At 38.7% G+C, this 138,675-nt stretch overlaps 18 protein-coding genes and 2 pseudogenes across 24 annotated transcripts; 8 read left to right on the top strand and 12 right to left on the bottom strand.

Moving 5' to 3' along the window:
• Positions 1-938: 938 nt before the first annotated feature.
• LOC131300662 (uncharacterized) lies at positions 939-6,078 on the top strand. The gene is made up of 2 exons (XM_058326600.1): positions 939-1,422; positions 5,819-6,078. The coding sequence occupies exons 1-2, from the start codon at positions 1,108-1,110 to the stop codon at positions 5,927-5,929; spliced, it is 426 nt and encodes a 141-aa protein (XP_058182583.1). The 5' UTR covers positions 939-1,107; the 3' UTR covers positions 5,930-6,078.
• A 1,093-nt stretch (positions 6,079-7,171) lies between these two features.
• On the bottom strand, positions 7,172-9,459 carry LOC131299818 (GABA transporter 1-like; annotated as a pseudogene).
• Positions 9,460-11,685: 2,226 nt separating this feature from the next.
• On the top strand, positions 11,686-20,045 carry LOC131300659 (DEAD-box ATP-dependent RNA helicase 5). 2 transcript variants are annotated; one of them, XR_009191023.1, is made up of 8 exons: positions 11,686-11,948; positions 13,388-14,005; positions 15,934-16,022; positions 16,807-16,906; positions 17,834-18,088; positions 18,366-18,535; positions 19,467-19,813; positions 19,853-20,045. XR_009191023.1 is itself a non-coding variant. In XM_058326595.1 (7 exons), the coding sequence occupies exons 1-7, from the start codon at positions 11,796-11,798 to the stop codon at positions 19,753-19,755; spliced, it is 1,674 nt and encodes a 557-aa protein (XP_058182578.1). In that variant the 5' UTR covers positions 11,686-11,795; the 3' UTR covers positions 19,756-20,045. The 2 variants fall into 2 exon arrangements, 1 of the variants encoding a protein (XP_058182578.1); XM_058326595.1 differs by having other exon boundaries at positions 19,467-20,045.
• Positions 20,046-22,532: 2,487 nt separating this feature from the next.
• LOC131300658 (uncharacterized) lies at positions 22,533-23,474 on the bottom strand. Its single transcript, XM_058326593.1, has one exon. The coding sequence runs from the start codon at positions 23,330-23,332 to the stop codon at positions 22,832-22,834; it is 501 nt and encodes a 166-aa protein (XP_058182576.1). The 5' UTR covers positions 23,333-23,474; the 3' UTR covers positions 22,533-22,831.
• A 942-nt stretch (positions 23,475-24,416) lies between these two features.
• LOC131300657 (RING-H2 finger protein ATL8-like) lies at positions 24,417-30,121 on the bottom strand. Its single transcript, XM_058326592.1, has 4 exons — positions 29,951-30,121; positions 29,468-29,914; positions 27,491-27,588; positions 24,417-25,084 (listed from the first exon to the last, which is right to left on the bottom strand). Exons 2-4 carry the CDS (start codon positions 29,624-29,626, stop codon positions 24,706-24,708), a joined length of 636 nt encoding a protein of 211 aa, XP_058182575.1. The 5' UTR covers positions 29,627-29,914; positions 29,951-30,121; the 3' UTR covers positions 24,417-24,705.
• A 7,891-nt stretch (positions 30,122-38,012) lies between these two features.
• On the top strand, positions 38,013-40,773 carry LOC131300656 (UDP-glucosyltransferase 29-like). The gene is made up of 3 exons (XM_058326591.1): positions 38,013-38,672; positions 38,891-39,331; positions 40,067-40,773. Exons 1-3 carry the CDS (start codon positions 38,158-38,160, stop codon positions 40,467-40,469), a joined length of 1,359 nt encoding a protein of 452 aa, XP_058182574.1. The 5' UTR covers positions 38,013-38,157; the 3' UTR covers positions 40,470-40,773.
• Positions 40,774-43,450: 2,677 nt separating this feature from the next.
• LOC131300654 (beta-D-glucosyl crocetin beta-1,6-glucosyltransferase-like) lies at positions 43,451-50,577 on the top strand. Its single transcript, XM_058326590.1, has 3 exons — positions 43,451-44,014; positions 49,299-49,712; positions 50,084-50,577. The coding sequence occupies exons 1-3, from the start codon at positions 43,491-43,493 to the stop codon at positions 50,496-50,498; spliced, it is 1,353 nt and encodes a 450-aa protein (XP_058182573.1). The 5' UTR covers positions 43,451-43,490; the 3' UTR covers positions 50,499-50,577.
• Positions 50,578-52,442: 1,865 nt separating this feature from the next.
• LOC131300653 (beta-D-glucosyl crocetin beta-1,6-glucosyltransferase-like) lies at positions 52,443-56,392 on the top strand. Its single transcript, XM_058326589.1, has 3 exons — positions 52,443-53,018; positions 54,962-55,366; positions 55,690-56,392. The coding sequence occupies exons 1-3, from the start codon at positions 52,501-52,503 to the stop codon at positions 56,090-56,092; spliced, it is 1,326 nt and encodes a 441-aa protein (XP_058182572.1). The 5' UTR covers positions 52,443-52,500; the 3' UTR covers positions 56,093-56,392.
• Positions 56,393-57,503: 1,111 nt separating this feature from the next.
• On the top strand, positions 57,504-61,036 carry LOC131300650 (UDP-glucosyltransferase 29-like). Its single transcript, XM_058326586.1, has 3 exons — positions 57,504-58,304; positions 59,523-59,954; positions 60,483-61,036. The coding sequence occupies exons 1-3, from the start codon at positions 57,784-57,786 to the stop codon at positions 60,889-60,891; spliced, it is 1,362 nt and encodes a 453-aa protein (XP_058182569.1). The 5' UTR covers positions 57,504-57,783; the 3' UTR covers positions 60,892-61,036.
• A 2-nt stretch (positions 61,037-61,038) lies between these two features.
• Positions 61,039-64,020, bottom strand: LOC131300652 (uncharacterized). The gene is made up of 4 exons (XM_058326588.1): positions 63,662-64,020; positions 63,440-63,550; positions 62,159-62,239; positions 61,039-61,300 (listed from the first exon to the last, which is right to left on the bottom strand). The coding sequence occupies exons 1-4, from the start codon at positions 63,863-63,865 to the stop codon at positions 61,226-61,228; spliced, it is 471 nt and encodes a 156-aa protein (XP_058182571.1). The 5' UTR covers positions 63,866-64,020; the 3' UTR covers positions 61,039-61,225.
• An 878-nt stretch (positions 64,021-64,898) lies between these two features.
• Positions 64,899-76,001, bottom strand: LOC131300649 (pleiotropic drug resistance protein 2-like). 3 transcript variants are annotated; one of them, XR_009191022.1, is made up of 21 exons: positions 75,375-76,001; positions 75,171-75,291; positions 74,706-74,794; positions 74,099-74,183; positions 73,323-73,613; positions 72,776-72,866; positions 71,730-72,630; positions 71,413-71,573; positions 71,125-71,228; positions 70,841-71,006; positions 70,614-70,742; positions 69,941-70,086; positions 69,255-69,587; positions 68,294-68,584; positions 67,805-67,888; positions 67,582-67,715; positions 67,167-67,394; positions 66,796-66,967; positions 66,141-66,395; positions 65,345-65,676; positions 64,899-65,182 (listed from the first exon to the last, which is right to left on the bottom strand). XR_009191022.1 is itself a non-coding variant. In XM_058326585.1 (21 exons), exons 1-20 carry the CDS (start codon positions 75,752-75,754, stop codon positions 65,407-65,409), a joined length of 4,431 nt encoding a protein of 1,476 aa, XP_058182568.1. In that variant the 5' UTR covers positions 75,755-76,001; the 3' UTR covers positions 64,899-65,289; positions 65,394-65,406. The 3 variants fall into 3 exon arrangements, 2 of the variants coding, with proteins under 2 accessions (XP_058182568.1, XP_058182567.1); XM_058326585.1 differs by having other exon boundaries at positions 64,899-65,289; positions 65,394-65,676; XM_058326584.1 differs by having other exon boundaries at positions 64,899-65,676.
• A 4,718-nt stretch (positions 76,002-80,719) lies between these two features.
• On the bottom strand, positions 80,720-82,392 carry LOC131300651 (beta-D-glucosyl crocetin beta-1,6-glucosyltransferase-like). Its single transcript, XM_058326587.1, has one exon. It carries the CDS (start codon positions 82,360-82,362, stop codon positions 81,010-81,012), a length of 1,353 nt encoding a protein of 450 aa, XP_058182570.1. The 5' UTR covers positions 82,363-82,392; the 3' UTR covers positions 80,720-81,009.
• Positions 82,393-85,982: 3,590 nt separating this feature from the next.
• On the bottom strand, positions 85,983-87,715 carry LOC131300647 (beta-D-glucosyl crocetin beta-1,6-glucosyltransferase-like). The gene has a single exon (XM_058326581.1). The coding sequence runs from the start codon at positions 87,533-87,535 to the stop codon at positions 86,192-86,194; it is 1,344 nt and encodes a 447-aa protein (XP_058182564.1). The 5' UTR covers positions 87,536-87,715; the 3' UTR covers positions 85,983-86,191.
• Positions 87,716-88,233: 518 nt separating this feature from the next.
• On the bottom strand, positions 88,234-96,476 carry LOC131300645 (pentatricopeptide repeat-containing protein At2g27610-like). Of its 3 annotated transcripts, none has more exons than XM_058326579.1 (6): positions 93,789-96,476; positions 93,371-93,692; positions 92,733-92,984; positions 91,893-92,559; positions 91,636-91,771; positions 88,234-88,584 (listed from the first exon to the last, which is right to left on the bottom strand). In XM_058326579.1, the coding sequence occupies exon 1, from the start codon at positions 95,907-95,909 to the stop codon at positions 93,792-93,794; it is 2,118 nt and encodes a 705-aa protein (XP_058182562.1). In that variant the 5' UTR covers positions 95,910-96,476; the 3' UTR covers positions 88,234-88,584; positions 91,636-91,771; positions 91,893-92,559; positions 92,733-92,984; positions 93,371-93,692; positions 93,789-93,791. The 3 variants fall into 3 exon arrangements, with proteins under 3 accessions (XP_058182562.1, XP_058182561.1, XP_058182563.1); XM_058326578.1 differs by having other exon boundaries at positions 92,781-92,984; XM_058326580.1 differs by lacking the exon at positions 92,733-92,984.
• LOC131300648 (UDP-glucosyltransferase 29-like) lies at positions 89,102-91,626 on the bottom strand. Its single transcript, XM_058326582.1, has one exon. It carries the CDS (start codon positions 90,658-90,660, stop codon positions 89,317-89,319), a length of 1,344 nt encoding a protein of 447 aa, XP_058182565.1. The 5' UTR covers positions 90,661-91,626; the 3' UTR covers positions 89,102-89,316.
• Positions 96,477-97,153: 677 nt separating the features above from the next.
• LOC131300644 (copper transport protein ATX1-like) lies at positions 97,154-100,180 on the bottom strand. The gene is made up of 3 exons (XM_058326577.1): positions 99,895-100,180; positions 98,409-98,484; positions 97,154-97,584 (listed from the first exon to the last, which is right to left on the bottom strand). The coding sequence occupies exons 1-3, from the start codon at positions 99,901-99,903 to the stop codon at positions 97,406-97,408; spliced, it is 264 nt and encodes an 87-aa protein (XP_058182560.1). The 5' UTR covers positions 99,904-100,180; the 3' UTR covers positions 97,154-97,405.
• A 5,716-nt stretch (positions 100,181-105,896) lies between these two features.
• On the bottom strand, positions 105,897-117,857 carry LOC131300643 (uncharacterized; annotated as a pseudogene).
• A 1,945-nt stretch (positions 117,858-119,802) lies between these two features.
• LOC131300642 (nifU-like protein 4, mitochondrial) lies at positions 119,803-124,670 on the bottom strand. The gene is made up of 6 exons (XM_058326575.1): positions 124,359-124,670; positions 123,739-123,900; positions 123,203-123,378; positions 121,740-121,843; positions 121,541-121,652; positions 119,803-120,239 (listed from the first exon to the last, which is right to left on the bottom strand). Exons 1-6 carry the CDS (start codon positions 124,576-124,578, stop codon positions 120,180-120,182), a joined length of 834 nt encoding a protein of 277 aa, XP_058182558.1. The 5' UTR covers positions 124,579-124,670; the 3' UTR covers positions 119,803-120,179.
• A 2,346-nt stretch (positions 124,671-127,016) lies between these two features.
• LOC131300641 (uncharacterized) lies at positions 127,017-133,482 on the top strand. 2 transcript variants are annotated; one of them, XR_009191020.1, is made up of 6 exons: positions 127,017-127,526; positions 128,662-129,376; positions 130,333-130,702; positions 131,377-131,831; positions 132,395-133,080; positions 133,148-133,482. XR_009191020.1 is itself a non-coding variant. In XM_058326574.1 (4 exons), the coding sequence occupies exons 1-4, from the start codon at positions 127,256-127,258 to the stop codon at positions 131,425-131,427; spliced, it is 1,407 nt and encodes a 468-aa protein (XP_058182557.1). In that variant the 5' UTR covers positions 127,017-127,255; the 3' UTR covers positions 131,428-133,482. The 2 variants fall into 2 exon arrangements, 1 of the variants encoding a protein (XP_058182557.1); XM_058326574.1 differs by having other exon boundaries at positions 131,377-133,482.
• A 2,207-nt stretch (positions 133,483-135,689) lies between these two features.
• LOC131300636 (uncharacterized) lies at positions 135,690-137,034 on the top strand. The gene has a single exon (XM_058326570.1). The coding sequence runs from the start codon at positions 135,863-135,865 to the stop codon at positions 136,634-136,636; it is 774 nt and encodes a 257-aa protein (XP_058182553.1). The 5' UTR covers positions 135,690-135,862; the 3' UTR covers positions 136,637-137,034.
• The last annotated feature ends 1,641 nt before the right edge of the window (positions 137,035-138,675 follow it).

Raw genomic sequence — 138,675 nt, 5'->3', positions numbered from 1 at the left:
TAATGATAGGCATCAAAACAAAAAAAGGTTCGGTTATAATAACTAATAAGGCCTCCTCTAACCTAACTTTTTGTCGATTTTTTTGGTTTATTTCTTTTAATTTTTACTAAAGTTTGAGTCAAATTTTTTGGGTTTAAAAGGGACTTTTTGGTGCATCTTTAGCACAAGAAAAAATATATTCCATCCGTCTCTTCTTTATAAGTGTTCAGGCAGTCCAGGTTGGTAATTTCAATTTATTAAGGAAACATATCATTACATCTTTCATAGCAATTTTTGTCTCCACTTTTCAAATTTATCCTTCACTTTTATTCATTAACTCTTTGTCCATTAACTTTACAAACTTTTACAAAATGATAGTTTTACAAACTTTTATCCATTAACTTTTAAAAAATAGTCCCTCATTAACAACTCGTTTGGATGGTGAGAAAATGAGAGATAAGAAATGGGAATTGCTAATAAAAACATTTTTTTGTTTTATTTCTCACCAAAATATTCAATCCAAATGAGGAATTTCATAAGAAATCATAATCTTTTCCTTGCTGTTTGGATGGTGAGAAAGGGAGAGATAAGAAATGGGAATGACTAATAAAAACATTTTTTTGTTTTATTTCTCACCAAAATATTCAATCCAAATGAGGAATTTCATAAGAAATCATAACCTTTTCCTTTCTTTTTTCATAAAATTGAAATCCTTCTATCTAAAGGGGTTGTAAATGACGGTAATGGATAGCCCAAAACGAAACGGTGGAGTACTTTAAGGTAAAAGATAATGCTAAAATCATTTTTATTTTCGCCAAAACTATAATATGTAAAAGCATTGTACTTTACGCGTAATACAAAAGTTTAATGCGCTACAATTATAACGCAACAAAAATACTAGTAGTAGTAATTTTGATATTAGCAACAACACATACTTTTATCCAAATTTTAAAGTTTCAATTTTAAAATGGAAACAAATCCAAATTTTATCCGTTTCTTAAAACAAGGTAGCCGCCAGTGTATTCACGCAAACCCCCCCCTTCGTATCTGTATGTAATCTCCGCCGCTGCCAAATCGCAGAACCCGTCCAGAGAGATCCAGAGAGAGAGAGAGAGAAGTTAGAGAGAGATGGCAAAGAGCGAAGTAAAGGTCGAGAAAACCGAAATCGTGATCAGAGATGGCGAAGAGCGACATCCGAACCCCATCCTCTGTCTCCTCTCAAGATTTCCCTTCCTCAACTTCCTTCAACCCAAGCGCGACTCAGCCAAACCAGATACTATAATCTCAGAGAAGAAAACGGTGACAATCGCCGGCGAGCGTGGGGAAGAAGGCAAGAAGCCAGTCGTCGTGAAGGTCCCGAACCCAAAGCCGACCGACTTGCCTTCGCTGAAGCTCGAGGGCGAGGAGTGTGACCGCAACACCAACCCTATTGTTCTGTGGCAGGTAATTGAAAGTAAAACCCTAGGAAATATCTGATTTGGATTTTTCAGGTTAGGTGTCAACTTTTCCAGCCCTTATCTTGTGCATTAATGGATTTGTTTTCAGTTTTCGGTTTAGTTAATGGGTTTGCCGTTATAACTTTAGTCATGTAATCCTTCTGACCCGTTCTCAGTCGTCGCTCTCGCCAATTTTAGTACTTTAGATATTTTGAAAGATGCTTTCATAATGCTTTCACGCTCGTGCTTGCGCTACTACTCCCGCACTCGCATTATGTGACTTAGGTTATGAACTTATAACCCTGTGAGTTGTAGAAGTGGAGGGTAGTTTAAGGGTGAAAATCCGGTTGGCTTGACCAAAATCAGTAGCTTCAAGAAAATTGGTGTTCCTTTGGTATAATTTGTATAGATACTCGAAATTGGGTTTCTAATTTGGGCTTCACTGACTCTTTGCTTAGTAGCGCCGGAAGACTAGAGAGGGGTATTGCCAGTGTTTTAAATGGCGAAAGGCGCAACGGTCCCCTGGGGCCCTGGGGCTTTAGTGCAAGGCGCGGCGCGCGTTATTGACGTGAAGCGCAAAAAAAAAAAAATTTCTTCACAATGAGGCAAATTTTATTAGAACAAGTTTTCAACACAAACAAACACTTGTAAAACTTTCAAATGTCATAAAACATAACATGTCAATGGTTAAACAAAAGTACCAAACACTAAACATAACATATCATCCATGAAAAGCTAACATAATAATGTTTAGCCTTAGAGGCATAACAAATGGATTAAAGGCAGTAAAATCTAGAGGCATGTGAGTGTCACTTTAAATAGAGCTGAAAAAAAAAAAAAAAACAGCAGGTGAGTGTCACTGTGACTGGGAAAAAAAAAAAAAGGTGGGTCGGTCCGTCGGTGGAAAATAGAAAGAGGAAGAAGAAGAAGAAGTGAGATGCTAAGAGGAGGAGGAAGAAGAAGAATAAGAAGAAGACGTTACCTGGAGTCCTGGAGTCTGGACAGACAATGATCAGAGAGGGAGAAGAAGAAGGGAGAAGAAGAAGCGTCCTGGAGTCCTGGTCTGAATCGTCTGAAGAAGAGGCTGCTCGATCTGAAGAATAGGGTTGAGATCGATTTAAAGGTAGAAATTATTCAGTTCATCACATCCTCCGGCAAGGTGTGAGATCGTTTTTTACTTCAAAACAAAAAGCGCGCGCCTCAGCGCCTTTCGTGCACGTTTGGGTTCCGCGCTATAGCCCACATTCTCAAAGTGCAATCCTTGCTCTGCGCTGCGCCTTGTGCTATAGCGGGCGCCTCACGCGCTTTTTAAAACACTGGATATTGCGCTAATTGATGGCGCAACCCTAGGATATAAATACTTGTTATATGCAGCCGATGCAATTCTACTCTATTCTTCTTTACGTGGTGGATGTACTCAACTACACAGTTGTGGAATCACGTAAAAATATCTACGTTTTTGCGTTTTATGTTTCTTTTCAATATTGTTATTCACACAATTGCACGCGTTGTGTCTAACAGTGTTTGTTGGTTTAGCTGATTTCTCAGCATTACTTATGTTTAGGACCTTGGGATTTGGATTCGTCAGTTAATTGTGAAAGGTCGGTGGAAGTTGGATTCCAATGGGAGTCCGAACAAAATTGGGAAATCTATTGAGAATATTTTGGCCTAACTTGGGACAAGAAAGCTATGGTACCCTTGCTGTGTTCTATTTGTACTACTCCTATTAGTTAATTTAGTTACTTTTGTGGTGTTAGTTATATACATTTGTAGTGTAGTCACTAGTCACGTGGGTGTGTGCCATAGATAAAAGTGGAGTTAGAGATTTTGTGGTTGGTCACGTAACTTGTGGTTATCTGTTGCAAATTTTTCTGATGTGATTTTGTTTTGAAAGTTTGTGGTGTTTGTTGCTCTCTATTAATGGTGTAAGTTCCAAATTTTTGTGGCGACATATGAAAGTGTGTAATGTGTAGTACACATCAAGATTATGGAGTACACAGGTCTTGCGTAATTGCATTCTCTTTTTCTTTTTCATAAGGAAGCAAGTTTATTGCTACCAAAAAAGCAAGGACAGCACAGTCCCATAGAACATGCAAGGCTAAGGAGCAAAAGCTCCAAAAGAGGGAACACGGTAAATCCAGCCTTTAAAGAAAATCACATACCCAAGAGGCTAGGTCAAGAAAACCACGACAAAAAATCTGAAAGTCCGACTCACAAACGATGATTGCTAGCCTGGTTTAAGCTTTCTGTCTATACAGTTTTTAGTTGCAAAATCTTCTTTTCAAGCTTCTTTTGATTTTTAACTCCTGCAAAAGATATCCTGTTCTTATCACCTTGTTTATATGGAAATGATTCTTCCGGTTTTATTCCTCTTGTATCTGAGTTCCACCCCCATCTTTCCTGATGCAACATTTGAAGAAACCTAAATTATTTGAAGATGAAAGCACAGACGAGTCTTGCATATTTGATGTTGTCGTTGTTGGAACCCACCTTTGAAGGACTAATTACTTTCACCTTTTTGTTTGTTGCACTGTCCGCCCATTTGAAATGTCCTTAGGGTTTCTCTCCTGAGGCTCCTCGTTCCTTTTCCGCTCTTGTTTTGGGGGCTAGTTCGATCCTTTGTGGCAAATTTTGTAGTATGTCCAGAAGTGTCACAACTTGAACATCTTTGCGGAGTCCAAGTAATTTCAATTGTAATCCCAAAAGCTCCCAATAACCAAGATTCACATTGATTTTCTCCTTGATTTCCTTGTTTACGGATATATCAAGTATCAACAGCTACTCTAGCACGTGTAAGTCTATTCATTGAGATGGCAGGCTCACTCAAAAAACAAAGGATTGTCAATATACTATCATTATAAACAAGTCGTGCTTGTTTCAAAGCTCTGAAGGGACTGTGTAAAACCTTTACGGTCTTTAAAGCAGCACTATTATATTCACATTTGGTAAGTTTTACCACGGTTGCCACTGTTATACAGTAATTAATATACCTGCAGAATGATACGGGGCACTGGCATATAATCATGAATTATCTCAACACTTCTAATATTTGAAACAAAAAACCTATTATCCGAGAACCACCTCTTCAAGATCATTGCTCAGTTCTTTTCTGCCCACATGGAAGTCTTCTATCAACAAATGCCTGCACTAAAACATGTTCAGAATGAATAAATCCTTGTCTGATAACTCAAGATGCTCTATAATAACCATTGTCCATTGGTTGAATTTAATGACCAATTGACCATTAATTTCATGTTGGTCTCGCAGATGAGTGATAGGACATGCTTTTCCCTGGAATGTGTGTTGATTATAGAACAATATCTGTTCAGCGTACACATGCACGCTATAATAACCTTTACAAGTTGGGGACGTGTTCACTTAACCCATAACTTTTGGATATATCACCATACCGTAGGATTCAAGGTACAAGTGTCCTCTATGCGTAAGGACACACTCTCACTTGTGCTCATACCAGAGTCTTGGCACAGGCAGTGAAAGAATTTTGATGGACTTTAAATTCACCTCATTTGACTCAATTAAATGTCAAGTTCGACAACGAGAAGCAGCTATGATTCATCTAATTCTGTTATTGATAGCAAGGTACTAGTTTGGGGGGGACCATTAGTTGAAGGAATTTCATTGCTTATGAAAAAAAGGTTTAACACAATTATGTCAAGTATTTAACCTGGCATGTCTGTTCTGTAGTTTTCACAATTAAGGCATGCTTTTAACAAGAGAATTAGAAACTCTAGTAAGCGTTGGGATTATGATTTAAGGCCTACAATTACAACCTCATAGATTCGTTTCTGGTTGGGGAGCCAAATTTTTGAGAAATCCAATGGATTTATATCATCTGTTGTATAAAGGACTAGTTTTGTGTCTGTAGACATTGATGGTAGACAACTATAGTAAATGATCAATAATATGCTTTCCGATGCCTTATTATTGAGTCATTGACGTGATCCGGCTGTAGTGGTAGATTGGTCCCTGTACAATAGAGCACATGGGTTTCGGAAGAACTCTAATCATGCAATATATTCGAGCTATAGCTGTCTTCCTTCAAAGTGATCGTGCAGAGTCTAGTGAAGTATCTCTTTGCAGACAGTCTCAAAGTTTTGTTGGTGAAACTGATGAATCTTAACTTTGTCTACACCCTTGTTTGTCTTATCTTAACTACTTTAGAGGAAGAAATTGTTAGTCTAATAGTTTTACATAAACACAGTTCAGGAAAGAAAACTAAATAAGAAGTGCTTGCCGCTTCTTTAATTTCACACTTTCCTCCTTCCTCTGCTTGTTCCTAATGTTTGTGTTCTTGTCGATTTGAATTTTTTTTTCCCATTAAATTGTTTTCTTTGAGGATATAGAGATAGAATTCCCTGTATATCTGTTGTGGCTGGTTTCAGGTCTATGCTATTGGAGGGTTCTTTGTTTTGAACTGGGTATTAGCAAGATGGAAGGAAAGGAGGGCCAAAAAGAAGTCATCGGATGATGAGCCATCTCCGGCTGATGACTAGTCTCTTCTTTAAATTATTACGGACTCACATTTTACAGTGCTTTTGACTTTTGCAATGTATAATCTTGCTTTAGTTTGGGATTGGTGGCTGAACAACAGGCTTTGTCCTTGCCAATGGCTTTACAGCTTTGGTTTAATTCTCTGCTCAAATACCTTATAATTTGTCTACTTCAATGGTTGCTAATCACTGTACAATCGCCTGATCATGTGGTGTTTTGTGGCACCGGGTCACCTCTACTCATTTTTTCTCTGCGCTCGTGTTCGTTCCCATGTGTTTTAGCTATCCTGTGTTGAAATTCCATTGTTTTTAAAAGTTCTGCGTGATCCAACAGCTGAAAACACATGGGAACAGGTACAAGAGAGATTTGTGCTTTTAGAAATCAGTTCTTATTGTTAGTTCAGTCCAAATATTAGGTTGTCATTTTGCAATGCGTGTCTGGGTGTTATTAGAGGATTCTTGTGGTACTGTATTTGTGATCATTAATATTGATCCCAATGTGAATTGATTTCATCCATGTGATTTGGGCTTGGAGTATTTACCAGTATGGTGTTCGTGGAGGGGGTATTTTGGGGGTATTTTATGTAACGGCCTCTCAGGGGACATAGGAGACTTTTACGTTTTCGTGGGCTTATATTACTTGCCTCCTTTGATCATTTGGAGTTATTCATTTGATGATTTGAGGTTATTTTTTCTTTGTCGTTTTGAAGGCATGAGTACATATATTGTTTATCTTATTAGTTGTCAAAGAGGAAGAAAGGATCCTTAATGATCCTTCACAGTCCTCCTCTCTTCTAATTTGTTTTCAAAAAATGAACTTGATCGAGCATCGTCTGATACATGAACAATTTGAATCCTACTCTATGAAATGGCTAGAAGATATGATCGATTTTAGAGTCAAAACTATTTCCTTTAAAAGATTTGTTCACGTAGTCATTCGTATCTGATCAAATTGAAATTTTGCACGTATATTCTTCTTTCATGGACCTACGAGACGAATGCAGTACACGAGGGCAAAGCACCAACGCACCGAAGCCAGAAAAACCTGCCCAAAATAGTAGTGATTCACATTTTGGGTACCATACATTGAAAACCAATACACTCAATGGCTCCATGCACACAAGAAGTCCCAACGGAAACAAGCGACCGTGACCAATTATCAGAGATACGTACCCCAATTATTACACAACAACTGTTTATGGGGATTGTCTTTGACTGAGCTCGAATGATCAGTCTCGAAATACTGATCATTTGAGCTCTAATGGTACGTACGCTTTTATTCTTTTCCAGCTATGATTTCGGTTAGACATTCGCAAACAAACGATAAGTCTTTGCATCAAGAACGATTCGCCTAACTGATGCCACAGCTCCGACCAACGACAACACCGTGGAGATGAACGCGACAAACATGTTTCCCCAAAAGATTATGGTCTTCTTGGAAGGCTTGAAGGTGACATTGTAGAAGACCATGGGCAGGATAAAGTCCAAAGGGATGCACGCGAACGCTCCCAACAGAGCCAGCATGTCTCCGAAGAAAGGCAACATTGCAGCCAAAAGCGTGGCAACCACTACCGACAGGGACTGGAAAACAATCCGCGGGATGACATTGCGGGAGGAGAACTCGTCCTTCTTTGGATCAGCAAACGCGCGCTCCAGCACCACGTTTGTTGGCTGCAGGTACGTCTGCATTCCCATTGCCAAGATTAAAATTTGTGTGTGTGAAGTCTTGTGATGGATCTATTTTGGTGGCCAAGTTAGCATGGAAAACTCGAAAAATTATGCTAATTCAGTCCAAGACTATGAAGTCTTACCAGAGCACCTGGGATGAGTTGCAGCAGCATTAAGACATTGGTCATCGCAAGAAACCACTTGGGCACCAATGGCTGCCCATTAACTATGAAATTCTGAAGAATATTACCCTGAGACTGATTACCAAATGCGCAGTACCCCGATGTCGCGACGCTGAAAAACGTTGATATCGCCACCACGTAACTCAGCAGAAGTCCTTTGAACATTTTCCCCGTGAACGGAGGCGCTATAGTTGCCTGCAAAAGTTTAACTCCAATGTTATGGTCTTTCCCCTCGACAGGTCTAATAATCTAGTAGTAGTAGAAAACCTGTATTTCGGGACAATTCCATTGCCGTATGAGGTGGAAATGATTGAAACAGCAGTAAAAATTCCGAAAAAAACGATCAACACTGTTTCCAGTTACAGTATAGTCTTTTGGCGTCACGTTTCTGGAATCTCCTGCAAGCTTTGAAGGTGAAAAGATAAGGTCGTGGAACGATTGGAAATAGAAAAATCTTCAAGCTTGTGTTACAGTAGATAGAAACAAGGGTCGAGTGCACGAAAAAGCTCGTTAAGGGACGAGTTGCCGTCTATTGTTACCAATATGTATAGCACCAGCAGTGGTACAGACACAGTAGGCAAGGCTTAAGATTAAGGAAGAGAGGTTAAAGTGTGTGAGGGAGTGGAAATTAAGATGGCATTTGTGCCAAAACCAGCATTAGGCCTCCGAAAATGATCACAAACTGGTAGAGCTCCATTCTCCCATCTGCCTTATACACCAGGTAAATGACCTGCAAGAGAAGGAAACCGCCATATATATATAAGCGAACCAAAAAATCGAATTTTTTCGATTCCTCTTGCCGAGATGAATCAATAGGGGTGAAAAGTTTGCCGCAAAACAAATAAACGCGAAAAGAATTTGAATAAGGGCAAAATGAAAAAATCCCAAAAAATTCCTAAGCAGAACTTAGGCTAAACAGAATGGACATTTGCCAATCGAACTGTAGTAGACACTTCATGCAATATTTGCCTCTGGGTCAGATACTACGTTAAATATCTCTACTAAAACAAGCGAGGAGAAATAACATCGCGCAAGAAAGGGAAAAATCGGGTGGTAATTCGCAAAACGGCAACAGAAATCGAAGAGAATAGGTGCAATGCAGTAAGATGTAGGAAAATTTGAGGCCTTGTGACTGACCTGGAGGCTCTACCTTCCCAGAAGGATATAGGCAATGACTGCACCGTAAGTTAGGTCCGTAACAAAGACCCAACTGAAGCGGGTTCACAAAAAACCGACCCCATCCCGGTCCTGCGAATTCAGAAAACAGATAATTGTACTGTATTAGTTATGCAGGTGAATAACCAATATGATTAGTATCGAAGGGCGCTCCACACAGGCAGACGATTCGTGAACATCGAAAAAATCGTCTGATTCTGGTACTATGGCCAAGCTTTAACCATGCACCAAGTTTGAATGAGCTGCCTCTTTGGCTCTTGATTTTAGGCCCGTTTTATGTATTTTTTTTTTACAATAAAGAAGTAAGAGACGAACGTTTTACATCAAATCAATCTCTCTCTCTCTCTCTCCACGGCTCGAAGAACTCGGTATTTGATACGGTTTCAAGTGTTGCAAGTAAAAAGTGTGAGCAAACTAACCAGCTGTACCTAAAGGCCCGGTGCAACTTGATATTGAGTTTGCAACAACTGAATCGTTCAAACCAATTGCGCACCAATTAAAAGACATTTGTGATTCCTAAATGAAGCACCACAACCAAGCATAAGATTTTCTATTGCCCGTTCTAACCTAAATTAATTGTCCTTCTTACTATAGACCAGCCTCATAAACAAATCTGAATCATCCCAAAAGTTGTTTTATGAGATCCATAATCTACGACATGCCAACCAAACCAAAACACTGATGGTTGCAGTATTTGTAATAATTTCTCGCTACCGTAGAAACCATGATCGCAATTAAATCTAGTTCATATGATGATATCAAGTTCACAATCAACAATAATCAACAATTACCTACAGGGGTTTCTTCGAGAACTCATATTATCTATGGAATTCCTATTTTGTTATTGATTTTTTAAAGAATCGGAGAGAGAAATTTGGATTCTTCCCAAAAATGGTTAGCCCAAGAAATCAGCCTTTGGAGATAGAGTCTTGAATTTTTCTAAAAAATGGCCAACCCAATCCAAAAAATCAACCGTCGGATTCAAAGAACTATTCTACACCGTTAGATTTATGAATGTACATAAAATTTAAAAATTGAGCTTGGTTATTATACAGATAACGATCTTTGTTGTAAATATTTACCCTAAAACTATAAACTGTAAGATAATACACCAAACATATCAAACCAATACAAAAACAGGGCTGCTCGGCTAGATTACATCCTTTAATTATAACTATATGCACAAAGATGCTCAACTAAATCCTTTAATTACGATTGAAATTCAATTCTTTTTAATAAATACGAAAAAATTGACTTATTGGTTTATTTTCGTCTTTATTAAAAAAATTGATTTTGATCGTAATTTTCTAATTTTTAGAAGCCAAATGACTTATTAAGCCGAATGAGGCCTAATACCCCATGAGATCCGTAAAAACTTTCCCACAAACTTTCATACCATTCATTAACATCTCCACATTGGCGTACGACTATTCCGGAAAAAAACAAGTAGTAATAAATTGGAAAGGAAAGTGATATATTATCACAACAGTAGGTCAAAGTATAACTTAAGGAAACCTTTACTTAATTGAACGGCTATGATCTTAGCTTGAAGTCGATCAACGGTTGTAAAGGTGTGCTTGTTTGTGTAGACAAAAACCTGCTCTATTTTATAATAAAGATTATGTTAAGCAAATTATGTTCTCTATTTTCTCTCCTCTTTTTGGTTTTTTTGAGTGCTAGCTATTAATAAGTTTTTGATAGTTGGTAATTTTTCTTATCTGTATTTCTCGCCCCTAATGTGGTAACAAAAAAATTGGCTGTGGTAACATCAATATGTTGATATTATATTGTTTTCATATGATTTAGGGTCCTGCGAAGTGTTCCCGTCACATCACATGTCTCCGAAGTGTCTAACATAGATACAACGATCTCTAGAAGTGTCGGTGATATATGAAACTGAGCGACCCCTCGGTATTACATAAACAAGTTGATACTTTACATGTGTTGATTGTTCGATCTGTGTCTTCGGACATGAATATGCACTAGAAGAACCCTGTTCGAACCTAATTTAAGAAAAAATAGAAAAAATTTTCCCGTATAAATCAACTTCGTTGACAGGAGTGATCAATAATTTCGTAATTCATTTTAATTGTATTCAAAACGTGTTGCGCTTATATTAACAGAAAATGACTTCTTGAGGATGCCTAATAAGACGAGTGGCATAATACAAGATACAACTATTAACGGAAAATGGCAGGGCTCTATGAGCAAAATGTAACAATGAAACCGTGTGAAAATAAAAGGAGACTCTTTATTACTACCATTGTTTATTGCTCTTGGGGATACGTTCAGTGTTCGACACTGTAAATTCGATTGTTCGACTATTCAACAAATGATAAGTTTGGAAGTTTCATGCAATCAAACCATAATGGAATTGGTGATTTGCAGGTTTAGGGTTCCCCATTTGTAGAGTGTAGGTTTTCGATTTCTCTCTCTCGATTAGGATTCAGGGGGACAACAATCCGAGTTTACCACTCAATCGGCGTTTTTTGAGAGTCGGAGTGGATGAGGCTGACTATGGAGATGGATGGTGGGGTGGGAGTTTGGAGATGGAGGAGTGGTGGTTTATGGGGTTGAAGATGAAGAGGGGGGGGGGGGTAGGTTTGATGGTGGGGGTTGGCGGCTAAAGAAAAGGAAGAGAAGAAATTTTAGGGGTATGTTGGAATGAATGAAAAATTAACTTCCCCACTTTGGGTGCATAAACATTAGGTCAAATGACTAAAAGCCCATCCATTTCCGTCAAAATATCAACCCTACACAGGAGGCCACTGTACCCAAAACCACGCAAAAACCTTCCAAGGTAGCCTCTCTCTCTCTCTCTCTCTCTCTCTCCTCTCACAACAATGGCAAAGGGCGACGACGCATTGAGGAGAAAGAAGAACAAACTAAACAGAAAGAAGCAGAGAGCCGATGTTTCCGCCACGGTGTCTAATCGCATCGCCGCCATAATCGCCGCCAAAAAGCGCCGACTGACCGGCAAACGTCGAAATTGTCAGGTACTTGCGATTTTGGATCGATTGGTTTCTTAAAGTTTGATTCTTTGGGAGTTTCTGTGGTTTATTTGAACTGGGTTATTTGGCTTGTTATCGAGAGACGAAGCAGTTGGGAACGTTACGCCTTGTTTGGATATGCATTGTACTGGTTATCAAGTTCTTTAATTTCGACTTTTTTGGAGTTTCTGAGGTTTATTTGAACTGGGTTCTAGTTTGGGTAGATTAGGCCTTGTTTGGATCCGCAGTGTACTGGTTTTCAAGTTCTTGAGCAGCCGAAATATATAGGACTGGTGCAATAGTTCTTGGGATCGGTTTAGGCAAGAAATATATAGTACTGGTGCAATAGTTCTTGGGATTTTGTGTGTGGTGCTTTGGGATTCAGATTTTCCATATTGGTAATGATATCATTAAGAAGTGTTCAACTTTTAGAACCCCAGTTAAAAGCTGGGTAAGTCTTCAATGTACCTCTTTTTATCAATTCATCAAAAAGAAAAGAAAAATCAAAAGTAAGACCAAGAGTGGCCATCCTGTTGGTCACCCTTTTGTTTGAAAACTGTTGCTTCGGATATGTAAATATATGCTTTGTAATATTTGTGATAATATCTTCAAAGACGTTGGCTTTTGATGTTTTGTGCTGCGGTTTAGTAGCTGTTACCCTGTGAACTAAATATTGTCGTGGAATACTGTGGTAGATGCAGTAGGGTTCAATACTTGTAGTTTGGATACGCATTGTACTGATTTCCAAGTTCGGCTGAGCTGTCAATTGTTGGAAAAATGGTATGAGAGGGATGAGAATCTTAGTTAGTTGATGGGAGTTTTTTGTGAATGGTGTTTTCGAGAACCGGAATCGGTTTAGGCCAGAGATTTGTAGCATGGGTGCAATAGCTCTTGGGATTTTGTATGTGGTGCTTTGGGATTCAGATTTTCTTTATTGGTAAATATATCACTGAAAAATGTTCCACTTTTTTAGAACACCTATTAAAAGCTTTGGAGTATTTATGGAGTTTAGGGGTGTGCACGGGACAGGACAGGTTTGTACCGTATCTGTCACTCCAACCGATTACTTCTTGTGGAGAAACAGCTCACCTGATTTCAAATGTTCTTTTCATTCAGTTTTTCATTTTGTGTTTTTCATTACCGTGTAAGGATAATATTCCATTACATTACTCATGTATTCACTTGATATTTGTTTCTAATGATATCCTGGAAACATTGTAGCCACGTCTAACCTAGACTTTGATAAATCTCCGTAGAGATAGTAAGAACAGAATTCAAATCTTGTTTTCTGTTATTCTCTGGTCAGAAATTGGTAACACCTATTGTTATACAATAAAAGAAATAAATAACATCCTCTTGCAGTATCTGCTTGAAATGGTTGTGCTGTTTCAAACTGCATGGTGTTCACATTTATATCTCATAATGTTTCTATTCTTTCTCAACAGGGAATGTGTTTTAGCCTTCCTACGCCCGAGAATCCCTTCAATGACAAGTATGAGAAAAGGGACATCAAAGGAAAGGAAACAAAGAAACCTGTGCCTTCCAAGGCTGATTGTAAGGTGGCTATTAATGGAAATAGTGTGGCATCAAAGAAAGGAACTCTTGGTAGAAATCATGTAAGCACAGATCATCATCAACAGCAGGAAACGGTGAAAGGGAATAATTGGTGGGATGACCCGACAATGTCACTCAAATCTATAAATAACATGGGGAAGAAGAATGTTGTCAAACAAGTAAAAGAGCAAGATTTTGAACAATCAGGTTGTCCATCAAAGTTTCTAGCTCTGTGTTTGAATTCGGTTCAAAATGCAATGCGACACAATGGTTTCAGTGCTGAAGAGGACAAGCCTTTGTTTATTGACAAATGGGGAGTTGAGTTTTGGAAATGCTATTCAGTTGGAAAAGATATATTGGAAACAAGCGGTGCTTGTTCTACAATAGAGCAAATTGCTTGGATAGCTTCAACTGCTACTGATAGCATTGCAAGAAAGGAGAAAGAAGGTCTATCACTAACGGGTCCGTTTCTTTTATTCCTCGTACCTTCCCAAGAGAAGGCCATTAAGGTTTGTATATTTTGTTCTGGTTTTCTTAATTTTTTTCTTATTATATAGTCATCTTTGGCTGCAGTTTTTTCATGCTATGGACAATCAATTATGGCGTAGAGTTAATGTCTTTGCTCGTGGTTCCTTTGCTTTTATCCATTGTATCATCCCAAGAGAAGGCTATTAAGATTTGTAATTTCTGGTGTTCTAGTTTTCTTATCTTTTCTTATGACGTATGGCCATATTTTTCCACAATCTTTTAATGCTATGGCAATTTTGTTTTTGCCTCTGCTTAATGTCTTTCAGTTAGGAGGAAGAGACATAATCAATTTTTTTAAGGTATCTCTACATAAATCTGTCTTTTGGGTTGAATGATTTGCATATCAGATAATGGAACAAGTTGCGCTAATTAAGGAACGATGCAGTTTTTAGAAGGTTGACAATGTAATTTTGCTCTATCGAACTTATGTCTGCAACTAACTCCGTCTGGTTCGTGCTTAGAGTCTTATCTTTATTTCTCAGCCGGTCCCAAGCCCGGATAAAGGAGGAGGGTTGTGTGTTAGGTAGCTGACAGCCAGCAAGTAAAAAAAACCCATCAGATTTTTATGACATGAATCCAAATATGATTACGATAGGGTGCCTAGGGACATCATATGGTGGGTTCTGGAGAGAAAAGGAGTGACCAAAGGGTATATCGAGGTGATTAGAGACATGTATGAAGGTGCCGTCACTACCATTAGATCACCAATAGGGGAAACGAGTGAATTCCCTATCACCGTAGGATTGCATCAAGGGTCAGCCCTGAGCCCATACCTCTTTGCCTTAGTTATGGATGAATTGACTAGACAATTTCAAGAGGATATTCCATGGTGTATGATGTTTGCAGATGACATTATCCTCGTAGATGAAACCGCTAGAGGTGTTAATACGAAACTAGAAATTTGGAGAGAAGCATTAGAGTCAAAGGGTTTTCGGATAAGTAGGAGTAAAACTGAGTATATGGTGTGCAAGTTTAGTGGTACCAGTAGTGCGCATGAAGAAAGAGTGATGATCCAAGACCAGGAGATACCAAAGAGTGATCATTTTAGGTATTTAGGCTCAATTATTAGTAGAGATGGAGAGATTGCTGATGATGTGACCCATAGGATCCAAGTGGGGTGGTTCAAGTGGAGAAGTGCTACTGGTGTACTATGTGACAAGAGGGTAGCTACAAAATTGAAGGGAAAATTCTATTGAACTGCCACAAGATCAGCGATGCTTTATGGGACAGAATGTTGGCCTATTAAGAAACAACATGTGAACAAAATGAGTGTAACAGAAATGAGAATGTTGAGGTGGATGTGTGGTAAGACTAGACGAGACGAGATTAGAAATGAAACAGTTCGTGAGATGGTAGGTGTAACACCCATAGAGGAGAAGTTGAGGGAAAATAGGCTAAGGTGGTTTGAGCATGTCTACCGTAGACCAGAAGATGCAGTAGTTAAGAGAGCGGATATGATAGCTCTAGGTAGCAATGTTACGGGGAGGGGTAGATCTAAATTGACATTAGATGCTGTAGTGCGCAAAGATATGAGTATAATGAGTCTGTGTGAACAAGTGGCACTTGATAGAGTCCAATGGAGGAAACGGATTCATGTAGCCGACCTCAAGTGATTGGGGCGTAAGGCTCGGTTTGGTTTGGTTTGGGAACTTATGTCTGCAACTATAAAAAAAAAAAAAAAAAGGGCATCCCCTCTTGCTCTTTCTTTCTTATTTGAACTCTCTGTGGTTAATGGAAGACTAATGCAAACTAGACCTTTTATGAGATTAAAAGCAGAAGGGCACAGTTTAAGGTGCTTCCAAAGTTAGAATCCCTCCTCTTGTGATCAATTTGTTTTGACCTAGGGCTGTACTGAGCCTTGTTACCGATTAGCTTTGTTTGGTGATGGATGCTTTCTAATTTTGTGTAGGTACGCACCGTGTGCAAATCTTTGAAGGGTCATGGAATACATACTGCGAGTCTGCATACTGGTACCTCCATAGATCATCAAATCCATGGGTAAGTATATAATCTTTCTCCCTTTGGTCACCATATAAGCACCTTGCCTGTCCCCCACATCACTTGGTGGTTTGTGAACAACATAATGTTTTGCTGCAATTGACCCTTCATTTAATCCACTTTTGTGGCTATTATAAGCTTGGTTGGTATTCCAGGCATAATTTTTTTTTTGATAAGTAAATAATTATATATATAAAGGAATTGCCATCCAAATACAAAAAGAGGCCACAAGACAAAAAAGGCCCCATACACTCCCCAAAAAGTGGAAAAGCTCAAACCAGTCTAAAAATTGGTCAAAAGATGGATAACAATCTCTCTTGTCCCAACTATACAAACTATTCACCAAAAAACTTTTTAATCTAAACATGGGCTTTTCTACCCCCTCAAAACATTCCAGGCATAATTGTTCCAGTGTCGGAGCGTTTATGTATTAAAGTCTGCTTCGGATAGGTTCATTCTAGTAATATTAGACCCATCAAGGGTTCATGAGATGGGGTAGTGGTCAAGAGTTTGACAACCAAAAGCAGATATCTTGCCTTGCAAGAAGGGTTCACACCCACGTTTTACTCGTTTGACTGCACGTCTGGAAGTCATGGTTGTTGAATTAAAATGCACATGTTTGTTCTGACTTGTTCTTGCTTCCCTACCACATTTGCATATCAATGTTCAGGCTGTGCATGGAAGATGCATGATGCATTCTATCTGATTCTTGAAATTTTGGAATGAGTTCTCTTTTCATCTCTCCGCTCTCTTCTCTCATTGGAGGCTGTATTTTCACCCACAGCCTAAAGAGTATTGAGCCAGAGTTCCTTGTATCTACACCTGAGAGACTGCTGGAGCTTGTTTCTTTGAAGGCCATTGATATCTCTGGGGTATCGTTACTGGTAAGAATTTGACACCCACCTCCTTCCCCCTTCTTTAGCACATTGGTTCCCAATACTACAAGAAAGAAATAAAGATGTGTTCTCTAGATGCCAAAATGAAGAAATTTAAAGTTAATGAAACCAAGTGTTAGGTTAATGTTTAGTAGCAATCACGTGAATCCACCTCAAAAGGGCTAGCAAAGGAAGTCATAGTAAGGTTGTCCTTTGTGTTCATTGCTTTCACTTCTTGCCCAAAATCTTTTTTTTTTTGATCCGGCTTGCCCAAATCTTAATGTCAGACTTTGAAGTACAACTCAAACAGAGGTCATTACAATCTCCTCTTGCGTGCCCTGTGGTTGAGTCCAAAAACCCTGACAAGCTCGTAGTCAACCCACGTTTAAGCAACTTTTTGCTTCATTTCCCATAATTCACTCTACCATGTATACTGGTTTACTTTGATACTGTAAACAACGACGTCAAAAATCATTCACTTATGCTTGCAATTTGCAATGATGCCTTTCGGTTCATTCCTCCAATTTCTATACCCAAGCAGCAGACTTCTAATATAGGAGTCAACACATGCTTGCACTTATCTAACAATTCAACAGGATCTTTCTAGTTGAGATGCTGTTGAAAGAAGTTCCTTGACTGCCTTCTGGGCGTTGTTTTTCTGATATTTCTTGCCCATTGCTTTTTGGTTATGACCTTACATTGCTAGATTATCAAGTTTGCTGGAAATTGGAAACATTTTCTGGTGTGAACCTACTTTGCTTGGTGTGAAGGATGGTTCATCGAATAAGAATTACCCAATAAAGTGCTTTTGGTTGGTAATATTATTTTCAGTCATATATGAAAAGGGCCTTCACTTGCTTTGGTTTGGTAAGTTGTTTGTTGTTATGTAAGCTTTATCGTCTCTTTCTGATCTATTTTGTTTTTGGCACTTCGTAGGTTGTTGATGGGCTGGAGACACTTATTAAAGGTGGCCACGGCGATGTTATTAAATATATAAGGCAACATATATCTACCAATCCCCACACGGTGGTTTTCAGTGATTGCTCAAGTAGCGCATCTATACCTCTTGTGCAAAACCTTCTTTGTGGATCAATTCGCAGATTGTCATTGAATAATTCTATTAGCAGTCAAGGTGCATGCATTCTCCAATCCATACACGTTTGTGCGTCAGAAGAAGAAAAGATATTGAAGGTATCTAAGCCGTCAGTTCTAACTTTGAACTTCAACTGTTAGCTTCTTGACCTACCTTAGCAGTACTCTAAAGATCTGTAGTGAATATGGTTGTTTCAGTTATTCTTCATGCCAAGGCCTTGTCTCCATTCTCCAATGTCAAATAATGTAATAGACCGATGATCTGTATACTGGTTGTGACTCTGGCTTTCTAATATGTTGCAAGTTATTTTTCTCCCTTTCCTTTGAGTCTTCAGAGTGATTTTTATTTCCGTAAATTGACAATTAACTTGTGCAGGGTATTCAAGTTTTGGATCAAGCTTGTGGTGATCAACCTAATCTGCAGCTTTCTAAGGTGCTATTTGTAGTTGGTAATGACAGCAATTTTAATCCTTTAGTTACTGCCATCGAGTCTAAGGGTTACTCTGTCGCAGTAAATTCAGCTCCTGGTTCAGAAATTAAGAACAGGTAAGATTGCGACTTATTGGCCTTACACTATCATACATTTTGAATAGGAAGCTGATTCTATTGATAAGCCATTACTCAATTAAAACCAGAGCTCTTGTTTAATTACTCGAGTCTTGGCACCTGAAAGCCTAGATATTTGGTACAGGTTGCAGTCACTCTTCTACATTAATATAAGCATTGAGTTTCTTCCATCCCATCCAACCTACCAAATAGCATTTGCTATACCATTCGGCCTATTTTGTTTGTGCGGATTAAAGCATCGGATTAGCCTGCACTTTTTTTAAAAAGAAGCATTGTATTCATTAGACTATAGATCCAAGGGGACCACATATCCTGCGTTTGGGATTAAATGCCCGTCAGATATCATATTGTTAATCCGCTCACTATTTGTCCAATAGGATTATGAATATTAGTATAGTGAAATAAATAGGGCTTTTGTATTTTACTGAATTATTGGACTTGTTGAAAATTTATATAATTTTTTATAAGTTGTTGACAATTTAAGTTGTCTATGGTCATTGTTTCAATCTAATATTCATTTCTGACAGGTATTTTAATCTTGAAATCTCTAGCTTTATGCAACTACTTGAAATGTTGCAATGGAACCATCGTTATAAGTAATGGTCAGTCCTTGCCAGAGAGCCGTGGTGGTATCTCCCATGTTTTTCCATTTGGTCCAGTTATTAACTTTGCTGTTTTACCATGGTTTCTTTTTTCTAGGGACTTCCATGCTAATTTTCTTTAGGGGTTGTGAGATGAGAATAGGGATTACCTCATAGATCATGGCTGTAGTTCAAATTTTATTTTAGTTCAATATGCTTGGTTTTCCGCGTCTGATGCTTGTTCTGCTGTATTTTTTGTAAGTCTACTGTATTTTTTCCCCACAACAAGACCCGAATTGGTCAATCATTCTTGTCTTCAACTTTGGCAGAAAAAGAAGGCCCGCAGTACTTATATCCAAGGTGGAACATATCAATACAAGTGATTTTGGGGGATTTGAACTAGTAATAATTTCAGATTTCGTGCACTCGATTGTTGATTATGTCCAGATCCTGACGAGGATGGCCCGCCACACAGTCAGTGGTGCGTTGCATAGCTTTTTAACAACCGAGAATGCAACACTCATCGAACAACTGATTGAAATCCTTGAAAGATGTGGGCAAGCAGTGCCCGGTGCTGTAAGAAATCTCTGTCAGTCTATTTCCATGGTCGAAGGATGAACTCTAAAGATGACTCCATGTTTTTTTTTCTACAACCGTTCGTCAGTTGACAAAAGATGTTTTTTTTTCTACAACCGTTCGTCAGTTGACAAAAGAGCAAGTGACAGAAATTTTGTGAGTTTATGTGCTGTTTACCGTCGTAAGGGAGATTTTCTTTTCTACTTTCGAATCTTTGTTAGTCGGAAAAAATCCCGGGTAAGAATGTATAAGAACCCAAGATCCAAGAGTTCAGATTGAAATTGTGAACTGCATAAAATGATTTGGGTATTGTATTCATTTTGATTAGTGTAGCATTAGCTTTCATTGCATAAGCATGATGTGAGAATGGCTGATTAAATGGTCACTGTACTAAAATAGCTTTACAGCAGATATAAACTCAACCCCACCAGTTGCATTACTGTGTTTGCCAGATCCTACTTTTGCTGCAACAAATTTCTGGGTTGTGACCTGAGATCGTCTGGTTATATACTGTGGCCGTCTCAAACCACCCAAGTCTTTTCCGTCCCAAAATGTTTGTCCGGTCTGCAAAACGGTGAGTTAAAAATAACACAATTTTTGCAAGAAAAAATCAAAAGATTTTCAACAACTTACTATATATCAATGAGTATTTTTAATTTGTGAAAAAAGTTTGAATTTTTTCAAGAAAAATTTGCATTATTTTTAAGTTATCGTTTTGCGGACCAGACAAACAATTTGGAACAGACGGAGTACTAATTTTGAAAAAATTAGTAGTTGGTTGTTTAGAAAGAGCTAGCTTATAGCGTAATCGTAGTTTATTTCAGCTTAACTAGAGTTTCCTTTAGCTTTAAGGAAATAACCCGAAAAACTGGAATGTGAAACCAAAACAGACCCGGGTTTTGAAGTACAGCTACTGAATTCAAGTTTTATCCTAGCAAACTCAAACATAAGAGAAATCAAATTGTTTCTTTTCTTAGTCCTTTGGCCCTTCAAAACTTTATTGCTTCAACCCTTTCTGCAGATTGCATAGTTAAGCAGAGAGGAAAAAAGAGGCAGACTACAACCACCGCATGTGTGGTGCGGTGACCGTCCACCGCACAGCTATTGGAGCCCATTTTAGACCTCTCAAAAATACAAAAAAATATTCATAAATTTTAAAAATAATATTTTATGGGGCTTTGTAAAAAATCAGCTTCAACGGATATCGGTAGGTATGCTTTTTAAATTTGTAGGTGCGAAACTGCTCAGTTTCACAGTTTTTGCCCTTGTAAATTCAAAAAGCATATCTACCGATATCCGTTGAAGTTGATTTTTTACAGGGCCCCATAAAATATTATTTTAAAATTTATGAATATTTTGATGTATTTTTGTAACGTCCGAAATGAGTCCCAATAGCCGTGCGGTGGACCGGTCACCGCATTTCATGCGGTGTACCTAGTCTTTCTGAGGAAAAAGACCATTCTGTACAGCTAAACTGACTTCAATTGTTCTGCTAATCGCGGGACAATGTAGTGCATTAGCACACTGCCGTACCCTCATCCTCCACTTAAAAAGATGAACATTACATTCCTTCCTATTGATTGAAATTGTGTGAATTCCACCACAAAGTGTGTGGATACACCCGCAAGTGATGTTATGTTTACCAAAAAATATATTGCACGGATGGAACCTACACAATTTCAATTAATGAAAGAGAATATAATATTCACCCTCTTTTAAATAGGGTGAACAAAATTGCATTCCTATCCACCTATCCGGTAAAGGTTCCCCTTTCTATTATCTCTCATCAGAAAAAGAAAAGGTAGTGATTTTCGCACTTTTTTTTGTTATTCTATAATTCCATACGTTAATTTACAATAATAATTTTTCATTTGTATATTCTTTCACACTTCTAAATTGACATTGCAAGAAGATACTTCTTCCGTCCCGATTTATTTATCCACTTTTTGATTTTTTTATGTCCCAAAATATTTATCCATTTGACTTTTTAATGAACTAAATGTCCTTTTTGCCCTTACTTTTTTCAAATAAAGTTATTTTTTAAAAAAGTTAGAAGGGTAATATTGAAAAGTTAAATGTTTGTAGGTGTAATCATTATGTTCTCTAAAAAACTTGAGTTCTCCAAAATTGGTAAACAAATTGAGACGGAGGGAGTAAAAAAAAAGGGAGTGCATCCTTAAAAAAAAATAACAAGTCTAGGTACACTACATTTAACCACTACATCATCCACTACATGTTTTGTAGGGTTCACCCTATGTCCCAAAAAAATACAGAAAAATATTTATAAATTTTAAAATAATATATTATGGAGCATTGTAAAAAATCAGCTCCAACAAATATCGGTAAATATTATTTTTTGACTTGTAGGGGCGAAACGGTGCAGTTAAACAGTTTCGTCCCTACAAATCAACAAATAATACTTACCGATATTCTTTGGAGCTGATTTTTTACAGGATCCCATAAAATATTATTCTAAAATTTATGGACATTTTTTTATATTTTTTTGGGAGCCGGGGTGAGCCGTATAAAAAATGTAATGGATGGTGTAGTGGATGAATGGTAGTGTATGTAGCATCTTAAAAAAAAAAAGGGGTGTGAAAATCAATTACCAAATGAAAAAACCTTTCTATTTGGTTCTCAACACTGAAATTCAACTGTGTTTACTTCTCCATGAAAAAACAAAAGCAAAAGGGGGAAGGATTTTCACACTCTTTTAACGATGACAGTACAAAATAACAAAAGATGATCAATGGTAGAACCAAATTAACATTGTTATTTTGCTTTTTTGAACTGGAAATTGATGCTGTTCAATAGTCATATAATCACACAAAAATATGAACTTCCAATTGTGTTAATAAGTTCATGATCTGAATTTGAATCAGCTCCCCCAGTAACATTTCCTAGTGCTTATCTGCGTCCTCGCAGAGCATCAATCAACCGAGATTCAAAAATCAGAAAAACCCAATGAGCAAATCACCCTCTAATCACCATCTCATTGTATCCCTATGACACCTATACATACATACGTATATACATAATGAAGAACAAGTCTTGCACTTCAGAGAGAGAGAGAGAGAGAGAGAGAGAGAGAGAGAGAGAGAGAGAGAGAGAGAGAGGTTCAAAGGAGGGTAATGAGGATGAAAATGAGAAGAGCAGCAATGAAAGAATACTTGAGAGCAGCAACAATTATCGCCAAAGATATGAAGAAGAGCTGCCACAGAACTAGTGCACTGGCCCACGCAAGGATTCCCGTCAATCCGACGGCCAAGATGTTATCAGGGTCTGGATCAAGCACCAGATCAGCCCAACTCAGATTGAACGTCGGCCGTCCATTGCTCTTCACGTCCTCCTCCTTCTCCTTCTCCTTCTTGAATCCCCCTTCTTCTTCTCTCTCCTCCTTCGGATCCCTGCTCGGTCCATTGCCATTTTCTGCAAAGATTTGAAATTTTCTGGGTTTTCTAGGGTTTGTTCGAGGTTGGAATTTGAGGGTTGGATAAGGGGGTTTGGGGGTGGGAGTGAGGGGGGGTAATGGGTTTGGGTTGGAATTGGAATTGGATAGTGATGGGATTGAAATTAGGGTTGATGGGAAGAAGGCGATAGGGGTTGGGAGCCCTAACATATTTTTGATTATTTTCCCGGAGAATGGGATTGGAGAGGGGAAAATGGGGAAGAAAAGAAAATTACGTGGCCCTCGTAATTTGAGGAAATGAATCAAACACCCCCCAAATCATGTACTCAAGCAAGAAATGAAAAGAAAAGAATAGGTACTACAGTAGTTTCTTTTGGTACTAATATACGATAACAATAGAACAATAGTTTTTTTTATTTTTTTACGAACAAAATCAACCCAGTTATATAAATGCGAAAATAAAGTACAACAAAAATAACTAAACAAAATACTATAACAACAAAATAAAACAAAAATAAAGAAAAGATGCGTCAAACCCATTAGTCACACTAGTGAAAGTGAGTGGAGCAAGATCTGCAACCACTTTGAGCTAGACCCGCGACTAACTTGAAATTGTTCGCACTGCAAGTTAAAGGACCATTTCTGAACGACAGAATGGAAATATGTAGTGATTAGACATGCAATAATTATGTTTTTTTATATAGTTGGAATTTCCTAAAGGAACCAAAAAAGGAGGACGAGGGAGGAATTTATTTTGATAATAGAAAGATAAGAGTAGATCAATATAGTGTTTTTTGGTCTTTGTGTTGCCATTGCTTATTTCTTGCGTTTATAAGTGAGATGAATCTTTTCTAAACGAAATTTTCTTACAACAAATCACCATGTAAACTACACGAACTCTAACTTATTACTCCCTGCTAACCCCCCGATGTATAACAAAATAGAAAAAAACTACACGAACTTAATATATATTGTAGTGTCATATTTTTCTTCATATATATAGAATACAGACCGTGCTTTTGAACCTACACCGAATTACAAGGTGTTTTAAAAGTTCAATCTAAGGAGATAGACAAAGATCCAATTTTGTGCCCCCTTCATAATTTACTGACAAAAGATGGTTTTTGTGCCCCAAATGAGGTTCTGATCACAGATTCATACCTCGCATCCTCTTTTGTAAGCCAAATGTAGCTACTATGTGTGGAAGCACGTCTCCCTGCCTGCCTGCCTCTGTGTGTGTGTGTGTGTGTGTGTGTGAGAGAGAGAGAGAGAGAGAGAGAGAGAGAACGAGCCCTGAAGAACAAAAACAGCTGCCCAGGTTTTACAATTGAACTAGCAAAACTGCTTAAAAACCAGCTCTCTAAAATAGGAAAAGAGTGATAGGGAGGGAAAATGTGAAAGAAGAAGAAGAAGAAGAAGAGGGGAAAAGGAGGAAAATAAATCGGTATGTTAATATGTACAGCAGGCCACAAGGAAAAAAGAATCAACTTCTGGTACAAAATCAGTTCCAACTTTTCAGATTCACCCATTTCCCAATTCCATATCTTGAAGCACGGATTCCAGGAACTGGAACCGTTATGATTTTAAGTATCAGATGGGCTCTCCACATGTTTGTTTCCCGAATCTTTTACGGTTCGGCTACCCTCAATCAAGATGGAGACGGTCTCTCCAGCCGCTACCCCTCCTCTCTCCTGGATGGGTCCAACCCTCTGGCCAGTCGACAAACAGTGACACGAATTTGCGCCGAGGGATACAGTGTCATATTGGAATCGGACAGCTGAGCTGAACATTGGTTGCATTTGCTTCTTCTCAGGTAACTCGCGAAGTGAAATTCTACACACGGGGCATGTTGAGTGCTGCTGCAGCCATTTGTCTATGCATGTCGCGTGGAAGGAGTGGCCGCAGTAAGGAAGGACACGCAGTATGTCTTCCTTGTGATATTCAGCAAGGCAAACCGTGCATCTGACAGGGGGGAAAAAAATAATTAAGAATTTTCGTTAGAGCACAAATAGAGCAACATTAGACAGATTAGTAATATCATTGATGAGAAAATCGGGTCCTATATCTGTCAAATACTGAGACTGCAAACCATGGAAATCAGATAACTATATCATACTAGACAGTGAAGACACGATTCAACAAATCATATGGCCACGGGCAGATAAGAAACATCTATCCTTCTAAACTTTCGAGTTCAACTCAATTTAGAGGACTTCTGCAAAGAATGATATACATTACTTACCTCAAAAAAGAGAAGGAAAAAGTATGACATCATCTCTAGGTGCAACCTATACATACATCTCGTCATAAAAGCAGCCTCTAATCTATTATTAAGAGAAACAAAAAAACCACCCAATGAACCATCACCTAGACGTACTCACAAGGAAGCTTCAAAAAAAGGAACCTCCCATCGCGTGCAATCAGATAGTGTCAAGAGAAGGGCTGTCTGTAGCTGGCATGCAAAAGAGAAAAGCAACTTTTTCCAAGGACCTCAAACTTCTAAATGAATCTAATTGGAGAGAAACTTCCTACGCTAAAGAAGCAAAAAGTGAACATCTTCCAGAGGGGCAATGAGGGAATTTTTCCTAATCTTCACCAACAGGTTCAAATATTCTGTAAAGGATGGCCAGAAGACTTTCATACACCAAGCCCTTATGCAGAAATTTTTACAAGGGAATCAAAGAAGAGTTGAGAGAAACATCATTCCTTCCAACAGGAAAAGATTCGCAGCAGAAAGAACAAAAAATATTTATGTGGATTGTAGGTCATTGTCTAGAGGCATTGGCATGTGGTGCCCCAACTCATCTCTCCACCACATATTTGTGCGGTGCTCACCACAAAGTGTTGTGTTGAGAGAGGACTGCAGTACCAAGTGACAATGCCTTGGGGCACTGAATAATCACTCATTTATATGACATGTGCATGAACATAAGAGTGGGAAAGAAGTAAAGCCAACGCTATTTACAGAATAGCTGCTCCCTGAGAGTCCAAGTCTCACAGTCGTCATTGAATGAAGAATTTGTCCAAGTAAAATCATATGGGGTATGTCGAGATATTATTTGGAAGAAAGAAAATAGATCTATTTTCTACATGATAAACTGCCATAACAAAAGGTCATCACACTACACACCAACACAACTTGTCAACATAAAACTATACACCAAAAATAAACGGATATGATATTCCATACAATATCGTCTTCACAACTCAACGTAATTCTATAAACAATAGTTTTCAATTTTTGGCTTGGCAATTTTATTTTTCACCACGTTTTTTATCCCCTTGATTATTTTCTCTGTCACACCTCAAATAGACAGCTTGATTTCTCCAAGATTTGCAGTCATACTGTTTCTCTTGAACAATAACAACGAATTTTAAAGCGAAAAAAATGACAAGAAGTAATGAACACCTTTGATGATGATGCACTTGTAGGTAATGACTAATGCCTATGGATCTGTGTTTGTGTGTGTATAGTATTCCAAGGAGGAATAATAAAATGGATAGAGATTGGCTTGGGAATGATCTTGTCCAGCCGAATATAAAGGTTGATGGGACGTGAAGCAGTGGATTGCATGCCTCTGAAGTGCTATTGGGTTTTGCAAAGCTAGTGCATAGCACGTGTCACTTACTTATTGGTTCCCTGTGCTAAATTTGTCTGGACCATTTACAAGTTCGAGAATAGAGAAGAAGTCATGCGCGAATTTTTGAAGAACTTTGACAGGAACCACCAATCCGTGAACCAGCTTGCGGTTCGTCGGCCTGATACCACGAATCATGTGAGCCTGCATAATACCTTTCCCAGACCCTATTGTAATCGGGAGCCCAGGGCAGTGAACAAGATTGTTCTGTTTCTCTTTTTTTCTTTTTTTGGGAAAATGCATGTTCAAATTGTTCATAGTTGATGACAATATACTGTCTATTTGATGTTTTTCAGAAGGTAAAGGCAAGTACATTATTCGTATTATGTTCTTGCAACAACTCGACAGAACTAGAAAACAAAATATTCGATTGGCCCGGGCATGCATCCATACCAACAACATAGTGGAGATAAGGCCCATGCATGTTTTAACAGGTTCCCACAAGCCTATGTCCCTAGTCCACCATCATCAGATTCCTTAAAGACTAAAGATATTGAAGGTGAAAATTACAGAACATTTAGTTCATCCATCACACCACTCTCTGCATCACCTAGTAATGACCAGGATATATTATATTGAAATGACCATATATTGCTGTGTGCATATGAAACATCTTATTTGAAGCCATTTATGCCTTAGAAAAACCGGCTTCAAGGAACGAAACTGATAGTTACATTAAACACAAACCAGGTAAAGCCAGTTAAAAAGAAATATGAGAAGACAAACTTACTGAGCATCTTCTGAAGAATAAAAATATGTATCATTGTACTTCTGCATAGGAAAGTTGGCTATGACAAGAGGCTCAAGGCCATGTAAACCCCGTTCCAACTGCCAGAAAAGTAAACAATCACTTGAGTTAGACCACAAAAAATCAGCAAAAATGCTATAGATGGTAAAGGAAAGAGGACAGTTTGTCTAATGCAACAGCAAAATGTTAAGACAAACTGATGTCACATTCAGATAAAAACAGCGAGAACAAACCAGTTCAATTGAAAATGAAAGACAAATTTGAAATTCTCAGTAAAGCAAAAAGACTACAGTAAATGGTTTTTTCCAGGCTTTCAGGCTTACAAATGGAACCTAAGAAAATAGACCAATAAACAGATCTCCAGAGGTTTTAATCATTTTTCGAAAGTCAGCCGCAAAATTACTCATGAGTCGTGACAGTCGCAACTTACTGAATTGTGCCAAAGCCATCTTGTACCTTTACCAATCACACTATTACAACGTTTGAACCGTCTCCTAAAGATTTCAATCACGAGTATGGCTATGTGCCAAAGAATGCCTTTGCCATATCTTGGGCCAGATTTTGGCAAAAGATTTCTCAAAGCATTAGGGTGCATGTTTTGTTTGAGGCAAGAGCTTATTATCTATTTCACACACTCACAAATTCAGAAAAAGACAAGTATAGTTGGAATATTTTCTTCTTATACTTCAAATTTCTAGGTTACACGGGTATCTATAGGGATCAAAAAAATGTAACTCATCACCCCTAGTTAACATGCACTACACCCATGATCTCCACTTGCATAAATAACAAGGACTCTTCCACTCACCGAACCGACCTCCCACTCTTCCACTACTTCAAAATAAACACACCACTCATAACTTCACTCCCACTAGTAATACTAAAACCATAAAGTAAAATACAACTCCCAAAGTGAAAGTACTAAGAAAGACACAAAGTCTGCTTATTCCAACACCATTTTGGAACTCTTGCTAAAATTTTACTTCGGCAAGAGAATTGACAAGCCATTGAAGATGTTCTAAGCCGAAGCATGAAAGCTGTTTAAGAGATTATGTTTGAGATACAAAATCAGGTAGAGAGGAAACTTTATATTTTTCTATCTGAAAAATAAAATCCCGTTACCAAAACTAGGAACTAAATGGAAAATTATATGAAACTATGGAAAACTAAAAGAAACTAAATGGAATCAACAAGAATAAGGAAAGACAAAGCATAATACGACCAGGTTTAAAAGTCCAAAACTTATGTTCTCTACTAACTACTTTGCAAAATAAAAGAAAATTTTTCAAAGCATAACAAAAATAGAGGTTGCCAGAACAGCTAGGCCTGAAAGACACAACATATATCAGATGCAATCACTAACCAACACTCCAATTATGTATAATTAAGAAAACAAAAATGAACAAAGATTAAAAAGTTAACGAGAGAGAAAAAAAATTACACTTAGGGCCTGTCCGGGAAACGGGATGAGCTTCAGATTGGACTATAGATCGAAGTGACCGACTATTGGGTGTTTGGTTAATAAACTTACCACCCGGATTAAACATGCATCGGAATATATAATCCCATAAAGTAGGGATCGTACAATGCCCTATGCCATTATCAAACCGATCACACAACTGAATAATCAGGTGAGATTATATATCCGGTAAGATTATACATGCCTTAACCCAAAAAGGGGTTCGGCCAAGTGTACATGAGAAGACAAATAAGTGTTGGACGGTTGGACCTCCCTGAGGTCGCACGTTTGAATTGGGCAACCATTCCAACCTTGGGGTCACTGGATGGTTTGCCCGGTTGTTACCTAGAATTATTCGAGGTGCCGTGAGGACATCCGGTCATCAAAAATTCTATATGCCTTCACTATTACTTGCTCCAAGCAAACAAACCCATAAAGTAATTCAGGAAAACTTTGGTAATCAAGTAGTGATAAATCAGGACATGAAGGAGAGAGCTTACTAAAGCAAGATCAGATCTAGGAGAAACCGATAAGGAGCGTCTGGAAGCACTGACTAGAATGCGAGCCCAAATGAGCCTGGTGCACACGAAGACGATGAACATCGTACTCACCGTAAACCCTATCACCGTCATCACCAAGTTGATTCCCGTCGACATCATTTTATTATTATTAAGGCTTCGCTCCAATTCTTTATTACTCTTGAGAGAACCTCTCTGACTGATCGAATACCCCTCGGTAGTACCTCTACTACAAAACCAAGAAACAGATTACCATTTCCAAAAGATAAATCATCGATTTCAGCGAAAAAACAACAGACCAAGGCCCAAAGCTTCACTCTTTAACTACTCAACGTAATGGCAAGCTCCCGCTATCACCATTTCTTGTTCAATTGGCTCTGTTTTATCTCCAAGTAGAGAGAGAAAATCTACCAATCTGTCGCTCTCTCTCTCTCTCTCTCGGCGTGTATACGTAAATATATACACTGCTCTCTCTCTCTCTCTCTCTCACTCTCTAATCTGGGTTTTATGATGTGGGAAATTTGTAGAGTGTAGATTCTGTAAAGAGAGATTCCCGCAGGAAATGGGCAAGAGTCAAGAGGCAGAGACAAATATTCCAGAAAGAGAGGAGGGAGAGAGAGAGGGTCTTACCGTCTTAGATTATGTAGAGAGAGAGAGAGAGAGAGAGAGAGAGAGAGAGAGATTAGTGGTTAAAAAGGGCTAATTTCACTGCTATCCCATAAATTAATCGAATTTTGATTCATTCATCCCTGGCTTTTTCCCCCAATGGTCCCCAAAGTATAGCGAAATGTTAATTTGATTCTCGATGTACAAATTGAATCTTCTGCATTCCAAAGTTTAAAATCTATGTTTAAATTAGCCGACACTTCTTTCATCTTACTTATTTTTCTTCTTTTACCTTTATACTATCCCAAGTCACTTATTTATTGTCCATTAATTAGCCATTAACTCTCACTTACACGTATATTTTTTACATCCCGCGCATCGCACGAGGTTACGAGACTTCTAGTTTTAGAAACAAAGTATAAAAATAACCCACTTTAAAGTAGTCACAGAGATCATCCCAAGAAATTGTTACTTCGAGCCATGAGCCTTGTTCTCTTCCCTTTTCAAAAAGAATTTTTTAAAAAATTTCCCCTAGATTCCCCATACTTTCAACATTTTTCTCTTTATCTCTCTCCACTTATTACCCCTACTATTTTTCAAAAAACTTTTCAAAACACAAACTAAACAAAGCAGAATCAAATCCTAATGGGCCTGGTTAGCTGTAACTAATACTCCGTAGTACTTTAATTTGTACGTTGGATCCCTCACTCTTTTACTAGTTGAAGTCCCACTTACTTTAGAGTAACCTCTTGGAGTAATACTTATCCACTTAAATATTGCGGAGGCAATTATTGTTGGATCCAATTCACTCTTTTGCTTTACAGTCATGAATCATGTTTTAATACTAATCATATTTTGACTCTTCGAGCCTTCCATCAACCTTTTACTTTATGCAAAGTGAACCAGAGGAATCATCTTCCCTTCTTGGTGGATGAGCAGTCCTTTTTATCATTATGGGTATCACGTTCTCATTTCCAACTTTCTCTTCTTTATTTTTGTTCACTTGGAACCAAAACAAAAGTCTCGAAAAAAATGAAGATCCTGTTCATTTTGGGTTTTGAGGGAGATTTTTAAGAGTAATGAGTGGAGAGAAATGGATAGAGAAAATTTATTAGGGGCCATGCGCAAGAATTTTGAGACCTCCAAACAAACAAGTCCGAAGATTTTGGGATTTAAACCTCTGACCTACACCAATATGTTCAACTTTCAAGATTCGTGACTTAAGAAGAAAGAGGAATTAAATAGGGCAAATTTTCATAGTCGTCCTTCTAGTTTTACAATTGTCTCAATTTCGTCTCACCAGTTTCAATTGCAATCAAATAAACCATGTAGTTTGTTTTATGTTCTAAATTGGTAAAATCGTTAACACCGTTAATGAAACTAACGGAAAAATTGGTTTTAGTTTCAGGCTCTTTTAGGATGCCCATTGAAAAGCCTTAGAGCCAAAAATCTATTATGATCCTTTAAGATAAAATGATCAAAAAAATAAGATCTTGACACTGGTTCAAACAGATTGAAAATTGAAAAACTTAATTTTTTAACTATTTTTTTAATATATAAAAGGTGTAAAAATCCATTATGACATTTAGAGATAAAATAATCAGAAAAAAAGATTTTTACACCGGTTCAAACAAATTAAAAATTGGAAGGAGTATGATTTTATGGAAGGAGGATGATTTTAAGATAAAACGCAAGCACTTGCCAATTTTTATGGAAAGATGATGATTTCTGCGCTCCAATTTTTGCAGGAGGCGCTCCTCTCTTTTTCTCCATTAGGGCAAAGTTACTAAATTACCCTCTTCTTCAGGCACGGCTAGCCCCAATACGGCATCATTCCGGACTGTTTATATATTAAAAAATATGATTAAAAAATATAAGTGCTCGAATTATCAATCCGGTTGAACGGATGCGAATATCTTATTTTTTTGATTATTTTATCCTAAAAGGTCGTAATGAACTTTTGGCTCAAAAGCCTTTCAATGAGCACTCTAAGACTTCTTATTTAGTTTCAAAACTCTCTTAGGGTATTCATTAAAAAGTCTTAAAGCCAAAAATCCATTAGGATCATTTAAGATAAAATTATCAGAAAAATAAGATCTTGACACCGGTTCAAACGGATCGAAAATTGAAACACTTATTTTTTACACCATTTATATATTAAAAAAATATATTTAAAAAATTAATTATTGAAATTTTCAATCTGCTTGAACCGGTGTCAAGATCTTATTTATAGAGAAGTTCGGCTAAATAAGCCACTTGGCTTATTTTTGTCCTTATTCAATTTTTTTTTGCATTTGTAAGTTTTTTGTCAATTTTTTTTGGGATTATTGCTTCTTCATGACAAAAGGAATCTAAAAAGTAAAAAATTACGATCGAAATCTAATTTTTTTTTAATAAAGACAAAAAAATTGGCTTATTTTTGTCTTTATTCAAAAAAATTAGGCTTCAAACGTAATTTTTTACTTTTACATTCTTTTCGTCATGACAAAGCAACAATCCCAAAAAAATTGACGAAAAACTAACAAATGCGAAAAAAATTTAAATAAGGACAAAAAAATAAGCCACTTAACTTATTTAGCCGAATGACCAATCCTTTCGGGTACCAGGTTGCTTTCTAGATGGGTTTTTTCTTATCTTAAGTACAGCAAACGCGCACGTAGACAAATCAAAACAAAAGGTTTTAATACAGTAGCTTCCAGTCTCATTCAAGAACATGGACGCATCTTCAACCATCCTCCATTTCCCCATATTTTGGAGGATTATAACCACCCCTTAAAGGAGCTCTCCCCCATTTTAGTGGATAGGCATTGGTCCTCCAAAAAATACTACTCTAGAAGATTGGCCGGCCACTCTATTTGCAAGATTTTTCCAAGTACAAGTTCTGTCCACTGGCTTGTACCAAGCAATAATTTCGAGAATCTAACCAAAAAGAAAATCAAGCAATCATTTCGACGAGAATCTACTGTACTTGGGAAGCTACTCCATATATAATAAGCTAGCATGCTTTCCACTCATCCTTTCCATTCGTAGACATTGGAGAGATTTGGACCTATGCATGGATGCTTAGCTTCCTCAAATGGGAGAGTTCACCCAAAAGTGAAAATTACGCTCGAGCAGCCGTGAAAAGGATGTTCAATGTAATCAAAGAATGACTTTAGACTTTCTTCACGTAATGTCGGGGCAGGTATATCGGACGGATTTGGGGCGGCTTTACGGACGGGAATTGTCACCCCTAATCCTACATGAATCCGGTCGGGTTTTAGAATTTTTACCCCGACCCTATACCCGAAATTGTGGGTGGAAAACCTGTCCCGTTCAGGACGGGACGAGTTCGAGACAGGAAGGATCCGATTGCCAAGCCTAATTAGTCTAATCACGTAGTTCAAAAGTTATAACTAAGATTAACAGTAACTAGTGGGCATTATGTTATAGCCTATACATATCTCGACAATGTGGAATTTCACATCTGCTACATAGCAAAATGGAAGATTAATCTTAGATGATTTTTGAGATTTGTAAGAACGTTGAGTTCCATTGTGATATAATCATTGAACTATTACTTTCAAGGCCCTTATTTACGCCTATTTGATCCACTGGAGGCCCAATGAGGGCCGGGCCCAGCCTTGTGCCCATACTGGGACACCGCCGAATAATTAGGTGTTTTGTTCCTAACTTATTTTGGTATTTTTTATTTTAAGAGGCTTTTGGTTTTTTTCCGTTTGTTCTTATTCAAATTTTTTTTGCATTTATTTATTTTGTGTTGAACTTTTGTAAATTATTGATTCGTCTCGACGAAAAAAATTGAAAAAGTAAATTTTTTTAAATTTACCTTAATATTTTTTCAAATATTCAAAATTAAAGCGTAAAATTTAAACGCAAAACAAACAAACACGATAAAATTTTGAATATTAGGACAACGGAAAAAGCCAAAAAACCAAAAAAGATCCTTAGAGAAACAACACCTGAGTACGTACGATCCATAAACATGATAAACAATTTAACGCACAAAAACCATCACAAATCATCTAAACAATAAAATTATAGGGCTGGTTTAGGCCATGTTCTTCCTAAATTATTGATTTGGTAGTTATTTTCATTTTTTTTCTTCTAGTTTTGTTAGATTCAAGTTAAATTTTTGGGATTGATCATTCCTTCTTGACGAGAGGAGTTAAAAAGTAAAAAATTATGAAAAAAAAGGTAAAAAAAATAAAAGTTCGATAAAGACGAAAAAAAGTTTAGAGCTATTTGTCTTCACTATCGTCCTATTTGAACTTTTTAAATTTCGATTCACATTTTTACTTTTTTTTTTATTCTTCATAGAGAGACGAATGATTAATCCACATTAATGACAAAAAACTGAAAGATAATATAATAACAGAAATACTAGAGCATTAATTTAGAAAGAACAATCTTATTTAGTGTCGGTAACTCTGAAGCTGACTTCCAAACAAACACATATTTTCCTCTTAGAAAATTACTACTATTCTCAAACCACGCAATGTACAATTATATACTTCCCGTTCGGCTAAATAAGCTAATTGACTTATTCTTTTTTGATCTTTTTCAATTTTTTTCGTATTTGTTAGTTTTTCGTTAATTTTTTTTGAGATTATTGCCTCGTCATGACAAGAAGAATCTAAAAAGTAAAAAATTACGATCGAAACCTTTTTTTTTTTTGAATAAAGACAAAAATAAGTCAATAAGCCAAATTTTTTGTCTTTATTCAAAAAATATTGGATTTTGATCATAATTTTTTACGTTTTAGATTCCTTTCGTCACGACGATGCAATAATTCCCAAAAAATTAACGAAAAACTAACAAATAGGAATTTTTTTTGAATAAGGACAAAAAAATAAGCTAGTTGGGTTATTTAGCCGAACCGGATTGCACCATTTGCATTTGTCAGAACTCAGGGGTGTTTCGGACATCATGAAATACATGATCGAAACACTTTATTTTGAAAAGGATAAATCATGAAACACTGGATCAAATTTATTGGGACCCATTATTATCAAGTTATATATGTTCTGATTATAAGACATTTAATAATGTTCGTTCAGGTTGGTTTTTGGCACACTAGCTTGTTCTATTTGACGAGCTCTACAAATTACAATCAATTGGAGTGAGACCGGAGCGGGTCTCACTCGGTGGGATCTAGAGGTGTTGTAGTGCATGTATAAGGCAACACACAGCTGTCGATCTCATTAATTACTAGTCCACATTAAAAATCAATTAGGACCGGTAATAAATTATTCTTACCATTCATAATTAAAAATTATATTTTAACTATTTATTGTCAAGATCGATGACCTGTGTGCATCTTACAAGCTGCCTTACACGACCTTGCACGACAGAATTTCCTAATCCCAGTCGGCGGACAGCACAGTGAGACACAGCACGCCCCCTATTGCCATTTGTCAATCCAACCTTCGTTTAATCCGCAAAGTACACCATGGTGGTCGTCCCTGAAAGAGAAATGCTAAGTGCAAAGAAAATGGGCAAAGAAAATACCATTAAAGTGTATATGAACGGCTCAGATTCATTGTGCAGTGCATCTGAGCCGTTCATGTACACTTTAAGGGTATTTTCTTTGCCAATTTTCTTTGTCCATAGCACTCCTCTCCCTGAAATTGACAGCTTTTAAAGATAAAACAAGAAGGAACAGGGGAAGCTGCTGTGCAGCTTCGTGCTGCACAGCGTGCTGTGCACCCGCCAGCGACGCTTTGCCGGCATCGGTCCGGCGATCGGAGACGTTCACCGCGTAGAGCTCTTCGAGTTCTATGTGTGCGACAAAAATCAACTCGATCAAATATCGTTAAGTGCCTCATCCGAACACAAATAACTTGAAAAAAATGGATCCAGTGGTTTTGATCCAGTGTTTTGTATCCATTAGGATTTATTTTTTTTCAAGTTATATGCGTTCGGATGAGGCACTTAACGATATTTTATCGAGCTGATTTTTGGCGCACACGTATAACTCGACGAGCTCTACACGGTGAACTTCTCCGATCGCTGGATCGATGCCGGCAAGGAGTCGCCGGCAGGTGCACAGCACGCTGTGCAGCACGAAGCTGCACAGCAGCTTCCCCCGTTCCAAAGAGGAAACTGAATCTTGCCTTTTATTTCAATGCATTGATTTTACAATAGGATATGATTTTGCCACTTTTTTTTTTTTACTATTTCTTTGCAAGTGTATTTTTGCACTAAAAATAAACTTGCAGAGGAGTGACATTAACAAAAAAAAAGTGACAAAATCAGCAGCCTTTACCAAAGTTGTGAAATCCGTTCCGTACCGGTGCTTAAACGGAACACAAAGACTCAAGATCCATTCCGGTTGAAATACCGGCCTGTTCCGGCCAATACTGGATGTACCGGACGATACCGGTCTGTTCTGGACATTTTCTGGTGTTCCGGACAATACAAAATTACCTTCTCTCTCTTTTTTTTTTTTTTTTATGACATAAGTTGTGGGCTCTAAACTAATTACAATAAACTTATAGGCTTATATATGATTTTCTTCGATTAAGATCACGAGGGAATCCTGAGCCGTTCATGTACACTTTAAGGGTATTTTCTTTGCCAATTTTCTTTGTCCCTAGCACTCCTCTCCCTGAAATTGACAGCTTTTAAAGATAAAACAAGAAGGAACAGGGGAAGCTGCTGTGCAGCACGATGCTGCACAGCGTGCTGTGCACCCGCCGGCGACGCTTTGCCGGCATCGGTCCGGCGATCGGAGACGTTCACCGCGTAGAGCTCGTCGAGTTCTACGTGCGCGACAAAAATCAGCTCGATCAAATATCATTAAGTGCCTCATCCGAACACAAATAACTTGAAAAAAATGGATTCAGTGGTTTTGATCTAGTGTTTTGTATCCATTAGGATTTTTTTTTTCAAGTTATATGCGTTCGGATGAGGCACTTAACGATATTTTATCGAGCTGATTTTTGGCGCACACGTATAACTCGACGAGCTCTACGCGGTGAACTTCTCTGATCGCTGGACCGATGCTGGCAAGGAGTCGCCGGCGGGTGCATAGCACGCTGTGCAGCACGAAGCTGCACAGCAGCTTCCCCCGTTCCAAAGAGGAAACTGAATCTTGCCTTTTATTTCAACTCATTGATTTTACAATAGGATATGATTTTGCCACTTTTTTTTTTACTATTTCTTTGCAAGTGTATTTTTGCACTAAAAATAAACTTGCAGATGAGTGACATTAACAAAAAAAAAGTGACAAAATCAGCAACCTTTACCAAAGTTGTGAAATCCATTCCGTACCGGTGCTTAAACGGAACACAAAGACTCAAGATCCATTCCGGTTTAAATACCGGCCTGTTTCGGCCAATACTGGATGTACCGGACGATACCGGTCTGTTCTGGACATTTTCTGGTGTTCCGGACAGTACAAAATTACCTTCTCTCTTTTTCTTTTTTTTTATGACATAAGTTGTGGGCTCTAAACTAATTACAATAAACTTATAGGCTTATATATGATTTTCTTCGATTAAGATCACGATGGAATCCTGATTTGTTTCATAACTTTGTTTTGAGTTTTTTTGATAATTTTTTGCTGCCTTTTGTTTCTCGAAAATGGTTTTGCAACCTAGTAGATATATATTAAATATATATATATAAAATATTAATTGTGGTAAATCCAAAATGGTACCGAGATACAGTCCGATACCGATACGTACTATTCCAGTAGTGAAAATGGTATGCTGGCCGGTACGGGATTGACAACTTTGGCCTTTACAATAACAGAAGCTATTTATAGGAAATTACAACTGAAATGTACATGAAATGAAAAACAAAAGAACCATCTGAATTCCATCTGCATTTCATCTACCTAACTGCCAGCTGGAGTTTGACCTGAACCAGTTGTTGGAGCTGGAATCTACTAATTTGTATTGAGCTGAGCCTGCTACTTGACAGAAATCACTCACAAAATGTTATTTTCATTATAAAATTAGTGGCGTCACTTTGCGAACAACCTCAAGTCCCTACAAAGTTATGCAATCTGCAATCGTCAATGAACAACGAGAGCAAAGCGGAAGCGAGAGCGAGACACAATGGATTCAAAAGAGAGCTGTACCAAAGTTCTAATGCTACCATGGTTAGCCCATGGCCACATAACTCCCTTCCTAGAGCTAGCCAAGAAACTCTCAACCAAAAATTTCCACATATACCTATGCTCCACACCCATCATTCTCACTTCAATCCAGGACAGAATCACCGAAACCCAATCCCTCTCCATAGAACTAGTACCACTCCACCTCCCGCCGACGTCGCCGGAGCTCCCTCCCCACCGCCACACCACCAAAGGCCTCCCGCCACATCTCATCCCCGCCTTAAAAAGGGCCTACGACTCAGCCAGCCCTCGTTTCTCCGAAGTTGTACAGACACTGAGCCCGGATTTGGTCATCTACGACTTTCTGCAGCCGTGGGCGGCAACGATCGCCTCGGAGTGTGAAATTCCGGCGGTGCTGTACTTTATCGCTGGAGCAGCGCTGGTTTCTTTGGGCCTCCACTTGCACTCGAGACCCGGCGTTGAATTGCCATTCCCGGAGTATCAGCATATTCTCAAGTGGGTCATTACTCATTAGTTAACTCCCTCCCCCTGCGTCCGCGATGTCCAAAATCATTATTCACACTTTCTAAAAAATTATATACATTTTTTGATATATAATGCATTCTATATACACATATGAATTTCGTTTGATAGATAACACTTGAATTTTATTTTGCGATTTGAGTTTCTATTGTGTACTTTCTTTAATAAATTCGTATCGTAATCCTCAACAGGGGTTTCCCTAAAGCACAGCCAGAGGAGGAGGCTCCTACAAATGACGGCACAGATGACAAGACACGTCTCCTGGAAAGCATGGAAAAATCACGTAAAATGATTTTGCTCAATACTTTCAGAGAATTTGAGGGTAAATACGTTGATTATTTATCAATTTTAACTAAGAAAAAGGTAGTTCCACTTGGTCCGCTAGTTCAAGAAATTGACGAAAAGAACAACGATTCGGAGATAATGCAATGGCTAGACGCCAAAGACGAGCTCTCAACCGTGTTTGTGTCATTTGGAAGTGAGAGTTTCCCGTCGAAGGAGGAGAGGGACGAAATAGCTCATGGGCTGGAGCTTAGCGGTGTTAATTTCATATGGATTGTCAGGTTTCCAGCGCCGCCGGGGGAGAGTACTATTGAGGTTGAAGAGGCACTGCCCGTGGGATTTCTCGAGAGGTATAACTACGTAAATAATTATCACTGTCACAACATTCCATTTGTTAAATATCAGTACGCAAAGAAACTTGTGCAGATAGATCCATATGTAGCTCAGGTCCAGGCTTTTCGATGGTCCTCATTGCACCAGGTTTGATGGACTCCGTAATGAAATTTCCTGACAATTTTCTGGACGCTGGGAGCGTGCTGCACAGCTACGTGCTGTGCAGCGTGTTGCGCGGCCGCCGGTGCCGCCTTGCCGGCATCGGCCCGATGATCGGAGACGTCCACTGCGTAGAGCTCGTCGAGACTACAAGTGTACCAAAAATCAACCCGATCAAATATCGTTAAGTGCCTCATCACACATATAATTCGAAAAGAATGGATTCAATGGTTTTGATTCAGTGTTTCGTATACATTAGGATTCATTTTTTTTCAAGTTATATGTGTTCCGATGAGGCACTTAACGATATTTAATCGGGTTGATTTTTGGTCCACTTGTAATACTCGACGAGCTCTACGCAGTGGACATCTCCGATCATCGGGCCGATGCCGGCAAGGCGGCACTGGCGGCCGCGCAGCACGCTGCACAGCACGTAGCTGTGCAGCATGCTCCCAGCATCCCAATTTTCTTTGCTTTCTTTCTGTTCAGATTTTTAATTATCAAAATTAATCTTTGTAGTATTATTATTATTACCCATTATTCTTTTAAGTGTATATATTTTTGTCTAAGATATTTCCTTTGCTTGCTTGCAGGATAGGAGAGAGAGGAATGATTGTGGAGGGTTGGGCTCCACAGGCTCAAATCTTGGCCCATCCAAGCACCGGGGGATTTGTGAGTCATTGCGGTTGGAATTCTATATTGGAGAGTTTAAAACTAGGGGTTCCAATTGTAGCCGTGCCCGTGCACCACGACCAGCCCATCAATGCGAAAGTGGTGGAGGCGGTTGGGTTTGGTGTGGAGGTCAAGCGAGATGAGAATAAAAGGCTGGATAGAGAAAACATAGCACAAGTTATAAGGAAAGTGGTGGTGGATGAAGAGGGGGTGGATGTAAGAACTAAAGCAAGAGAATTTTGTGAGATTATAGGAAAGAAAGGAGATGAAGAAATAGATGGATTGGTAAAAGAGTTGGCTCAACTTTCCACCGAGGGCAAATGAGGGAAAAACAAAAAATTGAAATTGCAACTTATTTGAAGGTTCTTTGCAAGTAGGTTAAGATCCAATTGGATTTGAATATTCCATATTTTTGTTGTTTTCAAAGACTCTTTCATTTCTAGGTATGTACGTATAAATCATGTTATTTCTCCTGATGTGTTATTGATCGTTACACTAGCTATTTTTGGTCTATGCAGATGAATGGTGGATGTTAGAACATGTGGACTATTTTGTGGGAACTACGAACGATTAATTTTAGAACATAGTGTACTTTTTTTTTGGTTTCATGTATCATAATTTTATTGTATGTGGTTGACTTATTCTAGTTTTATACTTTGTTCATCCCCTTTTTAATGTCCAAATTCGTAAATTCAATTTTTGATGGAGACTCTGTTTTTGAAAATTACAAAATGAAAAATTTGCCAACCTTTACAAACTAACTTTTCAATAATAGAAACTAATTAAGGGACAAACCCAATTGATACATTGATGGGTAAATTTAAGAAATGATCCTTCTAGTTTCAATCGAGTTTCAGTTTTGCCCTTAGTATTAATTGCAATGCATTTAACCCCAAAGTTTGATTAACATCCATATTACGTCCAATAGATAACATTTGCTTCCAAACTTTCGGAAAAGTGCCCAATGAATGACAGTTTCGACATTTCATGGCCTTTCCTCGTGTATCTCAAATCAACTCCTTAATCATGTCTCTCAGATCAATTCATTAATTAATTTTCCATAAATTTGGGAAGCAAACACTATCAAGTGGACATAATAGGTAGATTAATCAAATTCCAGAATTAAAAGCATTGCAATTGGTACTAGGGCGACGAAACTGATACTCAATCGAAACTAGAGGGAGCATTTCTAAAATTCATCCTTTGAATAAATTCTGCAGAAGGACTTTATGAGTGAAATTATAATAAGAATCCAACGTGCTTCTTTAGGGGCTCGATTGGATGCTGTTTTAACTGGGTGTATTCCACAATACACTCGGATAAGGGATGATGGGACTGATTTAGCTTGATTTGGCAACCCAATTTCTACCTGTATTGGACTCTCCCCCCTTCTTCGCGTATACACCTCAATCCAGTGTATGGGGTGCTAAATTATTGCCACCCCTTGAGCTCTCCATAATTTAGCCGGCCTAATACACCTGCTTTTTGACCCAAACACCCCTCCTCATCCCCTCCCCAATGGCTCTCTTTCTCTGTTGACAGAGAAGAAGAAGAAGCTGATCAAAAAAAAAAAAGAGAAGAAGAAGAAAGAAGAGGAGATCACTATAACACCTACACAAAAACACACACACAGACTATCAGAACCACCACAAACCGCCACCACCACAAACCCCCAATTTTGAATTTCAAACCCTAAATTTCAGAGAGATGAACAGTGAACAGAAACAACAACAAGAAGATGAACATCAACAAATCGGAGAGAGAGAGAGAGAGAGAGAGAGAGGGAGGGGTCACCATGATCGGAGAGCAGCAGCAGCATCAGCAGCTTCTTCTTCTCCTCTCTCTATCTCTGTTTGCCGGTTCTTTCTTTCTTTCTTTCTTTCTCTCTCTCTCTCTCTCTCTCTCTTAAAAAAGAAGCTGACTCTCTCTCTCTCTCACTTTTAAAAAGAGGCGATAAAAACAAAGAAACAGAAGGAAAAATGATTTGGTGGTGCATGTATAAAAACAAAGAAGAGAAAAATGATTTGGTGCATGTGGGAGTATTGCTTAATTATGAAAAAATAATACTAATAATTGACAAATAAAATAACTTATAACAAAAAATTAATTCAACTTAACATTTGTACATTTTTATATCAAACAAACCACAAATTGAATTAAATACGATTGAAATTGATTTTATTATTATTTATAAATATTAAATTAATTATTTTTATTTGTAAACGAAATTATTGTTCCTTAAATTGTGAAAAGTAATTAATTTTATTGAATTTTGTTATTATATAATGAATAACCTAATTTCATACTGCATAAGGGCAAATGAGTCATTTAACAACTTTTTACATCATACACCCTTCCTTATACCTCCAATTTATCCTTCATCCAAATCACGTATTATTTTATCCCCCCTCCATAAATGTCACATCGATGTGGGCCATTCCTTCTTAACTAATACCTCTTACTATCTTATCCCCTCTTCATAAATAATACACCCAAAATTTATACGTCATCCAATCGGGCCCTAGATGTTATTTTTGAATCCTGCATTTTCAGTTCAATTTTCAAAGTGCATTAAAAAATTAGCTCATAAACACCAAAATACAAATTTAAATCTCTAAAATGTAAAGTAAGGGTTCCCTCCCAAACACCCTCACAAATATCTTCCCTTTTTTTTTTAAACAGTGAAGAAAGCAATATTTCATTAATAATAACTAAATATTACTAGGGAAAGGATAGAAAGAAAGAAAAACAACCCAAATAAAAATTCTCTAGTTGGCAAGGAACCAAACTATCGAAAATTTCTCCCATAATATTTTTCACTTGAATCTATCAAATCTATACCCCAAATATCAAATCTACACCCCAAATCTATCACTACATATGGCTTTTTGGCCTAGTGGTGGTAAGGTTTCCATTCTTTGTTCTTAAGGTGAAGGGTTCTGTCGCGCCGTTTTTTTACCATCTCTTTTTAAATTAATTAGTATTAGGAATGACTTCAATTAAATTTTTTATGACATTCGATATCGCATTCGTAAGTTTGATTTTAGAGCACTCACAGAAAATGACATTGTATAACCAAATCCATAAGGACACTCCAAACCCAACATACTCAATATTCACAGCAATATCTTCCCCGGCCAACAGGCGCCCCCCCCCATATTCAGATCACTTGAATAATAAAATAATTCTGGAGCCAACAGCCAAACATAAACGCTTTGTTTATATCGCTTAAAGAATATGAACACTTGATCGAAACACTTAATAATCAATGGAGTAGTAATTAGAATAAGCGATCATGTGAAAAACAAAATTGAGAGAGAGAGAGAGAGAGAGAGAGAGAGAGAGATGGATTCAAAACAGAGCAGCAACACCACCAAAGTCCTAATGCTGCCATGGTTAGCCCAAGGCCACATGACTCCCTTCCTAGAGCTAGCCAAGAAACTCTCCACCAAAAACTTCCACATCTACCTATGCTCCACACCCATCGTTCTCACTTCAATCCAGAACAGAATCACCAAAACCCAATCCCTCTCCATAGAACTGGTGCCATTCCACCTCCCGCCCACGCCGGAGCTCCCTCCCCACCGCCACACCACCAACGGCCTCCCACCGCACCTCCTCCGCGCCTTAATAGACGCCTTTGAAATGGAAAGCCCCAGTTTGACCAATATCCTCAAAACACTAAGCCCTGATCTAGTCATCTACGACGGTTTCCGGCCGCGGCGCCCAACAATTGCCTCCTCGGAGTATAACATCCCGGCGGTGGAGCTAATCACCAGCGGAGCTGCGGCGGTAGTTTCTTATGCCTACCACATGTTCACGAAACCCGGCGTCGAATTCCCATTCCCGAAACTTCATCTGAATCCAAAGTAAGTCATTACAATCTGTGTTGATTTTATCTTTAGAGTTTTTGGCTCATGTCGTTCCATCCATCGATTTGATCCTGAGACCTCACACCGCTTGAGCTACAATTCGGATGTGTGTATTTATAGATTTCTGTCGTCGTCTATTTTTTTTTTTTTGAAGTGGTTTGTTCTGTAAGCAATACTACTATTTTCTATGACCCACCTGATAATGAATGTAAAGTGGGTTGCCGGCCGCCTATCTCCATCATCATCCTAATGTGTTGTGAGATCCAAACCAAATGAGTGAGGGATGAGCTGCAACACATTTATTAATTACTCTCATTATTGATGGATAGATGAGTATAATTATATACAGTGAGCAAGAGGTCATTTCCCTGCCCATGACTGTTTTTCTCAGGCTATCCCCGTCGGCCATCTCCTTGGGAGAAACTTTTGGGCGTGTTTGTTTGATAGGAGGTTTGGGAGGGGAGATTGGATTAATAATCTTATGGGACTCCTAATATCTTATGGGCGTGTTTGATAGGAGGTTTGGGAGGGGAGGATTGGATTAATAATCCCATGGGGCTGTTAATTCCTTGTTTGGTTAGGTTTTTGTAGGGGGGACTAGTTGTCCCATGGGATTGTTAATCCCCCAAAATGGGGGTATTAGCAATACCATGGGGGGGGGGGGGGCTGTTACTAGTAATTCCATCCCCATGGATTGAGCAATACATGTTTAAAAATTCACTTCGATTCCAATTCCAATCCTAATCCTAACCAAAACAAACATGTTATTTACAATCCCTTCCCATTCTCAATCCGAATCCCAATCCTAATCCCGTGCAAAACAAACATGAATAAATAATTCCTCTTCTCATTAATAATCCCACCTCATTCTCAATCCCAATCCTAATCCCACGTCATTACGAATCCCCTCAAAACGAAATCTGCAATCAAACACGCCCTATATGCTAAGGTTTTTGTGGGTGGGACTAGTTGTCCCATGGGATTATTAATCCCCCAAAATGGGGTATTAGCAATACCATGGGGGTGTTACTACGAATCCCATCCCCATGGGATTGAGCAAACCAAGTGTAAAAACTCACATCAATCCCAATTCCAATCTTAATCCTAGCCAAAACAAACATGTTATTTACAATCCTACAATTGAATCCTTTGCAAAACAAACATGAATAAATGATTCATCCCCTTATTAATAATCTCACCTCATTTTCAATCTCAATCCTAATCTCATCTCATTACGAATCCCCCCCAAAACAAAATCTGCAATCAAACATGCCCTTTATGTAAAACGGGGATACCAGGGGTAGTAATATCCCCTCCGGTTTGTTTCTATTTTTTCGGCCATTTTTCGATCACACTTGATGATCGGCTCCGTTCATTTTATAGAGTTTGGCGAGAACCTTGATTGTTCCAAAAATCATGTTCATCAAACTTTAGTTGATCGGCACACGTGAAAATTGCAAAAAAAGAAGAAGCTAAAACTTGATTCCAATTCAATCTGTTTTTTTTATCCAGTTTTGGGTTTTTCTCAATTTTCACGTATGCCGATCATGTTTTTACTAAAGTTCGATGAACACGATTTTTGATATGCTTAAGGTTCTCGGCGAACTCTACAAAATGAACGGAGCCGATCATCCAAATGTGAATGGAATATGGCCGGAAAGTGAAAACGGACCGAAGGGGATACCACCACCTTGTTTTAGTGAGTCTGTTCTAAAGTGTTAAAAGGTTAAGGGAGAGAAATCATCTTTCTCCAAAGAGTTCAACTCTTCGATCCAACACGATTCTATCTAATAGATCAAGGTATATCAATTATGTTAATGTATTTCCGCATTATATACGTTTATGTATTGTGAAAATCATGATAGTTCTAGATCCTAATGTTATTGGGCTGTTCGTTATGTGTAACACCGTTATTGAAAGTTTTACGGCTTCAACCACCTCTTCATATATCCAAAGAAATTATAACCCTTGAGCCTACAATGATGCTCCAAGCCCTTCATCGCGTAGAATGCGCACGGGAAAACATGTCTAGCTATAAGAGTATAGTTTGATTGAATTTCGGTAGAGATGTGAACAAGTTATATTTTATCCTCGCGTGGGAATAGGCGACTAAAAGATATTAACATAATCGTACATTTAGCGCGCGCGCGCGCACACACAGAACTAGTTCATATGTCTATCAACATTTGGTTAGATTGAAGTTTTGCGGACATGTTCTTTTTAAGTGTTATATAGTGCTAGATAGTTTGAATGGTCGGCATTAGTTTGGAGTGGGTCCATAAAATAAAAGTTTGGAGGGGTATTTATCTAGACTCTACAGAGATTAGGTTCTACTAAAAAATTAGCACTACAATTTATTGGTTTTTGTGAAGTTGTTCATACTAAACTAAAATTTTTGTCAAAAGTTACGTTGTTTCCACTAAACTAAAACATCCAACACATTTTCTGATTCACACAATAACTTGACGTTAATGCACTACAAGAAGTAGTCTATAACTTAACGCTTAGCAGCAAAGCTCCCTAAGTTACGCAATAGAAGAGTGAGTTCTCGAGAGCTTCTCCACAAGAGAGATAAACCCTTTCCTTATTTCTTTCTTGAGCTGCCTCCCCTTTCCTTTCTCCCATCCCCTGGCGGCCTCTCTACCTCTCCATTTTCTTCTCTCATCCTCCTCTCCCCCCTCTATGGTTGCGATGATTGAAACTCTTTCCTTGGGAAGAAAAGATCTCACTCTCCCCATCATTTTTGAATTATTAAGACCCAAATTTGGAATTCCATATTTGAGTGTTGGTTCAATTGAAACCGGTTGGCTAGGGCAACGATTTTTTTGAGCTCTCCAACGGCGACGATGAAGGCATCAAGAAGTAAATGTTGTGGCGATTCACCACCCTCCTCCACGATCGAGAGTGATGGGTCCGTTTGGACCTCCTGAGAAGCCACTATTTAGCTTCTCCTCTCATGATGCTATTCTTTACTGGTGCTTTTTGCTATTGATGATGCCTGCTAATATGCTCTGCCTTTATCCTCAAGTGAGTGTAGTTGTTTTCTTAAACTCTAGGCCAGGGTATACTCCTTCCTGTCCTGATGATGTTGGAACTTGGTTCCTCCCGAGGTGCTTTTGATGGTGCTGTTGCTGCTGTATGATAGCTGATCCTCTTTTTTATATTTCTGTGCTGTGAGATCAATGTTGTAGTTTCTTTCTGCTTCTTTTTCTTCTTTCCAGCGCGTTGCTGGGATATCTTGCCTTTTGCCATGCCATCTCTTGGGTATTTCGTTAGGCTTTTCTCTCAATATATACACCCATTGTCGAGTTAAATTAATAATAAAATCGTTGTTGCTGATAAAAAATAAAAACAAAAACTTTTGTTCTCTCTCTCTCTGTGAAACTACTTCTTTTTCTATGGTGTATATTTTATTTTATTTTTTTGGGAAAATTAAGAAGTACTAAGAACCCTTCTTTATCACAAATCATGCTTCCCTATTGGCATCTCATGTTAAATGCATAAATCATCCTCTTCCTGTCCCAAAACTTTGCTTGTTGATTGTTTCCAAAAAGTAACAATTGGCCTAGGAACAACGAGTAGTGTAGTTCTAGGCCTGATGCGGGCGTGCCAGGGCAGGATTGCTGCCCAAATTCGTATCAAGGCCTGGAAGCCTTAATCTGACTTCTAACTGGACGAAAGTGCAAGGCCTAAGGGTGGAGACCGTGAGGAGGTTCGTGGTTTGCCTTTGCGGGCTAAGGACTTAAAATTTCCTAATCGTGTGAAAAATGGAAAGAAAGGTAGAGCAAGGCCTAAAACAGAAATAAAAGGACTTCATTAACGGTTTAATAAAGTCTAATTACAAGGAAATGAAATAAAATCTAGGCTTGGCTAGATTGAACGGGAAACTAAAGATAAAGGAAAAATAAATATGCATAAGCCGTGGGCTTGATGGTCGGGGACCTTTGCCAAGGCCTTCAACTCTGGTATTTATAGGCAGATGTTCCAGGCCTTGAGCTGCTTGAGCTGCTTCCACAGGCCTTCATGCCTGGCTGCCAAGTGTCCTCCTTGTAAAGGCTTAGGCTTGAGCAGCTTCAAAATGCTCCAATGAGGGGCTGCTCCCTGAACAAAACGTGCCTTTTACTCCAAGAAAAGGGTAAAGGCCTGAAAAATCCTTTTTCTTTGTATAAAACTTTGAAAAAGGGCAAAGAAAATTTCAGTTCCTGCAGTATCCAGGTCATTCCGGGCCCCCCACAGCTGCAGACCAATACTTCACCAGGCCTTTCTTATCATTTTATTGGACCTTGCAAAATTTGTGGGCCCTCTAAATCCTCTGAGGTTCATCTCTCACGGAAGAAGGATCCAGAAACTAAGGATCAACCAGACCTGGATGAGCTGCTTGTGAGCAGCTTGCTTAGGTCTGCATGAATCATTCACCAGCAGCTCCAAGGGCTGCATGTGCGCCACCTGTCTTTGGCCTTGCTCTATGCTGAAGGATGGGGTCCACTCAGACCTTGAGCTGCTTGTAAGCAGCTTACCCAGGTCTGCCCAGCAAGAACATTCTAAGCCTTTGAGCTGCTTAGGATGTCTCCATGCATGGCTGCCACGTGTCCTTGGTCTGGTTGAGCTGCTTGCATGCATGGATGCTTGTAAAAAAGGGATATTTGGGCCCACCAAGGCCAAAAGACGCAGACCTGGTTGAGCTGCTTGAGCAGCTTGCTAGGGAGAAGCTTCTAGGCCTTTGAGCTACTTGTGAGCAGCTTGCTTCCCAAGCATGACTAGGCAGCCTATATGGCCTTTTTGACTTGGTCAGTTTTTGGCCTAAATAAATCTAAAAAACTGGGCCCAGACCTGAAAAATGAATCTTGGCCTTATTGGGCTAGATAGGCCTGAAAAACTAGTTCGGGCTTTGATTAGTTGGGCCAAGGCCTGAAAATGGGCCTAGATCTGAAAATCAATTTGGGCCTTGAGGCCCTTGACTAATTAGGCCATGCTCCAAACATTAATGTGGCCTAATCAATTTTCAAACTCTCTCCTGCCTTTTCAAACTCAATTTGGCCTAGTTATGGCCACTTTAAATTATTCCAAAGGCTCAATTCTGCAGGTGACTGATTCATAAGACTTCTCAAGGCCTGAAACTACTTCCTAGGCCATTCTTTTATTCTCTTTCTCATTTTGGCAAAAAATGGGTGTAAACACTTGTGCATGCATTGATTTTAGTGATTTCATGAGTTTCTTTTATGTATTTTGTGTAATAAATTCATGTCTAAATCCTCATGACAGTGGTTTCCATAATGTGCAGCCAAATGGCTCCTAGAAATGACCGCGATAGAGCTGAAACGAGACGTAGAATGGAAAGCACGAAAATATCATGTAAAATGATGTTGTTCAACAGTTTCAGAGAACTTGAGGGTAAGTACATTGATTACTTACCTATTTTAGTAGAGAAAAAGATAATTCCAACTGGTCCACTGGTTCAAGAAATCACCGATATTGGGGACAAGGATTTGGAGATATTGCAGTGGCTGGGGACAAAAGATGAGCAGTCAACTGTGTTTGTTTCCTTTGGAAGTGAGAGTTTTTTGTCCAAGGAGGAGAGGGAGGAAGTAGCTCATGGTCTGGAGCTTAGCGGCGTTAGTTTCGTATGGATTGTCAGGTTTCCGGCAGGAGAGAGAATTGAGGTTGAAGAGGCACTTCCTGCGGAGTTTCTTAAGAGGTACTATAAAGCTACACAAACCGAATTATGATTCCATTCCACCGTTGCTTTTATATCTAATAATAATATCATTGTCACATCATTCTGTATGCTGCGTATTTCAATGAAATTCACCAATTATAGGGCAAATAAATTGAGCAATTTGTCGTACACGAAGAAAATGCAAAGGAACTATTACAAATGATTCATCAATATGTGACTTGAATTCATTTTTGGTTTGTAGGTGATCTTCATTAGAGCAAGGTTTTATCTAGAATAGTCTTTTTGACTTTTTATGAAACTTCCATTTTTTGTTTTTGACTTTTTAGTTATAAATAAAATATATCTTATATTTTTATTTTATGTTTTGAGACATTTTCCTTTGTTGGCAGGATAGGAGAGAGAGGAAAGGTTGTAGAGGGTTGGGCTCCACAGGCCCAAATTTTGGCCCATCCAAGCACCGGTGGGTTTGTGAGCCATTGCGGTTGGAATTCTATATTGGAGAGCTTGAAATTCGGGGTTCCAATCGTAGCCGTGCCCATGCACCATGACCAGCCCTTCAACGCAAAATTGGTGGAGACGGTTGGGTTCGGCGCGGAGGTGAAGAGAGATGAGAATAGGAGGCTCGATAGAGAAAACATAGCACAGGTTATAAGGAAAGTGGTGGTGGATGAAGAGGGGGCGGATGTAAGAAATAAAGCAAGAGAATTTAGTGAGATAATAAGAAAGAAAGGAGATGAAGAAATAGATGGATTGGTAAAAGAGTTGACTCAACTTTGCACCGAGGGAAAATTACCTGAAAATTGAAGTTCCGAGTCAACCCTGAATGAGCATTTTCATTCTTATTTTGGATTATCTTCTTAATTTCATAATTTATTTTGAGCTATATCCTCAAAATATTCATTCATATCTATTTTGAGCATTATCCTCCCAAACACTACACTATTTGCAAAATCTATTTTGCACATATCTCCCGAACACTTTACTACTAGATTCTTAATCTATTATTGCCACAATCCAAAATAAGTAACTCACAATTCAAACTGCGAAATGCAAAAATAATTAGGCTCCAAACAGGCCATATATATGGACGGTGGATTATAGACTTTTGGACTATAATCTATTCTAACATATAATGGGACTACCCATCTTTGGTGTAACCATTTGTGAAGGTGCATCACGAAAGTGATTTTCATTGTTGCTCATGCATCTATTTTTTACAACTGATGACAAGAACAAATTGCTATGGGTAAAATAGTAGTAATAGCCTAAAAACTATCTTATATAATCACTACTCCACTACGCACGACAATTCTAAAAATGTGCACCTAGTGTGTGCTTACCTTCTATCAAGAATTAAAAAGCTGTCGATAAAAAAAAGAAGAGAGATTAAAAAGGTTGGATGATATACACCGAATAGATTCTGTAGAAGCATCGTACGAATGAAATTATAATTAGAATCCAACAAAGCTTCTTTTAGATGTCATTTTGAATTTTGCATTTTCAGTTCATTTTTCAAATTGCATTTTATAATTAGCTCCTAAACACCAAAATACAAATCTTGAATATCTAAAATGTAAAACAAGGGGCTCCCAAACATCCTCACCGAACAGTCGAAGCAATTCAAGTTCCTCTCTCTCTCTCTCTCTCTCTCTCTCTCTCTCTCTCCATTCAGTTAGTTGTTTTTAGCTTTTCTAGAAAAGCTTTGACTACCAAAACTCTGACAAAAACCATTTCAGATCGAGAGATTTTTCGGTGCTGGGTGGGTATATCCCATGTGATACTTGCTCCGCATAATTGGGCCGTCCAATATATTTTTGGACGGCTCGGATTGAAACACTCTCTCTTCTATCACCCCAACGCTTTCTCTCTCATTTTTCTCTCTCCAAATCCGAGCCGTCAAAAAACGCAATGAACAACTCGAATGCGCTGAACGGACACCACGTGGTACTCACCCCGGACTGAAATTTTTTCCTTTCAGATCACTTGAATAATACTAATATAGTTCTGGAGCCAGCCAACAGCTAAACAAAAACGCTTTGTTTATTGCTTAAAGAATAGTACTAATCGAAACACGTAATAACCAATAGTAATTAAAGGGGAGTGATTTTGCTATTGTTAATGTCACTTCCTTTAGGCTCCGTTTGTTTCGATGTAAAATATTTTACGATGTAAAATATTTTTTCAGAAAACAAACTTCAAACTTTTATTTTCGAGTGTTTGGTTGGCACTTTAAAATATTTTTGAAAATTAACAAAATAGTGTAGAGAGGAAGATGGAGAGTTTAAACGGTGGAGATATATGAGATTATTGGAATTGAACGTGGATAAGGACTGACGATCGAGAAAACTGAGCAGTGAGAATTGCAGTAGAAGGTAGCGGGTCCATTTTGAAAAATACCTTACGAAAGATTTAAGGGTAAGTCATTTTTATCCAATTGATGGAAAATATTTTACATTTTCCTAATTTTTTACACAGCCAAACACCGAAAAATAGGTAAAATATTTTATGTCCAAACAAACGGAGCCTTAGTGTCTGTATTAAATGATTTGTTTTGTGAGAGAATGAAAATGACATTGGGGAGTGATAAAATCAATTCCATAATTAAAATAAGCAAGTGAACCAGATAAGTCATCCATGACATCAATCCTGTGAGGCTGTGATATTTTCACAGGAAAGTCATTTTCATTGCAAAACTATTGACTTTCCTTGTATGCTTATTCGTTACTGACATCTTTTTATTTCCATACCAGTAATCACCATTCAGGTATACAAAATTGAGAGAGAGAGAGAGAGAGAGAGAGAGCGCATGGATTCAAAACAGAGCAACACCACCAGAGTCCTAATGCTGCCATGGTTAGCCCAAGGCCACATAACTCCCTTCCTAGAGCTAGCCAAGAAACTCTCAACCAAAGACTTCCACATCTACCTATGCTCCACACCTATCATTCTCACTTCAATCCAAAACAGAATCTCCAAAACCCAATCCCTCTCCATAGAACTAGTGCCATTCCACCTCCCGCCCACGCCGGAGCTCCCTCCCCACCGCCACACCACCAACGGCCTCCCGCCGCACCTCCTCCGCACCTTAATAGACGCCTTTGAAATGGAAAGCCCCAGTTTCTCCAATACCCTCCAAACACTAAGCCCTGATCTAGTCATCTATGACCTTTTCCGGCCGCGGCCCCCAACAATTGCCTCCCCGGAGTATAACATCCCGGCGGTGGAGCTCTTGACCAGCGGAGCTGCGGTAGTTTCCTTTGGCTACCACAGGTTCACGAAACCCGACGATGAATTCCCATTCCCGGAACTCCAGCTAAATCCAAAGTAAGTCACTAATTTGTCTTAATTGTATTCACATAGATTTCTTTTCCAGATGTTAGTGTTAGTATATCAGTAGAGTTAGATTACTACAACAGACCCTACGTCGTTCCATCGATTTGATCTTGAGACCTTACACCGCTTGAGTTACAACTTTGGTCTCTATTTATAGGTTTCTTGCTTCAAGCTTCTCTCCATATCCAAACTATATCCCTTGCTCCAAAGATGATGTTCAAAGCCGTTTATAGTAGAACACGCACAAGAAAATGTCTAGCTACAAGAGTTTAATCGGTAGAGATGTGAACAAGTTATACTTTATACGATTATGTTCATAGTCGGCGAAAATATTATGGACATAATCGTACATTCAACATAAATAAATATAATTACCAAAAGAAAAAAATAAACATATATAACTTGACCATTTGTCTATCAACATTTGATTGAATTTAATTTTCGCGGACGTGTTCTTTTTTTGTTTTACACTAGATGATTAGCTTGAATTGTAGTTAATTAAGGGTCTGGAGTGGGCCCACTAAATAAATGTTTCGAGGGTATGCTGACTCTAGAGATCGAGATTAGGTATAGAAGCATTTGTAAACTCTGAAAAGAATATTTTGTTGCTGGTTAGTCGCCATTATCCATGTCAAAAAATAAAATAAAATAAAGTTTTTTTTTTTTTTTTTGGGGGGGGGGGTGGGGGGGGGGGTGTAAAGGAAAATAAAATAAAGTTACGCAAATACTACTGGGTTATCAAATTGAATTGTTTTCTAGTACTGTACGATTTGACTAATAAACACACAAATGAAATCAATTTGTGATGATGCCATGAGACGGCATACACCGGTGCAATCAACTAGTATAATTCGAAACAACATTTACATTTTTCAAAAGATTTCACGAGCTCTATATATATTATTTCCTCCGTTTCGATTTGTTTGTCCCCTTTTTGACTCATACATATTCCAAATTGACTGTCCAATTTCAAAATCAATGACTCAGATTATATAAATTTTCAAATCAATGGATTAGATTTGCTTTCCTTAATAAGTTGAAAATCCGAGATTGAACAAACAAATCGGGATGGAGGGAGTAGTAGTAGACGGTCCTAAAATGTTCATTAGTTCTCTCTATTTGAAAATTCTTTTCTATGGACTATGGTATATGCTTTTGGGCAAATTGAGAAGAACCAGGTACTATATCCTTGGATGAAGATAGAAAGTAGATTTCTAATCGTAACTAAATCTTCAATTTTTTATCCGAAGGGAAGAAGTTGAAGCAAAATAGCTATTAAATGATGTTTTGGTTTGCTCTTCATAGGAGTGAGCCGCAAGCTAAAAGATACCATGAGAATCCGATGACTCAAATGATTTGTATTATTTGAAGAAGATAATTAAATGCGGCAAATAAAACGAATTTCATATTCTACTTTTTCGATCGGCAAAAAGATATTTTATTAGAAACCTAATAAGGGTACATCGAGAAAAGAGAAAGGAAACCTAACATTGATACATGAGATAGGAAAAAGAGAAACCTCCAATAAAGCATTGGATGATGGATATATGAAGGCCAAAACAGGTGGCCCAAAATCGGGTTCAAGAAGCGTGCATATATTAGATAGAAACAGCCAAACAGGGCATATACAAAACAAATTTCATCATTCGCGGATGGTTTTTTTTTTCTATCTCCATGGATTGATCACGAGTCGAAATATGATTCGAGCCCATAACGTCTTAAACTTGCATTGAAAGCAATTATAATATCTCTAAGAATACTTGTTTAATTATCGCACATTTTATGCTTCCGTATAGCCATCTTTTAAATTCATAAATTACACTCTCCTGTCCCAAAATTTTACTAGTTTTTAGTGATTTCATGTGTTTCTTTCAGGTATTTTGTTGAATAGATTCATGTCTAAATCATCAACCGTGGTTTTCCTTAACGTGCAGCCAAAGGGCTCCTGGAAGTGACCGTGCCTACACGAGACGTAAATTAGAAAGCCCGAGAATATCGTGTAAAATGACTCTGATCAATAGCTTCAGAGAACTTGAGGGTAAGTACATTGATTACTTACCCAATCTAATGCAGAAAAAGATCATTCCAACTGGTCCACTGGTTCAAGACATTACCGATGGGGACAAGGATTCGGAGATATTGCAGTGGCTGGGCGCAAAAGATGAGTCCTCGACCGTGTTCGTTTCCTTTGGAAGTGAGAGTTTTTTGTCCAAAGAGGAGAGGGAAGAAATAGCTCATGGTCTGGAGCTTAGCGGAGTTAACTTCATATGGATTGTCAGGTTTCCGGCAGGAGAGAGAATCGAGGTTGGTGAGGCACTTCCCGCGGAGTTTCTTGAGAGGTAAAGCCAGACAAACTAAATTGTAGTAATACGACTGAGATCATATTATTTACAGCGTCGATGTAAATATTTGTTTCTTCTAAATCAATTACATTGCGCCACGTTGCCATGTTCTATTTATTGGGACTGCCGTTTTAACAACGAGGCACAATGTATATACAGTAATTTATTCTCTAATACTAATATGAGATATCTATAGTATCGTTTACTATTTATGAAACTTTCATTTTTTGTTTCTGATGTTTTAGTTATAAAGATTATATTTTGTTGAAAGCAATTACCTTCCTTTTTTTTTTTTTTAAGACATTTTCCTTTGCTTGCAGGATAGGAGAGAGAGGAATGGTTGTAGAGGGTTGGGCTCCACAGGCCCAAATCTTGGCCCATCCAAGCACCGGCGGATTTGTTAGTCATTGCGGTTGGAATTCTATATTAGAGAGCTTGAAATTCGGGGTTCCAATCGTAGCCGTGCCCATGCACCACGACCAGCCCGTCAACGCGAAATTGGTGGACGCGGCTGGGTTTGGCGCGGAGGTCAAGAGAGATGAGAATAAAAGGCTGGATAGAGAAAACATAGCACAAGTTATAAAGAAAGTGATGGTGGATGAAGAGGGGGTGGGTGTAAGAACTAGAGCAAGAGAATTTAGTGAGATTATAAGGAAGAAAGGAGATGAAGAAATAGATGGATTGGTAAAAGAGTTGGCCCAACTTTGCACCGAGGGCAAATGACTTGGAAATTGAAGTTCCCACTGTAGTGAGTTTTCTTGGCGATTGAGATCTGTAATTTGGTGTCGGAAAATTTTAAAAAATTATGCACGAAAGTACTTTAATTTTTTTATCCTAAAATTGTACGTTTTTTTTTTGTTTTGTTGAGAACCAACAATATGGGACGGGGGGAGAAGTAGAAACATCCAAACTCGATCTTATTTCCCATTATGTACGTTTTGTATACTTTGCTCTTAGATTCTTTTTCAATTCTGGATGTATCCATGTTATTCATCTTTGTTTATTCAAAAATTGTTCCAGACATCACTAGCATGTTGGTTGTTTGTGAGCCAATTATATTTTAGATAACGGGGTGTGGATTGTAAACTTTTGGACAATATAATCAGAATTAATAAAAGAATATATTTGCACGATATGTACAGAATAAATTTTGTAAATTGCTTTATGGGTGAAATTATAATCAGAATTCAAAAGTTTCTACTCATGTGATGATTTTTGAATTCTACATTTTCAATTCATTTTTCAGAATAGTACAAAACTTGACAATCTGATAAGTCATACTAGTTGATTTGAGCTTTTCTAGAAAAGCTTTGACTATCAAAAATTTGACAAAAACCATTACAGGTCACTTGACTGATAAAAGTAGGGGGCGACTATTCGTAACCCTGTATTTTCTTCCTTAGCCTTTAAAAATTTTCAATTATACTCGACAGTTAGTTATCGAAATTAAGATACATTTTCAACATACAATTACCGAAATATAATATTTTTTTCAACAGCTATTTACCGAAAATGTATGTTTTGGCAGTTGTTTACTGAATGTTGAACATATTTTCGATATGTAGTTACCGAAATATAATCTTGTTTTCAAAAGCTATTTACCGAAATGTTATGTATGATTTTCAACAACTATTTACCGAAATGTAGTGGGCTAAGGGAGAAAATACGGGACTGCGAATAGTCGCCCCCTAAAGTAGTCTCTGGAGCCGAGAGCCAAACAAAAACGTACACAATTCAAAAAAAAAAAAATTCGATATCAAGATATGCGAACAGAGCTGGCTCATAACTTTTTTTTAATAGCGAAAAACAAACAAGCCATGGTCTATCTTGTTTTGTTCGTTTTGGATTTTGACGGAAGTTTTTTAGAGTAATAAATGGAAAGAGAGAGAGAGAGAAAAATTTTATTGAAGACCAAAAACAAGGCATGGTCAATCTTGAGACCTTAAAATGAACAAGGCGTCACCCAATTTATAACAGACGGCCGATCGATTGATCAATGAGTATTAGTCATTCGTGACATGCGGTCCGTATTTTATTTTATTTTGCTCGGCGACATACGGTCTGTATTGAGTAATAGTCATCCATGACATCGAATGCATATGATATTAGTCGTGTTAGTCATCCATGACATCAATCACATATGTCTTCCCAAGAATGTTACTGTATTTTCATTACAAAGTTTCATGGCTTCAAATTGCGATGAATGAACCCCTCAGGATTCGTTGGGAGTCAGTCGATCGCTTGAGTTCCTTTCTCTCGGGGTCTCAAAAACTCTCTCTGTAAACAGTTTCCAATAAGTTTCTCTTCACTCGTTACTTTAATCTTTTTATCCATCTATCCGCACTCGTTACCCCAAAATTCTACCTCAAAACCTATACCAAACAACCCCGTCAGAGGCCGAGGGGGTGGGGGGGATGGATTCAAAACAGAGCAACGCCACCAAAGTCCTAATGCTACCATGGTTAGCCCAAGGCCACATGACTCCCTTCCTAGAGCTAGCCAAGAAACTCTCTACCAAGAACTTCCACATCTACCTATGCTCCACACCCATCATTCTCACTTCTATCCAGAACAGAATCACCGAAACCCAATCCCTCTCCATAGAACTAGTACCACTCCACCTCCGGCCGACTTCGCCGGAGCTCCCTCCCCACCACCACACCACCAACGGCCTCCCGCCGCACCTCCTCCCGACCTTGATGAACGCCTTTGACTCAGCAAGCCCTGACTTCTCCAAACTCGTGCAAACACTCCGGCCAGATTTGGTCATTTATGACTTTTTGCAGCCGTGGGCCCCGACGATTGCCTCGGAGTACAACATTCCGGCGGTGGAGTTCGTCACCACCGGAGCAGCGGTGGTTTCTTTCTTCTCCTTCCTCGCATTCAAGAAACCCGACGTTGAACTCCCATTCCCGGAACTTCAGCCGTTGTTAGGGTGGGTTATCCATTTGTCTTAACTGCATAATTTACTATACTTTTTAACCCAAAGAGTTCATTAAATTCTCGTGGAGCACAATCACATGGTCCTCCAGGCTCATCCGCCAGGACCGCCACCATATATTTATGTGAGAATCATGACTAAAAATCAGGTAATATTTCATTCTTTCTGTGAAATATCTTGTCTAGTCTTAGACATAATTTTAAATTTCGGGTAATATTTCTTTACCCCGTAAAATATATTTTCATGTATCTTTTTGACGGTATCTAATCTGTGGGCAAATTAAAAAGAACTATATTTGTAAAACCATATGTCAGCAAAAGACACTCCAAGATATCTATTTTTTGGCTAGCTCTCTTTTTTTCTTCAAGTTTGAAGAGTAAGGAATGAGTTTTCAAATCTCCACCTCATATAATCTAGTGCTTACGATAGCGATTCAATTTGTTTTTTTTTTCTCCACAATGTGGGCCTCTTATTTTTTGAACGGCGCAATGTGGGTCCTCTTAAAGCCAAAATAATAATAATAATAATAACAATAACAATAATAAGTTCAAAGTTTGAATAGTCTCATGAAGTTTCCAACATGTGTCATCAAAGTACAGTACATATAAGTTCACTACACGTAGACAACTGAATAAAACGAGATATTTATCAGATTTATTTTTTTTATCGATAAAAGTAATATTTTATTAAAAAAAAAAACTTAACAATGGATATATCAAATTGGGGGCAGGAGGGAAATTCAATAAAATGTTAGATGAAAATAAAAATATCAGTTGGGACAAAATCTAAAACACCTAAAGGGCAAGGCTCTAACACCTAAATGGGCCAAGACCAGCCCAAACACCTAAACTTTACCCTAAACCTGTTCAATTTCATTCACGCCACCACCAATACCGCCGCGCGCCACATCAACCGTGCCACCACCAGGCACCACTAACCGGCTGCCCTCATCGTCATGAATCCGGAGAGTTGCCAGACCCCAATAATGATCGCCGAGAAACCGCCATTTCGCAGTCCTCACAAACAACCTGGGAAACCGGCCTTAGGACAATCCTTGTCATGCCGCTAATTAGCAATCTCGCATTTTATTTTTCATATCGATTTACATGATTCAGCTGTCATCTTTTAATTCTCTTTTTGTTCATGGGTCGATTTCACGGTATGAGTTTCATTATGTATTTCCATTGACGAATTCGTTTCTAAATTCTGTAGGAGCTTTCGAAACGCACTGCCAAGCAGGCCTGTAGATGATGGAGGAGGTGGCAAGCAGACACCTATGCTAGAATGCATGAAAAAATCAAGTAAAATGATTTTGTTCAATACTTTCAGAGAACTTGAGGGTAAATACCTTGATTATTTACCTATTTCAATTGAGAAAAAGATAGTTCCGATTGGTCCGTTAGTTCACGAAACTGATCATGAAGAGAACAAGGATTCGGCGATAATGCAATGGCTTGGCACAAAAGATGAGCTCTCGACCGTGTTTGTGTCCTTTGGAAGTGAGAGTTTTCTGTCGGAGGAGGAGAGGGAAGAAATAGCTAATGGGTTGGATCTTAGTGGCGTTAATTTCATATGGGTTGTTAGGTTTCCAGTAGGAGAGAGAACTGAGGTTGAAGAGGCACTGCCTGTGGGATTTCTTGAAAGGTATGATTATAGCTATATATACCAATAAAATTGTTGGACATATCCAGCATTGCATTTCATATGTGATAAATCACTGTCACATCTCATTTTATATGTTTCATTTTTGTACAAAGTTGATCAATTTTAGAACGGAAAAAAATGAACAATTTAAAATACACATAAAATATTTGAAAAAAAACTCGTACAGATACATCAATATGTAGCACATATTCATTCTACAGTTGGTCACCGTCACATCAAGTTTGATCTGGACAGCTCATTTATTTTCCAAGCAATTTTTTTTGCAATTTATATCTTTATGTTCTTAATTTAAAAATTACTCCTGCCGTCCTCTTTTAAGAGTCCTCCACGGAAAGAAAAAATTGGTGCCAAACAAATTGAAAAAATTATGCACGGAAATATATTATATTGTATTCTTTTGATGCAAAAAATTACACGTCTTTTCTTAAGGGAGGCTTGAAAAAAGGACCGAGAGTTTTTTTTGTAATTTCTTTCCTCGGTCTTTGAGAAAATTTCCTTTGATGACAGGATAGGACAGAGAGGATTGGTTGTGAACGGTTGGGCCCCGCAGGCCCAAATTCTAGCCCATTCAAGTACATGTGGGTTCGTGAGCCATTGCGGCTGGAATTCTATATTAGAGAGCTTGAAATTCGGGGTTCCGATCATAGCGATGCCCATGAAACACGACCAGCCCGTCAGTGGTAAAGTGGTGGAGGATGTTGGGATTGGTGTGGAAGTCAAGAGAGATGAGAACAGGAAGCTCAACAGAGAAAACATAGCACAAGTTATAAGGAAAGTGGTGAAGGATGAGAGTGGTGTGCAGGTAAGAACTAAAGCAAGAGAACTTAGGGAGATCATAAGAATGAAAGGGGAAAAAGCCGTAGATGGAGTGGTGCAAGAGTTCGTGCAACTTTGCAATCAGGGCAAAACGATTTGAAGAAATTTGAAATTTCAGTCCTGATCAAAACGGACTTACGTGTTTTGTTTGACCATTGTGTTTTAAATTGGGTTCTTCCGGTGATTCATTCATAGCGTTCGATGATTTTTATTTTATTTTTTGTCGGATACTAATGGGCGTCCGATGTTTCTCCATAAACAAACCTCAAACCTCTAATTTAAAGACAATTAGTGTACAATTTGTCATCTTTGACGTTGTGATGATGGCAGTGCTCACCACATAATAAATACCTTTACAGTTTCCACATAACAAAAAAAAGTAGAAAAAGAAAAGAAAAAGAAATTCAAAGAGAAATTAAACTGAGAACAAATTTTCAGATTGCTGGATCAATAATCTTGCTGAGCTCCTCCAGCTTCTTCATTCTTAATTTTTCACTTTCATTCACCAGCTGGTTTCGTTATCACAACAGAGAATCATAATATAAGAAACTCAACCAAAGAAACAAAAAAAAAAAAAATTGCAAATATAATGAAGAACAAATACATCGATCGCGGCGTTCAAAATTTTTTCCCTCCGTTTTGTATAACTGCATAGTTTGATGCTTGTGATTGGTTTTTGTTTGGAAGAAATCGTACATGTATGGTTGGAATAGCGGGTGACAACAATAAATGATGCAATGGACGGAATTCTATATATGATCATTTGATATATAACTAATTGTAAGTATTAGAAACATGAATCGCGAGGCAAGCGTTAAATTAGAGCATCGGTAACATATAAAATGGTGATATATGGCATTCTAATTAATAAATACTCCTGTGTGCACTAGCGCGGACGAAATTTTTGACCAAGTAGGGGCGAAACTCAAAACTCTTTAGATTTTGAAGGGATTATGGCAGAAAAACCAATTTGAAGGAGCCAACTTAAAATTATCAAGATTTTGAAGGGGTCAAAATAGTATATTTTACTAGAGTATGGGGTGTTGTGGTCCCACCCGCACCTAATTGTGTGGTTGCAAAGAGGGGCAAAAAAAGGTGCGTCAAATGAAATGCCCAAATGAAGTTGTATCAAGATAGAATTAATTATGTTTTCATTTGTTCACAAACTTAGTGTCTAGCCCCACAAAAATGCGTGGTGGATGAAAGTACCCATTAACTGTTCAATGTGGCCCGTTCGCACCTAATTGTGTGGTTGCAAAGAGAGAATGGGTAGAAAAGAAGCCTCAAAATGAAATAGTACCTAAATGAAGGAGTACCAAAATAGAATATGCTTTCATTTTTCCTAAAGAGTAAAGGTAAAGACTCACCTCCACTAATGTGGATGTTAGTTGAGCTTTCTCACTGCTCTTTTCATTGAAGGCCTCCAGTGCTTCTCTGTATTCTTTCTCCTGTTGTCAATTGGAAACCCAACTCAATACAGTACTAAAACACAATAGTAGCTATTTTTGACACTTGATTATACATTTATGCACTTTGCTAGTTAGGGGTGAGCAAAATAACCGTCAAATCGTGAATCCAGTCTAAATCGATCCAAACCGACTAGTTTGGTTTGGTTTTTTAGTGATGTGGTTTGGTTCTGGTTTTAAAAATGTAGAAACCGTGTTAAATGGCTTGATCTGTGGATTTACGTTAACGGTTTTGGTTTCAAACCGATCCGAACCGTATAACACACACATATACTATAATATGTTTAGATACATTAAGTACAATTATTTTTCTAATCTAATTCTCTATTCCACCACCCTATTATTTTACTTCCAAATTGATTCCCTAAACTTCTATATTCGATAACCTATTCCTACAATTTCAATACACCAAACATAGGTTCGACTAAGTCAATTGATTTCTCACTCTTTTCGCTCGGTTACGAATTTTCTAATCTAATACTCTATTCCATGACTCTACTCCTTCGCTAATTTCTTGTATTCTACTCTTATTTAGTTATTTAGTTTGTTGATTTTAGTGAGTTTTGGTGATTTTTATACAACATGCTAGTTTAATATAAGTTTTGGTATTCAATTTTAAGTACTTCAAATAGTTTATGGGGATGATATATTAATTTCGAGCGAACCGTGGTTCAAAACTGAAACCGAACCGCCTTTTAATGGTTTGAATTGGTTTGGTTATATGAATTTTATGGGTTAATTTGGTTCTCCGAATTCTTAATCCATACGTAGTAATTTGGTTCTTGGTTTATTATAAAACCGGACCAATCCGGTCCATGCTCACCCCTACTTTTGTATATGTTTCTCTGAGATTGAAACATCTTAACTTTCTCACCCCTACTTTTGTTTATATGCTAGCTTATCTGCTTGAGATGGTTTTCGGTTTCGGTTTCGGTTTCTGTTTTTGTTTCTAAGGAAGACAGACATATATAAAACTTCTTTTGAACAGCTTGCCAATACTTTTCCAGATATAATTTTCTGAGACAACCCTTCTGTCACTGAGCACTAAAAGATACTTTTCACTAGAATGCTATGAAAAGGTTTTCATTGTTTTTTTTCCCAAATGTATTGAAAATGAAAAGGAAAAACTAAAATGTAGACAACATAGACAATACCAAACAGAACAGGAGCAGCAAATGTTACCTTCTTTTGGCAGCTTTGGCCAAGTGATTTTAGATCTCGGTTAACCACATCGATCCTCTTACGAATAATCGCAACTTCTTTCTTCATTGGATCCACCAAAACCTCGAGCTCCTAACGAGATTCAGCAAAAAGGCCGGTGACAAACTTTAAGAAAGATTCAAGATCATTTATGAGATCACAAATCCTTTCGGACTTATAGAGGTACTAGTTTTTTAAACTTACTTCCCAAACATGTGACAAGCGCTTGGACTCTTCCTCAGCGCGGCCCAACTGCATTTGAACCTTCTCCCTGATCTCCATCTTCTTCCTCTCGATCTCTTCTTCTCGCGCTTGAAACAAAGACATTGAAAATGCTGGAAATAGCTCTTCCTCATTGTCAGTCGACAGCGTCTCATTCTCGCCGTTATTATTTCCCGAGGTCTTCATTGCCAGTGCTTAAATTTTTTTTCCACTGTCACTGCTGATCTATTTGCTAGCAATAGGCGCATGCACCCCTACTTATTCTCTTGTGTTTGTCTCCTACATGCCTTGCCTTTTGCTTTTGCTTTAAATCTCTCTCTCCTTCTGGACAAGTTGCTTCCCTTTGAAAACATCTTACAAAAAAAACAAGAGGAAAATCCTCCCAATAATATACACGTAGTATTACCACAAGAATCCAGACTACTTTTTGTCAATGCTATTCGCCTATTCAGGTTGCTCAGAATTTCTGAAATCCACCATTTGAGATCCGACGGCTGAGATTAGAAGTCCGCATGGATCCCTCACTAGAAGCTTGGCGTATACATGGGCTCCAAAGTCCTGAATCGAACTCGAAAGATTTGATGTTTATGTTAGTTTTTTTTTTTTTTTTTTGGGATCATTAAAACGGTGGGAGGGGACAACCAACATAGCAACCCCCTTGGGCGTGACCATAGGGGCTTCCTACCCGTTGTGGAATGTCCGGTTCGATTATAGCTATTGTTCGTGAGGACATAGTTGATTGTGTAAGTAATCTATAGAAAAAAACAAATACATTGCTTGAAGCATGAGCAAGTTTCTCAGATAATGTTCGGTCTGTTTTTAGTTTTACTCTTTGTTTGTTTGTTTGATTGCTTGTCGATGTGGGTTCACTTGTTTTTCCACACAATATTTGAGGGTTAGGGCAAACAGAGGAATCCAACCCATTAAAAGACAGGTCAATTCATCACTATAATCTTGATGGTTCTTTTCAAGAAGACTGGTTATGAATAAAACTCTTCTTCCCCTGCAGATAAAAAGGAAGTACGGTCATTCCGGAGATTTTGTAATGCTTGGCTTCATTGTGGACAAATTTGATTTCAGTGAGGCTCGGTTTGGATGATAGGAATCGTGAGGCAGAAGAAGTGTGGTTCCGGGTGTCTACGATTACCACATTTGGATCAGATTGTAATAGCGTATTCGTTCTTGATAACCTGCTTAAGTTAGAATCAGTTTTCCAAACTGAATAGAAGAGTAAATCCTTTACCTAAATTTAACTTCCTCTGGGAAAATGTAGCTTCCATGAATCATGCAAACACAAGAGTCACCGAAAATAGGTAATGAGTTCAGAAGACAAGAAGACAAAAATACACAAAATTAAGTGCCAGTTTTGTCCCTCCCGGAAACACACATTGCATCTATTTCTGTGCTAAATACATTTCGGAGATCCATGAACATTTTCATAGCGTTTTCGGAAAAAAAATGTGAGCTGTTTTGCGATTTCTTGAAAACATTTTCGCTCACAGTACGCAAAACAAGTTTTCCACAACCGTGAAACAGAAAAGGAACACACATTGTATCTATTTCTGTGCTAAATACATTTCGGAGAACCATGAACATTTTCATAGTGTTTTCTGAAAAAAAAAAGTGAGCTGTTTTGCGATTTCTTGAAAACATTTCACTCGAAGTTTGCAAAACAAATTTTCCACAACAGTGAAACAGAAAAGGAAAACTATACCAAAAGGGTTGTATTATCGCCTTTGGAAGTTAAGGAACTTGATGCCGTAGGCAAAGACAAAGAAGAAGAGGAGAACCCAACCAACATGAGCAACAGCAACAGCACCAAGGAAGTCATATTTATAGCCTAAGAACTGCTCAAGGAAAACCTTCACCGGTATGGCATCTTCTCCTGGTATTTCAACCAGATCCATCTTGTCGCCCACTTGAGACGTCACAAGACCATAGATGGTCCATGCCACTGGAGAAGCCCAGTAGTACCACCTCCACCATATTGGAATTTGCTGCAAATGTACAGTCGTCGGGCAGAAAGTTAAGATGTTTCAATCTCAGAGAAACATATACAAAAGTACTTCAATTCCAAGAATACTGCCTTGAAAATACACAAAGAATTGGAATTTGGAACCATTCTTTTCCATTATCATTAGCTTTTCTTTGTCTTTTTTTCCATATTGCTTTTGCTAAATCAATGAACAAGTCAATATTACAATGCTCATTGTTTGTCAATTTATTTTCCCACAAAACAAAGAGAACTAATTTGGCATAACTGTTTTTAGGGAAATGTTTCCAGTAAACATCAACAATTGAAGTATTCAATTTCCGGAAAATACTTTTGCATAAGAATGATACCGTATGGAAACGTTGAGTATTTTGGAGCTTTTTACTTGTTTATGATTCGGAAAGAATAGAATCTAAAGATGATGAAACAAGAAAAACAATACCAAACAGGAAGTTTTCTTGTACTTACCGTCCTGGGAATCATAAAGCCTGAGAAGAGGTTCCAGAAACTGAGGAAGAAAGACATGCAAATTGCAGCAACTTGGTAACCTGGGGTGAGTGCTACAAGCATCATCCCATACAACGTGAAGTAGACAAAGCACATTAACACATAGTAGTAGAACCACAAGAACTTATCAACTCTCCAGTGGAATCCAATCATGGAGTAAAGGATAAGACTATAGACGAAGGTTTGGATTGCAACATAAATGGTCTCTATTGCCACCTGCAAAGCACAAGAACTAGATATTAGGCACAGTTTTCTTTTTGCTTCATAATGTTTCTTTGGTTTGGGAAACGAGCACAATGTAGAGATCGAAAACACTCGTCCTTTTCATTTCAGTTCCATTTTTGGAGGGCGAACAGTTTCTGGGAGTTTGAAAACATCTTTCGGGTCTTTTACGAATAGTGCTTTCTTTCAGAGAATTTTCTCGAAAACAGGCTTCGGAAACCCTTCACAGTACATGTTTTATATGTGTCCCGGATAATGAGAACAGAAGACAGAAAACAAAAGAGATGACCCAAAATAAAACAAGCCGCCACTATCCTTGGTAAACCAAAAGAGCTACCGAGTCCCCCTGACCGAGCTAAATGATACAAAAACGTTCTTTTTCCTCAACTATCACCTGAGCAAATGCATAAGGCAATGCTGAGTACATCCCAGCTGCTCTCTCACGATAGAAGACCGTTCTTTCTATAGCCACAACAGACTGCACTCCTGAAGTGTTGGTTCCTCCAAGAAACATGACAGCAACATACATAGCTCCCAGTAGATTTATCAGATCTTGTTCTTTGTGCCTGTTGGAAACATCATCTTGTTGTAAGACAGTAATGGCACTGTATATTTTGATCATGGATTCCGTGAAGGAAAAGCTGAAGAATCCACATTTGTTTCCTTATCTTCCTATAGTTTTGTTTTTCCTCTGTAAATCCCTTCACAAATCCAGAATCGAGACATAAGCTTAATGTGCGTTCAAAACTATAGGATTTGACTTACGTTTGTTCACCCTTTTTCCAGAAAATGACTCCAAATAAAATTCCAATAATGGTTGTCATGATAAGACGGGTGGCATTGTACTGGGAATTCCTCCAGTAGGACCAATACTGTTTCCAGAAGCAAGCTTTGCATTGAGTAATAAATGTTTGCGAGTACTTGGTGGGAAAATACAGGTCCTTGGACCCTGGTGGTGGGGTGCTCAGATCTTTGATGAGTTCTTCATTCCTCCTGAGAGGGAGAGAGAGTTGTTATATATTGGAAGACTAAGGTCGAGAATAGTTGAGTGCTAGTATTTCTATTGGAAGTACAAAGAAATCAACCACAGAAAGTAAATGGAATGCTCGCATGGGTGTGGCGCCCAGAGTGTTTGGCATGTTTTTCCATGGATAGATTCTGGTTGTTGCGTTCTCCATACCTGTATAAATCAGAGTTGGCAAAGATTTCCCCAAAATCCACATCAAGTTGTGCCTCAACTGCAGAAGAGGTGATCTCTAGCATCCATGTAGCAGGATTGCTACCCTCTTTGATTTTAGGTACCCCCGCGATAGACTGCAGTAACTCACATATCAATCTACATATGTCTCCATGTATTTGAGTTTGATTGTCTATACAGTCACATAATGAGAGATGATACTTACTTCAAAATATTCTACCAGGTGGTGAGAATTTTGGCCAAGAGGTCCAGCATATATGACCCTCCCCCCTCTCTTCATCAACAAGAGCTGCCAAAATAATACAACAAAGTTGAGAAGTGTAGTGAGTGCATCACAATCAAGTTGACCAGATAACTTTGTAGCGCCATGATTGGATACCCATGTATTCAATCATAAGGAAAATTAAGCATAAGGAAAATGTGTCCCAATCATGTGGCTATAAATGACAGATTAATCTGATTTTTTGTTCATATAACATGTTCAGTGAACCTACAGAATGAATGGCTTGGATAATGATGATCAGCAAACGATGACCACACCCAGGGGCTCTTTAACTAATATATGCACAATTATATCCATCTTATATGAGTTTCGATTCCAGAATAAATGTACAGTTCACAACAAAGCATTTAGGTGGTTCATTCGCTGGATTAGTCAGTCCATAGACTTATTCTCGTTGAAACTGAGAAATACCTCATCAAAAGCTTCAAAAATGTCTATGCTCGGCTGATGGATTGTACAAACCACAGTTCGGCCAGTATTCACTGTGTTTCTCACAGTTCGCATCACAATTGCTGCAGCTCTAGCGTCAAGCCCTGATGTTGGCTCATCCATGAAGATGATTGATGGATTAGCAACCAATTCTACGGCTATGGTGAGCCTCTTTCTTTGTTCGGTTGAGAGACCATCTACTCCCGGAAGACCAACTATAGCATCCCTTAGTGGGCTCAACTCAACCAACTCCATTACTTCTTCAACAAACATCTAAACCACAAAATTAGTAAAACCCAATTAGCATTTTGCCATAAGGTGAACTAAGTTACTAGGCGTGACAATGCTGAGATCATGAGCCATAAGTGTAGAGAATATATATTGTATTACAAACGCAAAACTAATACTATAAATTCCATAGATTATCACCTTTTCTTGCTTTACAGAAGCCCTAGCATAGTAAGATAATGTTTCCATAATCGATTTGTAGACAGATCTTTAGAGAGAAAAGAGCATCAATGATAAAGATCTCCAGGGAAACTGCTAAAAAAAGATACGGATAAGAAGAATTCCTTTGCTGTCCTTTTGATTTTTCTTTTCCTTGGTAAGTCTGTCCAAACATCCATAATTCCAACACATTCTAAGGCTGTATTTGGATCAAGGATATGGGTAGGAAATGGAAAATTTGAAGGATTTAAGAATCTAAAAAAAAAATAGAAAGGGGAAAAGGATAAGGTATCCTAACACAATCTACAGAAAGAAGAGAGAGAGAGAGAGAGAGAGAGAGAGAGAGAGAGAGAGAGAGAGAGAGAGAGAGAGAAATTGATAAGGCATCCACTTCCTGGCTGACACAATATTGCTAAGGGACATGGTCAAGAAGAGCAGAATGACTGGATTATGATATGAAAGACCAAGAAGGAAAAGGTGACGAAAAAGCAAGTACCTTTCGTGTTTCCTTATTGACGTCCGGAGCCAGGCGCAACCAGGCAGAGTACACAATGGACTCATGTACAGTGACATGTGGAGAATGGATATCATTCTGTTCACAATAACCGCTAATACGAGCAAAAGCTGCTTGATTCTTCGGAAAGCCAGAAATGCTGATACATCCTTCGATATAGCCACCTGTCTTTCTTCCTGCTAGCACATCCATCAAGGTGGTCTTTCCAGCACCAGTCACACCAACCAATGCAGTTAGAACACCTGGCCTAAAAGCACCACTGACGTCTTGTAGCAGTTGGAGACGAGCCTCCTCTATGCCACGGCTTTTCATTTCCTAATGAATAAAACCGCAATTTGTACAAGTGAGAATCTCCTTTAAAATGGTCTAAGAAACTGATTCAGAAACAAAACATAGGTCTCTGTAAACCCCAGCAGCCTTGGTTCAATGCAGTGAACTAGATTGTTGGAAAACTTAGTGGGAAACCCTTTCTTTTGTAATGCATTTCATCAACAAAAACCAATATGTAACAGTAGTCAACCTACCCATAACAATCTCTTTGATGAACAATGCTTATCAAATTTGCTGAAATTCTGAGAAACCTCCATTTTTTGTTACGTTATGCTAGAAAAAGAAACCTCAGAATCTAGTCTCTCGGACACTAAAAGAGCTTAGAACAAGTGACTTACAGCAGGCATATCGACATAGTAATTCACATGATCAAATGCAAGTGACAAGGGCTGGAAAGGCAGCACCATTCCTCTTTTTCCAGTTGCAACGTCTTTGACATCTAAGTTGTCATTGTCTGGAGTATTTCTCACTCCCATGTTGATACCTGCAATTGTTCAGGCTATTTTAGCGACAATTAAAGAGGAAAACTGTTACTCTTTTTGTTGTAGCTCAAATGAAGCAATGGCATAGCAGTTCATGATGTGAAATTTTTCCAACCTCAGTGCTCCAAGATTTAGGAATGCGGTCCAAAGAGCCAGATACGTATCCTTTATTTGTTTTGGTAATCATTAGCAGTCATCAACATAATCCAGAATCATGTTCTTAAGTTAAGGGCTGCTAAACAATGATAACCATCATATACGAGAAAACTAGTTGTTAGCAAAATGTTCGTCTAAAAACTGTACGATTCATAAAATGGAGATACCGGGGAGGACCAATATGATATTAATGTCTCTTCTTTGAAATAAATCATTTTGGGAACTTAGATTGACATGTCGATCTGGTGAATCGATCTGGTGAAGTTCTAATTCACACTCCTCGTCCTATAAACGTGTTAGACAATACAGTTCGAGTACAATATGAAGATCAATCAACTGATTAGTTGAGATCGAGGGAGTTGTAATATTTAACCTTCAAAAGATGAGGCTGTAGATGCTGAACTCCTATCAGTGGACGGCTTCTTCCCATTGGAGAGTGGTCGCTTCTTTTTTTTCACTTCATCATCATCATTCATAATAACAGATTTAGAATCTCCCAAAGCTGCATTTTAGTTAAAAAAATGCCAAAACCAAAATAAGATTCCATATCGGAGATAGAGATGAGCTGAAATAGCTGAATAAGATTGCATAGTATCTTACGATTCAAGTAGGCCAGAGCCGCTATAAAGCAGATATTGAAGAGCACAGAAAATCCAAAGAGTGCGATCACACAAACCCAATACATGTAGTCATCCACAAACATCCCCCTGGCTTTAAGAAGAACCTTTCCAACAGTAGGTTCAGGAAACCTAGGGTCGGAATTTGGCTGCCAAAAATATATAAAATAAATTAGCTATCTAAATCTATCAAGTTATAAAGATGATGGCATTTGAGCTAAAACAAAACAGAAGCAAATTGATTAACAATATCATAACTGAGCTTACCGTGCTCCATCTTTTATCCAGAAATTCATTCATGGCTATGGCATTCTGTCCATACATCATGGGAGAAATATAATATCCCCATCTCATCCATGGTTGAATGTCATCTGCATGTGATGATAATAATGGTTGTTACAAGGTATCATAATTATGCTACTATATAACAGACAATTGAATAATTTTTCACCACATTTTGAAACCACGTCAACTAAATCTGTTCACCTAAAAAATGAATATTATGCATAGTAAAAGCTATATAAAAAAAAAAAAAAAAAAAGGGAAAATACCAACCTTTGGCAACAATGAAACCACCAAAGACAAAAACCACCAACAATGCAAAGGTGCCGAGAGTGCTTGCAACAACCTGTGTTCTCCCAAGGGCCGCAATAAAACGGAAGAGAGATAAGGCCATCTGATGTATACCAAAGAATGCTAAAAATTGGAGGAAAAACCTGAAAAATGTAAACTTAGAACTTAGAATAGAGTACGTATATGTATAGAACTATAGATATAAACTATTATTTTAGCAAATATGCCATGACTGCAACATGAAAAACTACTGATTTATGTTCAGGTATTAAACTCCAAGGGAAAAAGGAAAATATTACCTACTAGCAGCAGGAGCAAACCCAATAGTGTAGTATGTGAGAATGATCCATATCCCTGATTCCATCAGAGATAAGGGAATTCGGAGAAGCCAAATTGGTAGTGCAAAAGCCCATGCGGGGAAAAACAGGGAATCTCTCTGTTTAAAGAACACAGGAAGCCTCATACAGGTCAAGTGAAGCTCAGCCATCCCATTAAACATCACGTTAATGAGACTGAAAAACAGTGCACCGTAAAATTTACTCCCATCCATTAGTTGACCGGATTTCATCTCCGTTCTTAAGAAAACAGTGAAGGCGATTATTGACATAATCGTGATCTGGGTAGTCTTGAATATATACACAAACGAGTTGCGTTTCATCAGTAGCCACTCCCGAGTTAAACAAGCCTTGAACAGATCCACTTTGGAAATGCCGTACTTTTTAGTTGCCAGGGCAGCAGGGTGGACCTTATTTCTGTTATAAGGAATTCCAAGCTCATCACATAGACTCTGACCAATGTGGAAAGAGTTAAAACGGCGCGCAAAGTCTGAAACAGAAACATAACGATAAGGCTCATTCCTTTTGAACCAGTACTGCTCTTGGTCTTTCTTAGAAGTTACTTCTTGAAGAAAGTCTGCCACTCCTTTCCTTTCTGGGCATTTGAATCCCACACTTTCGAAGAACTCAAGAACGCTCTCACGTGGACCATGGTAGACAATTTTTCCCTCTGAAAGCAGAATAATTTCGTCAAAAAGAGCATAAGTTTCGGGTGCAGGCTGCAGAAGGGAGATTATCATGGTTACGTCCATTATATGAACCATCTGCCTCATGTATTTGATGATTTGGAAAGTTGTTGAGCTGTCTAGACCAGTTGAGATTTCATCCATGAAAAAGACTTTCGCCGGTCCTACCAACATTTCTCCTGCATTCAGGAAAAATAGAACAATACAAACAACCTAATTTCAATCACATCTGTGAAATTAGTTAGCATGGTCTCATAAAGAGAAATTGAAAATAACAGAAAGTCAGGTATAATCTCAATCATCAATGAGAAGTTTTTCAAATACCAGTGGTGAGGCGCTTCTTCTGTCCACCGGAGATTCCCCTCCTCATCTCATCACCGACCATAATATCAGCACAATTGTCTAATCCAAGAACCTGTCATGGCTCATATAAATAATTAGTCCCACATGAAAATGAATTGATTGCTAATGCTTCGTTTGTTTCGGTGGAAAATGCTTCCTGGAAAACATTTCTCTACTTTCAGTTGTTTGGAGGGACAGAAGAAAAAGTCAACGGAAAATGGGTTCTTTAGTCACAAAGCATTTTCCAATTCTTGGAGTTGAGAAACCCTTCCCAGATCAGCACTAATACCACACCAGCACCACTACCACTACCACTCATCCACCATCACCATCCACCGCTGCTGCCACCACTACCCACAACCGGCCATCCTCACTACCATAGCTCACTAGCACTGTTATTTTCAGAGTTGCAACCAAACACCAGAAATAGTTTTTCTTGAAAAGATTTTCCACTTGTCATAAACTATTTGCCTAAACAAAAGGAGAGCGTAAATGAAGCATTCTATACGGGGAAGAGGAAGAAACTAACCTTTAGGACATAGTCTGTGACCAAACTAGACTGTTGGCCAGCCATGGCAGTGGCTTTCATGAATGCATCGATCTCGGGGTCTGGTTTGATTCCGGATTCCTTTTCTCTTCTTGACAATTCTACAAGCAGTTCATATCTGGTTCCGACTCCCAAACAGCGTCCTGCGAAATCCAGTGTCTCTCTGACTGTCATCTCACCATGGTGAAGATCATGCTGGCTAATATAAGCAGAGGTTCTCTGAGGAATAAAATCGGACATTTCATGACCACAATAAGTGATATTTCCTGTTGCCTGTCAGAAGAAGTAGTAACCACATGAGAAGCTTGCACTAAAAGACTGTTTGGTTGATGTTTTAAGAATCAACTTTGCTCAGTACCTTCTACAAATTTTTATAGAAATGCAGAACACCTTTTGAAAAAGGTTTCAAACATAGAAAAACTCGATTTCATATGCAATTAGAAGTTTGGCATTTTGAAACAGTTCTTTAATTTTCTCAAAAATCAGTTGTCTTCCAAAAAGTTGCTTGCACAATACCTTCTACAAATTGCTCTAGAAATGCAGAACACCTAACGAAAATGTTGCCAACATTGAAAAACTTCTCATTTTCGCTTATTATTAGTATTACGCGAAATTAGATGCTAGGAATTTCAAAAGATTTTTTCACTGTTTCCGAAAATGGGTTGTTTTTCAAAAAGTTGAATACTGTTTTTCAGAATTCGTTCTGAAAACAACGACCAAGGAGAGCATTTTCACAAAAAGACTTCAAAATCCAGTACCCTTAGATCCTTGTCCATCTTTCCAGCAAGTGCCTGCAGCAACGTGGTCTTCCCAGAGCCTGGAGGCCCCAGCAGTAGTGTCATCCTGAGAAAACCCACAAATTAATCTCGGATAAATTCAATAAGTAGTGTCACCTTAGAAAGAGAGAAAATTTACTGATTTAAGTAGACACAAGAAAAGCTTTTGGGTAGTTTATTGAATCAGTTTTGCAGAACACTTTTAGAAAGTGCTTTTTGATATCACTTATACATCCAACTCATTTTAAGTAGCAATGATTTCCAAATGATATGAAAACCAATTTTGATGTTTTACCAAAAATAGATTTCAAAAAGAAAAAGAAAAAGTGGAAACATTTCAGAAAACAATGAACAACATGTTCCTGGACAAAACCCCTATCTATATTCTGAAAACCGCAACCAAAAGGGCAGATGGGCTGCCTGAGATAAAAAGCCTTTTTTCTTTTTTCTTTTTCTTTTTTTTTGGAGAACCCAGACAAAGCTATTTTCAGCAGAAAATGTGCTCGTACAATTCGTGCATACGTTGCAAATTGAGTGTCAAGTCCATATAGGTTTCATATTGGGGGGGGGTAAAACTTCAAGAACATACCTTGATGGCTTGACAATTCCACTCACATCTTGGAGTATCTTGACTACCTTTTTCTTGGATGGAAGAAGCTTTATTAACCCAAGAAACCCCTATTCACAGCAACAACAAAAATAAACACCAAGTCCTTCATCAGTAGAGTTACAGAGTCATAACAAAGCACAGAATATTGAGGACTCCACAAAAAAAACAAATAAAAATAATACTACCAAATTTTAGGTGATCAAGGCCTCCCTCTTTACCCAGAAAAGAAATGAAACCCACTTCCACCATAAACAGTATAATGAGAAAGATTGTGAAAAGAGATAAAAGTCCAAATAAAAAGGATTTACCGAAAAACTTTCAAAGTCTATAGGACAAAAGAAGTAGAAATTAGATTGCAGCAGGAAATTTCCTATATGGGCTCACTGAATGATTACTGAGATTGAACGCAAGAACTCAAGAAAAGCAGAGAAACAGGATCAACACCTCTATTTCATTCAGAGTAGAATTCAGCAGAGTGGGAAGTGCTCTAGTGCCAACATATGCATCTCCTTCTACACACAAATGCTCGAACCGGACTTCAATCTTCGGTATTTCGATTCCAACTCTATGAGGAAAAAACCCAAATCAAAATTCCCATTACACTCTTAGAATTTCAAACAACCTGCACTAAAAAGTTGTAAATTTTACCGGTCAGTCCTTGCCCGGAGCCTCTGAAGAAACCTCTCGTTATCATCTTCCGCGACTTTAAGTATGCTTTCCATCAACATCTTTCTATCCTCCATTCCAAGGTGTGCAACGTCAACTTGTTCATGAACAATCCTTCCATTTTCAAGAACTTGCTTTATGATTCCTTGCCTCAGCCTATCATAAGTGGGAAGCCGTTCTAGTGCAGCCCACCTGAGTTCTTCCTCATCCTCTTCCCTCCTGCTCCTCAGGAAAACATCAGGGGCGCCCCATGCTTCCCGGAGACTGGTGGTGGCCCAACTCCTCCGGCTGCCAGAGCCGACGCTCAGCCGCTGGCTCGTAGACCTCACTGCCAAGTCATCTCCTATCAATGCAGCCGACATTTTCAAACCCTTTTCAAGCCTTTTGCTTCACTTAAGCACTTGAATGCATGCTGTTTCTCCTTGTCAAGTCCTCTGTTTCCGGTTGGATTCTCAGGAGCAAAACAGCGTACAGCGAGAGAACCTTTCTAAATGTGCCCACAAAGTTCCATAAGTAGATATATAAAAATATGTGCATCTCAAACACACATTCACAGCATAGGATAGGACGATAAGTTTAGTTGAAATCACCTCCTCACGTTAAGAAAATTACATTTGAGTGCATTTTTAAGCACGTTAAGGTTTCAAATCAAGCTCGAACAACTTATTACCGGGCTTGATGAGTTGTATTCTTCAACGAAAAAGAAATTTACCCGAACTCGGCTTATGTCACCCTTTTTCATAGGTGACGCAAGGCCAAGTATTTTAAACTATGGAGCGACCGGTGGATTAGCCGGTAGTTAACTTCAGGTTCTGGAAGTAATTAAGTTGCGCGGACATCCAATTATAAAAAACATATAGGTGGCAAAATGTGTGTGTGTGTATATATATATATATATATATAGAGAGAGAGAGAGAGGTGGCAAAATGTGTGTGTGTTTATATATATATATATATATATATATATATAGAGAGAGAGAGAGAGAGAGAGAGAGAGAGAGAGAGATTTGTGATTTTCCATGCGGGCGACAAGATGAAATTTTTTAATTTTCATTTTCCGGTAAGTTAGTTAAAAGGAGTTGCTGCTATTGGGATATTACTCGTAGGAGAGAAGTGAAATTGGGATGCAGGGAGTGGCAGAAGTTGAAATCAGAGATATTTTGGGTCATTGAGTGGGGTTTTTTCCGAAGTTTAAGGGTGTCTGGACCATCTTACATACACTAAACTAATTTCTTTCCGGTCCGTCAAAGGCAAGCCATCCACGAGTAAGGAGTTGGGAATGCCCAGGAAATTACTTTCTTTTGCCATGATCGCAACAATTGAATTATGTGGGGAAGCAAACCCAGCGACCAATCGAATTAACCCCGGGACACTGTATGATTACTCTAGTGACTGTTTACGTCTTGTGTATTTTGGCAATTATGTGGTGAAAGAGACGGTTTGGTTTAAGTCTCTCTCTCTCACACTCTCTCTCTCTCTCTCTCTCAAGGAATTGGTAGAGGCGGCTCCGTTCCAGAACACCTTCTTTAAAGATAAGTCCTTATTTCATATTTCCAAACTCCAAAATAATGTAAATGAAAAATAATTTTTTAAATTTTTTTTTACCGTATTAAAAATCTCAATGAAATCTGTCAAACAAAATTTATATTAATAGAAAAATTATTTACGTAAACATATAATTTTTAAACTTAAAATTATCTTTTTAAAAAATAAATATTTATATCCCTTTCGAGAACAGGGATGGTTTGGTTGAAGTCTCTCTCTCCCTCTCAAGGTATTGGAGCGAGGCATTATGAGGACAACCGATTATATTGGTGTGTGATGGGGCCCTTATTTCTTACTCCCTTTGGATCTATTAACTGACCGAAATTAGAGTTGAAAAGGGCCTGCAATGTATGAGTTGTTTTTTAGTACTCTCTTTCTTTTGTCGGAGAACTCTAGTCCACACCCTTTTTCTCTTCTTTTATAATAAAAAGGTGTGTACCACATTGTCCTTGCAGTGTCCTACCATATTACAATTGTCAGAAAATCTTTTATTAACAGAGGGTTCCGTCTGTTTAAATAGTATTTTGAATGGTTCGAATGTTTGATGAAATTTTTTTGAGAAAGAGTTAAAACTTTTCTTTGAAATAATTTCATTTAAATTCAGACTGTCTAAAGTCAAGATTGCGCGGTTCCGTGAATAAGCCAATCTCAATATTATGCCTTATTAAAGCTCCTCCACCACATATTTATGTGTTTATCGATGTTCAAACAAACTGATCTTTTTTCATAAGTTATTCATGCGTCGGAGAAACTACGGACAGAGTCATAGGTGCGGGATCTAGAATGGTGCCCACAAATGACATTTTGACGGGATGCGGAGGGAGGTATGAAGGGTGGCTCATCCCCTACTAATTGTGACTTAGGAGAGATTAAAAATTAGGGAATTCAATCATTACCATTAAGATGATCCACATCTACTCCTAGCATTGCACAAAACGATACTTGTATTTTTCTTTTTCACATTTTAAACGAATTTATACTGCTCCAATTCTCACTCAATCCATTTAAAAGAACTTATATTACTCCAATTCTCACTCAATCCATTTCAAAGAACTCATACTCCAATTCTTACTCAATCCATCCACAAGAGTATATTCTTCTCCACAAGAAAGGGACTTTACAACTTCACAGCCACCCAACCGTTATCTCAAGTGCCCCCCTTGAATGGCTTACCTTAACTTGTTCAAATACCATTTGAACACGGAAAATGATTTGGACACAGATGTTCAAACACAGGCATGTTTGAAAGTCATCCTATTCGCGTTCGTACTGTATGGAGCCTACGTGCATCGAACAGTTACAAACATCTGTGCTGAGATTTGTGTCAGGATATCTGTGTCCGGAACATTGCGGTTTGAACACAATGATGCATGTTGCTTGTATGTATACTCCCTAGCCCCAAGGAACAACAGTACAAATCTCTTAACTCGATACGAATGACAAATATAGTTCGGCCCATCCTAAATATTGGGCTCAGCCTTAAAAGTCTTTCGAAAACATTGAAGTGGACCCTTTCAATTCCCTACCCAGAAAAGTTACTCATTCTCTCTCTCTCACTCGAGGGCCTAGAGTTTTAGTCCAGTTTGTTACTCCATCTTCTAGTCTCCTCCAGCTTTGGGATTCTGTGGGTGACCAAAATAATTGATTGAAATTCACTTAATTTGTAGGACTCATCGAGAAGAACATTCATACCAAAAATCAAATCGATCGGACATAATTCTCAGGAAAAAAAAATGAACTTGGAAGTTTCCAACCAAATTTGGAATTCCATTTTTTCTTGCACGGTTGCCGTACGATACCCTTGTTATGCTTTTGTGTAAACACAAATCATGTTCCTGAAAAAATCAGATTGTATGATGTTTGTAGTTCATTTATTTTGCTTACATCCAAATCGGCCTCATTTTGTGTGCGCTTCATTTTTCGACAGTTTTCGTGTGGGGACAAAAATAAATGATGTCCCCAAACATGCCTCAGGCCTTAAATCAAGAGGAAGAAACAGCATCACGGGTCCCAGAGAAGGCTTTCTCGACAGCGAACGGAGGCTCATCGAACATCAGGAGACTTCGACGGTGGACCAATGCAGCCACGGAAGGCTCGTTAACATCTTCCGAAAGCCATCAATCGCCCGAACAAGAGGTGACAGGAACACCTTACTGATAATATCTTATACATTAAAAGTCTACAATCACCGCACAAATCAATAGCAGATATTGATAAGACAGATCACAAATTGGAATGGCGGGTCACTGACAGGTCACTTGAACGGCCTGTAATAATGGCAGGAAATAGACAAATGCGGCAGTCAAATAGGTAATGGATTTTGATCCGCATAGAACGTCTCAGCATTAGTATGGGACTCGGAAAGAGTGTGACATTCGAGAAAATATGTGTCACAGGGAGGCAGTGACGGACCCAGAAATTTTATACACTAGGGGTACTTATTATCCACAATATTAAAAAATATTTTTATAAATGTATACCACTAAATTATCGTTTAACCATTAAATATTGATCACGCATTCTATTTCGCAACCGATTTTTCACAATATTCATAATAAAGAAAAGAGGTAGAACGAAAATGAAGAAATAAATGAAAGAGTCAGAACAAAAATGAAAAAATAAAGAAAAAACAAGGGATAGGAGACTTTTTTGTATTTATATCTAACTTTTGTTTACAATTCTGATCCAACCCGACCAGTTTTTAAATTGCAATTTTTACAGTATTTGTACAAGGTATTAATTTTTTATTTGCATATCCGTCAGTACATAGTCGTACCACATTAGCCTCACTTTTTTTCTAAATATGTGTTCAAATAAGTCAAGTAAAAATTTAATGTCCACATGCATCACGTATCTTTTCAACAAGTGGAAAACATTACAAATCTTGCGAGAATTTAAGCCAAAATAGAGAGAGAGAGAGAGAGAGAGCAATTAAAATAGTAGTAGGATGAACATGAAAATAAATGTGGGCAGGTGGAATCGAACCCTAGTTGTTGCGTCGATCTTGCATGCTTTTGGCAGAGTTCTATGAGAACTTATAGAGATATATTATATTTAACCTATTTTTGTATAATTTTTTTTAAAAAAAATTTCGAAATTTCGAAAGCTCCTGGAGGCACGTGACCCCACATGTCCGCCCCTGCAGGGAGGTTCGTAATGGGCGGAGGAGATGGTTCAACGGCCTTCATCCCCGACCATGTGAAGAGCTCAACTAGTGCCATGTGTCTAACTGGCCAAGCGGGGAGGAGAACAAAAGGCGAGCTCCCCCTTTTGTTTGTTGGTCTTCTCTTTCGGCGCCTTTCTGTAAGAGATAGATTTCGACGAGCCTGAATCTTTAAAGATGATGAGGGATTCACTTTCTTCGTCTCACAATTTATCGCATTGTTCTGATGTGGAGTGATGGATCGATTCATCAAATGAAAACTTGGAATACCTTATTTGTAGGCTGTAGCATTTTTTATACACAGATTCCGATAAGCCTGAGTCTTTAAAGATACATGTTGAGAGATTCGCATGCATGCATCGTCTTCCAATTTGTTGTTTAAATGAGAAGTGATCTAACCGTTGTTCATAGTTTATGCATCATATAAATGCTCTTATCTTTTATATTTCATTGTTTAATTAGATATGATTTCAACAGCGTCAATCTTTAACGATCTTGGAGATTCACATACATCGTCTCGCGGTTTATCGCCTTTTTAGATGGGATATGATGCAAAACACACAGTTTATTGCATCAAATGGAAATTCATACGTACCATATATATTGCATTGTTTAGAATCTGAAGCCAAAATAGTACTGCTTATTGCATCAAATGGAAACTCATACCTTATACATTATGGAAACTCATACCTTAGTCTACGATCACTGCACGTCTACGTGGGGCCACGTATTGCATTTTTTGAAAATCAAAATTCGTAACTTGATAATAAACACACCAGAAATACAAAGTCCATCCCAGAAATAAAGTGGGATTCAAGGATAAAGAACGTTTATGTCTAAATAAGCAATACTAACAAAAACACACGCTCGCGCGGGCAGGCGGACACACACTGCCCAGAGCCTGGGTGCACTATTTCCTCTTCCCGGAGAGTTTCACCATCTCCTCCACCACCTCATCTATCTCTTCCACTTCTTTCATTGCCATCTTCTCACTCAATTCCCTTGCCTTATTTCTAACTTCCATTCCATGTTTCTCCACCACTATCCTTCTTATAACTCTTGCTATCTCCTTTCTATCAAGCCTGCCAGTCTCATCTCTCTTCACCTCCACACCCACACCAACCTCCTCAACTAGCCGGGCATTCAATGGCTGGTCAATATGCATAGGCATGGCTATAATCGGAACACCAAATTTTATACTTTCTAATACAGAATTCCATCCGCAATGACTCACGAAACCACCGGTGCTTGGATGCGTTAGGATTTTTGCCTGTGGAGCCCACCCCTCCACAACCATTCCTAAATCTCCAACCCTGTCAAGAAAACCCACTGGCAATGCCTCTTCGACCGTAGTTTTTTCTCCCACTGGAAACCTAACGACCCATATGAAACTGACCCTGCTAAGCTCTAGCCCATAAGCTATCTCTTCCCTTTCTTCATTAGATAGAAAAAACTCACTTCCAAAGGCAACAAACACAACCGAGGACTCATCTTTCTTATGAAGAAATCGCATGACTTCCGTATCTTCATCTTTATCCACGATTTCTTGAACCAACGGACCGACAGGTTGAACCTTTTTCTTGACTAACATAGAGAGATAATCGATATACTTTTCCTCTATCTCTGTAGAAGTTTTGATCAACATAACATCGCGAGAGAGCTTGATGGATTCAAGAATAAGGTCTACGTCTTTCACTCCGTTTGTAGAAAACTCCAACATGGCTTTTAAAGAAGTTTTTTCAGACTCGTGAAGCTGAATGGACTGAAATGGGTATTCAGCATCAGGATTTTCCATGAAACGAAAGGCGAAAGAAATGAACAAAGACCCAAAAGAGAAAAAAAGAACGGATGGAATATTGAGCAAAGAAGCGCTAGCTGAGACCCACGGCATGTTGAAGTCGTACATAATTAGGTCTGGATTGAGGGTATTGAGTATGTGAGAGAAAAAGGGTTTTGATTCTTCGAAGGCAATTTTGAGAACGCGCATTAGATGGGGTGGTAGGCCATTGGTGGTGTGGAGGTGAGGAGGGAGCTCCGGCGAGGAGGGCAGATGGAGTTCCACTAGTTGTACAGAGGGAGAGTATTTCTCTGGGAGCATCTTCTTAATAGAATTAAGATTGATGCTTGTAGAGCAAAAGTATATGAAGAAATTCTTCTCTGTAAGTCTTTTAGCTAGCTCTAGGAAGGCAGATATGTGACCATGGGCTAGCCATGGTAGCATCAAGACACTGATACTGCCCTTTCTGGTTTCCATCTCTCTCATAACAAAGGTGAGGTACCACGTTATGATACAAACATAATTGATTTATAGAGATTATGGTTAATATAACAGGCGGTCCAAATGAATAAATAAATGTAATCAGGGTGACTTACGCAACATGATCAGTTAGAGAGAGAGAGAGAGAGAGTTTAGTGAACTATCACTCTTTTAGAGGAAGCAACCATCTAAACCTAGCTAGCTCACTAGTTCCAACCAGCATGCCAACCATGGCAGGAAGTAAGCATTGTGTGCGGAAAGAATGCTTATCATTGCTATCTTCTAGGCTGGATTCGATTCGAATCCGATAACGTCGATCCGTTAATTCGAATTCGGTAATCCAAATACGGATCGGATCAAATCGGATTGGATTAAACCCGTTATCAATCTGATCCTAACTTTATTTTTACATTAAAAAAAATAACTGAATATTTTTTATTTTGAAAAAAAAAATGTTTAAGAAGTTGTATTTTTATTTTAAATTTTTTTGGAAAATAATTTTTTTTTTTTGGCTAAAATTTTTGAAGTACAAAAGTTTTCGGATTTGGATTACTACTATCGGATTCGAGTCTTATCGGATTCGGATTTCTCGGATCAAATCCAGCCCATTGACAGGCCTACTGTCTTTATTCCTTGTTTACAAAGCTCAATTGTAAGTCGGAACAAACTTCATTGATAATTATGCATGGCTTTACGCAACACCATATATAGGGTAAACCTTAATCAGGGACGGAGGGAGTACAATTGTCTAATATGAGAAAATCTTTTTAACAGAGGGTTGCGTGAACAGTTGTTTACGGAGGTAAATCGCGACCATCCAAGAGTGTTTTGGACGGTCCGGATGTTGATGAAATTTTTTCGGGGAAAACTCTTCCCCGAAAAAGTTTCATTTAAATTCGGACCGTCTAAAGCTGAGATAACGCGGCTCCGTGAATAAGGGATTCACGGAGCCTCCATGAATAAGCCTACCTCAATATCATGCCTTATTAACGCTCCTCCACGACATGTTTATGTGTTTGTCGATGTTCGATCAAATTGATCTTTTTTCATAAGTTATTCCTACGTGGAAGAAACTATGGGCGGAGTCATAGTTGTGGGTTTAGAGTAAGGCTCACAAATGACATTTTGACGGGATGCGGAGGGAGGTATGAAGGGTGACTCATACCTTAGTAATTGCGACTCAGGAGAGATTAAAAATTAGAGAATCCAATCATTAACATTAAGATTTTATATATATATATATATATATATATATATATATATATATATATATATATATATATATATTCACATTTTAAATGAATTTATATTACTCCAATTCTTACTCAATCCAATCATTTTTTTTTTTTTTGATAGGCAATTACTCAATCCAATCATTAACATTAAGATAATACACATCTACTCCTAGTATTGCATAGAACGATACTTCTAATTTTTTTTTCACATTTTAAATGAATTTATATTACTCCAATTCTTACTCAATCAATTTAAAAGAATTTATATTACTCCAATTCTTACTCAATCAATTTAAAAGAATTTATATTACTCCAATTCTCACTCAATCCATTTTTTTTCTAAGAAAAAAGAATTTATTAATATTTATAAAGGATTACAAAAATTAAAAGGATCAATGTCACACCGGTATAAGCCACCCGAGACATAAAAGAAGAAAGATGCCAACTAAACACCAAAAAACCAACAGCAGCAGCCAAAAACCTAAGAACAAGACCTCCATCGACAAAAAGCCGAAAAGCCAGAGAACCAAGCAGACCAAGAAACAAAGACACCAAGATCTAAAAGGAAGCACCAACCCCCATATCAGGAAAAAAACCTTCTGCTACCTCCACAGAAGACTGCACCACTATCCCTCTCTATCATCGATAGATATCCTCAACCAAAAGAAACAGCCAAAACAGAAAACAAGAGACCATCGAGCAAAATCAGAAGAAGCAAAAATCCCATACCCACCCAAGCTCATACTCAATCCATTTCAAAGGTTAACTCATACTCCAATTCTTACTCTATCCATCCACAAGAGTATTAACTATTAAGTTCCTCCCCATAAGAAAGCAACTTACAACTTCACAGCTAGTGATGGAGCCAGAATTTTGACTTGAGGGGGGGCCGGATATTTTTTTATCGAAATGTATACTTATAATAACATAAAATTTTTGTTTTTCAATACATTACATTTGTATTTTGAAATGATTCTAGCCTAATGCGGTTAAAATATACTAATCATTTTATTTTTTCTTTAGACAACTTCAACAGTCACGTGATTATTTTTATTTATAAAAAAATTGAGAAATGAGAATGTAAAATAACCGATTTTTTTATCAATCAAAATATTAAGATTATAAATAGCTCTAAGAGAATAATTATCAATAATATTCAAAATTAAGTATATACAAAATAAAAATTTTAAAACTTGGGAGCTCGGAGGGGCTCGGAGGGCCGGGGCCACCCCGTGCCCCACGGTAGCTCCGCACTATTCACAGCCAACCAACCGTTGGCTCAAGTGGCCCACTTGAATTATATGATGAATTGGTTTGGACACAAATGTGTTTGAAGTCGTCGCAATTCGCGTTTGTATTGTATGGAGCCTACATGCATCGAACAGTCGCAAACATCTGTTGCTGAGATTTGTGTTCGGATATCTGTGTCCGTAACATTGCCGTTTGAACACAAATGATACATGTTGCTTGTATACTCCCTAGCCCAAGGAACAACAGTACTACAAATCTCTTAACTCGATACACATGACAAATATAGTTCGGCCCATCCTAAATATTGGGCTCAGCCTGGGTAAAAGTCTTTCGAAAACATTGAAGTGGACTCTTCAAATTCCATACCCAGAAAAGTTTCTGCATTACCCATCTTTTCGAAATGTTACCCATTGTTTTTTTTTTTTTTTCCCCTCTCTCCACGCCCTAGCATTCTATCGGTCCACCGATACAATCACGCTACAACCACACACACTTTGCACACCAAAATACATGAACTGAGTTTTAGTCCAGTTTGTTAGTATCTTCTAGTCTCTTCCAGCTTTGGGGTTTTGTGGGTGGTCCAAAAAAATGATTGAAATTCACTCAATTTGTAGAACTCATCGAGAAGAACATCCATGCCAAAAATCAAATTGATCGGACATCGTTCTCAGAAAAAATGAACTTGAAGTTTTAAACCAAATTTGGAATTCCATTTCTTCTTGCATGGTCATTGTACGACACCCTTGCTAAGCTTTTGTGCAAGCACGTACCATGTTCCTGAAAAAAACAGATTGTAGTGACGTACTGTATTACATCATTGTGATGTGGAGTTATGCATCAAATGAAAACTCGTAGTACCTTATTCGTAGGCTGTAGCATTTTTATATACACATGATTCCATAAGCCTGAATCTTTAAAGATGCATGTTGAGAGATTCGCATGCATCGTCTTCCAATTTGTTGTTTAAATGTGAAGTGATCTAATCGTTGTTTATAATTTATGCATCAAATAAATGCTCGTATCTTTTAAATTGCATTGTTTAGATATGATTTCAACAAGCGCCAATCTTTAACGATCTTGAGAGATTCACCTACATCGTCTTGCCTTTTTAGACGTGAAGTGATGTGATGCGAAACACAGTTTATTGCATCGAATGGAAACTCATACCTTATATATTGCATATTTTTAAAACCAAAAGTCATAACTTCATAATAAACATACCAGGAATACAAGGTCCGTCCCAGAAATAAAGTGGAATTCAAGGATAAAGGACGTTAATGTCGAGAAGCAAAACTAACAAAAACACTCGCTCGCGCTAGCGGACACACACTGCCTAGAGCCTGGGTGCACTATTTCCTCTTCCCGGAGAGTTTCACCATCTCCTCCACCACCTCATCTATCTCTTCCACTTCTTTCATTGCCATCTTCCCACTCAATTCCCTTGCCTTGTTTCTAACTTCCATTCCATGTTTCTCCACTACTATCCTTCTTACAACTATTGCTATCTCCTTCCTATCAAGCCTACCAGTCTCATCTCTCTTCACCCCCACACCCACACCAACCTCCTCAACTAGCCTGGCATTCAATGGCTGGTCAAGATGCATCGGCATGGCTATAATCGGAATGCCAAATTTTATACTCTCTAATACAGAATTCCATCCGCAATGACTCATGAAACCACCGGTGCTTGGATGCGTTAGGATTTTTGCCTGTGGAGCCCACCCCTCCACAACCATTCCTAAATCTCCAACCCTGTCAAGAAAACCCACTGGCAATGCCTCTTCGACCGTAGTTTTCTCTCCCACAGGAAACCTAACGACCCATATGAAATTAACCCTGCTAAGCTCTAGCCCATAAGCTATCTCTTCCCTTTCTTCATCAGATAGAAAAAACTCACTTCCGAAGGCAACAAACACAACCGAGGACTCATCTTTCTTATGAAGAAATCGCATGACTTCAGTATCATCGTCTTTATCCACTATTTCTTGAACCAACAGACCGACAGGTTGAACCTTTTTCTTGACTAACATAGAGAGATAATCGATATACTTTTCCTCTATCTCTGTAGAAGTTTTGATCAACACAACATCGCGAGAGAGCTTGATGGATTCACGAATAAGGTCTCCATCTTTCACTCCGTTTGCAGAAAACTCCAACATGGCTTTTAAAGAAGTTTTTTCAGACTCGTGAAGCTGAATGGACTGAACTGGGTATTCAGCATCAGGATTTTCCATGAAATGAAAGGCGAAAGAAGTGAACAAAGACCCAAAAGTGAAAAAAAGAAAGGATGGAATATTGAGCAAAGAAGCACTAGCTGAGACCCACGGCATGTTGAAGTCATACATAATTAGGTCTGGATTGAGGGTATTGAGTACGTGAGAGAAAAAGGGTTTTGATTCTTCAAAGGCAATTTTGAGAACGCGCATTAGATGGGGTGGTAGGCCATTGGTGGTGTGGAGGTGGGGAGGGAGCTCCGGTGAGGAGGGCAGATGGAGTTCCACTAGTTGTATGGAGGGAGAGTATTTCTCTGGTAGCATCTTCTTAACAGAATTAAGATTGATGCATGTAGAGCAAAAGTATATGAAGAAATTCGTTTCTGTAAGTCTTTTAGCTAGCTCTAGGAAGGAAGATATGTGACCATGGGCTAGCCACGGTAGCATCAAGACACTGATACTGCCCTTTCTGGTTTCCATTACAACAAAGGAGAGGTACCACGTAATGATACAAAGATAATAATTTATAGAGGTTGTGGTTATTATAACAAAAGGCGGTCCAAATGAATAAATACATGTAATAATGGTGACTTACGCAACATGATCGGTTTGCGGAAAGAGAGAGAGAGAGAGAGAGAGAGAGAGAGAGGTATATAAGAACAAGTAAGAATTTTGTCCAGTTAAGCTTGCATTTATAATATAGAGGTATATAAGAACAAGTAAGAAATTTGTCCAGTTACGTTTGCGTTTATAATATAATCAATATTGCTTGTATCATCGAAATTAGCAGGCCATTTGACCATTCCACTATTAATAGGTATATAGGGAATTGTCGGTCAACAATGGATGGCTAACAACCGACTGGCCTTTTGACCTTTTTTATATGCTTAACATTTCAGGCAGTTTTAAGATTGGTTTAGACTGGTTACTTTCACTGCATTTTCATTAAAAATTATTGAACTTTGACGATGCCCTCTATTGGTAGGCTGAATACTCTGAACTATGTAATAGTGTGTAATATACGTGTATATATACGTATATGCGGGTATAACAATATATATAAGAATTACAGTTGGCTGTTTGGACTTCAAAAGATATCTGAGGTGGACATACAACTCCCCTGGTGAAGGCTTTTACATCAATGCAATTTTTTCCTTTGAAATTTTTGGGCAAAAAAATAATAGGATTAAGGAGACGTATCCATGAGATTCAAATTAATTTCTAACTTTTCCATGTCCACATGTACCACCACAAATCCAAAAACCAAACACAGACAGCATCGACCCAAAAAACAGGACTAAAAGTCACATACATGTTAACCGGACCAGCAGTCAACCGGGACACAAACTAAGACACCTGACAAAACCTAAATGAAAAACTAGAGGACAGGTTCACCTTTTTGTTGCTGGTCCTCTTTTGTGCACCTGCTTTACCTTGGGAATGACTACAATTGAGCCTGAAACCTTCAAATTGCTAGAGGGCTGTCCATCTTTCGACTAGCCCAATTTTTCGCAGCTCGGGAGATTGACCTGCACAGTTACAGAACCCAGTAAGACATTCGAGTAATCTGATGCAACTTACATGGTCTGCAGCATCAAATGAAAACTAGTACCTTTTTTCATTGAATTATTCAAACTATAATTAAACGAAACAAATGATGGCCTTAAAACTGGAAGGGGAATAGGAGCACGTGAAAATGCTTACGAACTCTCTCTCCCAAGTCCCGGTGCAAGTGAAAACATTAATGGCCTTGCAAGATAAAGATACATATAACCAGGAAGTGTGCTGATCTTGAATGTCGTTCATTACTTTTGCAAAATTAGCACTATCATTTGGTGCATAATCTCACTTGTATTCTATTACTTCTCAAGGATATAGTGAAATGCACACCAGTCTTATAACTTACATAATGGCCTACCAAAATGCATCTGCACTACAGCACATTCCATTCCGCATACCCCATTCGCAATGGTTTCACTTACACCAGGACTTGGGAGAGATAGTAAGCAGTTTTTGAGTGCTCATATTCCCCTTGCACTGATTGTATAGAAATCAAAGTGGAAATTCTGTTTTTGTTTTTTAAAACTAAAAGCCATAATTTCATATTAACACAACAGGAGTACAAGGGCCGGAAAAAAGAAAAATGAAAAAAGAAAAGAAATAGAGGGAGTATACCAATTATCCAGAGATAAGGACATTAATTTCAAGAGAAGCAATACAACAAACACACACAACCAGAGAGATTGCCAAGAGCCTGGCAACTATTTCCTCTTCCCACAGAGTTGAACCACCTCCTCCACCACCCCATCAATCTCTTCTACTTCTTTCATTGTGATATTCTCACTCAATTCCCTTGCTTTATTTCTGAATTTCGTTCCATTTTCCTTCACTACTATACTTGTTATTACTCTTGCGATCTCCTCTCTATCAAGCCTTCCAGTCTCATCTCTCTTGACTTCCATACCCACACCAACCTCATCAACCAGCCTAGCATTGAATGGTTGGTCAAGATGCATAGGCATAGCTATAATCGGAACACCGAACTTTATGCTTTCTAATAGAGAACTCCACCCGCAATGACTCACGAAACCACCGGTGCTTGAATGCCCCAGAATTTTTGCTTGTGGGGCCCACCCCTCCACAACCATTCCCGAACCTCCTACTCTATCAAGAAAACCCTTAGGCAGTGCGTCTTCAACCCTAGTTTTCTCTCCCACTGGAAACCTAATGACCCATATGAAATTAACCCTACTAAGTTCTAGCCCATGAGCTATCTCTTCTCTTTCTTCATTGGACAGAAAATACTCGCTTCCAAAGGCAACAAACACAACCGAGGACTCATCTTTCTTACGAAGAAATCTCATGACTTCAATATCTTCATCACGATCATCTATTTCTTGAACTAGAGGACCAACCGGTTGAACCTTTTTCTTGGCTAACTTGGAGAGATAATCAACGTATTTCCCCTCTATCTCTCCAGAAGTTTTGATCAAAATGACATCCTGAGACTGCTTGATGGATTCAAGAAAAAGGTCTGTGTCTTTCAATCCATCAGCAGAAAACTCAGACATCTTTTGGAAAGTAGCTTTTTCACACTCGTGAAGATAAATGGACTGAAATGGGAATTCAGTATCAGGGTTTTCCAAGACATTTTGGAAGTAAGAAGTGAATGCTGACCCAAAAGTTAAAAAAAGGACAGCCGGAATATTGAGCGGCCAAGCGGCAGCTGGGACCCACGGCTCATTGAAGTCATACATAATTAGGTCTGGTTTGAGGGTATTGAGGATGTGAGAGAAAAATGGTTTTGATTTTTCGAAGGCAGTTTTGAGAATGGGCATTAGATGGGATGGTAGGCCATTAGTGGTGTGGAGGTGGGGAGGGAGCTCCGGTGAGGAGGGCAGGTGGAGCTCCACTAGCTCTATACTCTGAGAATACTTCTCTGGGAGAATTTTCTTAACGGAAATAAGATTGACATGTGTAGAGCAAAAATATATGTAAAAACTCTTTTCTGTTAGTCTTTTAGCTAGCTCTAGGAAAGGAGATATGTGACCATGGGCTAGCCATGGTAGCATCAAGACACTGATACTGCCCTTTATCGTTTCCATAACCTCCCTCCCTCCCTCCCTCCCTCTCTCTCTCTCCCTCTCATATAGCAAAGGTGATGTACCATATAAAGGATACGTAATTATTTATTTGGATGATACTTAATAGTATATGATAATAGTTGGTGCACAATGAATAAATAGCATAAATTAATACAACAATGGTGCAGGGCACAATGAATAAATAAGTACAACAGTGTGGCGCACAATGAATAATTAATTACAACAACGGTGCCATATGCCACATGATCAGATTGTGAGGATCGAAGTCTATGAGAAGTAGTAATCAAATTTGTCCGGTTATATATGTTTACATTGCCATAGTATATTAATATTGCTTGTATCATTGAAATTAGTGGGCCATTTAAGAGTGACTGTCTCGGTATATGAAGTTGTCTGTGATAATGAAAAGATGCCTAACAACACACTGGATCTTTCATCTTTTATATGCTTTACTTTTGGGCAATTTTTGGATTGGTGTAGTTTTGATATTTTTACTGCATTCAATTAGCTTGACCTCAAAATGAGATGTGCTAATATTTATATGCTTATAGTTGTGCTGTTTGTACTTCTAAAGATAAGCTAGCTGGACCTAAAACTCTGTTGATTGAGGCTTTACTATTAAAGCATTTTATTTTTTTGAACAAAAAATAAAGGAGCACAAGGAGATCATAGGCATTGTTTGGATCTAGGATTTGTGGAGAGAAAACAAAAGGAATGAGGAGACGTAAACAAGATGCCCAAACTTATCTATCCCCATGTCCATTAAAGACCCCACAAATCTTAAATCCAAACACAGCCTACGAGCATCCACCCAAGAAAACCAGGATTCAAAGACAAACATGTTAGCAGGACCAGCTGTTAACAGGGACATCCCGGACATGAAACCTCAGACACCTAGACAAGGGCTAAACAAAGAGAAAATAGCAAAGAGAACCTGAAAAACCTAAACGAAAAACTAGAGGCGGACAGGTTCACCTTTTTGTTGTTGGTCATCTTTTGTGCACCTTTCTGGGGGATGGTGTTCACTCTTCTTGATTGGGCCTCTCCTTCTCAGATTCTCTCTAGATCTTTAGTGGGTTGGGTTGCCTAGCTCTCTTCTTCCTTCCGTTCACTGCACAAGAAGCAAAAGGTTAGTGTCTACCAACCGAAGGTAGCCAGCGGGCACTCCGATGGCCAAGTTAGTACCAGCTCAAAGAGGGAAACCAAACTTAGCAGGCGAGGAGAGAGCATACCTGGTAGGGTTTATCACTGTAGTATATACAGGCGAGTGCCTGCCTTGGTGACCAAGTTGGGGGAGAATGCCTCCCTCGTGCCAAGGTGATGTCACCAACCACCACTAACCCGCCTGAACGCATGGCCAGGTAGTGGTGCGCCCTTGAGCTTGTCGGCCAGAGCGTTGTCGAGCTACGTGGCCACACTAGGTTGGACCCATATGCCCGTACCGACAACTGTTGAAAGACTTGCTATCACCCAGCCAGGGACCGTGCCACATGTCAACATCAGACGATGACTCGTGGTCGGACCGTACTAGTACTGTGCAGCGAGCTCGTCGTTTACTATTTGTCCTTGCCACACGGCCAACCCAGAATGGTGCCACGTGGCCGGACCAATCCGTATTGGAGCACCTGAGGTCTACTGCAATGTTTGATCACGACCAGAGACAGTGCTCCGACCCAACTGTCCCCCAAACAGATAAGGAATCTCTATGCTCCTTTCCCCATTCCACACACATGGACTCAAGGGACCATTTGGGCGTAACCAGCCCACTGGACTATAATTGACATTCCCGCCCACTACCCCTTCCATTAGGTATGATTGATTTTAATTGAGCCTGAAACCTTGAAATTGCTAGAGGGCTGTCCACAATTCGATGAGACTGAAAGAGCTCGAGAGGTTCACCTGCATGTTAACGAAACCCACTAGTATCAAGATAATCATGATCTGTAGATGAAATGAAAAAGAATTCCTTCTTTTTTTCCTTTATATATATGAAGATAATCATATACAAGATGGAATTCTTCCTATAATTAAAAGAACGAAGGATAGCCCTCAACATGGATAAAGAATAGTACTTTCATTGTCAGTTACTCTTAGCCCTCAACATGGATAAAGAATAGTACTTTCATTGTCAGTTACTCTTAGAACATCTTTCAAGTAAACTGTAGTGGGTTGTAATCCAATTATCCGCAAAATGAACTCTTTTGAACTAATGGAAGTCCCAAATTTTGAAGTTCCGGAGCTCCCACAATCAGCACAAAGGACTGCTATATGCCAGATCAGCCTTTATTTCCCCACAATACTTGCTGTTCAACATTGACATGCACCTGAAACAGATCGTACCGTCATATATACACACAATACGAGCTCTTCTGGGATTGTATTTTCTTAAAAAAAAAAATTTTTGAGAAACTGTTATGTGAAGGACTTCTTGGATGAGGAGAACGGACCATGTTAAATGTAAAAGTATATCATCGTAGGACAAGAAAGAAAGAAGCTTTCATTTAAGTAAAGGAAGTAGTATGTTGATGTGATTTATTTAGCATACATTAAATCCAAGTAAGTTGCTTCATACATTAACCCCGGAGATTGCACAGCCTGAAAGAAGAGGCAGTTATAGAAGGACCTATCTAATAACACCCAAAGCCAAAGAGAAGAGTTCCAAAGAGAGATATTGAACAGAATTGAATCAAAGAAGGAAGCAAGTTCATACCAATTGGGGCAACGACAACAATCCGTAGAACGGTCAACAGGGGCAGGACTTTGAATTGGGCGTGTGGCAGACTTCCCTCAGAAACTATGGATGCAAACCTTGGAGTTCGTTAACCTATCACCTAAATCCTTACCTAAAAAAGACCTATCACCTAAACAGTCACCCATTATAACAGCCTCTCAACCTGGTGGTATCTCCAAATTCACAAGTCTACGTAAGACAATGTGATCCCAGAGTGAATGATTTTCCCCATGCAATCACGATTCCAGACTTAAACTTCAAAGCCTACTTTTTAGTCTGTCAACAAATAAGCTTCAGCTGCCTATCAAAAATAAATAAATAAAAAAGCAAATCAGCTTCAGTAAAATACCAAACAATCAATTTACAAGGTGAAATGAAACATTTTATAACCAAATACCAATTATGCTGACGCTTCCTGGTATAAATACTCCCCATTATCCAATGAGAACATGGCATCACACATATATCCTTCATCAAACAACTGGGCAGTCAATCCATCCAAAATTTCATGAATACTATATCCTTGAAAATCCATATTTTGCCCTGAAACGAAAGAATATATATTGCTTTGCAACTCAGTCCAGCTGTATCCCGGATCTTTCTTCAATGCTTTCTCCTTCATAATCCTTCTTATTTGTGCTGCTTCATTCCACATCTTTGCCTCTGCATAAATATTTGATAGCATGATATGAGCTGACGTATCATCAGGGTCAATACTAAGGATTTTCTCAGCAGCATACTTCCCTAGACCCAAGTCTTTGTTAGTTTTGCAGCCTGACATAAGGCAACGCCAAACCACCTTATCTGGCTCCATTGGAAAACGTTTTATGAAATCATATGCTCCTTTTGTTTGTCCTTTGCGCGCAAATAAACCGACCACACAAGCTAAGTGATCCATCCTTGGGGGGATACCATAAATTTTGGTCATGGAGTCAAAATAGTGCAATCCTTCCTCTAAAAGACCCACATGCCCACAGGCGGATAATACTCCAACAAAGGTAATGTCGTTAGGCTTGACACCATCTTTCTGCATGATATCATAGATCTCCAATGCTTCCATACCAAATCCATGTTGGGCGTATCCCACAAGCATTGTATTCCACGAAACCAAGTTCTTTGAAAGTAAATTATCAAACACTCTCCGAGCATCACTTAACCGTCCACATTTAGCATACATGTCAATGAGGGCACTTCCGACAACCACATTAGAATGAAACCCTGGTTTGATAATGCAACAATGGGTTTGCCTTCCCCATTCAATAGCTGGAAGATCCCCACAGATGCTCAGAACACTTGAGTAGGTGTAAAGATTGGGAACAAATCCTTCAAAAAACATATGACGGAGAAGTTCAATGGCTTCTTCATATTGACCAGAATTTACATGTCCAGAAATCATAGAATTCAAAGAAACAATATCATGTGCATCCATTTCTTCAAATGTCTTCCAAGATTCTTTGAGAAGCCCACTTTTCAAGTAAAAGTTCACCACTGCATTAGCCACCATTGTAAAAGAACAATACCCCAATTTCATGATCATGGCGTGGAGTTGTTTCCCACCTTCAATTCTCTTTGCATCAGCAAATGCTCCTAGCACAGCTGAGAATGTCCTCTCATTCGGCTTGAGGCCTGCAGAGTGCAGCTTACAGAAAAGATCAATGGCTTCTCTTTCCTTTCCTTGTTGAACACATCCTCCTATCAATGTAGTCCACGCCGACAACTGTGGATCATTCACCTCCCAGAATGCCCTATGGGCCAAGTCTAATGCACCACATTTCGCATAAAGACTTATTAACCCAGTCACAACAAACTGATCCATCCCGATCCCACATCTCACAAGAAGCGAATGCAATTGCATGCCAACCTCCAAATTCTCTAACGCAGCGCAAACCCCCAGTACGCTAGCAGCAGAGAATTCATTCACTTTCACTGCAGCCCTGTGAGACTGCAAGAAAACCTTCAACCCCTCCATGTATTCTCCACTCTGGCAATAGCACGAAAGGAGCGAAGTCAAGGAAACCGAATTGGGCTCTAAAATTGCATTGAAAACCAACCGAGCTGCTTTCAACATCCCACATTTCCCATATAAGTTGACCAAACAGTTACTAACAAAGCTGTTCAATTCCTCCTCAACCCTATAAATCCTGCCATGAATTTCTTTACCTCTCCTAACATCTCCAATTCCAGCACAAGAAGAAATAGCACCAACATAAGCATAATGGTTGGGACGAAAACCATCTTCAACCATCAATCTAAAACAACTCAAACCATCTTCCGCGAGGCCTTTTTGCGAATACCAAGATATCAAAGTTGTCCAGGAAACAAGATTTCGTTCAGGCATTCTATCGAACACCAAACGTGCATCAGCAAAGAGACCCAGTTTCAAGTACATTGACAGTAAATGGTTGTTCGTGTAAACATCTGGGTAGGACCCAAATAAGATGAGCTTTCCATGGACTGCTCTGCCTCTGAGGGTGGACCGCGTGTTGCCGTATAAGCGCAGCAGGTTAGAGAGGGACATTAGAAGAGATTTGTGCTCAGTCGGGGTGGGTGTCGCATGATTAAGAGATTGGAGTAATTGTTTTTTTTTTTCGGGTTTTGTCAGATGAAAAATACAGTGTTGGATGAAGAAAAAAGAATCTGCTCGAAGAAAAATAGTACTAATGTATTTTCTGCTAAAAAAAGTTATGAATCCAAAGGAACAAGGTTAAAAGCTTGCAAGTTGCAATTAGTGATGGGCTAGGTCACATACTCTAGAAGGATTCGCCGCTCTTCTTCCCAATCAGTCAATGTTCTATGCTTCCGCTCTCAATTTCCTCGTCAATCTAAAATAATTTGAGATGTTTTGGAAAAACGCTCCCTCGCACGCGTATTACGAGGAATCGAGTTGCCACTTGACCTTGTAAACAACTTCCCACCATTCCCTCCCCACAACTAAAATTTGGATTTCTCCATTCGTTTGTCTCCAGAAAAAGGACGGCTGTGTTTCCTTTGTCTGGTTGGTTGCCCAGTGGTTGGGCAGATGCACAGAGTATTTCTCGAGGTTTAGGGTTTGATTTTTTATCGAGTTTGATTTTTTATTGAGTGAGTATCTTAGAGTAAATGGAAGGCCGTGGCTAATGTAGTCACACGCTAGTTCTTCGGAAATTTGAATTGCACAGTTAAGCTCATTTAGTGGCCTAATTGTAGAGCTGAGCCCCTGTTTTAAAAAAACAACTAAAAATATAAAGAAAAAATGGGTATGATATTGTTCCAATATCTTATGCTGAGAAAATAAACAAAAGTGAAAAGTAGCCACGTGGTAATTTAATAGTCTTCAAACGAACACAAGTTCCATTAGGAAGTTGAATTAGTACTTGTTTTACTTCGAGGGGAATATGAATCCATATCCAAAGAACAAATATTGAGTGTTTGAAGACGAATAGGATAGATTTCCCGTTAGCATGTTACCAAGTTATGCTCTGATTTACAGAGGCAACTAGTCAGCAGTTTGCGTTTGCACTTGGACTGCACTGTGCAGTCCAGGTAACTTTAGACCCACTCTGGACCCACTTTTGTATACAGCCGTTCATTTCGGGAGAAACATCAAGTTTGCATAAATAAGCTTACTCCATGTGCCTCCCAAAATAAACTAATCAAATCATTCGAGGTGGAACCGGAGTGGGTCCAAATCACCTGACCAGCACGGTGCAGTCCAAAAGTAAATTGCCAACAAGCCACATCCATTTTAGAAATAAGCAGGTAAAGTACAGGAAGCAAAACACGAGAACAAGAAACCATAATTCATAATTGCAAGCGTTTAACTAGTACAAAACATCAAATAAAAGAAGGGAACGTAGGAACACACGTGCAGCTTACATTCAGTGTAAAGCAGCTTCTTTTTTGCTGTATTCAGGGTAAGCTTGAATAGACACTCCACATTCCATATCAGGCATTACAGAATTACTCGAACTACAGGTTTAGCAACCAAACTTATTGACCCATATTTAACATAAAGCCATAAAGATGAGAATATTATTAAGCTACTGCAACAGTCTCAGCAGTCTTATTTTCAGGTTCAGCTGGTGGGGCTTCAACTTCCCAGAAGGCAGTTTTCTTCCCGGTCTTGGAAACCGTCTGGAGAACTGCGTCGGGCTGCACGTTGCCAACCACGGTGACTTTCTGCTCCTTCATATCAATGTCGTAGGACTCCACTCCTGTAGATGGTTCAAAAAGCAACACAACCCACCAATATCAACAAAAGAATACATCGGCATTGGTTTATTTGGTTATCGGGTTGTGAAAACCGATGGTCTGGAAGAAGAAAAACATCAGAGAACAATATGGCTGTTGTTTGATATACAAATATATGAAATATCGTTTAGGTTCTCTCTCTTATGTTCAGGTGATACGGAGAAAAAAACATAGAAGCATGGCAATGTTGGACTCAACATCCCTCAACCTAAATCAACACTAAAAATCCTCAATAAGCGTAAGACGAAATACACAGCGGAAAATGCCCGCTACCATATAAAATCAACTTCCAAAAGAAATAGAAATATTCGCCTGAAACAGAGTCTAATTGCTGGCCAAAGCTCTTTTTCTTCCCAAGTCTATTTGCATTCATTAAACATAAACAACCATCCCAGGGAAGAATTTTAAAAAATCTGGTCCAATGCAAATTCTGCAATCCTATGATTCCTATCACAACCTTCTTGAATGGAAAGTTGGAGACCAAATTAAAAGACCTTCAACAGCATATCAAATCCCCACAACGTCATTGCTATATGAGTTAACATCTTAGATTAGGAATCGAATTGCCAATTTGTTTGTTTGTCGGTGACAGTTCTCTATTAGCCTAAGGCCTATAAGATGTAGTGAAATATCTGTGCTCACTTCCCCCCTCCAATATTTGCCACTTTTCTTCACTAAAGCCTAAGCAATATTCATGTAGGAGGTTTTGACATAATGTATAGAATGAGTTCAGTGAAAGATAAGAAGCAAATAAACATAATTCAAGACTCAAGATATAAAACCAGACCATCCATTTTGCCCAAAACCCGCCTGACAGCACCGGCACAGCCTTCACATGACATGCCAACCTTGAGAACAACAGTCTGCATGCAAACCAAAGGTTGTCACTTGTCAATATAAGAAGAAACAATCAATCAGTAAACAAATTCAATCCAACATACAAAAAACCATGTACTCCTTAGTAGAGCATAATATCATTAATTCATTACTCCAATCAACACAGGTACTAGCACAGAGTGCGATGACAACGTAACATGGACACAAGAGCCCACAAAATCCATGTTAAATGAGAAGGCCACATGCCCAATTAACACATGATGTATTATCAAGAAAATTACACAATCAATCACTAATGTGGTACGACTGTACGAGTACAAGCCTCCCAACATACTTGGATTGGTGTGATTAAATTGTGAGAAATAAGATGAATTGCCGAAAATGAGAACTCTCCCCTTGAAATGGTGAGCAAGGGTGAGAATTTGAGAGAAACCAGAATCACGTATTAGATCATTCTATTTCCCACCAAGGTAGTGAGATTTGGTGAGAATCAATGATAAACAACCACCCTTCATGTATGTTTAACCGTAAGGAGATTGTCAAGCAAAATACATATGAAGAAAATGTTGAATTCCCTTCCCAAGCTATGCAAGTGGTGAGAGTAACAGGAGCCAAGGGCTCCACCACAGCCTTCACTTCAATTCCCCAACAACAAATCAGGGGCACCGTTAGGCGCCGGATTCGCCAGTCACCATTGCCGGAAAAACCATTAAATTAGTTTTGGCATTTTTCCCTCTTGTAACACTACATATACATGCATATGTTGTGTGCGAGTGATAGAGGTGAGACAGAATGCAACTAGACGTATATTGAGAGTGAGACTTGAGTTTTCCGAAGTGTAAAAACTCCATAGTTTCCGAACTTTATAAAAAACTTTGTATTTCTTTATGGAGCGGGCATTCTGGCCAAACCACTTAAAGTTTACTTCTTTCCAATTATCTCCTTAAAAGTTACTATCCTAAAGGACCTAAACGTGTACCGCCACTATTACCTTTCTTCTGCTATTGTAAGCTAAGACAATCTAATAGCAAATTAAAAAATTTACGGCTGTCTTTCCTCAATTGCCTAAACCTCCAATTGGACCATAACCTTCTTATTCCCCATGAATACTATATTCCAATTAGAACATATAAGAACATGCACAAATTTTTGGGAGGAAACAGAATAGGCCTTGATTACCATTCCTCGATCCAAATTATCGGAAGCCAAAGTCATGCTACCATCAACAGATTCTATTATTATAATTCAAATAGCTTTAAATAAAAACCTAAAAGAACATGAGAATCCTACGCAAGAACGAGGATCGAATATCAATACGATTATTGCAGAGATGCATAAAAACACAAATCCACATGCAGATTGGGTGTATAAAAACCCTAATTCGAACAAATCGCGAAGAAGTACGAACGTGAGAGAGAAAGTGGTGAATCAATTACCTGCGACATGGCTATGACTATATTGGAACAAAAGAGGAGATTTGAAGAAACGGAGAGAGAGAGAGAGAGAGATTGGATGAGGCTTCTATCGGAGACGACGGGGGTTGGGTTTTTATAGAGGAGAAAAACAAGAAAGAAAAAAAAAAAGAAAAGGAGTGGACCCAAAAAAAATAAAAAAAATTATGTCATTAATTAGGACTAAAACGCACGTAATTACGTAATTACAGAGGAACAGAACCCAAAAAAGAGTCAACGGACGGAGAGATTATTCAGGGGGTTGGGGCACTCCGTGGCGGTAAATTCGGAACCTTATAAGTTATAACGCAGAGCTTAATTAAAGGGGTAGAGCATGATTTAAGTCGTTCTAAAAAAAAATTGTCAAGTTTATGTCGTTTATCTCTATAATCAATGGTGAAATACTTGAAGCAAATTTGCATAATTAAAAATATTTTTGAAAGGCTCGAATTATGCGCTACACTACACTACTACTATAATGCACCCTTGCGCCACATGGTCCTCGGTTCCGCAAAGTTGTACGCCATAACTCTTATTCACCACACACATTAGGGCAAAGCGGCAAAGTCTTGCACACTGTGTTAGTTCGTCTTGTCAATATGTGATGAATAAGAAGAAGGGGGACAGCACGTGGTGGTGGCCCAGTTGCACTAAATAATTTCCAAGAGAAGGGATCTTTTTGCTGAAATAATTTTCTCAATCTGATTTAGTATTTATTTATTTTTTTTAATGGCATTAGTAGCTTAAAATACACATGAATCTTAAGAACATCGAGGTCTACAGGATCAGCTATTTTAATAGAGAATTTGAGTTCAATTCTGTTACGCACACCGACCGGAGAGACCGACCATATGTTCCGATGGCACGCAGGGCCCGAGGCACAGATGATCCATGACGTTCAATATAATTTTTTTTTTTTAAATAAGTTGGCCTACGAAAAATCAGCTCAATCCAATATGTGCAGGTGCTCGATCCAATTTTTTATTTTTTTCATTCAGATTTCGGATCATCTATTCAGGGCCCAGAGTGAGCCTTGCGTGCCGTCGGTACGCACGGTCAGTTTCCTTAGACTTTTCGATTTGAGTTTTGTCAAGGGATTGCTTTTGCTTGTTAGAGTTGTTGTCATCCACCCCGAAGTCACATAATTTGCTTGCGGGAGCGGGAGCAGAAGTGCGAGCATAAAATGTCTTGAAACACATTTCAAATTACTAAAATTCGTGAGAATGAAAATTGAGAACTTGAGCACAATGTATTTTACTCCTAAAAAATTATATGACTAAGGTCTTACCTTTCACCCTCGATTGAGAAGTATAGACTATGCACCGATAGGTTGTGTGGATCCCCCAAACACGTGTCAACCCGTTGATTCGGTGAAGAATAACTTTGTTTAATTAATTGAGCTGATTTTTCCAAAGATTCTTTACGTATTACTTTTTACAAATTCAACAATTTTCGATTATTGTATGGAATCCATAGTGTGCCTCACACACCTCATCGATACCAAATCTCTACCCTCAATTGGTACCCATAACCGACTTCCAAACCTTAAGCCAGTATTTGAATGTCAAAATTTCAGAAGGAATTTATTATTGGAAAACCAAAGTTTTCTTTTCGTAAGTTCTTGCATTGGTGGAAATCGTTCAAGTCCTTGTTGAGGTTCGAATAAGCTAATTTTTTACAAAAATTCTTAAAAACATGTTTTAAATAAATTGAATGACTCTGATCAATTGTGTTGAGCCCCAAGATTGTCCCCACACAATCCGGTGCACGTTTGGCATCCACCAAATGGTGTACCTACAATTTTTGTTTGCAAAATGTGGTGAGTTTTCTCTATTGATAAAGGCTATTGATTTTGTCACTTCCTTTTTTGTTAACGTCACTCCTCTGCAAGTGTATTTTTGCATCAAAAATACATTTGCAGGAGAGTGGCGTCAACAAAAAAAAAGAATGACAAAATCATTTCCCTTGATAAATGGACTAAAACCCATGTTTTTACGAATTTTTAGACAGATAACAATAATCACATGTGTCAAGTAAAGATTATCAGTACCATTTAACGAAACAACTTGACTATGACCATTAGTTTGAAGATCAAAAAATTTAGTGAAAATTCACCCTCATGCTAATGAGACTTTGAGGTGGTTGGTTGGTTTTGGTTGTTCAACCACGTACATCAAACATCAAATATAGTTAGGTACCAAATACATCCACTGAGATTCCTTTGAATCAAAGTTTGTGGAGGACAAGTATACTCCCATTTTGATTGGGTAAATTTCACTGACCTCCCCTGAGGTTTCTGACATAGACAGATACCTCCCCTAAGGTTTCTGAAATAACAGTGCTCTCCCTTACTTTTACTGACATTGTCACAAGTCCCCCTTCTGTTAAATTGCTTGCAAACGGTGTTAAATACACAATAGGATGACAAAATTGCCCTTGTTTAATGTGTGCTGCCTTCTTTTTGCACTCATTCTCTCCCTCCCTATTTTTTCCAAATAAATTTTTGTTTATGGAGAGCAAGACTAAGAATAAAACTATTAAAGTAATTTATTTTTCAAACTCACGCTATAGAGGTACTTAGGCTCCATTCTAGAAACCTTCTTAAAAAATAAGTACTTATTTTGGAACTTCTCAAAGAAAAATAAGAAGGGTTGTTCCAGAAAACTCAAATAAGCAGCTTATTTCACATTTTCAAACTCAAAAATAACGTAAATGAAAAATAATTTTTCAATTTTTTTTGCAACGTATTAAAAATCTCAATAAGATCTATCAAATAAGATCCATATTGATAGGAAAATTATTTGCGTAAACACATGATTTTTGAGCTTAAAGTTGCCTCAACCAAAAAATAAGTACTTACTTCTTATTTTGTGGAACAAGCCTTATTATTGAACAAAAAATAAGAACTTATTCAAGTTCTGGAACGGGGCCTTAATTATTATAATCAGAGAGCCTTTGGACTAAATTATTTTTTGGTAGCAGTTAGTCTATTTAACTTTTAGTTATCTTTTTTGATAATTTTACTTCACATCTATCGTCTCAACGAGGGAAATCAAAAAAGTATAAAAATATAGATGAAAGTTAAAAAGAAGTTTATATAAGACGACACTAAAGACACTAAAAGATTATTTTTGTCTTTTTCAAACTTTTTTAGTCTTTAATTAGTGTACGTTTTTCAACCTTGATCAATGTTGTTACACCTTTTCAATTTCTCTCGTCAACACAATTGATCAACTTTGAACTAATTTTACATATACATCGTGTGTTATAAAAATAAAAAAGGCCAAAAAAGTAATTAAGTTTTTTAATTAAACCATTTGCAAGAATGACTGTTTAGTGTAGATGTAAGAAATGCTCTCATATGTTGTGGTATAGGAACACATCAAACAAATGCACTTAAAATGAGAAAAAATTATTTCCGGCTCGGCCCTCATTTCACGTGGCTTTTCTGGTCTTTATTTGTTATTTTCGTCATACTTTATTTCCATATTAATATAACTGAGATGATCTTTTGCTCGAAAAAGAGAGAGGTAAAAATAGGCATTCCAAATTGAGGGTACATTAAATCTCAATAGAAAAGAAATTGGAAACAACCATTATAGCTAAGAATTTGGTTCAGTTTTCGACTTGAACGACCATTTTTCTTAGAAAGTATCTTGCAAGGTGAATTTAATAAAATATGATTCAAGTGATTTATTTAACAAGCAATTATGTCTTTAACTGGATTATTGATGAATCATAGTTAATTTGAGTGGATTCTCTATATATACTATGTATTGCCAATGCATCTTTTAAAATAAAAATAGACATATGGATTACTTGTGTAATTGATATTGGTAAAAAATAACAATGTGAGTTGATGTGGAAAAAAACAACAAAGTATATTTTCACAGATTTAACAAATAATATAAAACTAAGAGTTGTAGTAGACCATATAAGGTAGAGGGTAGTATTGGCATTTTCAAAGGAAGACAGCCATGACATCACCATTCCTAAGCTATTTCCGTCAAATTTCTGACGTCTGGGTGCTGGAGGGGGGAATCATGACAATGTCAGTAAAAGAAAGGGAGGGCAGTGCTATTTCAAAAACTTCAGGGGAGGTATCTGTTTATGTCAGAAACCTCAGGGGAGGTCAGTGAAATTTACCCATTTTGATTCAAAAAAGTTTGTCCAGTACTCTTGTACTACTGTTGGCCATGGATGTACTACAAGAACGTACAAAAATCATCCCATAAAAAGCTTTCATCTCCGGGTCGTTTCGGCCGCTTGGCAGGGGCCGTTTGGCAGCGTCGACCCCGGATCCATCTTTCCTTTGTTCATTTGCAAAGATGATTTCCGTGTATTTTTGTAGCCCTGTGATTGTTTTTCGTCCCGTCTATTTGTGAAGCTTAGAACCAAACCGCGGTGCATTTTTTTCCATGACTTGAAGAATAGAAGAGAAAGAAGCAATTGCAAAAGAAAAAAAAAACTGGAATTAATCGGTTCGCCACTTAGACGAATAGAAGAGAAAGAAGCAATTACACTAGTCCGCTCTTGTAAACTTATAATCTAAAAACCTATTTCGGTATTTTTTATTTTTTCTAATTTTTTGTTTAGCTTTTCGTAATAATTTTTGGAATTAATCGGTTCGTCACTTAGACGAATCGGTTCGTCTCACTTAAACGAATCGGTAAAGAATAAAAATATGTACCGATGTTGAAAAAATTAAAATAAGGCTGCATTTTAGACAAATAAGACAACTACTTGATACTTTTTTCGTTATTAGTAAACTTTTTTTCTTTGCTTGATACTTTTTTCGTTTCCAGTAAACTTTCTAGACTCCTCTCATCGAGACGAACGATTAATCTGAAAAATTATGACGAAAAACTAAACAAAAAATACCGAAATTGTATAGATTATAAATTTGCAAGAACCCACCCTAATACAAACCTCAATGTGTGGTTTGTTGCAGCACTAATAATTTGGGACGGCCCAAATATGGCCCAAACAGTTGTCTAATCCTTGGGTGACTATTTGGGTTATAACATGACCCAAACCGCGTTTATGACCCAAACCGAAAGGCGGTTTTTGGACTTTGCTCGGGATTGGGCCCTTTGGCCTACAAAACCGTTCTTATTTTTTGAACCTTTCCTATAAAACCCAAAAGAATTGAGAAGCCTTTAAGCAAAACTTCGAGTGCAGGAAGCAGCTCACCGCGAGTCAGGCTCCTCTCCAATCCCTTTAAATGGAACACAGCGAAATACTTTCTCCAATCCCGGGCCCAAAAAAACTCTTTTGATCCCATTTCAATGATCGGGACCGTTCACATTTTTTGAATTCATTGCGAGCATCAAGCATGTCAAAAATCAGTTTGATCGACTGTCGTTTGATATGATTTCGAAACACATTTATATGGCAAAGGAAGTAGAAATGAATGAGTTTTGTTCCAGTTATGCAATCTTATTTTTTGTAAAATAATGTGTTCCAAAATCATATCAAATGATGTGAGATCGTTAAAATTTGATACGGGCCGAGATTGGAGAGGGGTCGGACTCGCTCAGTACCCTGTGAACCTTTGCTTAGCACCGGTCCTCAAATTGGTAGTATATTTCATAGTGTCTGACCATATTGCTGGAGCTATCGCCTCATAATTGGCATTCACTTGTTATATCCACATAGAGTATGATGGATTATCTCTCTCACTCGATTGGTATGAATTCAATCGCATAATCCTTCAAAATGCTCTGCGCTCCTGCTCTCAATCCTTATGTTGTGCCCACGCTTTCAATTCTCACTCTCACGAATTCTAGTAGTTTGAGATGTATTTCGAAGACGCTCACCCTCACACTGGCGCACGCTTGTGCGAATTATGTGAATTAGGTGCGAATCTACACTACTCCAGCAGGAAGACACGATGGAGAAAAAAGCTCACGAAAAATGTTAATTTGCGAAGATAATCAGGAGGAAGTCACAAGTTAAACCATAGCCCTTGGTAAAAAAAATGCCTCTCAGGATCCAGAAAAACCAAATCACAAGATTTACCAGTAGGCAGAATACAAACCCCACTTGCTTCCCAAGAAAACCCTCAACTTTACGGGCAGGCTCTCCAAGAAGTCAAGGGTAGGAGTGTAATTTCGACGTTTTCGGGGAAGAATTGGAGTGAGTTTTGGTGTGGCTGGTTCACATGCTGCTGCATCAACTGATCATGAGATGATGAATGGCATGAACGTGAACCCTATAAAAGGGGTGAAGAGAGGCATGTTCCCAAACACATCCAATGATCCAAAGAAAAATCTCCCAATCATCCAGTATGTCTGCGTTGCCTAAGAGTCCTGTTTCCATGAGGATGAGCTTGGTGGTCCTTTTCATGCTATGGTTCTCGGCCACCGTAACGACGGCGGTCCAGCCCCGCATCGTGAGGTGCCGGAGACAGCGTGAGTTTCCGCGTTGCTTCAACGTTCCCGCTCCCTGCCCCCCGACCTGTCTTCGAACCTGTTTCATGGACTGTGCCACCTGCAAACCCGTCTGCAGTAAGTTAATCCAACTCTTTTTATCTCACGATCACGATGTTAACTCTTTTTGTTATGAGATTCTAACATCGCCGTTGAATTGCTAAATTTGACAACCTATGTGCAAACATCCTTGTACGGCACGAGAGAGAGTTTTTTTTTTTTTTTGGCTCGGCGAAAGTTAGCAGTAGTTATTGAGGTTTGAAACTCTGTTAAATGCACCATAGCTAGTTGCACGAAACTTCTTATTTCGCCATGCAAATTTTGAGTGCAGGCTGAAATGAGTTTCAATAAGAAGTTGAATCAACAAATATTTCGTATATAATATGCCAGCTAAGAACTCATAAATGTTCTCTTGCAAATAGGATGCAATACCCCTGGTGCTGTTTGCGAGGACCCTCGCTTCGTCGGCGGCGACGGCATCACATTCTACTTCCACGGCAGAAAAAACCAAGACTTCTGCCTGGTCTCCGACTCCGACCTCCACATCAACGCCCACTTCATCGGCAAGCGGAACCCTAATCTCAACCGAGACTTCACCTGGGTTCAATCCATCGGAATCCTAATCAACAACCACAAACTCCTCGTCGCCGCCAAAAAAACGTCCAAATGGGACGACAACGTCGACCGCCTCGCCATCTTCCTCGACTACAACCCCGTATCCCTCCCCGCAGCCGAGGGCTCCGAGTGGAAATCTCCGGCCATCACCGCCACCCGAACCGCGGCAGCTAACCGGGTCACGATCGAAGCCGCCGGTGCTTTTCGGGTTACTGCGGCAGTGGTCCCGATCACGCCCGAGGAATCTAAAGTTCATGGGTATAACATAACTGATGACGACTGTTTTGCTCACTTGGAGCTTGGGTTCAAGTTCTACAACTTGACTGATTCAGTGAACGGAGTTTTGGGACAGACTTACAGGAGTGATTACGTGAGTAAGGCAAAGGTGAATATGCCAATGCAGGTGATGGGTGGGGCAAATAAGTACTTGACTTCTCACATATTTGCTACGGACTGTTTGGCTTCTCGGTTCGGTTCGATTAATCGTGTTTCTTCGAGCAAGAACCGGGGGACAGAGTATTCAACCATGAAGTGCAGCACCGGGGTGGATGGCAGCGGAGTGGTTTGCAAAAGATGATAGATAGATTCAGATATATCTGAATCAACTAAAGAATAAGCTCTGATCAGATAGTGAACAAGTTTGGTGTTAGTGTTACTATGTACTGCCTGTATGGTTTAACTCTTTGATCAATACCATAAAAGAGGGCATTTAAAAGAAACATTATACTAGCAATAGCTAAAAAAAGGTGACTGCGTACTAATCTTGTGCTCATACTCAAGGGATTTGATGGCGGACTTATAAAGCCACCTACAGATGCTCTACGCCCAATCATTCCGAATGGAAAAAAAAAACCAGTATATCTTTCCGATATCAACTAGTCTATATATTCTTCAATTCATATTTGAGGTACTAAGCAAATGGATGAAACGAGGCTGTTTAATTTCAAAATTTTCAGAGATATGGAAGCAGTAAACAGAATCATAAGATTGAATGGTGCAACCGTCAACACTTAGGTATTTCCATCTTATAACACTATCGGTGGCATAACCTAAGCTATAAATGAGGGAGCCAATATGGTCTAAATTTACGGAGAAGAACCTTACTTGGACAGCGAAGAGAGCAACAGGGCTAAATGTGATAGTAAGCATTTAAAGATGATTTTACTAATTTTGTGACGTAAAAAGCTGTTTGACTTTGGCCTCTACTTCCTACATTATTTATTCTTCCACCACCGTCGATTTGTTTCTTCTAGCATGTAACTAGAACGATCAAATAATGAGAATGGCATAGCATCTAAATTATCTACAAGCACTAGATACAAAGGAACAAAAAAAATTACAAGCACAATCAGCCTAGGAGGACTCGGGAAAAATAAGTGGTGCTTCGATGTTGTCTGTATCATCAGCTGAATCGATATTGGACTTTGATTCTATTTGTAGCATGGACGTGTAACATAAAGATATCACCTGAAATGCATGAACATTTGCAGTCACAGAGAGAGAGAGAGAGAGAGAGAGAGAGACAGATTACTTACCATGCACAAAGATGCACAGATAATACTGAAACCTTTACAGTTGAAAGGTGCATTGCTGGACAAAAACCAAGCTGGGGAAACATTGAAAACAAACAGTTAAAGCAAGTTAAGTGAAAGGATATTGATGGTCTAAGCAACGGAATTGTGTATGCAAACTCACAGGTCAATGGGCTCATTGCAAGGGGTGATAACAGATCTGCAATTGATTGCACTCCAGCAATGAATCCTTGTGCTTTTCCCTGTGATTGAACTGAACTTAGAAAGTGATGCAAGGGCTCAGATGGTGAAAATGCAAATGAGTTTGCTAAAGAATGCCCAACCGTCAAAAATAGGGGACCAAAAAAAGAAGGGAAATATATCTTCATAACTGACTTCAATGGTTAACCAGAAGGTAGAAAGTAGAAACCCAATCGAGGCAAGAAATTTCTCAAAATTTGTCTGATCATGGTCATTTTAAACTCGAAACCAGCTGAGTTCAGAGGAAAACTGAAAACTCCACCTGGATGAATGAAACAGCAAGAGGGGCCTACTTCGATTTGCTAAACAAACGTATAAGAATATACTATCACCCGTGTCAATGAGGAGAAGAGAAATTCTCAAGAATGAGACCGAAATTTCAGCTAGTGTAAAATGCATCAAAGAAGAACTAAGTGGGATTTGGGGATTTCCCTCCATGTGGGTAGTCCATGGCTGGCACCTACGTGTTCAGAACAGCATTTTTTTCTTTCCAGTTTTTGCAACTCAATTCCTCATCTTGGGTTTCAGCAATCTGAAAGCTTTTAATAGTTATCTAAATAACTTCAAAGAAACCATATCACTCCACCAACCTGATCTGCTGAGCTTGATGCTTTTGATATAACAGCATAAGTCTGGCACATTAGAAAATTAAATGGGTTTATAAGTGAGCCATAAGATTGACAACAGTCAACAATATACTCCATCTTTTCTAACAAAATTGTGGGACAACTATAAACTATCATTGCAAATGGCACTTACGGAAGGTTTCACAAGGACAAAGATGACTCCAAACGAAGCACTTAGATATGGTACCTGCGTTTTCAACGATTCCCGGCCAACACGAGTAAGATGATGAGATACAACAAGGGCAACAACGTGTATTTTAGGTGCAATGTAATCAATGAATGCAAACTAGCAAAACAAGAGTTTTGGTATATAGGAGTACATACCCAAGAAGCCCAAGCAAAGCCATAAAGCAATGCCTGTGGATTGGGGAGGGGGAACTTCCATGAGATCATGAAGTGCAAAGCTGCAGGCAGATTAAATTAAGGCAATGAAGGACAACTCACATAAGCTATCGATGAAAGTAAAGCTGCACACAATATCTTTTTCTCCCCAACCAACGGATTGATGAGAGGAAGCACCACCATCTTGAAGCATGCCATACCATGAAAAAGATTGTAAGTGGAGGATTTCAACATTAAAAGAACAACTAAAGGATAGTTAACGTGCTCGACTAAGTTAGAAATCCGGTGCTCAGGGACATTAGACAAAAGGGAGGAAAAAACATGTAAATCACCGGCATGTGTGATCCCTGCCAATTTGAAGGATAGTGGAAGGATGGAATTGCAAAACAATCGAAAAACATACGGGGGGACAACATCAATTCTTCTATACGGTGAGTCTCTACAGAGGGTGAGAATCTCGCACTTGCCCACCACCACCCTGCGGTGGCCAAGCTTGCCCTCACTCTCTTGGTCTTTGTCACCGAAGACAACCTCCTCCAAAAAGTGACCACGTTAAGTACTTTGTACTCGTTGTTAATTGGTTCAAATCCTCATTACTATTGGAATTCGAACCAACTAACATGGAGCTCATCCATTCAAAAAATACCAAAGGGCCTACTCTTGCTCCTGGTCATATCTTCTGGGGGCGTTATACTCCTAGACATGAGACAGTTTTTGCTTCCATGGCATAGGGATGAGAACGATGCAGAGGCATTAAGGGTCCGCAAGCAAATGATACTAAATCATCGGGCATTCTACGAAGACAAAACAAATCAAGACTATGTCACAGCTTTTAAAAATAGGGGATATACAATGAACCAAACCATGTTTGGTAATGATGAGAAGGACTTCGAATACCGGACTCAATACGAGACGATTTACGTGAAATGGTTGAAGCCCGTCTCTGCTACGTAAGCACTGAACTGAATGGGTCATATCTTGAATATCGGAAAGAGGGCAGGTGCGGCTTTTTAGTGAGTAATCAACAGCAAAGACTTCTAGGTGCAAGAAGCTCACCCACAACAAGCAAAGGTGACCCACTATTTTATGTGCTCCAGGCAATTCAGAAGAGTATGGAGATGGTAAAGCGCATGGGTCTTGTATGGTTCAGAGTGATTGTTTGGGTGCGATACAGTGCATTCATAGCAAACATTGCAACTTTAGATACTGCGACGAACTCAATTAGATCATGGATCTTTACGAAAGCAATAACCCATGCAAGTTTTGGTTCAAATTTGTTTTCCGAGAAGGAAACATGGCAACTGATTTCCTTTCGAAGATGACAATCCGGGAGATCAATCAAGTAGAAAAATTCGATGATGGATGGAAGGCAGTTACACTTTTCCATTGAGAGTTCTCAAATACAAACATGCCTACAATTCTTGCCAAAATTGTGGAGGATGATGCACTTGGAAAAGTGAGGACTAGACATCGTGCTTGAGAATTCAAGTAGCTTGGTGTAGATGAATTTGCCAAGGTTCATCTTCAAATCTAGAGCTTGTAGCTGAAAACAAAATTTTCTCTTACTCTGCTAAACAAAACTAGAACTATTTAATCTAAAAAAAGGTAGCGTTCCAGCAAAGCATAGATAATTGTGACATATTAGCACATACGATTAAATTTATATCACTTGACTAATTTCAAATCTTCTCCATTCTCTAGATTTGAAGATGAACCTTGGCAAATTCATCTACATCAAGGCTACCTGAATTCTAAAGCACGATGTTTAGTCCTCACTTTTCCAATTGCATCATCCTCCACAATTTTGGCAAGAATTGTGGGCATGTTTGTATTTGAGAACTCCCAATAGGAAAGTCTAACTGCCTTCCGTCCATCATCAGGTTTTCCTTCTTGATTGACCTCCCGGATTGTCATCTTCGAAAGGAAATCAACTGCCATGTTTCCTTCTCGGAAAACGAATTTGAACCAAAACTTGCACGGGCTATTGCTTTCGCAAAGATCTAATCGAGTACGTCGCGGCATCTACAGTTGCTATGCTTGCTACGAATGCACTATATCGCATCCAAACAATCACTCTGAACCATACAAGACCCATGCATTTTACCATCTCCATACCTTTCCGAATTGCCTGAAGCTCATAAAATAGTGGGTGGGTGAGCTTCCTACACCTAGAAGTCTTCCTGATGATTCCTCACTAAAAAGCCACACCTGCACTCTTTCCGATATTCAAGATATGACCCATCACAGTGCAGTACATACGTAGCAAAGACGGGCTTCAACCATTTCACGTAAATCCTCTCGTATAGAGTTCGGTATTTCGATGTCATTCTCATCATTACCAAACATTCTTTCAAGGGTTTGGTTCATTGTATCTCCCATGCTTTTAAAACCTGTGATAAAGTCTTGATTTGTTTGGTCTTCATAGAAGGCCCGATGATTCAGTATCATTTGCTTGCATGCCCTCAATGCCTTTACAACATTCTTATCCCTATGCCATGGAAAGCAAAAAGCGTCTCATGTCTACGAGGATAACGCCCCCCAAAGGTATGAACCAGGAGGAAGAATAGGCCCCTTTGATATTTTTTGACATAATGCACTCCACGTTAATTGGTTTGAATCCCAATAGAAATGAGGATTTGAACCAATTAACGAGAGTACAAAGTACTTAACATGGTCACTTTTTGGACGAGGTTGTCTTTGGTAACAATGACTACGAGGGTGAGGGCAAGCTTGGCCGCCCCAGGGTGGTGGTGGGCAAGTGCGAGATTCTCACCCTCTACAGAGACTCACAATGGAGAAGAATTGATGTTTTCCCCCCCACATGTTTTTCGCGGCCGAAGTGTTATGTAAGTTCATAGAAGAAAGAAAAGGACACCCAAAAAAAATACCTGAGATACAATAGATCCTATTCCCACCATCATCAGGATTTCTGAAAATTGATTTTTGTTGAAACCAAAGGCCGATTTCAGATAGTACTACAGAAGGAGAATGAAAGTCATAGTTGTAATAGTTCCATGTCAGTGGAGTAAATTGGCTCAGAAATCAGATTGTAGCATTCCAAGATCAGTTTTCAGTGCATTCAATGGCCTTGAAATGGAGACCTTATCCTGAGGTCGTTGGAACGCTCCCTCTCCCAAATCCTATATATATCAGTTGTATTCTATTTGTAATGCGTGGTTGTACTTGTATCACAAAAGCAATAGTGAGAAAGAGAGGGTGAAGTTGAGTGTTGTAAACTCTCCACACATAGTGAAGCCGCTGCGCTGTGGATGTACCCGATTTTGGGGAACCACAAAAAAATTCTTGTGTTTCTCTGTGATTGATTTATGACTCGTGTGTGTGTTTGGTTTGTGATCTGTGGTAGCAGAACAATGTCACTGTGTAGTTTTAAACACATAATCAACTAGAAAGTATCAGTAATGGATGCAAACAGGTGCAAATTATCTTCTGTCTAAAATAAAACAAACTTTTGTTAGTGTTCACCAGTTTTCTACATAACTAATAGAGATGATGTTAGAAAATATTTTCATCACAAAAATGCAACCAACCACCGGATCTGTTTTATACTTTAATGGCATTGTACTAGTACGGACAAATTATTCCAACTGTTGTGCCTTAAACATAAAGGGTATATTTTGGGGCTACATATGGGCATATAAATCGGTGGAATAATACTAACGATTATCCTGTTAAAGATATATCATTTAGCTTTGTGATATTGATAGGCGACATACCAGTAAGACACTGCTGATCCCTGACATCCCCAATTCATAATAGAAGGAAACAAGCGATATTCCTTTAAGCGTTTGACTGTGAAGTAAAACAGAGCCCTTTAGTGGTGACGCTTCAAGTTCTCCAAGTACAACATCAGTAATACGCTGATGTCCCAAAGGAAAAATAGAAATATGAAAATATACAGTAAAAAAATTGGGATTGGGACACTAGCGCCGTGTTTGTTACTTTTGCAGTGTAATTGCCCTAAAATATAAATTCGCTTACTTTAGCAGTTGTCCTTCATAAAGAGAGGTTTTTCTCAGGTTTTCAGGCTGGATTTTAAAAACGTTTTTAAGCTAGCTTTTTCCATGATATGATCTATCCTTTTCAGCTGAGAACAAACGGTCATCACTGATGCTAGAGACAAAAGTACCTGCTCAAAACAATAGTTGTGGCATGTCTCATTGAATTGTATCATTCCTCAACAATCATAAATGCCTTGTGCAAGCAACCCAAATGCTGGTCATGTCTTGAAGTTGGTTTAACTGTCTCAACCAGAAATAGGTACATGTAAACTGGACAAAAGACCAAGAGGGCTATAGATACCTGAAACAATAAGCTTTATCAGTAGGATTTACAACATGGATATTAAAAACAGATTCAACATCGTATAATGCCGGAACTACAGAACCAACATGCCTCAAAAATGTAACCTTCAGGAAGAAAACGCGCTAGTGCATTTCCAAGCACATGTGCAGCAGAAAAGAGGCCTGTAATCCAACTGAATACTGCTGCCCTCTTACTTTGATCAACAATATCTGCCTGCCATAGAAAGGAAATTCTGATCTCTAATAACCCCAGCTGAGATACGTTCTAAATATCACTGAGGGGAAACTCTCACCACATAAGCGACAGAAATGCAGAATATACTCCCTTGACTTATAATGTATGAAATGGTACGGATCACATAATAAGCATAAACAGAGGCTTTTGACTCATTGATAGCAAGCAAAGCTGAAATAGCAACATGGTAAGGTGAGCAAAACAAACATTATTGACCCTTAAAAAACCCATTAACCTGATAAAAACATAATGTGTGGTGAAGTTTGACCCATTTACCTGATAAAAACATAATGTGTGGTGAAGTTTGATGTTAACATCATTAACATGCTATAGCATAATCTCCAGCACCATGATAAGAGTATAGTATATATTGGGAGCCAGGGGTTGTCTAAGCGCAGGCGTATGTAGATCAGTCTTGTTAGTTAGAATACCACACTATTACAGATCGATAGTGTAAAACAAAATCAAAAGATGATTCTAGAGAAGGACTAGCCGGCATTTAACTCTTAAATAGTGTTGGTTTTACAGGAAATTTCCACAGCTAGCTGTACCCACCAACACCAAATGCATTTTAATTCGTAGAAATATGAAGTTACAAATTCCACAAAAACTTACCAAAAGGGACTATTGTAGTAGATACAGTAAGGAGAAGCAGCGGTTTTCGCCCATACTCATCTGCTAGTTGGCCTAGGACTGGAAGCACCACCATCTTGAAAATTCCAACAACCTATCAAGTAGAAAGATATACACCCTTCTTGATCAAATTAACTTGCTACAAACAAGAAAAGAAGTCGAAAGCTTAAATTGCAACTGCAGCTATTTTTATTAGTCAGATGTATCAAAATTTTAGAAGTCAATCGACTATTTACTATATATGCGTTAAAGAAGCTTATAAATTTAACAGTTAAGCAATATATCAGGAAAAATTACCGGTGCACGTATTTGAACACACTTTAACAGTACTCTCACAGCTTGTGATGTGATAAAAACACCAAATAGCATCCGAATTTGATGTTGATCTCACTTGATTATTTAAGAAGTTGTCCGTCTACTTTTAGATATTAAGATTTGCATTTCCTTCATTTCTGAAAGAATTCAGCAGGGGTGCCCAATGCCCATAAGAAAGAATTCAGTTGTATGTCACTTCAATCCACTTAAGACCTCTAACCCGGTCCCCAGACAATGACCCGATCAACGCCAGTCTTTCCCCGAAAAGAAAGTGTTTTTCTACTGCTCAATTGCTTAATACGTTTTCTCATCTGTCCAATTTGGTTAATTGGTTACTTGCTTCTTCCCATTGCTAGACGCCGAGATCTAAATTAATTCTCCTAGTTTAAGTCAAAGGTGCTTGTATTTGCTTTTGCTTATTCATTCCATCTTCATAAAATAAAGTTGTGCTCTAAAGTCCCAACAACTAGGTTAGACACTTTATGAACAAGAAAACAAGACATAATAAAAAATCGAAGAAAGAAACTATAAATTGTCTAACCTAAGCTTTACTATGATAAGGCCAGCTGGCCAGTACAGTAGCAAAACTATAAATCCAACAGAAAAAAACATATGATAAACAAAAGACAATGACATATATAGATCTTTATATATCCTTCTATATATGTCATTGTCACTATTACATGGTCCACTAACTTAACGATTACATGAAAGATCAGTAGCCTCATCTTTGATGTCTATCAAACTTGCAAGAAAAAACTTGATTGTTTAAAGAGCAAGTTGTTCTAAAACTACGTTAGTAAAAAACTAGTGCTAAAGACTAGTATTAAAAACAACTTTGCTTTTCAGCTCCACGGACCAGGACCTCAATTAATTTCCTTCCCTTCGTGATACATAAACTTCAATGGCCCAAAATGCATGCCATTGTGTGCTTACAAAGGCAAAACACAAAGGGTTCAAGTTGCATCAAGCTTTTATCCTTACATGTACCCACCAATTTTATGAATAAAGAAGCTGACAACCCAAAAATACTCTCTGTTTTTTTTTTTTTTTGGTCATGGATATCGTAAGTGGGTTAGTGGGTTAGTGAGTTAGATAACTACAAGGGGTGTCGGCTAGAAGCCCTGGTCACAAGTACTCCTAATGTAACGCCCCCAAGCAAACCACTGGCCTAATACCCTGATTTTGATCTCCAAGCCACACCATATGGCCCAAAAGCTTACCTTGAGGTATTACACCTAATCTTTGACGAATAGTTTTTAACACTATAATATTGGCAAACATACACGCAAAATGATATCTATCCTACAATGGTTGCAGCTCATAGAACAATTACCTGATAGACACCAACACCATCCACACAATTTAATATGTTACTAATTCAAACAATAAAAAATTAGTAGCTGAATAAACAAAGGAATAGCTTCCATAAAGATACTTGAATATGAAATTCCATAGTTTCTGATTTCTACTCTTCATAATTGTCCAACCCATATCTCTCAGCATCAAAACTCTAAATTTTTATAATGGTAAGCCGTAAGCCTAACCTGTTAAAATTGGATTTGAAATTCACAATTCACACCCAAAAATTGAATCATACAGACACGCTAAGAAGACAGTTTGGTCCCAAGTGACATATGTATAGTCAGTTCTACTAGCCGTAGCGCACTGGACCCTTTTTGGGCCTTCTTGTGGTTTGTCCTTCCTCTGGTTTGATGCCTTGTGCTTGGATCCCTTCAATCTTTGTAATTCGTTTTCAAAGATTAATATAATCCTTTTTCGTTGTGCAAAAAAAAAAAAACGTAGCCCGCTGGACAATGAATAATGTACACATTACATCAAGGTACTTTTAGCAAATATTGATGCACTTTCACAAATATTTATAAACATTTCACTGATATCCATACACTTTCTGGACATTAACCACTGTCTACTGGACTATAATCAACATTTTCCCCATGATAAAATATAACTCTGGAATCAAGTAACTCAACAGTCATGTTTGATTGGACTGACTGATAATGAGCGAATATGCATCCGAGCAATCTCATCGGACTAAGAAGAGCTTATTAAGGTATTGTAAATCCTATACTTTTTAGTATTGGTTATCCAACGAATATGCAATCTCTCAATTATTTGAGATATATAAAAATTAAAAAATGTCTCCATTAATTGGCAGCCGTCACGTTTAAATACCAGAAAAACAGAGTTTATGTAATTCAATCCCATGTCCGAACATACTTCAGATAAGGAAGTTAAACACAGCAAAAACACAGTCATTTTCGTCATCAATTCGTCGCTTCCATTTGCGGGGCAACCAAACGAAGAGGAATGAAACAGAGAGAGAGAGATAGAGAGAGAGAGAGAGAGAGAGAGAGAGAGAGATGGGGGAGATTATATACCGTCTGCTGGAGGCCATTGATGTAAATAGCTTTGGAGCATGTGGAGAGTCGGGGGCAGAGAGCTCCGGTGGTGACGTCGACGAGCACCGACACAGTCATCTCCTCCGCGATCCAATGCACGCAGAGAGGCAACAGTAGGAGAACCAGAGGTCTCAGCTCTCTCATGCTACTCTCCCACCCCATTCTCTCCATCTCCCTCTCTCTCTCTGTCTCTCACGCACTCTCTGAAATCTATATATAGATCGAGAAGTTTCCAAAACACGGAGTACTATGGAATGATTTATGACCTTTTGTGACTTTATATACAAATTGTTTGTGATCTACTGCAATTAGGGGCGTAAGTGAGCCGAGACGAACCGAGTTTGGGCGCGCTTGAGCTTGGCTCGTTTACTAAACAAGGTAAAAATTGGAGCTCGAGCCTTAACGAGCCGAGCTTAGTCATTTTCTAAAGAGTTGTGCTACGTGCACAGCAGCTGTGCACAGACCCTTTTTCTCCCGCCTTGGGTCGCACAAAGATGATCGAAACCGCTCATTTTGTTCAAAATATGTTGTTTAAGGTCTCTGTAAATATGAAGTGATTTTGGGTGTTTTGTTAACGCCTGTAACGATATCGAACGAAGCTCATTTTTTACAGAGACCTTAAACAACAAATTTTGAACAAAATGAGCGGCTCCGATCATCTTTGTGTGACCCAAGGCGGGAGAAAAAGGGTCTGTGCACAGCTTGTTGTGCGTGTAGCTTTTTTGTTTACTAAATGAGTCTCTTTAATCGAGCCGAGTTTTTGTCGAACGAACCGAACTTCACTCAGTTTGTTTAGTAAACGAGCCGAAAACTCGAGCTCGAGCTCGAGCTCGTTTACTAAATGAGCCGAGCCGAGCCTTAAGGAGTCGAACCGAGCCGAGCTCGCGAGCTGCTCGGTTCGTTTACGGCCCTAACTGCAATCTATAAAATCCAATGTCCATATTTATTTATTTTTTTGTCATTCGTTAATTTTGATCTACATTATTCTAGAAGATTTGGAAAAAAGAGGTGGGACTTACGAGGATCGAATTTTACTCATGTGCGTGGTGCATGTCAAAAAAGCCAACGGCACACCACACCACTCCACTTGTAAATTCCAATGTAGATTTCTAGCATCATTTATGAGTTTTTGTGGTTGCAGTGACGTTGTACATACAAGAGGGATTGCTAGTGGTTCAACTGCACTCCAAAAGTGCGACACATGTCATATGGCCTTATTTGTGAGCTTTTGTGGCAAGACATTTGTGATATTAATTATTATGGCTAGAAAAATGGTTTTTGTGGCTCACTAGAGTCTAAAATAGTAATTGCACAAATCCTTGTGGACAGCGGCTAGAGTGCAAATATGAATTTTGTGAATTTCGCGGGGATAAAAAATACTAGAACATTTATGAATGTAAGTAGCTTCATTTTATTACTTATTGGTTGTGGTAATATTTACTTTTTGTAATGGTCAAAAAATTTATATGAGTATATATGGACCCGGTTATGATTTTAAATGGCCATGGATATGAGGACTTATATATTAGCCACAACAAATACTAGTTCACATGAGAAAGTTGATCAACTGGTCCAAGTTGCCTTTTTTTGGTTCTAAATAAATATGAGAATTTATGGTGTGAAATACAAATTTGTAAACTCATACTATTTTAGAGTTTATGAATTCGCTTTTACTCTTGTGACTAATTAAATGAATTTCTATAGTTTAATAATTTTTTAATAAGATAATCTGTTAATTGACTGGTTCAACCGGCCATCTTTTAATGACGTGATGCTATCCGAGCCTTCCATTGAATTCAGATGGTGTATTTTTTTTAGGGCTGTTTAGCGGAGACTTTTTTTCCCTCCAAACACCAAAGTACTCTTACTTTGTACAAGTTTCCCTACTCTTCCGGTATCCCACGTCTCACTGAGTTGCTACTATTTACTAATCCCGTCCCGAGCATGGCCACATGACGCCCTAATACTCTTACAATCATACAATCATGTACAACCAATCTCAAGCATGACCACATAACGCCACAATACCCTTACGACCACACAATCATGTATAGCCCACAGGTTCACCAATTAATTATCTCCGAAAAATCTACGTCGACCATACACTTTATAAAGGAAGTAAAAAGTTAATGAAAAATGAACCATAATCAACTCATCACCAAACAAAAAGCTGAATGGAAAAAAAATAATCAACTAATAAATATCGTTTTTAAGTTTTAAGATTTATTGCCATACAGAAAGCCACTTTTTCGGCATCAAAAGCTGATATACTGTACTCACTCTTGTAGAGACCGGATGGTCAGGCTGTTACATTTTATTTTCCCTACACAAGTTCCTTCGCAAATCCTTTGATCTAGCTCGTTTTACACTGAAATGGCTCATGATAAAGAGACGAGTCAATTGCTCCATCTAAGCAGGTACGAGTAATATTGTAGAGACCGGATGGTCAGGCTGCTACATTTTATTTTCCCTACACAAGTTCCTTTACAAATCCTTTGATCTAGCTCGTTTTACAATGAAATGGCTCACGATAAAGAGACGAGTCAATTGCTCCATCTAAGCAGGTAATATTGCCTCTTCATCTTCATCGTCAAGTTCCTGCTCCACGCCTTTAACCTGTATGAGAAGTTCCTATAAGGAAAACTAAAGTGGAAGAAGAGAAACCAGCATTTAATTCAAACTTTACTAGTCCAAACAATGCGGCAGGGGAGGGATCAACTGTAGATGCAGATTATAGAGATACCACCAACAAGCGAAGTGATATCACCTATGTAAACTGGATAATGTAATGAAAACAACAAGGGCTTTAAAATTAAAACAAACCGAGCTACTCAAGCTTGGCTTGTGGAGGGCAAAACAGGAGACCATGGAATATATGGATTCTCGTCCTATTGGTTGGAACATAATTTTGATGATTCAATTTATGGGGCATGCTCTAAGGTAATATGCAACCAAATTTCTTCAGGATGTCAGTAACTGTATGGCAAACGTCCGTCAGTGACGATAAATTAAAACAAAACTCAATACCATTGTCCACAAGATGCCAACAAGATACACTAGAAAGGAAAAAAGGTTAAAACTTGCAATAGACAAAGGTTCAGGTCATTTGCTTTATTAGCAACACTAAATGTCCGTTGCTTTTGATGCAATCACTAACCAAAGAACCAGGTAGCTAAGTGCACATATTTCATATTGAATGAAGTTTTGGACTTCTTGCTCCATAACTCGATTGATAGATTGAATATGAAAAACCAAAACCCTTAAACATTTTCAACACAACAAATCAATACGTGGGAGTTTTTAGTGCGTCAAAGCACAAAACCTATGGTCACATACGCATGCATTTACATGAGTGGCTCTGAGCATCATAGGAACAGGTTTTCATACATGATTCAGCTGCCACGAAAGAGAATTGGATAATTAGTCACCCAGAGTCATGGATGACTGCAAGTCAAATACCAATGCTCTCCATTTGGTTCTGATAACTGATGAAAGGGGAGGGGAGACTTTGATTTGGGGAGGAGGGAAGAGTGGGGTGGCGAAGAAGGAGCAGTTCAAAAGCATCCAGATATGTACCAGTTATTGGGTGTATGACATACAATGGTGGAGTATGAATTGAATATCCAAGTAGTCAAGTAGACACAAAGGGTGCACATGCCTGACTGGAGTTCAGGGCATTCTACTTTAATAGTTTTTTTTAAGCATTCGACCTTAACTCCTCAAATTTGTTGATCAATGGCTAACATCAAAAATAATTTCGTGAGACAGTGAAATCAACTTAACAAGTCATAGCCATGTTGACCATTGTTCGCGTAGCTCAAATATATAATATAACTACTAGGCCAGATTGTTCAGAAATCTATCCTCAAGATTATCTCAAAGACAATCCTAGAAACAATCTACAAAATGGCTGTTACCTCAGGTACATAATGCATCAGCATGTTCTCAATGCCAGATTTCAGGGTGACAGATGAGCTGGGGCAGCCACTACATGCTCCTTGCATTCTAAGTTTGACTATTCCAGTATCTCTGCAGAAAGGAATAGAAGAACAAAATAATGTTTAACGATGTCAGCATAATTCGAAATCAACTTCTAATCAGAAGGAAGAAACTTACGGATCAAATGTTCGGTACTCAATATCTCCACCATCATCTTGTACTGCAGGTCGGATACGAGTCTCCAACAGTTCTTTAATCATTGCAACAGTTTCAGAATCATCCTGCAATAGCAAGTACAATAAATCATCATACAGTGGGACTACAGCATACCACTGAATAGCTGAATGTGATAGAAACTTATGGTTTGTATAGTATGTTATTTTGCACAGCACATTAGCAACAAAATCCCTTAGAGATTCAATCCCAACCAACAGGTCTGGTTCAATATCAACCCTATTCACTATGCTCCTTGCATGTAATAGCATACCACATTATTGAGCTCTCCTCGCATGCTTATATAGTTATATATCTGTAAAACGGATTAACAGTGCTCAATACAAGAATCCTATTCCTAGCATTATGCGTATAGATACTAAATATGCTCCAAAATATCTTCAGATGCTATACTTGCTCCTAAATGTTATCTAACAAGGCAGTGGCACACAAATGCTTTCAACTATTAACATAGCCCAACGGATAAGACTCGAAGCCCATTTGGCCAATTTTCAGTAGAAGGAGCCAGGAAAGCTTCTTCCAACTTCGATATGAGTGCAAAAACCGGAAATACTCTCATGTCCTGGCATAATAGAATGAATCCTGTTATCGACTGATATTTACTTTATTAGACCTTAGTTTATATTAGACCTAAGTTTATGTTGGATAGGGTACTCTGATAATTCTCTTGGTGGTTGATATAAATAGTAAATACAACTGATGTATGGGAACAGGTTAAGCTTCCATCTCTTTTCCCTCATATACTTCAGTCACTCTTTCTTCTCCACCTCTCCTCCTTACAAACCATTCGTATTTCACCACTCAACTAATCCATTGGCTAAGCTCCGCAGAAAGGAGCCACCAATGCTTGCTCTTATTATGTTCGTAGCAGGTTGGACATTTATACTAACATCAGCAGAATCACACTTTCAAATACTAACATGATAAACAGAGTGCATTTTTTCATCCCTCAATTTTGGGAAAGGAGCCAACGGATGGTTGCCATTGTATTCTTAGAAAGTGGACTATGATAGACATTCAAGCTCTTCTTGTTCTTCTCGTGCCATGTGCACAAACGTTGAGGGGCATTGTCAGAGGACTTTAGCATGCCTTTTTGTTTATATGAGCAAAAAATACAGTTCTCCAAAAGCCACTAATAAGAATTACAAGCAATCCGTAGCGATAAAAATTGTTTGGAAGAGTACAAACTGCACATTTCAGGCACAGATGCATGTAAGCAATGCCACAAGAGCATCACCCCTTGAGAGCAATTCAGTGATTCACCCAACAAAGCCCAAAGGCATGCCACCAGGGGTTTCCATAAAGACTCGTAGGAAGTATTCAAAGTACTCATGCAGCGGGACTGAATATCAGTAAGCATATACTGAAATTCATACCCAAAATTCAAGTAAAATTTAATGACATACCTCGTGGATAGCCGTGTCCATGGAAGCTGCAGTGTTCGAGTCCAAAAATAGTGAGTTCCCAGAAGAGTAGAAATCCATAATTGCAGCAAAAATTTCAGGCTTCATAATATCCCAGGAAGCATCTTCTGATTTTGTTACAGTTACGAAATCTGATCCAAAGAAAACTCGAGTAATTCCTGTGAATCCAAAAGTACTAACGAGTCTTAGCAACCACCGCCTAATATTTTACAATGTTAAGACAATTATTCGACACTTTTAATTATATGAGAAAGTTGAGAAATGGTCAAAATCATCAACCAAAATCAAGCATATAACTATTCAAGGAATACTAAAGACATCACTCCACCGTTAACTTAATTATTTTCAGGCTCATCCAAATCCCAAATTCAAAAGAAAGCCATAAAGACATAGAAAGACATAATCATGAGGTATGATATACTTGGCAATAAAATAAAAATAAAAATAAGGTAACATGAGCTAGCTGGCATATGGCAAATGACCACAAAAATGCAAGGAAACAAAAAATCGTAACTAACCATCCACCCCATACAGGGACTTTGCTAGTGGTGAATTCATGGCTGAACGAGCATTCGGAAAGTCTGCACTCCCAACTTCCATCACTGCCTTCCCGGGATAGAACATGAGGGATGATGGGTTTGGCGTTGATTGCGTTTGGATAAACATGGTCCTCCTCTGTCCTGCCGAATGCCACAAAATAAGACCCAACAAAGCTCATTAGAAGATAACATCCACACGAGTTGCTTAATAACATTAAAGATTGCAAGCTTCAACCTTTCTTGGGGAATCAAAGCTGTCAAGGCTCCTATAGAAGCAATCTAACACTTTTTTTTCTTCTTCTGGACAACGAATTTCCCAATGTTTCGTGCCCAATAAACAAGGGAAATGCTAACATTGGGCTGTCAATAAGGTAGGAAAATGACAAAAAAAAAAAAAAAAACAGGTTTTCAATAGCATAACCGAATAAACAATTGACAAATTGTTAAGCTAAAAGAACCCATAAAAGTAAACAAAATAACAACGTTTACACGTGTATCCATGTTTTGATTTTTATGGTCCTTCCAGATTTTCTAAAAATCCGAATAGATGACACCTCTAAATCAGTCAGAGAGAGAGAGAGAGAGAGGGGGCAATTAACCTCCAAAAAGGGACCATTTCGAGGCATGTGATGAAGAGATGTTTGTAGAATTTGATGATACGAAACCAGAGAGAGGATTGCGGCCTTGTGAAGTCGAGGACGTCGACGTCGAGGAAGTGAACAAGAGACGACGAGAGGTATGGAAATCACTGTTACGGGTACCAAGATCCTGTCTTCGACAAAGAAGGCCTCGCCTCACCAATCTTCCGGCACCCTTCATCTCTTCTTCTTCTTCTTGTTTCTTCTTCAAATTCGCTGTGAGTTTTCTTTCGTTTGCGTTTTACTTGTGAGCCCCAGGATTTTACCCCTGTTGAAGATTCAGCCTTGGGGTTTTAATTGTGTCAACTTACACCCTGCACTTTCAATCCAGTAAAGATATCCGTGCTATCAGTAACGCCCTACCGCTTGGAGAAAGTTTAAATATGTTTGCCATTGCGACGCAACTAGAAGCACCAATGAAATAGTAGAGCATTGGGAATACTAGATAAAAACAATGTTCCGAGCTTTAAGCTCTGTTTGGAACCTATGGAAAGTAAAGGAAAATAATAAAAAATTCCTTCCATTGTTTGGTTTGAAGATAAATAATGAAGAAAATAAGAATTTCAAGTGTAGTGAATAGTAAATTTTCTCTTTCATTTTACTCTCATTTTCCTTCTCTTTTATTTTTCTTTCCTTTCCCTAGGTTCCAAATAGAGTGGCTTCTAATTTAGGCAGAAATTAGGTGTTTATGTTCCTATGAACGAATCTAATAGGAGGAAGGTGGAGAGGAAAGCTCGGGGAGGGGAGGAAGAAAACGAATGATGTAAAGAGACATTGGTGACGGAGTGATGGTGGTAGAGTAACGATGATGATGGGGGCAATAAACATAGTTAAACGATAGCAATGGTAGTGGTGGACAAGCGGTGGGTAGTGGAACGGCGACAGTTAAAAGTTGTGGCAATGGAAATAGTGTAGGACGGTAGGGTGGTACAAAGACAAGGGTGGTATTTATGGTCCTATAGAGAAGAGTGGTCTGAATCATGTATCGTACTAGTATTGATTAAATTCGGTATGCTACACCCTTAATTTGATTTCGGGTCAAATATCGGTTGCTACCGACCGATATTGGTCAATAGAGAACAAATATTGGACAACTTTTAAATTTATTTTTCTTAATATATGTTACTATGTACATGCTAATACTTTTTTTTTTTTGCTTGAAAAAATAACATTAATAGAGATAAATCTAAAGTGGCACCCAATATCTCACCAAGTATAATCGTACCAATAGAAAAAATCAATACTCTAGCCGATACGGTAGTCAAAACTTTGGTTTGAATCAGGTACTAATCCATTACTTAATATCCATGAAAACCAACTCAATTTTTCCCATTACATATCACCTAATGCACTGAATTTTGATCAGTTGATCTCAATAGGATAAAACGAAAAAACAAAAAACAAGTTACATGCATTAATTGCGCTGCCTAAAAGAAATGCGTACATCTTCATAGATTAATATAGAGTAACTAAAAGTAATTTCGAAATACTACTCCTATTTAAAGAACTACATTGAAAATCTAATCAAATATATAGAATGCATTGGTTGCATGTTTTTAGTACCAAATACGCTAAGGCCCCGTTCCAGAACACTTTCTTAAAAAATAAGTATTTATTTTACATTTTTAAACTCAAATATAATGTAAATGAAAAATAAATTTTCAATTTTTTTTACATCGTTCACAAGATCTCACTCAATGAGATCTTTCAAGTAAGATTTATATTGCATATTTTTAGATTTCAATAAGCTCATTATTTTTTAGCTTAAAATTGGTTTTTTTTAAAAATAAGTACTTATTTGGTGTTCTGGAATGGACTCTAAATAGGATGCATTAGTTGCACATGTTTTAAAAAAAATTGAGTTCCCGTATAGGACTGTAAACCAACTGAGCTGTTTGTGAGCCGAGCTCGAGTTTTAGGTTTTTTACGAAACGAGCTGAGCTCAATACTGAGGGCTTGTTTGCTGGGGTGTTACGAAGGGATAAGAGAGGGAGAAGGAAGGTGGTGTTTATAGGGGGAGAGGGGAGAGAGCTTATGCGTGGAGTCTTAGCTAATCCCAACCATACTCTAGGATAAACTTATCCAAGTGGCGAGAAAGATCAAATTGACCCTCAAATATTTTTTTTATTCCCCACCTAATTATTCAATAAGGGCAGCTAAATAAATTCATACATTATTCATTTTTTTTCACACACTCTTATCCACCCATATCAATTATTACTCAAATCAAATATAAGCTAATCCCTCTCTTAGCTAATACCTTCGTAACATATTCACATTTTATCCACCTTTCTTCTTTATCCACCAAAAATATTATCCGTTCGACAAATAAGCCATCAATAGATGGGCTCGTTAACGAAGTTTATTACATAAATTATAAACAAACTCAACTTGTCAAAGACTCGGCTAATTTACAAATAAGCCGAGCTCGAATACTATATCTCGGCCCGGGCATCTCTATGCTCCTGTTAGCAAACAGAATCGGATGGAGGGACCATCTGTCATGATTGGCTACCGCCATTGCCACTTGTCCTCAAAATATCTCCGTCTAATCAGATTCCCAGCCGCCCAGTAGCACCCGATAACTTTCCCAGTAGCTAGCTTAGCGCACCCCGCACGACACTCGAGAGACCCCCTCGACAACTCACCGCCAAGCTCTACACATTCCCCCTAATCTTACCCCGCCCCAGCCCCCGCACCCCCACCCCCCCGCTCTCTCTCTCTCTCTCTCTCTATTCGCGCTTTTCGAACCCTAACAATCCATGGAATCCTAACGCACTAGGGTTTTACCACACCGCCGATCTGATCTCGAACCGATGATTCCTCCCACATGCTAACCTAACCCCCGAGCTCAATCCATGGAGCCGCCCTCCGCGGAGGATCTCGGGGCCCCACCTGACTCGTGGGAGGTGGCGGATTTGGACGCGAGCGTCAAAAGGCTGATGATCTCCTCCTCCAACAAGGACTCTTCTCCTTCCTCCTCTCCTTCTTCTCTGGATCCGACGACGTCGTCGAGCTCCTCCTGTTCAGCTTCGGCTCAGAAGGTTGGAGGCGTTTCAGAAGATGCTTTGGATTCGGTGGATGAGTTCCTTCGCGAAGCACTGCAGAATCCTCGGGAGAGGCTTTCCGGTGAGGTCCTGATTTTGGTAGTTATTGTGCTGTTGGGTTTGATGATTCTCTATCCGGTTAGTTAATTTGATTATAGGATTTTTTTTGCTGACGTGGTTCGTTGCGTTTGGTACTGGTAGGAGGTTTTCAGTCGAGAAATAGCTGTAATGGATTTATAAATAAGTGTACTGAGACCTAGGGTTGCAAATAAGCCGAGCTTTGAAGTGTTCGATCTCTGCTTATTCGAAACTAGACTAGCACTAGGTCGAGCCCGAAAAATCAAGCTCAAGATCGGCCCTTTCAAAATTAGTCTAGCTTGAGCTCGAGTCCAGCCCAAATAATCGAGCTCAGCTCGTTTGTTATCGAGGTGTTCGAGCTCGGATCAGTTATTATTGAGGCGCTCGAGCTTGGTTTTGTTTTCTAAACGAGCATTGAAACTCAGGCTTAAACTCGACTGGTTTACTAACTAGCTTAGCTGAGCTGAGTCCATAACGAGCAGAGTCTTGAGCTGCTCGCTAACAACTCGGTTCGTTTGAAACCCTACAGCGAGACCCCATTTCAAGTAAAATGGTGGCTTTATTCCAGGCATGAAACTAAAGGAAGAGGCTAAGTTGGGTTAAATTCAGAATGCAATTTTCAAACCATTTCGTAAAAGATTGGTTGAGTATAAAGCAATCCACTCGTTTATGTAAAAAAAACCAAGAGGGAAGAGTTTCTTAGGGGTTTGAATGCACCCTTATTTGTAGCTCCAGTGATTTTGTGGTCAAGGGAATTTGTTAATCAATGCATCAATGAGCTGTTATGGCCACAAGGCCAACCCGATGCTCGTCACTGTGACCTTCATGCTGCAAAGTCACCCTTTATAGCATCAGCTTGCTGGAGCAATCCAGGAAGTCTAATATGCTGCAGGGAACTGACTGCCATGGGCCATACCCAATCTAATAAAAAAACTGTAACTCTAAGAGACAGAGGTGAGGGAGGTAGATATAGAGAGCCTGGAGATTGAATTGGAGTGCAAGAATTTCAATTAAAAGACAGAGATCAGCAGAAATGATCTTCTTGCAATAGCACTGTTGACCACATGCATACATATATTCTGGGATCATTGATATTTAAGATTATCTTTTGATCTTTTGTCTGTTTTAATTTTGGGCAGTTCTGAGGATGGAACAAGACATTCAAAAGTTCATTCGGGATCGTATTCAACAGCAAATGGAGTTCCAACAGCTGCCAACTTCCTATTTACGGTTAGCTGCACATCGTGTGGCCCAACACTACTCCCTGCAGTCGATGGTTTTGTTAGACGATAGTTTACCTGACGGCTCTGGTTCAAGAATCATTGTTAGCAAGACTTCTGATTGTCGGCTTCCTTCTGTTCGCCTGGCAGATATCCCTCTAAACTTACCAACAGAAGACAGTGGTGTCACAAAGGTAGCTATTAAGCAGAGGCCACAAAAAGGGTCACTCACGATTACAAGAGGTAATTCACCTTCTACAAAGAGCAATCATTTGAAAAGTGTGGAGGAGAGGAAAGAGGAGTACAATAGGGCTCGTGCAAGGATATTTAGCTCCAGCAGTTCTAGTGGGAGTACTGGTGGGAGACCAGAAAGCGAGCCAAGGGCGCGGGAGAATTACCAGCATAATTCATCTGGGATGTCAAGGGCAGAAGAGAAACCTATTCCAAGAGGATCTGATGTTAATGCCGGCAGAGGTGTGAATGAATCTTCCACAAGTAGCACTAGATTAGCAAGAAGTAAGTCAGAGGTGGAGCCAGTTGGTAGGTCTAGAACCAATACTAATAGTAAGGTGGCTATTTTCCGAGACCGTGATGTTGAACGCAAAGACCCTGATTTTGATCGAAGTTATGACAGGTGTGCTTTCATTTTTCTCTCCCTACCTTCCAAATCGACAGGGTAATAATGTTTTCCTGTTCTCGGTGGTAATATTATCTGTATTTGGGCGATCATGTTTGAAGTGTAAGTCTGCATTGTGTAAGTCTACATTACTTAACCATCATTCACTTTGAATGTTCTATAATATGCATTTTACCCTAAGGATAAGGAAAATAAAAATGAGGGAGTATGTAATACAGTTGTGCCTTGTTGTAGCATAGGTATTTCCGGTTGATAATCGTAATAGACGTTGGGAAATGATATTTTATGAAGCTACATCAAGTAAATTCATTGGCATCAGTGTTCTGGAGTTAAATTTAACAATTTTATCCTTTGATAGGATTTAAGGCTTTGGTTGGATAATAGATTTTTGAGGGATTTATTGAGGGTAAGGAAAGTCAATAGGGAATATAAAGTAATAACTTTATCTGCTTCTATGCATTATCTTTCTCTCTTTTTCCTTGTCGGAAAATAAAATAAATCGTCTTTGTCTTTTTGCCTTTACCTCTTCCTTTTCTTCTGAATAGCCCTCTGCCACTCCAGGACCCAAACACAGCCTAAAACTCATTTTAAGGAACCAGTTGGTTTGGCCAGTAAAGTGTGTTGCTAGTGTTTTCAAGATTTAAAACTGAGTTCCACTTTCATCCAAGTTAGTGGGGTCATGGGCTGGTGGAGGGATATCCTTGTTATGAATTCCCCTACCATGGACCAAAAAATAACATGCTAAAGAAATTAAAGCTTCACTTCAGTGCTTTTGTAGAAACATGAACAGTTGATTGCTTTATTTCTCATATTTTTGTGAAAGTTTGATCCATTCTGGATTTTAAGACATTGTTTGGTATCTGTGATGCTGACTAGCTTAATCAATAAAGACTGTCGTCTCTTATCTCTTAGTAGACCCAAGGCTCTAATATTATAATGCTTTACCGTATCAGATATATGCAAAGATTTGACCCTGGATTTGGGTTCAATGGAGGACCATATGTTGTTCAGCCCATGTATGCCCCAGCAGTGAACTACAATACTGAATTCCCGCAACTTGGGTCAGCCCATGGGCCTTCAATATCTACTGAACACCAACCTCGGTTGCTCCCTCAACATGTACCCAGGCAATGGGCTGCACCATCAGCCCCCGGTGGAATTGGTTATGGTCATCCAGATGCCATGATGACCCAATTTAATCCCAATCATGTTGGTGCACACCCCACCTCAGCTTTATATTGGCATTCAGCCCAGCATCCTAGTCAGCACCCTGTATTGACGTTCATCCACCCTCATGAACAGGTTCACCAGCATTTTTCTCAGGTACAACCATGTTATTGGTTTCCTCTCTCATGTCAACCTTGAATTCATTTCTTTTTTTGTCCTTCTTGCCTGTTTCCCTTTTTGTCATCTTGGAGCAGTTTTTTTCTTTTAGAACTCTTCATGTTGTTAAGTTACTAGTTATCTTGCCAGCCAAGAAGTTGGCAATTTAATGAATGTAGCAGATAACTTGTACAAGTTCTTCAGAGGATTTCTAACGAGAATAAAAATTCTGAATTGAAGTGTAATTTAGTATATCCATATTTTCTAATAGTGAGACTTGTGTATATTTTTTTTCCCTGATAGGGTGGGTTCGTATTGTAGAGTTGTGGAAGGATTTATCACGGGAAAGGAAAGTGATAGGAAAACCAAATGAATGTTGAAATATGTAGCTTCTTCCCTTCATCTTTTCTTCTTATACTTCACCTATATCAATCCGTCCTCGTAGATCAACAGTCCGAACCCAGCTATATGAATCGTCTTTTTCTTTTCAGATCTCCCTTATTTGAAAAGCTGTGAATCTTTCTCCCTTCTTTCTCTTCATTTAAATGTAACTGAGAGTAGTCTGCAGAACAAGCAAAAGTTTAATGCTGGAGTTTCTTCTTTCAATTTTTATTGGGCAAAAACATACATGACTGACTCTAGTACTTTTCTTTTCTTTGACTCTCTCTATCCAGTCTCATCAGCAGCAACTTGATTCAAGTTTTGGATTAGCCCGGCCCCGGTAAGGGGCCTGGGCCATGCCTGCACCCTGCCAGCTTGCTCTGAGCTCAAAAGTATACAGGGTTGCTAACTTGCAGCCACGTGTTAGTTGGTTTGGCAGGCGTGTAGGCATTTGCAGCCGAGGTTGGCTGGAGTGGAGAGTTCAATCTTACGTGGTTCCGTCTTTGATCTATTCCACCAACTCGGTTCCAGTGGGAGCTTCACTGGTGTATGATGAGGCTCATTGGTTGGCAGTTCCTTCGATTAGTTCCCTGGGAGCCATGCTATGCCACTAGTGATGATGACGATGATGAATGAAGTTTGGAAATGAATTTACCAGAGCTATGCCACTAGTGATGATGACAATGATGAATGAAGTTTGGAAATGAATTTACCAGAGCTGGGAAAACGTGTATTTCTTTGGATTAAGGTATGCATTTTCCCCTGATTTGTTGGTGCTGTATTGTTTTGCTGAACAAATTGTCCTTTTGTATTCTGGGCTACCACATCCTAAGAAATGTCACCTTGTCTTGCTAAGGCACCTAAAATACTGAAAGGAATGTTAATGTGAGTGGTACTTTTTTTCTTTATTTTCATTTGCTTGGGAAAAAGAAAAAACTGGATTGCATTTCAGTGAATCAAAGAATTAGTACGGGATAGAGATTTGGAATACATGAACACCATAGGAAGTGGAAAACTTACCTGATCACTAGGTCTGCCTAAGATTAAGCATAACCTAGCAAAAGCACCTAGAGGAAGAAGAATGTGGCGAAGAATGCAGAAGGCTCTAGAACACTCGACAGAGATACTAAAACATGGGGCATAAAACGATATCGAGGACTAAAGGCCGGAAGTGAATATTGCACAAGCAAACTTTAAGGCAATGCCGAGAAGATGTACCAACTTGCAGGCATCCTTAACTTGAAACCTTTTTGATTGATAACAAGAGTCCCGTGTAACGCTCGGAGGTAATTTCCCGGTTTGCTTTTGCAGTATGGGTTGGAAAGAAGCTTTTGTTCCTATGCCTTGAAGAAATGACACCAATATGCAGCATCTGCTCTGTCTGCAGGAGGGGGAGAATGGAAAACCTAATTGTTCAAGGAGCCTCTACGTAAGTGTCTTATGGTGAATTGAGTAGCCTTGGGTGTTCGGGGCATAGCAAGACCAGAACTGAGTCAAGAATGAGCTGGTCTTGCATGTAGGAGATTGATTGATGTGCTGAAAGCCTGAATGGGCCAAACCTTGTCGGTCGCCAAAGTGGGCCATTTTTGCCTTCGAGCTCTCTCTTGGAAAGCCCCTTGGATACGTGGGGGAAAACTTGCTACTTGGCGGGGAGCAGACATTTGTCGATGGAACAGCTGTGGTTTTGCAGAACTTCTTCCTAAGCAATTGGATCTGACACCTCAAAATCTTACTATTTGGAATTTAACCAAAAGCAAGTGATTTCTCCCAGAGGGTTGGCCATATGCATGGCTAGTTGGCTACCTTGAGATGCTCTGTGGTGATCAGTAAAATTGATCACACAAGTCTCGTCTCTGATGTAAGTAATTTGCTGTTTCATTCCGATACCCGTGGATCAAACTCCAGAGGAGATTTAAGAGCTTTCTTCAATCATAGGGGAGTGACACCCCTTAACCGGTAGCCATTGGTCCCTCTAGTTTATCTATGTTGAACTGGAGGTGCAACAGTTTGGTGTGCCACGGCCATTGCTGGCGGTCCCTCTAGTTTATCTGTGTTGAACTGGAGGTGCATCAGTTTGGTGTGCCACGGCTATTGCCCGCTGCCGTCTTTGCTTGCTTTCATTTAAGAGAGTCTCTACCTACTCCTAGGCACTTGGTGCGACGTCTGTCTTCTCTCAACCTGGCTCTGGTAATCACTTGTCTCTGGTTTATTGAGATTCCATTTGAATACAAAAACTGTGAACTTGATGATGTCATCTTTAGGTATTTGGAATGTGGTGTTGTAGAGATTAGTAGAATTTTTTTGTCTTTAATTGTATCTGTACGCTGTTAATTTGGACGAGTGTGTTTTCCCAGATTCGTTGCAGCTATTGGATTGTGATATGGGGTGGTGAATTTTCTTTTTAAGTTTTTATTGAGCTCGAGCTCGAGCTCATGGAAAAAATTACTGTAATAGAAAAGACCGGACATTAGCGTGCTCGGCTCAGCTTAAGCTTGAGCTCGTGCTCACGAAAGATTTAACAAACAGGCCTGATCATTAGCATGTTCTGCCCAGCTCGGCTCCATAAGAGGCTCGTTTTCTTCTTTAATGGGAGGAGATTACATTACTTATTAATTCAAAGTAATATGTTGCTGTGCAATATTCAAAAACTATTGTAAATTGTATCAAAATTTCCTCTATTATGCAATTATAAATATATATTTGTGATTGACTCGTTAAGACTAGTGAACAAGCTCAACTGCTCAAGCTTAAGTCAAGTTTTGACTTAGCTCGGCTCGTTAAGTTTTCACTATATTTGATCTTTAGCTTGCCAAAAATTTAATAAAAAATTTTGGACACGACACAACTCAGTTTAGCTCGGCTCGTTACAGGCCATGTTGAAGGTAAGGCCTTGTTTGGAACATGGGAAAACAGAAAGCAAAAGTTGAAAACTAACTTCCAAAATTCATAATCTGATCCGGGAAGCACTTTCAAACCTAACTAAGCAAACCGGGGCGTGTTTTTGGCACGATGCGTAGGCGCGTTTTGAATTCGGATTTTCTGTGAGGATTGTCTTTGTGAGGATCTTGTTGTAGAGTTGACAACACACCAAAAGAGGAGATCTAATGGTTCACAATAACATTCATTTTTTTTTTAAAAAACTAAACTACACCGTTTTAGGGGACAAGAAACTAACGGACTCCAAATGGCATTCTTTTTTTCCGTTAGTTTGGATACTACACAATGAATTGGCTAAATGATCAAACTTAAGGTTTAGTTTGGATAAAAAACTCAAAATCTAGTTTGGATAAATAAATGAATTGGCTAATTTTTTTCTTTATTCAATTGTTTCGCATCGGTTAGTTTCATATAAAATGTTTGTGGATTATTTGATCATCTTGACGAAAGAAAAAAATGTAAAGAATCATGATGAAACTCAAAGTTTTTTGAATAAAGACGGAAAAACTCAAAAAATCTATCCTTTTTTTGAATGAGTACAATTATAAATTAAAAGGACAATTTTTTTGGGAATTTTCCATCTTTATTTTAAAAAAAAATTGAGTTTCCATCATGATTTCCTAACATTTTTTTTTTATCCCTTGTCGGGACGATCAAATAATACAAACATTTTACATGAAACTAACCAATGCGAAAAAAAATAAAGAAAGAAAAAAAATAGCCAATTCACTTATTTATCCAAACTAGACCTTAAGGTTTTTTTTTGTTTGATATTAGACCTTAAGGCTCCGTTTGTTTCGACGTAAAATTTTTCCGATAAAATATTTTACCTATTTTCCGGTGTTTGGTTGTGTAAAAAATAAGAAAAATATTTTAAATGTAAAATATTTTCCATCAATTGGATGAAAATGACTTACCCTTAAATCTTCCATAAGTTATTTTCTGAAATGAACTCGCTGCCTTCTTCTGCAATTCTCACTGCTCAGTTTCCTCGATCGTCAGTCCTGACTCGCGTTCAATTTCAATAATTTTATATCTCTCCACCGTTTAAACTCCCCATCTCCCTCTCTACACTATTTTATTGATTTTCGAAAAAATTTTCAAATGTCAACCAAATACCGAAAAATAAAAATTTGAAGTTTGTTTTCTGAAAAAATATTTTATATCGAAACAAACGGAGCCTAAGTTTGGTAAAGTGAAGAAGTTTCAATTCACTGTGTTATCCAAACTAACGGAAAAGGATTGACAGGGGGAAAAAAAACCCCAAAAAACTAAACGGAAAAGAAGAAGAAACGGGAAAGAAGAATGCGGTCTGGGGTTTGTTAGTTTTTTGTCCTTTAAAAAATGGCGTAGTTTTGTTAAAAAATACAAGGAGTGTTATTATGAACCATTAGATTTTCTTCTTGGTGTGTTGTCATCTCCGCAACAAAAGCGCCTCACAAGATTCTCACAGGCACAATCCTCACAGAGAATCCGAATCCATGCGGTTTTGCGTTTTTACATAAGCGTACATGGGTAAACAGAAAGCAAAAGTTCCCGGCCAGATTCAAAAGTTTGCGTCCATATAGAAATAGTTTGCGGCCACAAATCAAATAAGGCGTGTTTGCGGTTTACGCTTTCCTTGTTCGCTCTTCCTTCTTCCCACAGCAAACCCGCGGCGCTCCAACGCAATTGCTCTCCTATTAAGAATCCCCCACCCCAACATCAGATCTTCACTCTCTCTCTCTCTCTCACTCTCTCGCGCACACACTTCCCCACCGAAATCAGTAGATCTCTTACCCATCAAATTACTTTCCGTTGTTTTCCGATCTAAAAACTGATTTCCCACCAAATCTCTTAACCATGTCGAATGGATTCAACGTCCCCCCCGTAATCTTCCCCTCCGGCGGAAACCCCTCCACCACGGCCGCCGCCACCACCCAGCACCGCCGCCCCCCCACCGCCCCCTTCCAACCCCCTCGCTCCTCCCCAAACCCGAACCCCAACAGCATCCCCTTCATGTCCTTCGACATCGGCTCCGCCGCCTCCTCCTCCTTCTCCGCCCCGCAGTTCGCCGCTCCCGGTCCGATCGGGATCGGCGGCGGCTCGGGGTTCGACGACGAACCGCCTTTACTCGAAGAACTCGGCATCAACACGCGCCAAATCTGGACCAAGACCATATCCATCCTAAACCCCCTCAAAGTAAACCCTGATTTGCACGAGGACGCCGACTTGTCCGGCCCGTTCCTGTTCCTGATGGCCTTTGGCTTGTTCCAATTGCTCGCTGGAAAACTCCACTTCGGGATCATCCTCGGTTGGGTTACAATGGCAGCTTTATTTCTATACGTGGTTTTTAATATGTTGGCTGGGAGGAATGGGAACTTGGACTTGTATAGGTGTGTGAGTCTGATTGGGTACTGTATGCTGCCGATGGTGGTGTTATCGGCTGTGGCCTTGTTCCTGCCGCAAGGCGGTGTTCCGATAATTGCAGTGGCGGGGGTTTTCGTGATATGGTCGACGAGGGTTTGCACGAGGCTGCTGGTTGAGCTGGCTTCGTGCGGGGACGAGCATCGCGGGCTGATTGCGTACGCGTGTTTCTTGATTTACACTCTCTTTTCCCTACTAGTCGTGTTTTGAGTTGATCAGGATTCAGTTATTTCTATAATTTGGGTGAACCCATGTTACTTTGCAATGTCTTTGGAAAGTTCTAGTATAATGTGGAGTTTTTTTTTTTTGGAAAAGAATTTGGAGAATCCCCTTACGTCCGCTTGGATCAGTCACTGGTACTTATGGGTTCTACAGTTCTTTACGATGTTGTTTTCGGTCTTCTTGGTAGGCTTATTGGTTGTCATGATTCCCCATGATAATGTTATTTTTTACTTTTGTTGTAGTTGATAGGTTTTCTGGGTGGCATGTTGGAAATAGTTCGGTGAATGGTCTGTTCCCATAACTTAAGGGATTGTAATTAAATTGAAGTAATATCCAGCATTGAATGGTCTATCTATTGCTCTTGAGATGCTTTTCCTTTGGTTCAATCTGTGTCTTTTTGTGACAATGCTAATATATTCATAATTCCATGCTTATGTGCGAACATATGCACCTTTGGTGAATTGTCTGCTTTTATCAGCGATTTTGACGGAATGGAAGTAATAATATTGTCCTTTGTTACAACTTGTATTTTTGATGTTGGTGGCCTTAGTTACAATGCTGATAAGTTCATATTTCTATGCCTATGAGCGAACGCAGGCTAGTTCTGTGAGTTTTTGTTGGAGATCTAGAGAACCGTAGGAGAAAGCTGCATATTGTTTGTTGCGTTTGTTGAGCACTTGGAGCATATATGCTGGAAGTTATTTTGTTGCAAGCTTACAATATATGCGTTCTAATGCTGTGATTTCATGGTTTATCCTGTGTGGTTGTTCCTTTGGCCCCTTGTGCCTTAGAGTGGGGATTGCAAATGGAAAATGCACCATGTACAATTTTTTGAAATTGTTGGAATCAAATAAGGATAAAATGGCTAAATATTCAATCATCTATGATTTGTGCAATGATTTGAAGGCCTTTTGGTTATACTTTGATGTAGTTTCGTCGATGCTTCCTGTTATCATCAAGTTAAAGGGTTCTGCCTAGAGAATTGATTCCGTACACACATTCAGTACGTATAGGGTTTATCGCTGCCTTATGCCTCGATTCGTCCTTTTGGAACTATTGTCCTGTGAATAGCGTTCTTGGCGAAAATTGGCATCTATTGAAGGACTAGGCAGGGCTCTGAAGCCAACTTTTTTACTATTGCCTTGGAGGTATTTTCCTTTTAGTCCCTAATGATGGAAATTTTCTTTAATTGTACTCCTGCCCGGGATTCTTTCTTTAGGCAACGACATTGGCTATCGGTCTGTCATCTTTCCATTCTTGTAGTTCTAGAATGAAGGGAATATGGTCATCCGTTGTTCTGCTAAGAGTCCTCTGTTTTCTGTTTTCGTCTGTGTCAAAGGGTTGATCTGTCTTTCTGGTTAGCGAATCTCTCCTTTTCTTTTTTAATGAATGTGCGATTCCCTTCTTTTCATAGAGAACATCTACTTTGTCAAGTTGCTTGGAATTGCTCTAGTGGTGATGCAACTTTGGCATTGTTATTCAGAATGAACTAAAACCACTTCCAGTTTTGGTTTTGAAGTAATACCTTCGGGTTAATTACTCCAGTTTTCTGTGCTTTGCCCCCTTGTGTCATTTTGTTTATGTAATTTCAATAGCAGCAGATTTTTACCTTGATTTTTTAATCTCTCATTCTTCCTTATTGATTCTACTTTCATCCTCCACTGGCCAACCATACAAACGATCACTTCCGTGACGTATTACCACCCCCATCAGCAGATCACTTCTGGGGGTAGCGGTCGGGGGGTCGTGAGCACGCGCCCGATAATCTTGGTCTGTGTGAAAATGCTTAATTGGCTAGGATTTAAGAGCATCTCCAGCAGTCTAAAGCAAAATTTCATACTCAGCAGCCTCAATACATAAGTTGCCATTTTGTTTTTTGCTTCAGTAACTCGCTAGGGCTGGCGAGTTAGCAAGTTACTCTAGCTCTCGCCAAGGGATGTCTAAAGCAAAATTTCATACTCAGCAGCCTCAATACATAAGTTGCCATTTTGTTTTTTGCTTCAGTAACTCGCTAGGGTTGGCGAGTT

This window comes from Rhododendron vialii, chromosome 9a, assembly GCF_030253575.1.
Source record: "Rhododendron vialii isolate Sample 1 chromosome 9a, ASM3025357v1".
In the NCBI taxonomy this organism is placed as follows: Eukaryota; Viridiplantae; Streptophyta; class Magnoliopsida; order Ericales; family Ericaceae; genus Rhododendron; species Rhododendron vialii.
Note: the sequence above shows the minus strand (reverse complement) of the source record. Positions and strands in the feature narration are given on the sequence as shown.

What these genes read in the sequence shown, in the direction of transcription:
- LOC131300649 (XM_058326584.1), bottom strand. Translation starts at nt 75,754, where the DNA reads ATGTCGGCTGCATTGATAGGAGATGACTTGGCAGTGAGGTCTACGAGC. An exon ending in TCACAGACTATGTCCTAAAG is followed by an intron (nt 72,867 to 73,322) that starts GTTAGTTTCTTC and finishes GAGCCATGACAG; the next exon opens with GTTCTTGGATTAGACAATTG. An exon ending in ACTATGTCGATATGCCTGCT is followed by an intron (nt 69,588 to 69,940) that starts GTAAGTCACTTG and finishes TTTATTCATTAG; the next exon opens with GAAATGAAAAGCCGTGGCAT.
- LOC131300656 (XM_058326591.1), top strand. Translation starts at nt 38,158, where the DNA reads ATGGATTCAAAAGAGAGCTGTACCAAAGTTCTAATGCTACCATGGTTA. An exon ending in GAGTATCAGCATATTCTCAA is followed by an intron (nt 38,673 to 38,890) that starts GTGGGTCATTAC and finishes AATCCTCAACAG; the next exon opens with GGGTTTCCCTAAAGCACAGC. An exon ending in CCCGTGGGATTTCTCGAGAG is followed by an intron (nt 39,332 to 40,066) that starts GTATAACTACGT and finishes GCTTGCTTGCAG; the next exon opens with GATAGGAGAGAGAGGAATGA.
- LOC131300642 (XM_058326575.1), bottom strand. Translation starts at nt 124,578, where the DNA reads ATGAAGGGTGCCGGAAGATTGGTGAGGCGAGGCCTTCTTTGTCGAAGA. An exon ending in TGGACACGGCTATCCACGAG is followed by an intron (nt 121,844 to 123,202) that starts GTATGTCATTAA and finishes TTGCTATTGCAG; the next exon opens with GATGATTCTGAAACTGTTGC. An exon ending in GAGTACCGAACATTTGATCC is followed by an intron (nt 121,653 to 121,739) that starts GTAAGTTTCTTC and finishes TCCTTTCTGCAG; the next exon opens with AGATACTGGAATAGTCAAAC.
- LOC131300641 (XM_058326574.1), top strand. Translation starts at nt 127,256, where the DNA reads ATGGAGCCGCCCTCCGCGGAGGATCTCGGGGCCCCACCTGACTCGTGG. An exon ending in TCCTCGGGAGAGGCTTTCCG is followed by an intron (nt 127,527 to 128,661) that starts GTGAGGTCCTGA and finishes AATTTTGGGCAG; the next exon opens with TTCTGAGGATGGAACAAGAC. An exon ending in TTTGATCGAAGTTATGACAG is followed by an intron (nt 129,377 to 130,332) that starts GTGTGCTTTCAT and finishes TTACCGTATCAG; the next exon opens with ATATATGCAAAGATTTGACC.
- LOC131300650 (XM_058326586.1), top strand. Translation starts at nt 57,784, where the DNA reads ATGGATTCAAAACAGAGCAACGCCACCAAAGTCCTAATGCTACCATGG. An exon ending in GAACTTCAGCCGTTGTTAGG is followed by an intron (nt 58,305 to 59,522) that starts GTGGGTTATCCA and finishes TAAATTCTGTAG; the next exon opens with GAGCTTTCGAAACGCACTGC. An exon ending in CCTGTGGGATTTCTTGAAAG is followed by an intron (nt 59,955 to 60,482) that starts GTATGATTATAG and finishes CTTTGATGACAG; the next exon opens with GATAGGACAGAGAGGATTGG.
- LOC131300662 (XM_058326600.1), top strand. Translation starts at nt 1,108, where the DNA reads ATGGCAAAGAGCGAAGTAAAGGTCGAGAAAACCGAAATCGTGATCAGA. An exon ending in ACCCTATTGTTCTGTGGCAG is followed by an intron (nt 1,423 to 5,818) that starts GTAATTGAAAGT and finishes GGCTGGTTTCAG; the next exon opens with GTCTATGCTATTGGAGGGTT.
- LOC131300645 (XM_058326579.1), bottom strand. Translation starts at nt 95,909, where the DNA reads ATGTCCCTCTCTAACCTGCTGCGCTTATACGGCAACACGCGGTCCACC.
- LOC131300647 (XM_058326581.1), bottom strand. Translation starts at nt 87,535, where the DNA reads ATGGAAACCAGAAAGGGCAGTATCAGTGTCTTGATGCTACCGTGGCTA.
- LOC131300659 (XM_058326595.1), top strand. Translation starts at nt 11,796, where the DNA reads ATGGCAAAGGGCGACGACGCATTGAGGAGAAAGAAGAACAAACTAAAC. An exon ending in GCAAACGTCGAAATTGTCAG is followed by an intron (nt 11,949 to 13,387) that starts GTACTTGCGATT and finishes CTTTCTCAACAG; the next exon opens with GGAATGTGTTTTAGCCTTCC. An exon ending in AAGAAGAAAAGATATTGAAG is followed by an intron (nt 18,089 to 18,365) that starts GTATCTAAGCCG and finishes TAACTTGTGCAG; the next exon opens with GGTATTCAAGTTTTGGATCA.
- LOC131300651 (XM_058326587.1), bottom strand. Translation starts at nt 82,362, where the DNA reads ATGAGAGAGATGGAAACCAGAAAGGGCAGTATCAGTGTCTTGATGCTA.
- LOC131300636 (XM_058326570.1), top strand. Translation starts at nt 135,863, where the DNA reads ATGTCGAATGGATTCAACGTCCCCCCCGTAATCTTCCCCTCCGGCGGA.
- LOC131300644 (XM_058326577.1), bottom strand. An exon ending in GGTTTTGGGCAAAATGGATG is followed by an intron (nt 97,585 to 98,408) that starts GTCTGGTTTTAT and finishes AACCATCTACAG; the next exon opens with GAGTGGAGTCCTACGACATT.
- LOC131300653 (XM_058326589.1), top strand. Translation starts at nt 52,501, where the DNA reads ATGGATTCAAAACAGAGCAACACCACCAGAGTCCTAATGCTGCCATGG. An exon ending in GAACTCCAGCTAAATCCAAA is followed by an intron (nt 53,019 to 54,961) that starts GTAAGTCACTAA and finishes CTTAACGTGCAG; the next exon opens with CCAAAGGGCTCCTGGAAGTG. An exon ending in CCCGCGGAGTTTCTTGAGAG is followed by an intron (nt 55,367 to 55,689) that starts GTAAAGCCAGAC and finishes CTTTGCTTGCAG; the next exon opens with GATAGGAGAGAGAGGAATGG.
- LOC131300658 (XM_058326593.1), bottom strand. Translation starts at nt 23,332, where the DNA reads ATGTTAGGGCTCCCAACCCCTATCGCCTTCTTCCCATCAACCCTAATT.
- LOC131300648 (XM_058326582.1), bottom strand. Translation starts at nt 90,660, where the DNA reads ATGGAAACGATAAAGGGCAGTATCAGTGTCTTGATGCTACCATGGCTA.
- LOC131300654 (XM_058326590.1), top strand. Translation starts at nt 43,491, where the DNA reads ATGGATTCAAAACAGAGCAGCAACACCACCAAAGTCCTAATGCTGCCA. An exon ending in AAACTTCATCTGAATCCAAA is followed by an intron (nt 44,015 to 49,298) that starts GTAAGTCATTAC and finishes CATAATGTGCAG; the next exon opens with CCAAATGGCTCCTAGAAATG. An exon ending in CCTGCGGAGTTTCTTAAGAG is followed by an intron (nt 49,713 to 50,083) that starts GTACTATAAAGC and finishes CTTTGTTGGCAG; the next exon opens with GATAGGAGAGAGAGGAAAGG.
- LOC131300657 (XM_058326592.1), bottom strand. Translation starts at nt 29,626, where the DNA reads ATGATGTCGACGGGAATCAACTTGGTGATGACGGTGATAGGGTTTACG. An exon ending in CTAGATCTGATCTTGCTTTA is followed by an intron (nt 27,589 to 29,467) that starts GTAAGCTCTCTC and finishes CTTTTCTGGCAG; the next exon opens with TTGGAACGGGGTTTACATGG. An exon ending in TATTCTTCAGAAGATGCTCA is followed by an intron (nt 25,085 to 27,490) that starts GTAAGTTTGTCT and finishes CCCCCCTGTCAG; the next exon opens with ATGCACGGTTTGCCTTGCTG.
- LOC131300652 (XM_058326588.1), bottom strand. Translation starts at nt 63,865, where the DNA reads ATGAAGACCTCGGGAAATAATAACGGCGAGAATGAGACGCTGTCGACT. An exon ending in GCCAAAGCTGCCAAAAGAAG is followed by an intron (nt 62,240 to 63,439) that starts GTAACATTTGCT and finishes AATTGACAACAG; the next exon opens with GAGAAAGAATACAGAGAAGC. An exon ending in TAACATCCACATTAGTGGAG is followed by an intron (nt 61,301 to 62,158) that starts GTGAGTCTTTAC and finishes TAACGAAACCAG; the next exon opens with CTGGTGAATGAAAGTGAAAA.